Source organism: Hemitrygon akajei, chromosome 4 (genome assembly GCF_048418815.1).
Source record: "Hemitrygon akajei chromosome 4, sHemAka1.3, whole genome shotgun sequence".
Classification (NCBI taxonomy): Eukaryota; Metazoa; Chordata; class Chondrichthyes; order Myliobatiformes; family Dasyatidae; genus Hemitrygon; species Hemitrygon akajei.
In genome coordinates this window covers 52,708,152-52,852,330 of record NC_133127.1, presented here as the reverse complement: position 1 = coordinate 52,852,330, position 144,179 = coordinate 52,708,152, and the positions used below count along the sequence as shown (strand labels likewise).

Below are 144,179 nucleotides of genomic sequence, written 5' to 3'. Positions count from 1 at the left end.
GGAGAGTCCAGAACCAGAGGGCATGGTTTGAGAATAAGGGGTAGGTCATTTAGGACAGAGTTAAGGAAAAACTTCTGCTCCCAGAGAGTTGTGGGGGTCTGGAATGCACTGCCTCAGAAGGTAGTGGAGGCCAATTCTCTGGATGCTTTCAAGAAGGAGCTAGATAGGTATCTTATGGATAGGGGAATCAAGGGATATGGGGACAAGGCAGGAACTGGGTATTGATAGTAGATGATCAGCCATGATCTCAAAATGACGGTGCAGGCTCAAAGGGCCAAATGGTCTACTTCTGCACCTATTGTCTATTGTCTATTGTCTATAATATTTAATAATAGAAGTAAAAGCATTCATAAAATAATTAAGAATTGCTTTACATTTAATAGGTCATACCCATACACTAAAAGTAACCTAACATAAATAAACATTAGTACGCTTTCCCTCTGCCAGGAGCCCATGACTCCCAGTTGTTAATGAAGTGAGCAGCTCAATGGCCAGCTCGAATAGATGCTGCCTCACAGCACCATATACATGGGCTGAGTCCTGACCTCGGGAGCTGCTGTGTGGAGTCTGCATCTTCTCCCCGTTTCCCCCCACATTCCAAACGGGGTTGTTAGATAAATTGCCACAAGTGTGTAGGTGAGTGGTAGAATCTGGGAAGCTTTATGAGAAAGTGTAAGTAATAGCAAGGTTAATGTGAGATGCATGTAAATAGTGTGTGATGCTCAGTGGTTGAAGTGCCTTTCTCCTTGCTCTTTCTCTCTCAGACTCCGTTGGGTTCAGTAGGCAGCTTGCGAACTGCAGAAAGTAGATCACACTGTTGAATTCCTTGCTGAGCAGTACAGGGGAGGTTACGTCAGGGAAAAAGGTCAGTTGATGATATAAACAAGCACCTGTTGATTGTGAAACTCAAAACGATATCCCAATCCATTGAAATGATTATCAGTTTCATAGAGCATGAAATGGTACAGCACGGGACAGGTCCTTTAACCCTCAAAGTTGTGCAGACCCAAATAAATTAGTAATCAAACTGATCCCCTACGTCTCTACACAACGTCCATATCTCTCCATTTTCCTCACATTCGTGTGCCTATCAAAAGGGCTCTTAAAAGCCATTTACGAAAAAGTAAGTGCAATTACAAGGAAAGCATGGCAGTGTCTACTTCCTTAGGAGTCTTCAAAGATTTGGCATGACATCTAAAACTTCGACAGACTTCTATAGATGTGTAGTGCAGAGTATATTGACTGGCTGTGTTTCGGCCTGGTATGGAAACAACAATGTCCTTGACAGAAAGTCATACAAAAAGTAGTGGATACAGCCTAGTCCATCACAGGTAAAGCCTTCCCCACTGTTGAGTACATCTACATGGAGCGTTGCTGTAGGAAAGCAGCATTCATCATCAGGGACCCCACCATCCAATTCATGCTGTCTGCTCACTTCTGCTATCAGGAAGAAAGTACAGGAGCATCAGGACTCACACCACCAGGCTCAGGAACAGTTATTACCCCTCAACCATCAGGCTCTTGGACCAAGCGGGATAGGTTCACTCAACTTCACTTGCCCCATCACTGAAATGTTCCCACAATTAATGGACTCACTTTCAAAAACTCTTCATCTCCTCTTCTCACTATTTAATGTTCATTTATTTATTATTACTATTTATTTCTTTTTTCACTTGCACAGTTTGTTGTCTTTTGCACACTGATTGAATGCTGAAGTTAGTGTAGTCTTTCATTGATACTATTATGGTTATTTTTATACTATGGATTTATTATGCTTCCAAGGAAATGTAGCTCAGGGTAGTATATCTTGACATATACGTACTTTGATAATAAATTTACTTTGAACTTAGGAAGTCCTTGATGTATCTGCCTCTACCACCAACTCAGCCAGTTCATTCCAGGTCCCCACCACTCTCTGTGTAAAAAAGTTGCCCCTCACATCTCCTTTAAAATTACCTCCTCTCAGCATGAATGCATGTTCTGGTACTAGACATTTCAACCCTGGAATAAAGATGCTGCCAATCTACTCTATCTATGCTTCTCATAACCATATAAACCTTTATCAGATCTCTCCCCAGCCCCCACCGTTCCAGAGAAAACAATGCAAGTTTGTCCAACCTCTCGTTGTAGCACATCGCCTCTCATCCAAGCAACAAACTGGTAAACCTCATCTGCACCTTGTCCGAAGTGTCAACATCCTTCCTAAAATGGGGTGAGCAGAACTGTATGCAATACTCCAGATGTGGCCTAACTAAAGTTTTATAAAGCTGCAACATAACTTCCTGACCTTTGAACTCAATGCCTCGACTAATAAAGGCAAGCATGTCATATACCTTTTTCACCATCCTATCAACCTGTGTATCCACTTTCAGGGAGCTATGAAATTGGACCCTAAGATCCCTCTGCTTAACAGCACCATTAAGACATTTGCCCAAGATCCTTCTGCTCATCAACACTTGACTTAGCAAAGTGCAACATTTCACATTTGGCTGGGTGTAACTCCATTTACCATTTCTATGTCCATATCTGCAACTGATCGATATCAATGTATTCTTTACCACTCATCTATGCTATCCACAGTTACAATAATATGTTCTGAATCTGTGGCTTCATCTAAAATAAATTGGAATCTCTGGGCCTTTAAAGAAGGGCAAGAGTACAAGCTGCAAAGATTAATTGTAGGAACCATGTCTTTGTACAATAAACATTCCGGCCTTCTTTTACAAGATACAAAATGAGTCTACACAATAGGAGTTCCCAAGATCTTAAACTGAAATGGAAAGTTGCTTAACAAGTTACACCAACAGATCTAAGATAGAGTTTGGTATCATATTAGCTTAAAAAAAACAGAAGTGTAAACTTTCACAGTTCCTACGGGTGTTTTTGCAAATGCGCTGATATCTGTTGAAACATGGGTGGACCATGTAAAACAAGAGAACTTGTTAAATTCAATTAGTCATTAGTAGACCTACTGCCTCCCAACTTATGTGACCAGAATTCAATCCTGACCTCCAATGCTATCTGTGTGGAGTTTGCACACTCTCACCGCAACTGTGTGGGTATCCTCTGGGTACCCTGAATTCCTCACACATTCCAAAGAGGTGCAGATTAGTAGGTAATCACCCATTGCCCATTGCCCTGCTGTGGAGATGAGGGCTGGAACCTGGGTTCAGTGGAATATGAGGAAAGTAATATTATTGCTGGATTAGAGTAAATGGGTATTTAATGATTGGCATGGACTAAGTCTAAATATTGTTTAAATGCTTATTTGTATTGAACTCTATCACTTCCATAGGTAGTTCATTCCATATCTCCACCACCCTCTATACGAAAATCTTGCCACTTAGGTTCCCTTTAAATCTTTTCCCTCTTATTTTAATTAAGCCCATGCTCTCTAATTTTAGACTCCCCTACCTTGGGAAAATAACTTATCTATGCCCCTCATGACCTTGTAAACATCTACCAGATCACCCCTCAGCCTCTTTCCCTCCAGGGAAAACAGTCACAGCTTATCCAGTCTCTTCCTGTAACTCAAGCTGGTCAGTGCTGGCAGGAGTATTTGAAACACAAGGATTAGGAAAAATTAAGGTTTTATTGAAATTACGAACAAGATTAGGTGTCAAGAGATTTTTCTCTTTTTTTCTGCTTATCGACATGGGTGTCAACCTCTGGAATGTTAATGGTTTGTGAACAAATACAGATTCAGAAGATAGCTGAGTGAGTGGTTTGCCATATTTAATAACACTGCATACATAAAGAAGGTGAGATTGCATGTTGTGCTATTTAAGGGATCAAGGAAGGATCAGCTGTTTTAAAATAGTCAAGGATGTTTCTAAATTGTGCTTTTGTCTCTTCTACCAGATTGTGTGTCTGATGAGGAAAGTGTTGTCATGTTTAATTGTACTGTGACTCTTTGGGATGGGCCCAAAGAACCATCTGGTCATTCCCACTGTTTTTTTGTGAGGTTTTCAAATGTTTACTTAAAACCTATTTTTAGAACACTTACTACTATTATCCATCAATCAATGCTAGATTTGCCCCAATGAGAACAGAACATTGGGAGATAAGTACAGAAGCCTGCTCCAGCTGCAGCTAATGGCCTCATCAGCAGTAAGTGAGCAATGCTGTTAATGGTCAGGTATTTCAACAAGAGTGAAGAGCAAAGAGGACAGCTGATTCTGAAACAAAATGTGAGTGTGGTGAAACAAAAAGGACTGGAGATTCCAGCCTGTGACTATATCACTGAGAGACTTTATGTGGATAGATAATCTGCCCCTAAAAGTGCTCATTAAAATAAGGCTTCATTTTGTCCGCTCACAAGAAGTTTCTAATCCTACACGGTTTTTCCGGGGACTCTAGGAGTTAAAGTTACTTTGGATATTACCATGAGCAGAGTAGGCCATTTTTAAAAAAAAAAATCTATAAGTGCTTTAATTACAGGGGTGTGTGTGGTGAACTACATATACCTGTCTGGACATACCCCTCTGCTGACTGCTCCTGTGGCTCCTCCCACAGACCCCTGTATAAAGGCGATTGGAGGCACTGCTCCCCCCTCAGTCTCCAGGATGTTGTGTGGTGGTCTCTTGCTGCTAATCGTGGACTCTTGCAGCTAATAAAAGCCTATTGTTCGCCTCCCGTCTCCGAGAGTTATTGATGGTGCATCAGTGTGTGCATGGGTAAGAGTGAGCAAGTAGGGGCACAGACCTAATCAGCACTCTGATGTGGTTATGTATCTGTACGTATAAACACTTGCACAATAACATTAAGGGAGTCCGCTGCAAAGCCCAGCATACTTAAGGCCTTTGGAGGTCCTTCACTAACTGTTGAAACATTGGCTGAAAAGAGTCAGAGGATAACTGGAAATATAATTAAATCCCTAAGTGACACTTAGCGATATACGTCTGTATTCTATCTATGAGCCTGCTCATATCTTGATCCTATTGGACAGTTGTGTCATGTGGTACAAGAATGTACCACCAACTGAACATTAGAATATTGTTGTACTGCAACACACAATTGTCTAGTACAGTGGTTCCCAACGTGGGGCGTACGCCCCACAGGGGGGTAATTTGATTTTTAAGGGGGGCAATTCGAGAATGAGTTATTAACAGTGAATTTTTTCTAGTAAGTCTGTGTGAGTATGAGTGCGAGTTAATACATATGTGTATATACAGTATGCATACCTAAAAATACTTGTGTGTATGTACATGTGTAATTGCGTATGTACTGTATATATAGTGTATCACCATCATTACAACCATCAAATGGCTTTCATAAATAAATTAATGAATTGACTGATGTAGGAAGGAACGAATGAACAAGTCCAAACGCGTAAGAAACTCGTACGAGGTCGCGCCAATGCTGCTTTTTGCAGTAGCTTTCGGTTCTTGGTGGTGTGAAGGTGTGTACATTGCGTCATCTCTTTTAAACGGTGTATCTGTCTTTGTATGCTGTAGAAATGAATCGGCATTGTTTTATTTATTTATTATTATTATTTTAATTTCACTTAATGTTCTTTTTTTTTACAATTTCTTAGTAATTTCTTCCTCAGAACTTTAACAGTCCTTTGGTTCTTTTATTTTTCTCTTTCATGAATGCCATGTTCTTTGGAAGCTTGTTTAAACCAAGTTAATGGTCTTTTAGGCTTCCTTCAGGTGAATAGGAGTTCACTTTTTGAATAATAAGAATTATATATCACCACAGGGGGCATCAGGATTTTAGAGGTGATTAGGTGGGGCACGGCCAAAAAAAGGTTGGGAACCACTGGTCTAGTACAACAAGCAAGAGAAAATCTGTAGATGCTGGAAATCCAAGCAACACACGCAAAATGCTGGAGGAATTCAGCAGGCCAGGCAACATCTACGTTTCATTACGCACGTCAGCTCTTACCCTATCCTCCTGCCACCCTACCAGGGATAGGGTTCCTCTTATCCTCACCTACTAACCCACCATCTCTGTGCCCAGCACATAATTCTCTGGAACTTCCGTCATCTCCAACGGGATCCCACCACCAAGCACGGCTTTCCCTCTCCTCCACTTTCTGCTTTCTGCAGGGATCGCAAGCTAGGCGACTTCCTTGTCCATTCGTCCCTCCTCTCTGATCTGCATCCTGGCACTTATCCTTGCAAGTGGAACAAGAGCTACACCTGAGTCTGCACCTCCTCGCTCACTACCATTCAGGGCCCCAAACAGTCCTTCCAGTTGAGGCGACACTTCACCTGTGAGTCTTTTGGGGTCATATACTGTGTCCAGTTCTCCTGATGTGGCCTCCTGTATATCGGTGAGACCTGACGTAGATTGGGAGACCGCTTTGCCGAGCACCTATGCTCCATCTGCCAGAAGAAGCAGGATTTCCTTGTGGCAACCTATTTTAATTCCACTTCCCATTCCCATTCTGATATATCAATCCATGGCCTCCTCTACTGCCAACACAGATGCCTTGTGCAGGAAGGCACAGAGTCGACTGTACTTCCTTAGAAGGTTGGCGTCATTCAATGTCTGTAGTGAGATGCTGAAGATGTTCTATAGGTCAGTTGTGGAGAGCGCCCTCTTCTTTGTGGTGGCGTGTTGGGAAGGAAGCATTAAGAAGAGGGACGCCTCACATCTTAATAAGCTGGTAAGGAAGGCGGGCTCTGTCGTGGGCAAAGTACTGGAGAGTTTAACATCGGTAGCTGAGCGAAGGGCGCTGAGTAGGCTACGGTCAATTATGGATAACTCTGAACATCCTCTACATAGCACCATCCAGAGACAGAGAAGCAGGTTCAGCGACAGGTTACTATCGATGCAATGCTCCTCAGACAGGATGAAGAGGTCAATACTCCCCAATGCCATTAGGCTTTACAATTCTACCGCCAGGACTTAAGAACTTTTTAAAAGCTATTATTAATGCTTTTTGAGATAGTGATTTAGATGTATATCATTTTTTTTTACTGAGTTAAGTATTGTATGTAATTAGTTTTTTGCTACAACAAGTGTATGGGACATTGGAAAAAAGTTGAATTTCCCCATGGGGATGAATAAAGTATCTATCTATCTATGATGAAGCCACACTCAGGATGGAGGAGCAACACCTTATATTCCGTCGGGGTAGCCTATAATCCGATGGCATGAACATCAATTTCTTGACTTCCGATAATGGCCTGCACCCCCCCCCCCCCTTCACCATTCCCCATTTCCTTTTTCCCTCTCTCAACTTATCTCCTTGCATGTCCATCACCTCCCTCTAATGCTCCTCCCCTCCTTTCTTTCTTCCATGGCCTTCTATTCTCTCCTATTAGATTCCCCCTTCTCCAGCCCTGTATTTCTTTCACCAATCAACTTCCCAGCTCTTTACTGCATCCCTCCCCCTCCCAGTCTCACCTATCCCTTTGTGTTTCTCCCTCCCCTCCCCCCCCCCCCCCCCCCCCCAGCTTTTAAACCTACTCCTCAGCTTTTTTTCTCCAGTCCTGCCAAAGGGGCTCGGTCCAAAATATCAACTGTACTTTTTTCCAATAATGCTACTTGGCCTGCTGAGTCCCTTCAGCTTTTTGTGTTTGTCCAATATGATCACAGTATGATCAGGTACATCGCTAGACTACAGGTGTGTATCTGAAAGTATCACTCAGGCCTTTAACTATATTGTTTGATGAACATACATCCTGTTCATCATGCAATTGTGAAGATATTGCAACCTTCATGCTGGGAACCCAGGTCCTAGAAGATAAAAATGTCTCAAGGTCCCTTATTTAAAGAGAGGTTGGGATATCTCCCAATGTCTCCTTTTAACTTCTGAAAACTTCCACTGAAGATACAGTAATTATTTGGGAAAATCCCCAGGGAAAACTTTACTCCACGTGTAGTTCTGACTCCAAAGCCTCAAAAATCTTGCTTCTGTGGAAGTGGTGGGGGCTGAGGGTTTGAACGTGATCAACTCAATTAAAGAATTTCGAAAATGATTATTCCTGTTTTTAGCAAATGCAGCTGTATAAAGATATATAGTGACTTAATGGAATTTGCAAATATAAACAAAACAGAAAATAATTTGCCTCTGTCTCCAACAAAAGGTTTCTCCCTAAGGCAAGAAACATGAGCAAGTTAAAAAATTGAAAGGCATTTCTTAATAAGTGTTTTGGTTTGATATAATTTAGAACAAACTTAAATACTTCTGCACCGATCAAACAACATTTTGATTAAGAACATTAAATATGATATATGATCATATGATAATTATTCCTAAATATAAATTGAGACAATGGGTGTGTCTGGCACCTGTCAGCTTCTGGGTGAAGAAAGCATTTCATGGCTTGTTAATGGCAGAATCAGTATAACTTGTCTTACTGTCAACTCTCAAAGATTCCTGCAATTCCTCTTGGCCCAAGCCCAAGGGCTTCTCCATGCTTTCAACAGTCTAGTTAGCACAACTGTTTTTACTTTGCCTACAAATTGGAGCAGGGGTTATTTCTACTAGTTTCTCACATTTACTTAGAACACAGAAGAAGGTAATTTGGCCTAGCAAGTCAATGCTGGCTTTCAAAGTGTACTTGATAGGCACATGAGAGAAAATCCTTTTTTAAAAATATTTGTTTATCCAGATTTATTGATTTATCACATATACATTGAAACATGCAGTGAATTGTTTCACTTGCATTATCAGCCAATGCACCTACGGATGTGCTGGGGACAGCCCACAAGTATGGCCACACATTCCAGTGCCAATAATGCACGCCCACAATGTTCAGCAGAACAACACAGAACACAACAATAAGGAATACAGCAAGCAACAAAACAACAACAGCAAAACAAGCGCCTTTCCTCGTTCCCACCCTTCCTCACATCCATGTACATGGATAGTCCTCCAGCTTCAGGACAGGCTTCCAGGCTTTAGCTATTGGGCTACAACATCCAGACTTCCAATGGACCTTTGTGCTGTGATTTTTAGATATTGAGCCCCAGACTAGCGATGTTGGAACCCCGTAGCTCAAACTGTGAGTGTCAAACGTGAAACTTAAACGTGGAAATGCACAAGCCTGAGACAGCCCTATAACCACAGACGTCCTTCGGCCACATGTCCACATTTCTGGCCTTCGAGCGCAAAGAGGAGGTCTGGACTCCGGATGTCTTTCATCCTACGTCTATGTCTCTGGTCTTCGAACGCAGAGCGCAGAGTGTTAGCCTGACCTCTGACCCCTCCACATCACTATCCCTAATCTGATCCCTAACTCCTTCTCTGTCCCCAAGACCATTCCTTCATATTTAAAAAAAAAGCTTGGCACCATTTTGAAATTTTTCTTTAAGAAATCTTATTTTCTTACCTGTTCTCTCTCATATACTCATCAACCACACCCCGATTCTCATTCCATCCTCCTATGCCTACGCTCAATGCAATTTACCAACCAGTTTACCTTTGGAACATGTGATAAAATCAGAGCACCTATGGGTCACAGGGGGACTTCCACACAGACAATACAGGAGCTTGGTTTCAAACTGAGTTACTGGTGACGTGAAGCAACCACTGTGCAGTCCCCTCCTACCCTATATGTCATCAAATAAACAGGTGGGCACATGAGTAAGCAAAGAATGGAGGGATTGGGATATTGGGTGGGCAGAAGAGATTTGTTTAGTTGGGCTCTTAATTGTTAATTTAATTAGTATGGCACAAATGTTGAATTGGTCTATTCCTGTGCTGTACTGCTCTGTGTTCCATGTTCTACAACTCAGCTCACTCTGAGATCGTCATCTATAAATCCCTCCAGAGCTTTTATACACGGATGTACATTACAGGTCCTTGGTGTAAATTTCTAGATTCCGGCAAAGAAATAATGGGGCACTGAATGATGAGCTGGAGTTTATGAAGCATTCATTTGCACTGGTGTCACTGGCAGGAGCAACAATAATATCCAACATTTGTATAGAGAGCTGGCAATTACAACCAAGCTAGATTGGGTAAAAAAAATATTCTTCCCTGAAATGCATCAGGAAAGCTATTTTGCCTAAAATTCAGATTTTATCATTTTTGGTGTGCTAAATCTATAGTGCCTCGTATGCAAAGACACACTCGCCATGCCCTGAAAAATCATGAAATTGGCCAAATATGAATTTGAAATAGTGCTAAAGGTGGTTTACACCCAGTTTCAAGTGCTGAATTGGACTCTGCACGGTTTCCAATAGCTCTCTCCTAGCTTATCCTTGGTAGTTGATCATGGGAGGAGGCACCAGACCATGCAGACCTCTCCCCATGGCAGAAACGGCTGCTTTGAAGATGGAAAGGGGATTGGCGGATCATTAATCTTCTGTGCAACACCTGCCCTGAGTGAATCTTGTCCCAAGCCATCGTGAGATGAGCAGTGAGGTAAAAGTTACAGCCGGTAAAGCTGTCTTGCAGAGTATAGAGAGGCTGCATCAGTGATCAAACAGCAGGGGTGATGTCTCAAATACATATAGTAAGAACTGAGACTGAGTCAGAGAGCACAGTTCAGGCCCTTCATGCATGCTAGTCCTGATGAAGGGTCTCGGCCTGAAACATCAACTGTTTATTCCCATCCATACCTGCTGCCTGACCTGCTGAGCTCCTCCAGCACATTGTGTGTATTGCTCCAGGTTTAAAGCATCTACAGTACCTCTAGTGCCTTTATGCCTGCCAACCATTTTACCCATCCTACGCTCATTCATTTGCCCACATTAGGTCTATTTCCTTTTATGCCTTGCCTATTTAAGTGCCTGTTTGAATGTATCCTAAGCATAGTGATGGAATCTGACTCCACCATCTCCTATGTTCCAGATATCAGCAAAAAACTTTTGCTCAGTTCCCCTTTGAAGCTCCTTCCTCCCATCTTAACCCAACGCCCTTTTGGTTTTGATACCTCAAAAATGGGAAAGTAATTATCACTATCTCCCCTATTTCTTGTGATTCTTTATGATTCACTACATTATTTAAGCTTCTTTTGATTTTACAGACCTGAATCAAGTCACCTTGAGCCTGTCTGATATGTCCTTGTAATTAAGGCCGTCCAGTCCAGGCAACATCTTTGTGAATAAGAACATAAGAAATAGGAGCAGGAGTAGGCCATCCAGCCCATTGAGCCTGTCCCGCCATTCAATAAGATCATGGCTGATCTGTCTGTAAACTTAGCTCCATTTACCTCCCTTTTCCCCATAACCCTTAATTCTCCTACTATGTAAAACTCTATCTAAATGTATCTTAAATATACTTAGTGAAGAAGCCTCAACTACTTCCCTGGGCAGAGAATTCCACAGATTCACCACTCTCTGGGAAAAACAGTTTCACCTCACCTCCGTCCTAAATCTTCTTGCCTGAATCTTGAGGCAATGTCCCCTAGTTCTAGTCTCACCTACCAATGGAAACAACTTTCCTACTTCTATCTCATCTATCCCTTTCAAAATTTTGTTTGTTTCTAAAAGAACCCCTCTCATTCTTCTGAATTCCAGAGTATAGTCCCAGGCAACTCAATCTCTCCTCATAGGTTAACCCCTTCATCCCTGGAATCAACCTGGGGAACCTCCTCTGCATTGCCTCCAAAGCCAGTATATCTTTCCTCAAGTATGGAGACCAGAACTGCACATAATACTCCATGTGCGGCCTCACCAGTACCCAGTATAGTTGCAGCATGACCTCCTTGCTCTTGAATTCAATCCCTTTAGCAATGAAGGCCACAATCTGTTTACCTTCTTAATAACCTATTGTACCTGCAAGCCAAAGTTTTGAAATTCATGAGCAAGCACTCCCAGGTCCCTCTGCACAACAGCATGCTGCAATATTTCACCATTTAAATAATAATCTGTTCTTCTATTATTCCTTCCAAAGTGGATGATCTCACATTTACCAATGTTGTATTCCACCTGCCAGACCTTGGCCCACTCACTTAACCTATCTATATCCCTCTGCAGACTCTCCACATCCTCTGTACAATTTGCTTTTCCACTCAGTTTAGTGTCATCAGCAAATTTTGCTACGCTACACTCAGTCCCCTCTCCTAAATCATCAATGTAAATGGTAAACAGCTGCGAGCCCAACACCGACCCCTGCAGCTCCCCACTCACCACTGACTGCCAACCGGAGAAACACCCATTTATACCAACTCTCTGCCTTCTACCGGTTAACCAATCCACTATCCATGCCAATACACTTCCTCCAACTCCATGTATCCGTATCTTATTTATAAGTCTCTTGTGTGGCAGCTTATCGAATGCCTTCTGGAAATCCAAGTATAAGACATCCACCTGTTCCTCTCTATCCACTGCACTCATTATGTCCTCAAAGAACTCCAGTAAATTTGTCAAACAGGACCTGTCCTTTCTGAATTCATGCTCTGTCTGTCTAATGGAACCACTCTTTTCTAAATGTTTCACTATTTCTTCCTTAATGACAGCTTCAAGCATTTTCCCAACTACAGATGTTAAGCTAACTGGCCTATAGTTGCCCGTCTTTTGCCTACATCCTTTTTTAAATAGTGGCATGACATTTGCTGTCTTCCAACCTTCCGGGACCTGCCCAGAGTCTAGAGAGTTTTGATAAATGATTACCAACGCATCTACTATAACCTTCGTCAATTCCCTCGGCACCCTGGGATGCATCCCATCAGGATCAGGGGACTTATCTACCTTCAGGCCCTCCCTTACAACTTCTCCTGAATGTCAGAATGGGATCTTTTACTTGATGTTTATTGATGAATTCAGTATGATTGTTACATAGAACAGTTCAGTACTGGAACAGACCCTACTACCCACAACATCTGTGCCGACTATCGTATCAATTTGAACTGCATGTTGCATGCACATGATCTATATCCTTCAGTTCTCAGCCTGTATGTGTGCCTACCTAAATGTCTCTTAAATACTGCTGTTGTACCTGCATCTGTCAACTCCCCTGGAAGCACAATCTGGGCACCTACCACTCTCAATAAACTCTCCTTTAAAATTTCCCCCTCTCACCTTTAAATTATGCCCTCTGGTATGTTTTGAGAATTCAGTCCTGGGAAAAACAGTCATCTTATCCACCCTGTTTACATCTCTCATAATTTTACAAACTTTGATCAGGTCACCCCTCAGTCTCTGACACTGCAAAAACCACAATCCAGGTTTGTGCAACATCTCCTTGTTTTTTTTGCGAATCTCCACCAAAAGGCAGAAGATTACACCTAAAGATTCCATTTTATGTTGGTAAGTAAAGAAATATATGGTGTGTGACTTGTGATGTCATCAGGTGCATGACTACTTAAGATTGCTTTGATATGGAACTATCCAAATTAATCACTTCTGTGCATGTCTTGTCAGTGTAAAATTGATGCAGTGGGTTAATTATCTATTGACACATTGTTCTAAAGAAATCTGAAATCTGGGATATTTTCACCCCCACTAGTAAACCAGCTTCCCTGGACGAGAGGTAATAGTGTCAATAAGACTAGGCCTGTTTATTGTTACAATGGAGAGGGAAACACAGACTGTCCACCTGCCATCCCGATAAACCTGCTTCATTGGTAAAAAGTATGTGGTTCTCCCATTGGCCTTATCAGCCATCTCAAAAACTATAAAACTGGAGTGGAAGTAGGCTCCTCAATCTAGAGGGCCTATCTGCCGCAAACTGGATCCAAAGTTATTGCTTTTAGACATTTTGAGCTTATGAGGGATAAGTTTATCCTTAATTCCAAAAGCAGATGTATAAGCTACAGTTGATTCTTATAGTCATGAGAAAGATCCCTCCTGGTGCTTCAGCATGGCTGTAAACTCCAAAATCACAGCTGCTAGTTTCCTGATTCAACTAGTTCATCAGTGCTGTTAATGCCCACAATTAGGTAGTAGAGCAACCATACCATGCAGAATTGGGCTACCACCCTGCTCTTCTGCTGAGAGCTGTAGCAAGAACTCTCACATTGATAAGTGTCCAAGATTGTTTCTATTTGTGATACGTTCCATACCCACCCTGTTCTACAGGTTTTTCCAAAAGGCAACCAATGTAAATTTACAATGTTTGCATTTTCTTGTTTTCAGCAATAGGTCATCCTAAAGTGAGCAGCCAGGGAAAGAAAAACAGTTGGGTAGTACTTGGAAGAGCACGTTTTTCAGACATTAGCTAGCAGTCATAAGTACTTTGATTTTCATAAATATTCATTGCTGCTTATAACCATATTCAGGAGAAGCATTTTATTTAGTATTGTGGAAGAGCTGTCCTTGTGTCCCAGAAATTTTGGCAAAAATTGGTTTATTACTTTTGTGAAGCTGTCAGCTATGATCAGGCATGACTTCACTCCACCCCAATTTAATGGGTTCTGCAGAGACTGCTGAGGCTAGTGTGGGAACCACAGGCCCAGACTAGGGCAAATAGTGCTGGATGGGACAGATGGACAGTTAGATTGTGGGGTGGTGCTGTTCCTTTTGTTATTTATTCAGGGTATCGCCGTGAACCCAGTGCGTAGTCTCCAGGATCTCAATACCATACTGAATGCTTCTTCTCCACTTTAAGTGATCAAATGCCAGAGATTCCCAGGAGTCAGCACTCAAGTAGTTTTGAACACATCCTTGAATCTTTTCCTCTCTTTGGTAATCTTATTCAATGACAGTATTTGGAAAAGACTCTTACGTCAGGCCCATGAATAATGTAGCCTGCCCAGTGGAGTCAACTGTGTATAAGTATGCTACTGGCAGTAGTTTATTTGAACTGAGCAAGTCCTTCAGAGAGTGAGCAAGGTAAGGAAAAGTTTGTAATTTACGTTAATAATAGGTCATCAGGTTTTATGTGCTCCTATATCAAACCAGCTGCTCACTCTTGATGTAGAGATACTTTGATATTTATGGTAGCAACTGGAAAGATCTGGGCTCTCCCTATCAATGGGAAGTCCATTGTGGGCCTATCATCTCCTTACATAGTTTGGCAATTCCTTGTTTTCTCACATGAATATGGAAGTTCTTTCTGGCCACATTGTCTTGACACAGTTTTCAACACAGAAGTTTTCATGGAGACCAGAGGGAGCATGAAAGCTTGTGGAAATCTACCAGTGAGCGGATTGCGTAAGTTCAGGAATTGTCTGAGATGCCAGAAGCGTCCTAATGCAGCTTTGATCTGAAATATTGACAATTCCTTTACACCCTTAACACCCCCTGCACAAATGCCACTCAAGCCACTGAATCAGATCGTTTGCTGCTCAAGATGCCGGCAAAATCTGATCTACAATGTTTTTGAAAGGTTTCACAAATGACTATTCAAGTGCCGTGGCCTGTACCGCTGTCTAAGCTGCTTCAGCAGTTTCGTAGGGAAGGGCCTATTCAATATCACTTCCCCTAATGCCCCACCCCCATCACATAATAGCATTTATGTGCATCAACTTCTGCTAGCGGACAAGGTTTCATTTTGACAATCAGCTGGCACATTGCAGGAGGCTGTCATCAACATACCTGCAAATGGTTCATCTGGATTTATTCTTTAGATCATTCTAGAAGGTTGGTGTGTTTATGGAATGAGCTGCCAGTGAAAGCGGTTAGGGTAGGTACAATAACAGCATTTAAAGGATATTTAGATAAATACCTGGGTAGGAAAGATTTAGAGAGATTATGGGCCAAACACGCGCAAGTAGGACTATTGTGGTGAGCACCATGGTTGGCTTGGATGAGTTGGATCGAAGGGCCTGTTTACATACTGCGTTACTCTATAACTCGATCAGAGGAGAGTTAAAATGTTCCACAGTTCACTGTTGCCAATTTTATCTCACATTCCGCCCTAGTTCCTGCCTTATCATCACCAACTGGTTCATCTGTGGAACAGTCTGCAGTTATCCCCGCCCCCCCCCCCCCCCCCCACAGTGACCTTACCCCAGGACCCACAAAATTTCAGTGGAAACCATTATTAATCCCAAGGGACAGCCTAACAAGAATTTCACACAAACACAGACTTTCTTCCAGATTCCATTCAGCCTGCTGATGGCTGTTAACCTTAGAACAAACTGCTTGATTGTCCACCTTAATTGAAAACTTCAAACAATTGATTCAGAGTGTGCCCAGTGGTAAATCAGTCAAGCAAAACCCATCATGAGATGGAGCTCATGTTGTGCAAGAATTCACCGAAATTCAAGCTGTTGGGGGTGGCAGCAGGAGGAAATGATAATCCTATTGTGACTTGATTTTTCCAATATTGAGTCTGCTCTGCCAATCCATCACGGCTGATTTAATATCCCTCTCAACCCCATTCTCCTGCCTTCTCCCCATAACCTTTGACACCCTTACTAATCAACAAACTATCAAATTCCACTTTAAGTGTACCCAATGACTTGACCTCCACAGCAGTCTGTGGCAATGATTTCCACAGGTTCTTCACCATCTTGCTAAAGAAATTCCTCTTCCTCTCCGTTCGAAAGGGACATCCATGTATTCTGAGCCAGTGCCCTCAGGTCCTATATTCCCTCACTATTGGAAACATCCTCATAAGTACATTTTAATCTAAGCTTTTCAATATTCAGTAGGTCTCAATGATATCTCCCTCTCAGTCTTCTAAACTCTTGTATGTACAGATCCAGAGCCATCAAACTCTTTTTTGCAGATCCGAACACAATAAGAAGCAAACTGTTATTGTTATTGTAAAATTTGGGAAGATATTTGTTTTGGACACTTGAAAGAATAGGAGGTTATACCAGATTTCTGCTTACTGTACGTAGCTTGAAAATGACTTGCCTGAAGCAAATTGGAGCTTTATTTAAATTTTAAACATGCTGCACACTTTCTCCCTATGTAATATCTCCCAGCAGATCCATTTGATATGAATCTCACTTGACTTGACTCATATCATGGAAAGCTATAAGAAAATTACACAGTAGTTCAGTCAATTTTACCTTTAATTCTTTCTTCCTTTCCGCCTATTATTCTAATTGTTTTCATTGCCATCTTCACTGATATCAGTACCAAAGCATTTCTCAATGCAAGGCTCCATTTCAAAAGTATTTCACAGAAGGTTAACATGATATAGGCACAAGAAAGTCTACAGATGCTCTGTGTGATAATGATATAGACCATGTCCTAAGGACCACAACTATCAAAATAATAAAGACCAGCATTTATTTTGTGACTTTTATGTCCATCCAAGGTAGCCAACTGCATTTTATTAGTAGTGGGGTGTATTTGAAGTGTAGTCATGGTTCTAGAGCAGGAGTGTAGGAAAGTTTATATGCACATAGGAACACCCACGAATATGATAACAATCATATATTTTTTGTTGATGTTGGCTGAGGATTACATATTGATCAGACACCAAGAAAAGGTCCTATTCTCTTCAAAATACTGCCTTTGTATATTTTCTGAAAGATTTTGATTTAACTGTCTCACTTGAAATAAGCCAACTGCAACAGAATGGGACTGGACATTAGATCTCATCCCAAGAGTGAGTTTTGAATGCACCTTTAGGCACATAAACAACTTTAGACACAAACTACACTACAGCTGAAATGCCCTGGACCCACATAGACCATAAGATATAGGAACAGAATTAGGCCATTTGGCCCATCAAGTCTGCTCCGCCATTTCATCATGGTTGATCATATTATTCCACCCAGCCCTAATCTCCTGCCTTCTCCCTATATCCCTTCCTGCCCTGACTACTCAAAAATCTATCAAACTCTACCTTAAATATTTGCCAAGAGTTGGTCTCCATAGGTGCCTGTGGCAACAAATTCCACAGATTTTCCCTCTGGTTAAAGAAATTCCTCCTCATCTCCTTCTAAAAGGACACCCCTCTATTCTGAGGCTGTGCCCTCTGGACCTAGACTCTCCCACCATCGGAAACATCCTCTCCACATCCACTCTATCAAGACATTTCACCATTCAACTGGTTTCAATTAGGTCACCCCTTACTCTACTGACTTCTAGTGAAGACAGGCCAACAGGCCCAGAGCCATCAAATGCTCTTCATATGACAATTTGTTCAATCCTGGAATCATTTTGGTAAACTCCTTTGAACCCTCTCCAGTGTCAGCATATCATTTCTAAGGGGCCCAAAACTAGTGACAATACTCCAAGTGAGGCCTCTCCAGTGTTTTATAAAGACTCAACGTTGCATCCTTGCTCTTGTGTTCTATTCACATCCTGCTACGTAGACAGGAACATGCCATCTCTAGCCAAGTATTTCATTTTGGCAGGTGAACTGTTTTTGAGAGAAACTTATCCTCACAATAGATGACAAAACAGTGAGCCCAATTTCACTGTCATCCACTGACTGCCAGTCTCAGCACAATGTGAATGTCAGATTAACCACAGTATTGTCTGCAGACACCCCATTCACACTGGGCTCACACTCATCATTACCATATCAATGGCCAGATTTGTGCAGGATGGAAAGAGCTTGCAGAGGGTTGTAGACCCAGCCAGCCCTATCAGGAGCATAACCCTCCCCACAATTGAGGACATCCTTAAGTAGGTGGCATGTATCATTAAGGACCCTTACCATCTGGGGCATGCCCTCTTCCTGTTACTATCATTCTGAAGGGGGTACAGGAACTCTAAGACTCACTCTGGATGTTTTAGGAACAGCTTCTTCCCCTCCATCGTCAGATTTCTGAACTGTCCTTGAACACTACCTCAATTTGGACTATTTACTTATTTATTCTAACATAGTAATTTTTAAATCTTGACTATATAGCTGTGGCTAAGCAAGTAGTTTCATGACAAATGTCGGCGATAAGAAACATGATTCTGATTTGTACACTCTTTCTGTGATAGGGAATGGTGATGGGGGAAGCGATGTTTATTCCCCTATTGACATAACAGCTGGAAGGAAGGTATCGATTTATTGAGTCCACGGATGTCACTGATGCTTAGAGTCAGAAACGCATTGAAACCTAGGGCGGGATTAAGGCTGAGAAGGTGTTCAGCGACGTATAGATTGATCCAGTGAATATTTCCAGATTCTACTTTGCATCAATTATTTGACTGTGAAAAGACTGGGAATTTGCGGCCAAACCAGTTTTCCATATAACTTAAATTCAAAAGCTGCAGATGCTGGAAATCTAAGGGGAAAAAAATCGATGCTGGAAATACTCAGCGCCCAGGCAGGATCTGCGGAGTGAAAAACAGTTCTCTTTGTATCGATGTAGCCAGAGTGTTTCCATCAGTTTCTAAATTTACTTCAAATGTCATAATCTGGTGGCAGTGAATGGCGATTAGAATTGAAGCGGATATTTAAATGAAGTAAGTCAATGGAATTTTCGTTCTGTCGTTCAGCAATTGAAATGAAGCAGTAACACTGGCAACCGTGTCAACACTTCAAACGTGCTTCATTGGTTGTAAAGTGGTTCAGAACGTCCTGAACCAATGAAAGGCGCTATTGAAATACGAGTCTTTATCAAATTACAGCGTTATTGTTTGCCTCCAATGGTAGAATAATGTTCAACTGAACTGACACTTGTTCTGTGTCATTTGTTTTGGGCCTGTCTCAAATTCTCATGAACATCATCTCCGAAATTCACTACTTTCACTCGGTATCTGTTTTCGCATCGTAGCTTTGCTGGGAAACATTCAGTGTGCATGGTAACAAGAGAGATCTGGGAATAACTTCGGGAAACTCGTGGACTCCAATTCTTGGCTCCTGGTTTGCATCAGTCCTAGCAACCTCCAAAGAAGGCGGGTTGTTTCGGTGTGATACGTGAACAAGGGTCATTACTTACCCTGGTTTCCGTGAGGTGTATAAACAGCAGTAAAGGTGACGTATGCGCGCGCGCTCTCTCTTTCGCACACAGTGCGGGCTTACAAATCACCAGACTGTGTAATCGCAGAATTAAACGGCCGATCTTGATGTTTGGAAAATTACAGCAAGCCCGTAACAGAGTTTGCCGCGTTAAATGTGGAGCTGTGTCTGCAATGTCTTTCAAGGCAAAGACAATTTCGCCCGTGGAGGATAATCGTTACCACACAGGCTCTGTAGTCAGAAACAGGCGGTGTCTTTTTTTTAAAGGGGGCGGCATTATGTTTCAGAATCGTTAAATAAGCCTCATCACACCCTCACCTCCTGTTGGTGCATCTCTCCAGTAGGTAACCGTGTTGGAACCCAGCGCAATGCAGAGTGGAGCAGCTGGTAGGTCCGACACTCTGGCAACTTTGACAGAAGAGCAGATTCAGCAGCTAGAAAATAATTTTGCCCAAATGAAGCAGCCGAACGGCTCGTCGCTGATTCTGATCGCAGCCGAGTGTGGACTCTCGGAGGAGTTGACAGCGGTAAGTGAAACCACCATGCACACTTACAGCAGAGCGGCAGCTCCAGAGCCTTGCATTTTTCAATCGACTGTGATCCGGTCTTCCACAACTGGGCTGCCCTCGGCTTCCTATTAAATGCCACCCCGGATTTAGAATATTCGTCCGTAATCTCCAGCCCTTGCAAAATATTTTCTTGGCCCCGATTTTCGTTCATAATACTTTGTAGCTGTCCCATTATCGCTGGAAATGTCTATTCCTTCTGCTTTAATGTCTTGCTTTATGCCGCTGCAGTTTATTTGTCGGGTTTGGATTGCAATACTCCCACAAAGCGCCCTGTGTTGTTATGCCCCGTTGAAGATACTGTGTAAATTGTGTTATTGAAAGGGTTCAAGTATGTTTTGGGACTTTCAAGATTAAGATAGTATCTACTTCCAGTTTTTTTTAAAATGACAACTAATCCTTGGTCTTCAGGATATAAAGTTAATTGAATCTCATTTTCATGGGAATTAGTGTGCAATCTCCTAGAAAACAAAAAAAAGTCTTGTGAAAAGTCCATTGTATAAAATGATGTAATGTGGACAAGACCAAGGTTGGGGAACTTTATGATGAAACTTCCTGGGATGATATTTGCCTGACTCCCAGGTTTGGTTAACAAGTGTGCAAATTCTAATTGCTATCAACTAGCTAAACCCCTGGTACAATCTTTACACCTGTAGGTTGGTATTTTTAAACATCATGTGGGATATCAGCTTCAAATGTGGACAATTCCCAATTCCCCCCCCCCCTCTCTCCACCCAAAAAAAAATCCAAATATGCTGCTTAACCTGCTGAGTTCCTCCTGCAGGTTGTTCCGGATTCCAGCAACTGTAGGCACTTGTTTGGCCAAGATATCTCACCTTTGGCCCACAAAACTGGAAAATAACACTTTCTAAAACATTCTTAATACTTATTCACAGTTTTTAGCCCATTACCTTCCAAAAGGGCTGGTATGATTGATTTTGGGCCCCCTTTTCTCACTGATGGGAAATTCCTTAGCACAAACAATAAGATCTGATGCTGTCTGCAGAATATTGATTTAACCATCAATGAATACCAAATATTTTCAAATATGTAAAGAGAGGTGAAAGTGGATATCAGACCACTGGAAAAGAATGCTGGAGAGGTAGTAATGGTGGTGGTGGTGGGGGGGGGGGAGAAACAAAGAAATGATAGATGAGCACAATAAGTATTTTGTTCTCTTCACTGTGGAAGATGCCGAAAATATGCCAGAAATTTGAGGGTCAGGGGCCAAAAGTGATTGTAATTGCTATTACTAAGGAGAAGGTGCTTGGGATGCTGAAAGGTCTGAAGGTAGATAAGTCATTGGGATCAGATGGACTTGCACCCCAGGGTTCTGAAAAGGGGTAGCTGAAGAAATTGTGGAGGCATTGGTAATCTTTCAAGAATCACTGGATTCTGGAATGGTTCTGGAAGACTGGAAAATTGCAAATGTCACTCCACTCTTCAAGAAGGGAGGGAGGTAACTGGGACACCATGGAGGTTCTGGTACAGGCAAACAGGCAGCAGGCATGATAAATTTTAGAAGCGTGGTTCTCTTCTGATAACATAGTAAACAAACATATCAAAATAGACAACATCTATGAACTCCTAAGAGCTAAAAAAACATGATTCAAAAGAATTTAAAGATGATCTGAAGGGGTAGCCAATCAGGACCAGGGCAAGTGATCGAAGGCCTATATAAATGCATGCCCTCCTAGAGAGAAACAGCAACAACTGCACACTGAGGATGTCACCTTGACTGGTGATGCAAGCTAATTTCCAAGCTCAATGGATATTCTTTACTTGGATTTTCAAGAGGCCTTTGGCAAGGTGCTGCCCATGAGGCTGCTAAGCAAGATGTGTGCCTGGGGTATTACAGAAAAATACCAGCATGGATAGAAGATTGTCTGACTGGCAGGAAGCAAAGAGTGGGAATAAAGGGGGCCTTTTCTGCTTGGCTCCTCGTGACACCTGGTGCTCCACAGGGGTCAGTGGTGAGACTGCTTCTCTTCGCATCATATATCAATGATCTGAATGACGGAATTGATGGTTTTGTGGCCAAGTTTTCAGACGATACGAAGACAGCTGGAGGGGCAGGTAGTGTTGAGGATGCAGGGAGTCTGCAGGAGGACTTGGACATATTAGGAAGATGGGCAAAGAAGTGGAAAATGGAATATAGTGTAGGGAAGTGTATGGTCATACACTTTGGGAATAAAGGTGAAGACTTTTCCTAAATGGGAGAAAATACAGCAATTGTGCAGTCCTTGTGCAGGATTCCCTAAAGATTAACACAGGTGGTAAAGAAGGCAAATGCAATGATGGCATTCATTTTGAGAAGACTAGAATATAGAAGCAATGATGTAATGTTGAGGCTTTCAAAGACCACACTTTGAGTATTATAAGCATCTTGGGCCCTTTATCTGAAAGGATGTGCTAGTAATAATATAACTTTATTTACGTAGCACCTTCCATGCATTAAGATATAGGCTCAAAGTGCTTTACAGATTGTAAAGATAAATCAATATAGTCATAAAAATAAGAGACAAAATTAAAAATCATAAGTAGAGTCAAACATTATATAGAATAAAATGTAATCGATTATACCAAATTATATGAATGTGATCAACATCAATAGGCATTAATTAATCCTATAAGTAGACTAAATATTTGGTGGAAAAATAGGTTTTTATAAGTCTTTTGAAACATTCCACAGTACTAACCTGGTATATTTCAGTTGGGTGAGTATTCCAGATTTTTGGTGCATAAGAGCAAAAGACAACATCACCAGTTCTTGTATGCTTGGCTCAAGGAACACTAAGATTATGATTGGGGCTGTAAGAGGATAGGCATTCCAAAATATAGGGAGGAGCTAGATCATTCAAAGCCTTGTATACAATTAAGAGTATTTGCAAATTGATCCTAAAGTACATAAGCAGCCAGTGTCATGATGCCAAAACCAGTGGAAGGTCCTCAGTTCTTCTTTGTTTGGTTAAGATTCTTGCTGTTGCATTTTGAACAAGCTCAACCAATTCATATCTATCTTAGGAACCTGATAGGAGCCCGTCTAATCAACTAAAAACTAAAATGTGAATCAATTTTTCTGCATCTTGAGATGGCATTAGAGAGGGGTCAGAGAAATTTCACTAGAATGATCATAGGAAAGAAAGGATTAATGTATCAGCAGCTTTTAATGTCTCTGAGCCTGTACCTGCTGAAGTTTCGAAGAATAAGGGGGCATCTCATTGAAACTTGTTGAATATTGATAGGACCATATAGAGTGGATGTGGGGAGTGTGCTTCCTATAATGGCATAGTTTGTTTGATGCGCAGAACAAAGTGTTCGCGAGGAAGGCACCTTCCTGCCCCCCCCCCCGCCCCCCCCAGGGGAGCAGACATTCCATTTGGCTGAGATGAGAAAGACCCTGGCCAGGATTAACCCACATAAATTGCGGGGCTTGAAAATATACTAAATCGGGTTCTGAAAGACTGCAAGCCCAGCTGATGGAGGTGCTGACAGATATATTCAACATCTCTCCGGAACAATCCATTGTCCCCTGGGTTTTCAAGGTGGCAACCATCATTCCAGTGCCAAAGAAAGTGACAGTAACTTGCCTAAGTGGCCATTGTCCATTGGCATTGACATCAGACATTATGAAATATTTTGAGCGGCTGGTCATGGAGCACATTAAAGCCTTTCTCCTGGCTACATTGGACCCTTTCCAGCTTTCTTGTCGCTCTAATTGATCCAATGATGATGCAATAACTTCTGCCCTCCACTCTGTCCTGTCCCATCTGGAAAATGGGATCTCGTTTGCCAGACTGCTGCTTATAGACTTCAGTTCAACGTTCAACACCATGATACCTCAGAAACTGGTGGGGAAACTGTGCTCACTGGGTCTCAACACCTCCCTCTGAAGTTGGATACTCAGCTACTTAACAGTAAGGCCACAGCCTGACCATGTGGGTAGCAATGTCTCTTGTCCCATTGCGCTGAGTGTGGTCACTCCCCAAGGCTGTGTGTTCAGCCCATTGCTGTTCACACTCGACGCTTGACTGTGTTGATGGATCCAGCTCAAATTTGCGAATGACAAAACAGTGGTTGGCCTTATCAGGAACCATGATGAGACAGAGAATAGAGAGGAAGTGAAGTGGCCAATGGATTGGTGTGAGAAGACCAACCTAACCTTGAATGCGGAGAAGACAAAGGAAATAATTGTGGACTTCCGGAAGGTGCAGACAATCTATCCCCCTTTGCGAAAACATGGCCTATCCATAGAGAGAGTTAAGTGCACCAAGTTACTGGGAACTCACATGACAGATAACCTCACTTGGTCCCTTACTAGCACCTCCCTAAACAAGAAGGCACAGTAGTACCTCCAGTCCCTAAGAAGATTGAGGCAAGCAAGCCTCCCCTCCCCCCCCCCCCCCCCCCATCTTAACAGTGTTTTACAAGAACACTATTGAAAGCATCCTGACATGTTGCATCTCCATCTGGTATGGGAGCAATCAAGCATCAGATCAGAAGTCCCTACAAAGGACTGTGAGAAGAGCTGAGAGGATCATCCTGGTACCCTTACATCCATTGGGACATTTATCAGGAGCACTGCATACACAGGGCCCATAGCATTATGAAGACTCCCACCCATCCATACACACCCTCTTTGACTTTCTACCATCAGGCAGGAGATTACGATGCATAAAAACCAGAACGGTCGGGATGAGAAACAGCTTCTTCCTCCAGGCCATTAAACTTCACCTGACTCTAGGACCAGAGGGCACCGGCTCAGAATGGAAAGCGGTCCCTTTAGATTGAAGAGAGGACAAATTTCTTTAGCCATAGGGTGGTGAATCTGTGGAATACATTCCCACAGATGCCTATGCAAGCCAAATCATAGGCTATATTTAAAGCCGAGACTGATTAGTTCTTGATTAGTAAGGGCATCAAAGGTTATGGCGAGAAGGCAGGAGGTTGGAGTTGAGAGGGGTAATAAATCAGATGAGAATGGCTGAGCCGGTTTGATGGGTCAAATGGCCTAATTCTGCTTCTTTGTCTTGTAGTCCAAAAGACTCACAGTAGTAACCTTATCCACCTTTTGGGTTAGAAAGGTGGAGTGAATAGCAGCTGTAGTAGATGTTCAAACATGACTGGATTTTCTAAAATTTTAGGAGTGTCTCTGGGTGAGATACAAGAACTGCTGAGTTTAAGGTTTACTACAATTACCAAATGATGTGTCCAGCTACATAATTCTACTGTGTTACTTCCTGTTAAACGCTATGAGCCCACAACTTCAGCCAATGTTATGCCCCATTTAATGATACAAGTATGAGAATCTTAGTCTAAATTTGAAAAATATACAGTTTATTCTTCTACAGTAAATTGATATGCTTAACCTATTTGGCATGCAAGGAATTTTGATCACAGATCGGATTGGTTTGCATTTAATTTAGATATTATGTTGCACAATACAAATATTAAGTTCATAGTTCTGCAAAGTATTAATCGATCATTAACTGACAACCGTATACTTTCCACTATTTTTCAATCTCTCAGCAATGGTTCAAGCAGCGCATGGCAAAGTGGAGACAATCAGAAGGCTTCCCTGCAGAAAGTGGATCTGTCAAAGATTAAAGAAATCTGAATATGACCAGAAGCATCAAAGGGAATCATTCCACATTGCAGCGAACTACTCCACCCTTCACCGCCTCCGCTCAGCACAAAGAGTCCCCTGGATTAGGGTGTGAGCAGAATGCTGTCTTTAACTGACTTTGGTATATTTGTGGAATTTGAATTCATATTTTGCCTAGTCTGAGTCTCATTCTCTTAGAAGTGCTCATTTATAATATACTAATTATAGTTTATGTAATATTGTTTAGCTAAATAAGTTTGTGAGGTTTAAGTGCAATTACATCATAATTGTGAAGATATTATATAATATAATTTGAAGTTGAGTACTGGAAGCTATTCATTGTCTAAATAAAACTATCTTTGACCAGTCACAGGTTGCTGACACAACCTGCAACCAGCTTCTTGTGGGTGGTGGAATTTTTGAGAATTGCCTTGAAGACATGAGGCATTTGTGAATTTCACAGTTCAGAGTAAAAAGTTCAAACACAGCTGTGCACGAAAGCTTCATCAATTTATTGTTGGTCTCTCAGAGGATTATTACTGCTGAAGACTGATGTATGAAGCGTAGAAAACATACAGCATAATACAGGCCCTTCGGCCCACAAAGCTGTACTGCATATGTCCCTACCTTAGAACTACCTAGGCTAACCCATTGCACTCTATTCTTCTAAGCTGCATGTAGCCATTCAGGAGTCTCTTAAAAGACCCTATCGTTTCCACCTCCACCACCGCAGCCAGCAGCCCATTCCACGCACTCACCACTCTCTGCGTTTTTAAAAAAAAACTTACCCCTGACATCTCCTTCGTACCTACTTCCAAGCACCTTAAAACTATGTCCTCTTGTGCTAACCACTTCAGCTCTGGGGAAAAGCCGCTCATTATCTTGTACACCTCTATCAAATCACCTCTCATCTTCCATTGTTCCAAGGAGAAAAGGCCAAGTTCACTCAACCTATTCTCATAAGGCATGCTCCCCAATCCAGGCAACATCCTTGTAAATCTTCTCTGCACCTTTTCTATGGCTTTCACGTCCTTCCTATAGTGAGATGACCAGAATTGAGCACAGTACTCTAAGTGGGGTCTTACTAGGGTCCTATATAGCTGCAACATTACCTCTGGGCTCTTAAACTCAGTCCCAAGATTGATGAAGGCCAATGCACCGTATGTCTTCTTAACCACAGAGTCAACCTGCATAGCAGCTTTGAGTGTCCTATGGATTCAGACCCCAATATCCCTCTGATCCTCCACACTGCCAGGAGTCTTGCCATTAATGCTATATTCTGCCACCATATTTGACTTGCCAGAATGAACCACCTCACATTTATCTGGGCGAGCTCCATCTGCCACTTCTCAGCCCAGTTTTGCATCCTATCAATGTCCTGCTGTAACCTCTGAGAGCCCCCCACACTATCCACAACACCTCCAACTTTGTATCATCAGCAAATTTACTAACCCATACCTCCACTTCCTCATCCAGGTCATTTATAAAAATCACAAGGAGTAGAGTCCCAGAACAGATCCCTGAGGCACACCACTGGTCACTGGCCTCCATATAGAATATGACCCGTCTACAACCGCTTTTTGCTTTCTGTTGGCAAGCCAGTTCTAGCTCCACAAAGCAATGTCCCCTTGGATCTCATGCCTCCTTACTTTCTCAATAAGCCTTGCATGAGGTATCTTATCAAATGCCTTGCTGAAATCCATATACACTACATCTACTGCTCTACCATCATCAATGTGCTTAGTCACATTCTCAAAAAATTCAATCAGACTCATAAGGCACAACCTGCCTTTGACAAAGCCATGCTGACTGTTCATATTATGCCTCTCCAAATGTTCATAAATCCTGCCTCTCAGGATCTTCTCTATTAACTTACCAACCACTGAAATAAGACTCACTGGCCTATAACTTCCTGGGCTATCTCTACTCCCTTTCTTGCATGAGGAAATAACATCCGCAACCCTCCAATCCTCCGGAACCTCTCCCATCCTCATTGATGTTGCAAAGATCATTGTCAGAGGCTCTGCAATCTCCTCCCTCGCTTCCCACAGTAGCCTGGGGTACATCCTGTCTGGTCCTGGTGACTTATCCAACTTGATGCTTTCCAAAAGCTTTAGCACATCAATATCTACATTCTCAAGCTTTTCAGTCCACTGCAAGTCATCCCTACAATCGCCAAGATCCTTTTCTGTAATGAATACTGAAGCAAAGTATTAATTTTCATTAAGTACCTCCACTATTTCTTCCAGTTCCATACACACTTTTACATTATCACACTTGATTGGTCCTATTCTCTCATGTCTTATCCTCTTGCTCTTCACATACGTGTAGAATGTCTTGAGTTTTCCTTAATACTGTCTGCCAAGGCTTTCTCATGGCCCCTTCTGGCTCTCCTAATTTCATTCTTAAGCTCCTTCCTGCTCGCCTTATAATTTTCTAGATTCATATCATTACCTGGTTTTTTGAACCTTTCATACACTCTTCTTCTTTACTAGATTTACAACAGCTTTTGTGCACCACGGATCTTTGTACACTACCATCCTTTCCATGTCTCATTGGAACATACCTACTCAGAACCCCATGCAAATATCCCCTGAACATTTGCCACATTTCTTCCATACGTTTCTCGGAGAACATCTGTTTCCAATTTATGCTTCCAAGTTCCTGCCTGATAGCCTCATTGTTCCCCTTACTCCAATTAAATGTTCCCCTAACTTGTCTGTTCCTATCCCTCTCCAATGCTATGGTAAAGGAGATAAAATTGTGATCACTATCTCCAAAATGCTCTCCAACTGAGAGACCTGACACCTGACCAGGTTCATTTCCCAGTACCAGATCAAGTACAGCCTCTCCTCTTGTAGGCTTATCTACATGTTGTGTCAATACCCTGTATGTTATCGCTGTCTTTCATATCTTGTAATCAAGCTTCTGGAGTTGATCCAGCAGATGGGTATGTCAGTAAGGGTCTTGCTGCTGGGATTTGTTGCTTTCCACGATGGTTGGATTCGACTATCGAAATGTGGAGACATTGTGGAACTTCCTTCTAGCACCTGCTCCACATTGGAGCTTAATTCTTCATGGTCGTCATAGCAGATCCAAAAGAAGTGAGAATTAGTGTATGTGTGCAGGTGGTGGGGAGAGGGAGGTATGGAAATCTCCTATGTCTGGTGTTTCAGAAGCCATTGACAATGCTCTGCATTGTGGATAACTGGATAAAACCAAGAGTTACAATAGCTACACTTTAAAATCCCGTCCAAGTTTCTACTGCAAGCACGCAGACCAAATATGTCTAGATTTGGGCTGTAGGATGGCACGAAATTTGGTAAGATTTCAAATCTGGAGCATGAGAAATTCTTTGGGAACTGGAGATGTGATTTGTTTCCAGGAATAGGCTTTACAGGTAGCATTCAAAATAAGGTTGATTAAAATGAAAAGGAATTGAATAAATATTTAGATTAAGTGGTGCATGATAATAACTGAAGTGGAGACCAGGTGGGTAATTGAGATTATAATAACTAGCTGGTTATTTTATTGGGTAGAAAGTAAGAATGAGTGTTTGTGCTAATGACCTGTTTGTGTACTGAAATGAGCTCAACATGAGTGTGTTCAGATGTAGGTTACTCCTTGATTGTTCAACTTGTGTTTGGAAATTCCGGCTGATGGTGGAAATGGAACTAATATTCAATCCATGTTGCCTTGTTTGCAAATGTCCCTGATCCTGTTGGCTTTTTCTAGAACTGACAGAACGTGAGACATCTTTTCTTCGTAGTTGAGGGACAGCTTTTATCATTAATGTCCAGGTGAAACCACATCCACTATTAAAGAAGCTAAAGACTTTAGAAGCAACAGGAATATTACATCTAGAGAAAAATGTATAGCAATTTCTTTTCTTTTCAAATCTTTTTATTATTATTATTATTATCCAAAATGCAAGAGTACATTGAAGTAAGTAACACTTACAATGTCTCAAAAGAGAAAAGAAACAATATTAAGGATTGAAAAATACGGTGACACAAAAAAAGAGAAGAAGAGAAAAAAACCCTATTAAAGCAAGAAAAAGGTGAGAAAAAAAAGAACCCATTGGGTGTTCAACCCCGGAGTCATGCGTCATACAAAAAGCTTCTAAAGATAAACATCAAACTGCCAGATGAATAGCAATTTCATAATTTTTTTTCAGTTTTGGGAACCCATAATTGGAGTACTTCTGAAATATACACACTGTAACATAAAACACAGTAGCTAACTTTGCACATGAAAATATGACAGCTGTTAAATTGTTATTATATAGGAAGTAGGCATTTATCTCAAAAGGACTAAAAAGGAATGCTTTGTAATTGACAGAATACTGCCCCCTCTTGAAGTGATCGTGCATTGCAGCTTCCAGTAACATGGATCATGCCCTCTTGGTTTACGACCACTGTGGCATGGGCATGATCCCAGGTTTCTGCCTGTAAGCACTGGAGCAATTGTTGGGAAAGAGATGCATGAAATTCCATTTACAAAGGGGAGATAATTTGTTACAAAATCCCCTTTCACTACACAATTCCTGATGTTATAACTCCATAATAATCCTCTTAAAAGTGGAGTTATCACTGATCATGTTAAATATTTTGAGAGCTCGATTAGTGAGAAGCTAGCAATCAATTTGCTGAAGAGAGGTTGTCTACCATTTCCTTGTGGGTCTTAAGCAGAAGAACTAAGATGAGTGCTGGGGTGGGAGGAAACTTTGGTTACTCTGTTCAGCAGCATGGGTAATTTGCCTTTCATTTTCATTTTTTATTATTAACATGGGGATAGGCAAATATTGCTCTTGTGATATTTGTCTTCTGAAAGATGAGAAATACTCATTTTAGATATGTACTGAATATTTACTTGTGAGCATTGAAACATATTTGATATTTACAATTCTTATCTTTAAAAGACAGGCTGTGGTTTCTGGGTTCAAGACCCAACCTGTGCATGCAAGTCTAGCTGATTATCCATAATACACTACTCAATATTGTGGAACTGTGAGACTGAGGGACTATCTTGTAGGTGAGGTATTAAATCAAAGTCCTACCTGCTCTCCAGTCAATGAAAAAAAGACCCAAATGGCTCTTTAAGTTCAAGAAGTTATACTGGCTATTGTTTAGCTTTTGATCAACCTTACAAAGAGATGTGTGGGAGCTTGTTGCATGTAAGTGACATGTTTTCCTACACTGTGACATTTTCAGTGCTTTAGAAGTAATTCACTGTTGATGAAATACTTACAAATTTCGAAGTACATTTTATCAAAACATGTATAAAGTAAACAACCTTGAGATTTGCCTGCTCAAAGGCAGCTACAAAACAAGAAACCTGAAAGAATCCGATTTAAAAAAAAAAACTAAATAAAGAAATTAAATCATGCAAACAATAAAGCAAGCATCAGCATTCAGAATGAAATTGAGTCTATAAACCAGAGGTCATTAGCAGTGGGAGGAGGCCCATCGTCTCAGTCTCTGTCCATCAGACAGAGGCAAATCGCCGTGAAGCTCACAGACACAAAGCCTAGAGCAGCTGGGGCATGATGCATCCTGATCAATAACTCCAAAAGACTGGAAGTAGGGTAAATACTGAAAGGCTTTTATTAGCAGTAAAACGGAGCACGTCCATGCTGGATGACTGTGGGAGGAGCAGAGACACAATCACCTTTATCCAGGGGTCTGTGGGAGGAGCCACAGGAGCAGTCAGCAGAGAGGTGTGTCCAGACAGATATACATGGTTTACCCCATTCACCCCTCCTTTTTAAAAAGAGAGTCCCGCGGGGTGAAGTGACTGACAATATTTAAGACAAGTATATTTACAGGTCAAGTCTATCAGGCAGTTGAGTCCGTCGCTGCGATTTACGTAGCACCGGTGGTGATTGCACCGGTGATGGTGGTTGTGCTGGCTCTGGCCTGACTTGAGGTGCCAGCCCGTTAGGCATCAGTAATCCCTCGTGCGTGTGCATCACGCCCAGTATGGGAGTGTCGTGAGGTGTCTATGTAGGGCTTGGAGTGCGCGGTGTCTCGTGGGTATATATGTCGGTGGGTATGGGGTTCATAGTCACCGTGGAGTGTTCGGGGTAGGGGTCTGGTGCTCCTCCGGGCACCAGGTCGCAGATGGAGACCGTGTCCTCCCACCCATCAGGTAAGACCACGTAGGCATACTGGGGGTTCACATGAAGTAGGTGAACCCTCTCGACCATCAGGGAGTATTTATTGCTCCTCGCATGTTTCCAGTGCAGCACTGGCCCTGGGGACGTCAGCCAAACCGGTAGGGTGATCCCAGTGGTCGATTTCCTGGGAAAAGAAGAGAGTCGCTCATGAGGGGTGGCATTGGTGGACGTACATAACAGGGAGCGGATGGAGTGGAGTGCCTTGGGGAGGACCTCCTGCCAACGAGAGACAGGCAGTCCCTTTGACCTAAGGGCTAAGAGTGTGGCCTTCCACACCGTGGCATTCTCCCTCTCCACCTGTCCATTCCCCCGGGGATTATAGCTCGTGGTCCTACTAGTAACAATACCCCTAGACAGCAGGTACTGGCACAGCTCGTCGCTCATAAACGAGGACCCTCTGTCACTGTGGATATAGCATGGATATCCGAACAGAGTGGAGCTGGCGCAGGGCCTTTATGATGGACGTGGTAGTGGTATTGGGGCAGGGGATGGTGAAGGGGAACCGTGAGTACTCGTCGATTACATTAAGAAAGTACACATTACAGTCGGTGGAGGGAAGGGGGCCCTTAAAGTCGATACTCAGTCGCTCAAAGGGGCGGGTGGTCTTGATAAGTTGTGCCTTTTTGGGTCGGTAGAAGTGCGGTTTGCACTCTGCGCAGACTTGGCAGTCCCTGGTCATCACCCGGATCTCCTCAAGGGAGTAAGGCAGGTTCCGGGCTTTCACAAAGTGGAAAAGCCGGGTGACCCCTGGGTGGCAAAGATCTGCATGTAGGGCATATAGCCAATCGATCTGCGAGCTGGCACATGTTCCCCAGGATAGGGCATCGGAGGGCTTATTGAGCTTTCCAGGCCTGTACATGATGTCATAATTGTAGGTAAAGAGTTCGATTCTCTACCTCAAAATTTTATCATTTTTGATTTTGCCCCGCTGTTGGTTGCTAAACATGAACGCAACTGAGCACTGGTCAGTCAGCAAGGTGAACCTTTTGCCGGCGAGGTAGTGCCTCCAGTGCCTAATAGCTTCCACTATGGCCTGGGCTTCTTTCTCCACCGCGGAGTGCCAAATTTCAGGGCCTTGAAGGGTATGAGAGAAGAATGCTACCGGCCTTCCTGCCTGATTGAGGGTAGCAGCCAGCGCAAAGTCGGAGGTGTCACTCTCTACTTGGAAGGGAATTGTCTCGTCCACCGCATGCATCGTTGCTTTGGCAATGTCCCCTTTAATGCGGCTGAAGGCCGTGTGGGCCTGGGCTCCCAGGCACCGTCTGAGGGCTCTGAGGGTGGTGGGAGGAGGGAGTTCCAACAGGGGGCGCATACGGTCGGGGTCAGGGCCAATGACTCCGTTCTCCACGACATACCCAAGGATAGCAAGTCGGGTGGTTCCGAACACACACTTGTCCCTGTTATAGGTGAGGTTAAAAGCTTTGGCCGCTTGGAAAAATTTTTGGAGGTTGTTGTCGTGATCCTGCCAGTCGTGACCACAGCTGGTGATGTTATCCAGATATGGGAACGTGGCCTTCAGTTGGCACTGGTCTACCATCCGGTCCATTTCCCTCTGGAAGACAGATACACCATTCATGACACCGAAGGGGACGTGCAGGAAGTGATAAAGCCTGCCGTCCGCCTCAAAGGCGGTGTAGGGGCGGTCCTCCAGGCGGATGGGGAGCTGATGGTAAGCGGATTTTAGGTCTATGGTCGAGTACACCTTGTACTAAGCTATCTGATTGACCATATCCGCGATGCGGGGTAGGGGGTACGCGTTAAACTGCGTGAACCTATTGATGGTCTGGCTATAGTCCACGACCATCCTATTTTTCTCCCCGTTCCGAACAACAACCACCTGGGCCCTCCAAGGACTTGTGCTTGGCTCAATGATCCCCTCCCTGAGCAGCCGCTGCACCTCTGACTTAATGAAGGCCCTATCCCCCGCGCTGTACCTCCTGCTTTTAGTTGCCACAGGTTTACAGTCGGGGGTCAGGTTGGCGAACAGCGGTGGGGGAGGGATCTTGAGGGTGGAGAGGCTGCAAGTGGTGTCAGTAGCGCGGCCATTGGCATGGTGTTGGGTGGGATGTGCGGGTCGGTGTGTGTGTGTGATCAGTAGCGGGGTATGTGACGAAGTCCCACAGAACTGGGGATTTCTGACAGTGATTGGTGGGAGGGGCCCATCATACTCCATTGTCACGCTTTTCAGGTGGCTCTGGAAGTCAAGCCCCAATAGCACAGGGGCACACAGTTGAGGCATGACCAGTAATGTAAAGTCTCGATATTCTGTGCCCTGCACCACTAGTGTCGCTACACAACCCCCCTGGATGTCTGTGGAATGCGACCCAGAAGCCATGGCGACCCTTTGGCTTACCGGCCGTGTTATAAGTCCGCAGCGTTGCACCGTGTCCAGGTGGATGAAACTCTCCGTGCTGCCCATGTCAAACAGGCAGCTAGTCCTGTGCCCCTCCACCAGGATGTCCATCATTGACCTTGCGAGCTGGTGGGGAGCGCTTTGGTCAAGGGTCACGGAGGCCAGAGTTGAATCACTGTCTTGGTCCAGTATGGTAGGGTGCCCGGTAAGCACCCGTGGGTCGTAGGCGGTGCGAGGAGGCGCCAACCAAGATGGCCACCCCCATGCTTTGCACGCGGCGGCGGGCAGGCAAGATGTCGACGGCCAGGATGGTGACCCCCATGCCTCGCATGCAGCGCTGCTTGATCCCGCTCGTGGTTTGGACTTACAGGCCTTGGCAAAGTGGCCCTTCTTTCTGCAGCTGGAGCAGGTAACTTCTCGGGCCGGGCAGCATTTTTGGGGGTGCTTCTTGAGTCAGCAGAAGTAACACTGTGCGGACTCGCGACTGACAGCAGCCGTGGTCGATTCGCCAGTGGGTTGCGGGGTCTGTGGTGTCCATGAGGCCATCGGGAGATCGCGTGCCTGGAAAGCGTCAGAGTTGTGCAGAGCAGCCTCCAGTGTGTCGGCCAGCTCAATCGCCGAATGTAAGGTAAGATCGGCGTGTTCCAGCAGCTGCTGGCACACGTACACTGACCTGATCCCTGTGACGAAGGCGTCTCTTATTAGGAGCTCCGCATGCTGTTCGGCCGTCAGCCCCCGGCAATCGCAGGCCTGCATGAGTGTCGGTAGGGCCCGGACAAACTCAGCGCTCGACTCTCTTGGCCACTGCTACTGTGTCGCTAAGCGATGTCTTGCATAGATGGTATTTACCGGCCGCAGGTACTGTCTACTGAGGGCGCTCATCGCGCCATCGTAGTTCAGCTGGTCTCTAATCATCGAGCAGATCCGTGGACTGACCCTGGAGAGGAGAACTCTGCGCTTCGTGGCGGACTTGATCACTTCGATCTCCTCCAGGTATGATTCAAAGCAGGCTAGCCAGAGTTTGAAAATGTTGCTGGCCTCAGGTGTTTGCGGGTCGATGTCCAATTTGTCAGGTCTCAAAATGCTCTCCATGCTTTAAAATTACTGCTAATAAAATTGATGCACTATCAATAACTCCAAAAGACTGGAAGTAGAGTAAATACTGAAAGGCTTTTATTAGCAGTAAAATGGAGCACGCCCATGCTGGATGACTCTGGGAGGAGCCACAGGAGCAGTCAGCAGAGGGGTGTGTCCAGACAGGTATACATGGTTTAGAACTATAGAACCATAGAACATTTCAGTTTACCACACTTCCTCAGTCTCAGTGCTGAGGAGATTGGAGTAAAACATCAGAGAGAACCAGCTTGACCCTCACTTCGGGTCCCGACACCTTTCCTTTCCAGTCGATCTGCCCAGCGTTTAAATTATCCAATTATCGGGTCAGCCCCCAAACTCAAGCCCAGGCCTCGCCACACCGATACGCTCTGGTCTGCTTCTGGCCCATATTCAAGCTTTCCAAACTGGTGCGGTGCTTTAATAGATCAAACCTTGCTCCCAGTCTAGGTGGATGGGCTCTGAAACAGCTCCGCTTCAGCTTCACTCCACTCACTCCAACTATGTCCCTGATTCTGACTGCAACTCCTCTTCGAACATGCCTCGACCGCTCGCTGACTCTGTCTCACCCCAGCAGATCAGCCTCACCTGACACTGGGTCAGCTTTAAAGAAATGTGAACGGCTCCATATAAATGTGTCTTTTATGTCATTGAATTTGTTGCATTGCAAATCAATGAAAAACCCTCCATACTTCTATGCATTTGATAACTCCTCACTCAAAATCAGCTTGATACTTGATTTCACACTGAAAGCAGTATCTGCTGAATGCTTCTTTGTACAAGGTGCCCAGAAAAAGGGGTATCTATAGCCGTATTATTAAACTAAATTGTGTTAAATAAAAATCATTTATGCTTAGAACAATACAACCCACCACAGAAAATACCAATGGTAACAATGCAATGTAAATCTCTCAAAGGTTTCAAAGGTCCAATTTATTGTTGGAGAAATGTATACAATATACATACCGAAATGGTTTTTCTTCACAACCATCCATGAAAACAGAGGAATGCCCTAAAGAATGAATGACGGTTAAATGTTAGGACCCCAAAGTCCCCCCCAGCTCCCCCCCTCCTGCATGTAAGTGTCAGTGAACAACTATACCTCCTCCCCCCCCCCCCCACTGGCAACAGGAAGCATCGGCACCCCACCGAGCACTCAAGCATGATCAAAGCACCAGCAAAGACACCGACTTGCAGTTACCTCAAAGACTTTGTGTTTCGTCCAGTATTCGACTTACCACAGGTTCTCTCTCTCCCTAATAAGGGAGAAAGAGATGTCTCCATTTTCCCAGCAAGCGGGGGGATATAACAAACAACTCGCTGGTTTACGATGTTAAAAAACTGTTACATCACCTTTTTCGAGCTCTGTGCCTGAAGATCCCAAAGATCCAGGGTCTCCAGGCACACAACAGATAGCCTGACTTCCCTGACAATGCACGGGTCTCCTGTCATGACATCGACCCTCAATCTGCCTGTCTCCAGGGCCCCGAGATCCCAGGCTTCCGAATTCAAGCCTGATTCTTAGGCCGAGCCTTTGGTGTGCTGAATAATGGCCAGTTATGGAACCCCGAGAGCGGATCCCATTCCCGCAAAAAACCGTAGTCAGCGTGTAACTCCAGGTCAGGGTCTTCAAAAGAACCCTGAAAGGGAAAAATAGATGGAAATAGAGCTGTTTCCGAAGATGCAAGCAAAGGAGTTGCCGTTAGGTGCCATTAACCTCCTAAGCTCCATCTTCACTCACACAGCCAGAGTCAGAAGTTTGGTGGGTCATCGTGCCTGTGCTTTAAAAAAACCCTTTGAATACTCCCATTTCTTCCTTGTAGGGTCAATGATGGTTTTGGAAATTAAGGGGAAATGGAGATTGGGGCCCTTGTAGTTGAAGACATGACTACCAATGGAGCAATGATTAATAGAAAGAAGAATTTAGAGGAGATTATAGAAGTAATTGCATCAGAACTTAAAAGCATTTTAGTCTGAGAAGCATATTTTTGATAAATTGAAATAAACACTGATTTTCTGAAATGTAATAACTTTGAAGTATTTTTCTCTCAACTGCACTATTCTTTTTACCAGAAGCTACAGCTCAATGTCTACAAGAACTCTATTTTTTGCTGCCTTTTTGACTTTGGTCTACCCATCTTTTTTCAAAGTTCAAAGTAAACTCATTATCAAAGTACATATATGTTACCATTTACAAGTGTGAGATTCATTTTCTTCTGGGAATGCCCATGCTAGCAGCCTTCTTGTGTTTTGTCCTCAATCCTGTAAATTATTTTCCCTAAAGCACCTATCCAATTCCCTTTTGAAAATACCAACTGTTGCTCTTACAGAAAGTTCCAAATCATCACCTTTGTCTGCATTAAGTAAAAGGTTTACCCTCATAGTTCCACCGCATTTCCTTCCCTTCATTTTGAGTCTGTGTCCTCTGATCTGTCAACCATCTGCTGATGGGAACTTCTGTTCACCTTATCTAAACTTGTCATGATTTGGTACACCCCTACTAAATCACTCCTTTGTGTTAAGGAGAATAACCCCATGTTCTAATCTTGTAGCTGAAATCCTCTACTCCTGGAACTATTCTACAAATCTTCCTGCACTCTCTCTAGATCTGTCATGGCCTTACTTAAGTATAGCAAACAGAACTGGATGCAATTTTACAATTGTGGCCCAACCAGTATTTAATAAACACTCATCCCTACTTTTGTCCATCGAATGAATCCCTGGATGTCAAATACAGTATTAGCCACTCTCTCATTACATCCTTCCACTTTCATGTACAGATACTGTATAACGAAGCTCACTTGTTCCTCTACACTCTTTCTGTGTGCCTCTCAGCATATTTTGTGTTTCCTTATGTCTACTGGGTTGCAGATCCTCCAGTTAAATTTAGGCTTGATTAGCAGTAGTATTTAAAGCATACAGATATGTTCTGATTTTCTTCTGTGAGTGAGATGTGTGAATTTAGAAAGTTAAAATTTGAATTAAACTTTAACAGTTTAATCTCAGTGAAAATTACATGAGCAAACACGAGGAAAACAGTACTTCTCCCTATAGATGCTGCCTGTCCTGCTGTGTTCCACCAGCATTTTGTGTGTGTTGTTTGAAAATTACATAACAGCTTTCATCTTTGTGCTAAATCTCAGAATCAGAATTAGCATCAAACTTACTTATTAGATTATGTGAAATTAGTCATGCAGCAGTATAGTGTAAAGACATAACATTTCTATAAATTACGAACCAACTAAATAGTGTAAACAAAAAGGAATAATGAAGTAATGTTTATGGGCTTACGGCCTTTCAGTGAAGATAAGATGATGTTTCTGATTTGTTGAATGCTGATTTTCAGGCTGCTATGCCACCTTTCCAATGGTAGTAGCAAGGATATAAACAAGAATATAAGATGAAAGAGTCTCTTTCAGATATACTCTGCAAAAGCAAATGTAAGAAGACAATTTGTACTAATATAGTAACGTCATTGTAACTAGTTCTACTATCTTTAACTCTTGCCCCATTTTACTGACATCAGCTGTTTTACCACCATTGTAGAAGAGCATACAATTATATCCAACATTGATAGTGTTATGATATTTCTATCCAATTAAATTCTGCAGTGGACAAAATGTTATGAATGTAAGAAAATGTTATTGAGGCATCAACAACCGTAATGCTGCAGATGGTGCCGTTGTCTCCAAGCTCCAAAGACCTGGTTTTGATTCTGACTTCCGGAGCTGTCTATGTGGAGTTTGCAAGACTTTCCTGTGATAGTGTGGATTTCCTCAGAGTGCTTTTGTTCCCTTTATATTGTAAAAAAAAGTGATAACTGGCCACTGTGAATTACCTCTAGTGTAGATGGTGGTGGGAGAATCAGTATGAGTTGGATTAGCAATGTTAATAGGCATATATGACAGAGAATGGACAAAAGGGAGGTAAGTGGGGGGAATGAGATTGGTGGGATTGTTCCCAGAAAGGAAAATATTTCATCACTTTGTGGTGCCTCAGTTGATCCATGTTGCGTGGGTTTAGAGCTTAAGCTAGAATGGATTTGAGCAAGTACCGTAGATTCCGGACTACAGAGCGCACCTGATTAAAAGCCGCAGGCTCTAATTTTAGAAATAAAATCAATTTTTTAATTGTAAAGGCCGCACCGGATTTTAGGCCGCACCGCTACTTTTAAATATACATACGTATCGGTAACACAAATTACGTTGCATATACTTTTTTACTGAACAGCACGAACAACATTCCAATATCTCCTAGCGACTGGTAAAAATATATATACTGCAGCCTACCAGGAAAAGTTATTGATCGACTTTAACTTAAAAGCAGCGTTTTCGCTCGGGTCTAATCGGGTCTGACGCGCTTGCGCAATGCGATCGGGTCTAATCGGGTCTGACGCGCTTGCGCATTGCGATCGGGTCTAATCGGGTCTGACGCGCTTGCGCAATGCGATCGGGTCTAATCGGGTCTGACGCGCTTGCGCATTGCGATCGGGTCTAATCGGGTCTGACGCGCTTGCGCAATGCGATCGGGTCTAATCGGGTCTGACGCACTTGCGCATTGCGATCGGGTCTAATCGGGTCTGACGCGCTCGGGTCTTGCTTTTCTTCGAGTATTTTCCATGTTGATGAGGGTGAGTACAAATGACTGATTTACAATAATTTAATTGTGAAAGTGCGCTTGATTTATCATACAATTTCATTGGACCTCTGTGAACTACTCATCAATTTTATTGGTCTACTGTTACGAGGCAAAATGTTTACGAGGCGGCATGAAAAAAAACCATGTATTAGCCGCTCTGGATTATAGGCCGCAGAGTTCAAAGCGGTTCAAAATGTGGGAAAAAAGTAGCGGCTTATAATCCGGAATCTACGGTAGGTTGGTGGCATTCTTTATGTTCCATTGTTGGATTCCTGTGCCATCAATAATTGGTACTCAATCTACAGCTGAGCTACATCATACCAGAGGAAGGAACTTCTGCAGACTACAGCACTACATGGTTCATGTTAATAAATATATTTGTCATACTTTGCCAGGAATTGTGTGCCATGAGAGTTCTCAGATGAACTTCAAATAAACCAGCGTCAGCTTTTAGAACCCTCTATGTAGCATTCAGCATACTATTGCACCAGTGTACAGGAATTTAGATTACACTGATAATGAGATGGAAAGGAATTGAGATCTATGGAAGCAGAAAGTCATTAAATGCACTGAGTGACTTTATACTCATGATAGTGTGGGCGTGAAAACTAACAGTCACAGCAATTACAAAATGTAAACATAAAGAAATAGAGTCCTGGGACAGGCTTCAACACAGGACAAAAGGATATGGTTGATAGATTGTTGAACATAAACACAAAAGAAGGGATGGAGCAAAATGATAGCTCAGAACCAAGATTACCATTAGCAGCCTTGGTGCTTGTAACAGAGTGCAAGGGCACATAGCCTCAGTGTGTAAAGCTGGACCCTGAGGTATAATAACATTAATCAAGTTGAATGTGGATAAAAATGCCAACATTTTTCTGGATAAATGTGGATAAAAATTCCAATATATACAGAACATGAATCATCTGTATATACAGTGAAAGAGGCACTAAAAAAAAGGCAAAATACGCATGGCAGATCAAGTCTAACTTTAAAGTAAAGTCGCAGATTTTTCTTTTGAGATTCAGTTCAACACCAGACTTCACCCCAAGATATATACTTACAGGAGCGTGAGTGTAAATAAGACTCAAGATGTACATATCTGAGTCATGTTCAATCATTTCTGAAAGGGAAGGGTGGAAAAGACAAAGGTAATCACCATGTTTTAAAGTGGTTCATATTGTTTGATAAGATTAGCATGCTAACACCACTGAAGATCGGAGATCAAAGATGAGAAAATGGGGCACGGGGCACCGGACAGATTGTAGTAATACGTGGTTCCAGGACTTGTCTCTTGTAACTGAGACAATATCATGTGGATCACTTAATACGAAGTCCCTGGGACAACTCTGAGAAAGAATGTGTTTGAATTTGCTCTTGTGGTAAGTCCTGCAGCTGCTGAATCTGTAGATTACTATCAAGACCAGAGGGAGATACTGCAACAAAAGCTTCAGCTGAGTTTCCAAGATCAAATCAAGTAACATCAGCACAGTTGCAAGAACAAGAAGAATATGAAATGCCGCAAATCAGTAAATGTTTTTACACAAGATTAACTCGGCACTACCTACCCATCCACCTATCTTCGCATCACCCACAAACTTTGCCACAAAGCCATCAATTCCATTATCCAAATCATTGACAAACAGTGTGGAAAGTGGTGGTCCCAATACTAACCCCTTGAGGAACATCACTAGTCACTGGCAGCCAACCAGAAAAGGCCCCATTTATTCCCACTTGATCCTTCCTGCCTGTCAGCCATTCCTCTATCCATGCCAGTATTGTGTCACTCAATTAGATAGTTGATCATGTGTGTATCATCGTGCACTTGTGCACAGTGGAACCTCAAATAAATCTGAAATGCTTCAATAATCAGAGTTCTGTGTCACTCTCTTGTATTACTTGAGCAGAGACAGGAACCCACAATGACAATCACAATACACTGTAATGGAAGAAGGGAGTTGGAATAAATAATAGCAATTGCTCTCATGCAAAGAAAATAATCACTCTACACATGTAGTGAAAGAATTAGTGTCGCATTCATAATTCAGATTGCCTTCTGCTTTGACAATACTGTGTACCACTTCCATTAGAGACTTCTTCACTACGCTTGTCACCAGTCATCTGATTTTCCACATGTCTGAATCTCCACTGTGTGCACATGTTTTGACATTAAACTGAGCCTCCAGGTAAATCCAACACAGCTTCCAGTTACCAAAATTGACCACTGATGCATTCAGCCAAAATTGTTCAGGGAAACCGTGTAGATTTAGCCATCGACACAGTTGGGGTGGGGTGGGGGGGGGGGGGGGGAGGGTGGATGAGATTGATGAGAGGCCTAGGCGAGCATGGTTAGGACCCAAGTTCTGGAGTATCCAAGACCAGAATCAAGGTACAATATAGAAGTTAAACAAAGATAGGGTTCTAAACTAGACAGTAGATGAGAATTGAGCAGCGAAAGTCAGTTCAGGTGTACTCTAAATATTAAACCCTGGTGCCAAAACATTGCTGCCAATTAGCAGAGCAGCCTGGATCTTTAAAGGTGCTAAACCCTGGAAGCTGGCATGGTTGGGTGCATGCCATAACAGGAACCGCCTCCCTATGGCCAGCTCCTGATGGCTGCTCAGACAGACGATGATGGTGATCATGGATGACAGCCAGATCTAAGGTGTCCCTTTCAGGAACATTGCTACATTCCTAGGGTCCGAATCCTTCCCAGTCTACGAGGAACTGCCAAACCCCCGAACAGTTTGTGAATCCAAAATTCTTCTCACAGTGAAGACCTGTTCCTCATCAACAAACCTGGGTGGCTGCAGGGCTGATGGTGGTGGGGCTAAAGGGCTGGTGCTCACAGGTTTTAATTCAGAGACGTGGAAAGTGGAATTGATCTTGAGGGTCTTGGAGAGTTGCGAGTTGTAAGCCACTGGGTTTACTTTCTTGAGCATCTTGAAAGGTCCAATGAACTTGGGCATCATTTTCCTAGACTACACGCATAGAGGCAAATCCTGAGTTGACAGCCAGACCTGTTGCCCAGGCTGAAAAACTGGATCTCAGAAATGGTTGGACCTATTGCACACTGGGTGTTTGTGGCCAATGTCTGACTGCCTGAGTCTTACTAGGGTCCATCTTGAGATTGTCATTAGAGATGATGAAACCCGACAATGAAATGGCGGTTACATGAAATTCGGACTTCTCCAGCTTGACGTAAATTCCATGATCAAGAGGCCTCTTCAAGATATCTCTGATGTGAGCGATGTGCCCCTCCATGGGTTTGGAGATGAAGGCGCACTTATGAAGCACATCCTGGAGGCCTGAAAAACTACTGGCGCATTCACAAGGCCGAAGGGCTGACCAAATACACATAGTGCCCCGTCGGTGTGCTGAATGCCGTCTTCCACTTGTCACCCTCCTTTACGTGAACCAGGTTGTACGCACTCCGCAGATCGAGCTTTGAGAATACTCTTGTCCCTTGGAGAATCTCAAAGACCATGTTCATGAGTGGAAGAAAATAACGATTCTTGGCCACTGTGTGATTCAGCACTCTATAATCAATTCATAGCCACAGACTCTCGTCCTAATTCTGTGCGGAGATGAAACCAGCGCTGGCTGGAGAGGTAGAGGGCTGAAAGAATTCCAGGGCAACAGCCTCCTTAATATACTCAACAGTGCTTCTTTCCGGGCCTGTGAGCACATATCATTGACCCTGCAGAGGACAAGTACCAGGCAGTAGATCTATTACACAGTCATAGGGTCAGTGCGGTAGAAGAGTCAAGGCTTTTCCCTTGCTGAAGTCTTCTTCCAAATCCTTGTAGATGGAAGGGATTTCTACCAGCTTCGGTGCTGCAATTATCCCCAAACCTTCCTCCGAGGATGACTCATGAGGCTCCTTAGGTAGCAGCGGATTCGGCCCCCAGACCCCAGAGTCTCCTCCATAGGTTCATAAGAGTCTCTAGTGAAAACAGAGGCCAAATTGAAGTCTAAATCCTTGTCCATATCCTCAGACATCGGCAGCGAGGTGCAACAGATGGTTCTTGTGCTCCTGGGGCTAGATTCCAAGAGTCTACATTTTGGATCTTACCTCTTAGATGGAAGCTGGCAACCTTAGCTACTAAAGTTCCAGACTGCGAGGGCATCTCCTTGGCTTGCTTCTGAATTAGAGATCCTCTCTCTCCAGTTCCAGCTCACTCCTGACTGAACAGGGTCAGGACTTGCATGGACCTGTTGGAGGAACCGGCTTGTCTGCCCTTGAAGGCAGAACTGGGTTTTCTGAAGGCTCCAGGTTACCCTGAACAGAGGTCTGCCTCCTCGTTGGCATTTGGTCTCGGGAGAGTCTGGGGGTCTGAACACCAAGCTGAAAACATATCTTTGTGCAGTGGCTGGACATGCAATGATCCTCCCTTTCTTCCAGTTCATGGAATGGTTTTACTGGGATCAGGGGTATGTGAGGAGACTCAGTGATATAGAAACCAATGATTTGACTCCAATGCCAGAACCTCTCATTGGCGGAGATTCTTGTGCGGCCAATTTGCATGAGCTCAACAGGATCCTGAGCAGGAGACAGGCAAGTCATTGTTCAAGGTCGGGATGTGGAACTGTGATGCATTAAGGCCAGGCTCAGGCTTGCCCTCTTTGACCTCTTGAGGTAGCCCCACTCTCGCTCTACCGGGCGATTATCAAGGTGGATGGACTGATCAATCAGAGCCTCTAAGTCCTCTACCGGCTCCCCGCAGGGAAGCGCTTCCTTCAATTCGCTGCAGAATTCCACAGCAGTGCCGAATGACCGAGGCCGCTCCGTTCCAGCCTCTGTCTTGGGCCAAAGTCTGAAACTCAATAGCGTAGTTGGCTGCCGACCAACTGACCTGACACACCTTCATCGAATGGTCCAATGCTCAGTTTGCTTTGGCAGGATCAAGGAACCCTCCTCATAGCATCCATGAATTCCTCCGAATCCCAGGAAATCTCTGAACTTTTCTCCCAATGCGTGGTGGCTCTCCCGCTCAGGAGAGAGATCATGAAGGCCACCTTTCCACGCTGTGTAGGGAACCAGGCTGGCAGGAGGTCGAACACCAACAGACCTTGAGTAAGGAAGCCACGGCGTGAGCACAGGTCACCGCTGAATCTCTCTGAGGTCGGAAGATGGACCGGCTCCGCAGAGCGAACAACAGCCTCACCCGAGCGACCCTGGCTTCCTCCCTGCAATAGTTGGAACACAGCGAGCTGGCGGTCATCTGTCTCCAGGCTCTGTCTTGAAATTTTCCCACTGTGGCTGGTCACAGCTGACAACAGGATCCAATACTCCACTGGGTTCATGTTGGCTTAATTGTACAGTGACAAGAGACCTAGGTGATGATGGTTAGGACCTAAGTACTGGAATATCTGAGTCTAGAATTGAGGCACAATATGAGATTGGAATGAGGAATGGTTTCTAAACTAGATGCCAGACAAGAATCCAAAATTGAGCTGAAAATATTACACTGAACGTCAGTACAGGTGCTCCTTAAATATTAAATCCTGATGCCAAAACATGGCTGCCAATTAGCGCGCTGGCCTGAATCTTTAAAGGGGCTATGCCAGCTCTCCATATTCCGGAGAGTTAGAACATCTAGACCCTCGATACAGGAGTGGTTGGGTGTCTGTTGTAACACTGAGCCTGAGTAGGAATCTCTCAAACACTCCAATGGTGCATTGTTAAGGAAACAACATGACTAGCATTAACGCATTGCAAGAATGAGTGTAAAAGATGCTAGATATGCAGAGTTATAGTTATTAGCATATGCTATCCAGATTAGGACTGATTTCTCTGGGGCAAAGCTGAGAGGGGAAATGAAGATATATAATTCCTAGCCAGGGTGAGCTAGAAGGGGCAATTCCCCACATTACATTTTTCTCCCTTCATGAGTTAGATACATTTTCTTACAAGGTGTAGAGTCATAGAGTACTGCAACACAGAAACAAGCCCTTCAGTCTTTGCCCAACTATTATTCTGCCTAGACCCATTGACCTCAAGTTTCTCCTTAAACAGTGCCCCGATAAAGTGTTTGAGAGACTGTCACATAGACTCAGCACCCTCCAAACCCCCCCCCCCCCCGCCCCCACCGTGTCCACCAGTGACAGGTCCTCGGACTGTGGTCCTTCCCCACAGATCCTCTGAGGTGACCACAGCGAGCATCCCATGCATCCATCAGCACCTTGAAATGTACCAGTCAGCGCCATCTACTAGCAGACATCTCACTTCACTGGAAACCCAACAATGCAGTCTGGGAGGAGGAAGACAGGTGTAGACTATTTTCTAAACAGGGAGAAATCAGAAGGATTTGGGAGTCCTCGTGCAGGATTCCCTAAAGGTTAACTTGCAGGTTGAACTGGTGGTAAGGAAGCGAAATGTAAGAGGACTGGAAACTTTATAAGGCATTGGTGAAACTGCACTAGGAGTATTGTGAGCAGTTTTGTGCCCCTTATCTAAAAAAGGTTGTGCTGGCATTGGAGAGGGTACAGAGAGGGTTGATGAAAATTATTTCAGCAATGAAAGGGTTAACATATGAGGAGTGTTTGATGGCTCCAGGCCTGTGCTCAATGGACATGAGAGGGGAATCTTATTGAAATCGATCAAATCTTGAAAGATCGAGATAGAGTGGATGTAGATAGGATGTTTTCTATAATGGGGGAATCTAGGGCCAGAAGGCACAGCTTCAGAATACAAGGTCACCCCTTTAGGACAGAGATGAGGAAGAATTTCTTTGGTCAGAGGGTTGTGCATCTGTAGAATTCATTGCCACAGTGGTGGTGGAGGCCAAGTCTTTGGGAATATTTAAGGAGGAGGTTGATAGGTTCTTGATAAGTAATGGTATCAAAGATTGTGAGGGAAAGGCAGGAGAATGGGGTTGAGAGATAATAAATCAGCCATGATGGAATGGCTCCACCAACTTGATGGGCCGAATAGCTAATTTTCTCCTATATCTTATGGTGAAAGTTCTAGCAGATCAAAATATGTCTTTTATTAAGTTGATCTTTAGGTAACAGTTGATATTTGCTTCACTTTGTATTCCTGGAAACAGTCTGTAGAATGCAGAGTCCCCTATTAAAAGGCTGTTTAGCACAAACCTCAGTGAGGATCTGTGCTTCCTTTTCAGACCTTCCTTGTGAACTGACTGTCCATGAGGAGGGAAACAATCATCTTACCTTCACCACGGCCATTTCAAGGGCAAAATGGCAGGTGTAGGACTCTAGTTGGGCAGGAAGGATCTGAGGTGGCGAGCCCCTTTCACTGGCACCAAGTGATGACTTGGTACTTGTTTGTGAGTAAAATACAATGTGCAGGAAATACATTACTGTTAGTACAGGTTTCTCTTTACATCACCAGGCCTGATGAAGCGTCTCGGCTTGAAACATTGGCTGTTTATTCTCTTGCATAGATGTTGCATGACCTGCTGAGTTCCTCCAGCATTTTGGGTGCTGGTTGCCACGGTAACATAGTGGTTGGCATGACACTATTACAACTTGGGGCATTCTGGAGTCCAGAGTTCAATTTGGCACCATTCTGGAAGTAATCTGTACGTCTCCCCGTGAAATGCGTGGGTTTTCCCTGGGTGCTCCAGTTTCCTCCCACAGTCCATAGACGTACCGGGTAGGTGAGTTGGTCATTGTGAATTGGGTGTCCTTTGAGTAGGTTAGAGTTAATCGGGTTCATCGGGCTTTGCTGGGTGGTGTGGCTTAAAGGGCCAGAAGGAATACCGTGCTGTATCAGTAAATAAAAATAAAATAAACGCTGTTGTGATGATCAGCACGTGAGACAATGTTGTTCACTGTTGCTCAGTACATGTGACGATAATAAACCAATTTTCCAGTGTTTGAGAGACTGATTACATTGGCTTATGTCTGAAGTTGGTTTTGTGATAACTGGGTGGTACACAAGGTATATACATGGGTGCAAGCCTTCCTGCTATCGAGGGCATCTTCAAAAGTAGCTGCTCAAGAAGTCAGCGTCCGTCATAAAAATCCTCACCACCTGGGGCATGTCACCATCAGGGAGGAGGTACAGGAGCCTGCACACCAACACTCTGTGTTTTAGCAACAGCTTCTTGTCCACTACCATTCTCCTCACTTTAGGAAGACCAAGCCCGCACTGCTCCCTGTTACTATTGACAGTGAGGACGTGGATGAGGTGAGGACCTAGAAGTGCCTGGGGTGCACCTTGATGGCTGATGAGTGGAGCACCAACACAGAGACTGTGTACAAGAAGGGCCAGAGTTGCCTCTACTTTGGAGTATGCAAGCCTCTCCTTCACACGTTCTACCAGTCTGTTGTTGCCAGTACAATCTTCTATGCGGTGGTGTGCTGGGGCAATGGCACCAACACCGGAGATACTAACAGGCTCAATAAACTGATTAGAAAGGCTGGCTCTGTCATAGGAGTCAAACTGGACTCACTGGAGGCTGTGGTAGAACAAAGGACCCTACAGAAAATCCTGGCAATTCTGGACAATGTTTCTCACCCTCTCATGCCAACTTGACTGAACAGAGGAGCACTTTTAGTAATAAACTAAGACAACTGCACTGCTCCAAGGAGCTCACTCTTACCCTCCTGTACCTCCTCCCTGATAGTGACATGCCCCAGGTGGTGAGGATTTTTATGATGGATGCTGGTTTCTTGAAGTACTACATCCTGGATGGCTTGCGCCCATGATGGTGATGGCTATACTTTGTGTACCACCCAGTTATCACAAAACCAACTTCAGGGCTAAGCCAAAGTAATCAGTCTCTCAAACACTGGTAAGGTCATTCTAACCCTCAGTCATTAGGCTCTATAATGAGTCAATCTGTAGCCGGGGAAGTGATGACCCCTCCTGTTTGACAGTTTGAGGTAACTTTTTTTAAATCTTTCTTACTTCTCTTCTAATATTTGTACATCTGTGCACTTGTAATGCTACTGTGACACTGTAATTTCCTTTAGGACCAATAAAGTATCTATCTACCAGATTTCTGAACAGTCTATGAACTCATTGACATTACTTAGCTGTTCCTCTTTTGCATTGTTTATTTATTTATTTGTTTATTTTTATAACTTGTATTTTTTTATATCTTGCACAGTACTGCAAGATCAACATCAAATTTGACGACATACTGCAGTGATAATAAATCTGATTCTGATTATCCAGAATTCCAGGGATATGCATACCTTCATATTTAAGGTTTTGCCAACTACCTATGCTCACATCATCGACTAAAGTCTGCATGACTATAGCAATAAGCATAGATAAATTTTAAGAAATCAGTAAATAGCTCCAAGATTTCTCCTTAAATCATCTTCTTAGCACTGTAGTCAAAGAAAGAACAGCTGAGAGTGGTTAGGTCCTTGTTTGTAATCCTCTGGTGTAGGGATAACCCGTCTGACAACTGGGATTATGTTACAGGAGTGAGGAGAACTCGCTTTACAGACTATAATGGAAAATGCCAATAGTTACATCACTGGACTGTAGAGGTATTTTGATCGTTCACCGGCACTTCCAATGACGCAACATAACGACTGGAATTATTTCACTCGAAAGGATGTTCCCTACTTATAAATCAGGTAAGGGATAATAGCAGGACTGGCTATTATTGTATCACATGACACCTGAGAGAATTTACGCGCGCAGCAGTTCACCTTCAACAGCATTAGGACGACGCTTGCCGAGGGCAGTGAAACCAGACCAGAGCATCGTCTGTGCTTTCACAGGCAATGCAATGAGCTAGACCTGGTGCAGAGGTTGTGTACCTGACGACAGTGTCACCTGAATTTGTCCGGCAGAGCCCTCAGATAGGTAGAAGTCACCAAAAATGAACAAGGAAGATGTGGCGAAATTCCTGGACGCCAATCCTACTTTCACCAAGCAGTACTTTGAGAAGAAACTGCGCCCCGAAGTTGTCGCTCAGATCCTGCCCACGACAGACTCTACTGCTGATATCACAACCTACCGGGAAATAAGCCAAGTGGAAGAGGGGGAGATTCTCTTCGATCTTATCCGGGATATGCAGGAGAGCATAAACATGGAAAAAGTGGTGTTCAAAACTTTAAGGAGGGTCAGTTATCTGATCCACGCCGATCGAATGAGTCTCTTCATGTACCGGCAGAGGAACGGCATCGGGGAACTAGCCACGAGGCTGTTCAACATCCACAAGGATGCCGAGATGGAAGATTGTTTTGTGCATCCAGACCATGAGATTGTCTTTCCACTGGACATGGGCATTGTAGGGAATGTTGCCCAGACCAAAAAAACTATTAACATCCCTAACGTGGCTGAGGTAGGTCTGAGAATGTGGAAACGAAGTAAATATCTGAAAGGAAGTGTTTGGGAGCTCATAGCTTGCGGAGACGAGTGCTTTTATCTGACAGAGCAAATTGATTAATAAGATTACCCGGCTCTGCCCGTGAGGTTGAATTAGATTTTAATGACTTCGCTGGTATGGAACTAAATTTGAGGAAATAAAGGGAAAGGAATTCAAGTTTATTGGCATGGACATACATACCCAGGGTGTAAATACCATAAAACTTTTTTGCAGTAGCAGAATCACATTCGCGCATACAAAAATAAATAATAGCATATAATTATAAAAATAATATAAAATATAAAGAAATATTGTCGTGCTAACAAATTTGTATATCTATACATTTTTCATTTATGTGTTTCTGTATTCAGTATACGAATGTGCGAATTAGGAGACATTACGTAACACTGAGCGCCGGGACATCATAGCAAGGGTATATTTTAAGCCGACTAAATAACGGAAATCTCGGCCTTTTCATCAACATGTTTTATTTGTAAGGCCCCTTCAACGTATGAGGTTAATCAGGCGATGTGCAGTTTGTGTCGCTTGTTGTAAAAAGTATGTTTAAAGATGAGTCAAATCCTCTTGATGTAATCCAGTGACCTGGTTATCATATCTGGGATTAACTTTTCAGTTTAAATCTTATTAATTCTATTCGGTTTGGATCACTAAGGTCAGTTCCTCTGATGGGGAGAGCGTTTGGGATGTAACCCACACTTTATTGTGTTGGTATGGGTTTTCATTTATCGTTTCGACTCTGGATAGTTGAGTCGGTGCGTTTCAGATCATGCGCCAAAATTCTGCACGTGGATCACCAGTGTCAATTTTGTGCGGAATATTTTACCTCCATAAAGTGCGTCCAAGCATTGTAATTCTGGGCCTTTTATGTGGTTATGCGCAAAAAAAAAATGCAGGTTAAGTGTGAAAGGTGCCAGCTGAATACAAAACTCTCCGACGGCAGAAACGCTTAAAGCTGTGCCTCTCATCAGGAGTCACCGCTTCACGCAGTGGGGTCCACTTGCAGTAGCAGATCAGGCACCAGGTGTTTCTCGATCTTAGTGCACAAGGAATAACGCGCAAAAATGCTGGAGGAACTCGGCATGTCAAGCAGCATCTAGGGACGGAGATGTGCAATGGACGTTTAGGTTCAGACTCATTTCCATCCATAGGTGCTGCTGAATTTTCTGAGTTCCTCCACCGTTTTGTTGCTCCAGATTTCCCAGCATCTCCAGTTTCATAGCCTGGTGTGTAAACACCAAGGCCCTTGGAACAGAAAATCCTGCAGAAAGTAGTGAATATGGCCTACTCCATCTGAGGTAAAGTCCTCCCCACCTTTGAGCACATCTACACAGAGCAGGAAAGCAGCATCCTTTATCAGGGACCCCTACCACCAGGTCATGATCTCTTCTCACTTTTGCCATCAAGAGGAAGGTACAGGAGCCACACTCACATTGCCAGGTTCAGGAACAGTTCTTACCCCTCAGCCATCAGGCCTGTGAACCAGAGGGGATAGCTTCATTCAACTTCACTTGCCCCATCACTGAACTGTTCCCTCAACCAATGAACTCAAGGACTCTTCATCCCACGTTCTTGATATTTATTGCTTATTTATTTGTTATTATGATTTCTTTTTGTTCTTTTGTACTTGCACAGTTTGTTGTCTTTTGCCCACTGGTCATCTGCCCTGTTGGGTGTGATCTTTCATTGATTCTATTATGATTATTGGATTTGCTGAGTATGCCCACAAGACAATGAATTTCAGGGCTGTATGTGGTGACATATAATATACTTTGATAATAAATTTACTATGAACTTTGACTTTGATCTGCAGTCTCTCTCATGTCCTGCACAAGGAAGTTCTGATTGCACTGAGCAATTGATTTTCCATACCCAAGTTATTGCTGGCACTAAAAACTGAAATCCCTATTGGCCCAGTATGTCCCACATCACATACATAGGTGAGCCCTGATTTTCAAAGCCCCAGAAAGCATTTACATGAATGAAAACTGCGTAAGGAGCAGGAGGTCATTTTCTAGCTATTATCCCAGCTACTAGATCTAACATCGCATCTTGACCCTTCCTGTCTTCAGTCAGTGGCAGAGTGTCACTGAATTGCAGGCTCCAATCCTTGGCATTTTCTGGGAGATTAGCAGAAAGCAAAGTACCAGGATGCTATAAGGAGAACTCCAGAGAGATTGATGATAGGGGAGTAACTCTTCACAGAAAGGGTGATGCACACATAGAATGGCCTGCAAAATGAGGCAGGGAAAGCAGCAACATCTCAAAGACAGGTAAATGTGGGCTAAACATGGACTAGCTTAGATAGGCAGTCTGGTCAGCATGGACAAATTGGGCTGAATGGCCTATTTCTATTCTGCGTGACTCATGACAGAAGTATCAGAGATCAAGCATTTGGTTGCTAAATATTTTAATCTTTTATTGGAGTTATCAGATTCTCATGACATACATATAAGGAAGCCATTCAGCCTATTGAGTCTACACTGAATCTTGAAACTTCCCTATCAATCCCATTCCTCTGTTGTTTATTTCCCTGTAACCTCTTCTCCATTTGATTTAAGCTCACAAAGATTAGGCCAACTCAATATTCCTTGTTCTCATCCCACCTACTGATGTACTATAGTTACTCCAAGTCTATGCATCCGTTCCAGTCCATTGTGCATCTTGTTTATCCTTTAACACAATTATCTGATCCTCACTCAGTCCATGGACCTGAGAAATTGGTTCAAACTCTTCCATATGATACTGATGAACATGCCACAGGAGGCGCTGACTCTTGTGTTTCCCGTGGAAGCACTGTTCTGTCTGAGCGGTGCGTACGTGTGGCGGGACAGTAACAGAAACGCTCCTGTGCACAGAGCCTTTGTCACCACGCGGCTGGAATAAAGACAGATGGGAAATAGTTTACAAAACATCAAAGAGTATCTTCGTTGGACTGTATTTCATTATATCCTTCAATTAATAAATAAAATTAAAAGTATGTGATTTTTCAGTTTTCATTCTAAATATTCATACCATGCATAATACAAAGAAACATTAAAATACCACACAGATTTCAGGCCGTGTAGAAATTTCCTGCTCAGTGCAATGGCTGGTCCATGCAGCTGTAAAAAAAAATTAAAGGGAACGTTGCTCAGAACTGGTCCCATTGCCCCTGGAATCTGGCACCTTCTCTTCAGCCACAAAATCACATCCATTATCATTCTATTTCTGTACTCAACAGGAATCCAGAGATCATTGTCTGATATTCTGCTTAAAAAATTCCAAACTTTCTTAAACCTGAAGGAAGAACTTATCCCTGCACCTATGTCACCGGCACTAACATGGACACAGTCCTCAGCTGTTCACTCCCGTTCCTCCAAATAATCTTCATTCCTCTCACACCCCTCTCTCCTCCCCATGACCTTCTTCTGGTCCCCTTACTCCTAACCTTTATTTTATGGTTCACTGTCCTCTCCTATTTGATTCCTTCTTCAACCCTTTAAGGATAAAGATAAAGATTAGCTTTATTTGTCAGATGTAAATGTTCAAGAACTTTTTGCTGTACAGTTCATTTTTCTGATGTATGAACCTGTTTCTCTGAGTAACCTGGGACCATTCATATATAGGAATGAATGTGTGGATGTGGGGTCATTGGGAGGTGTATGGGGGGGTGGTCTGTGAGATCTATTCCTTCCCTTCATTTTAAGTACAATTCCTGTGCCTGCCATGGTGAGTGTATGTTAAAGTGCTGGCCAGCTTTCCAGTGGTCAGTGAGAGAGCAATGCCATATCTGCTATTTTTAGCTTTCTTAAGGGGTACAGGGCTTTTTTTTCATAGGATATGATGGATAAACAGGAATAGGGTACCAGGATGGCCAAAGACGGGAGGATAAGGTGTAGGTTAGGGTATGTGTGTGTGTGATTGGGTGAAGGGATTTAGAATGTGAGTCTATTGCACACTCCGGAGCGGAAGGTGGCGGTAATGCACCATTAAGCTGGGTGCCAACCACCATAAAACAAGACAGAGAGAGAGAGAGAGGTTGAGCAGCATCTGTGGAGAGAAAGGAATTATCAACATTTCAGGTCAAAACCTGATGCCTCCTCCCTCAGATGCTGCTCGACCCACTGAGTTCCCTTGGCAGATTGTCCGTTGTTTGAGATTCCAGCACCTGCAGTAATAAAACTGCTTCTGGATCTACATACTGCTGCTATCTCAGTCTGTGGACACCAGACCTAACCTCGACACTCTTCAAAGCACTTCTTACCTATTAACTATACTTTTGAGTACTGTAGTAGATCTCCAAAATAATTTGAAGCAATTACTTTGTGCGTGTCACTTTTAATATTTAGTTATTTCTGTTTAAATCCAACCTGCATGACTTTATGAAAGGCGAATCAGTTGGTTCAATCTGTTCAGAAGTTTGGAGACTCCAACTAGTGGTCAATCTGTGGAACTCATCGCCGCCGGCAGCTGGAAAAGCCAAGTCATCAAGGAGGAGGACTTGGTTAGTCCAGGCATGAAGGATTATGGGGAGAAAGCAGGAGATTGGGGCTGAGGAGGAAATGGATCAGCTATGGCCCAGTTATGCTCCCATATCTTATGGTATAATGTGGGGGTTCCCAACATTTTTTATGTCATGGACCAATACCATTAAGCAAGAGGTCCATGGACCCCTGTTGCAATACCCTAGTCTAATGGGACAGGCATAGACAAACCAGTGGATGTTGACATCTTTTAATTTTTTTTTTAATCATCAGATGATTTTCCACATTAAATGTAATGGATAAAGGATTGGTTAATGAACATAGAAATAAATGGGTCACTTCTGATTAGTGATTTCCTTTTTCCTTAGTAATTTCAATTTATATCTTTGACCTTAAAGAAGGACCAAGTAACCTATTTACATGTGCTAGTAATAGAAACCTAGGTGAGAAAGCTGTAAAGAGACAGCTAAGGGCTACAAGACACATAAATGAATTTGGGTCCTCCCCAGATTTAGAATGTCCGATTGTGTGCAACCCATATATATGACCGAGAATTTGGGTGGCTTTTCTGGATGCTCCGGGGCTGCTGCCATCTTCTGCTGGGTTGGAATGGGGCATTTCCATGTGCCTGCTCTCCCCATCCACTACCCACCCCTCCCAATCCACAACTGAGCCGAGCAGAGCTGGGAGCGCTGAGCTCCCTCACTCACTCACTCACTCACTCACTCACCGAGTTGGTGAGGCCAACCGGTGGCCACTCCTCCTGTGCTTGCTCACTGTCCCGTCACGGCGGGTTCCGTGATTCTCTCCCACACACTGTTCTTGTTCATTTCTGACCTACGGACTGGCCAGGTTAGTTCTCAGGAACAGGACACTGTCCTCACCTGGGGAGAACCTGTAGGAAAAGAATGTAGCAGCTGTAACATAATGCTGGGATCTATCCCAGAAGGTTAATTCACAGGTTGAGTCTGTGGTAAAGAAGGCAAATGCAATGTTAGCATTTATTTCAAGTGGAATAGACTATAAAAGCAACGAGATAATGCTGAGGCTGTATAAGACACTAGTCAGGCCACACTTGGAATATTGTCAACAGCTTTGGCTCTATATCTTAGAAATGGCATGTTGTCATTGGAGAGAGTCCAGAGGAAGTTCATGAGGATGATTCCAGGAATGAAGGGGTTAACATATGAGGAGGGTTTCGCAGCTTTGGGCCTGAACTCACTGGAATTTAGAAGAATGTGGGAGGATCTCATTGAAATCTACCAAATGTTGAAAGGACTAAATAGGGTAGATGTGGAGAGAATGTTTCCTATGGTGGGGTATTCAGAACTAGAGGGCACTGCCTCAAAATTGAGGGACAACCTTTTTAGAACAGAGGTAAGGAAGAATTTTTTTAGCCAGAGAGTAGTGAATCTGTGGAATGCTCTGTCATAGACAGCAGTGGAGACCAAGTCCATAGGGATATTTAAAGGGGAAGTTGATAGTTTCTTGATTGGTCAGGACAGCAAAGGAAATGGCGAGAAGTCAGGTGTATGGTTTGAGTGGGATCTGAGGTTAGCTATGATGGAATGGCGGAACAGACTCGATGGGTTTAATGGCCTAATTCTGCTCCTATATATTATGGTTTTATTCCTCCTGGTTGTTGGGTTTCCCGGTTTTCCTGTTGGCCCTTTTAAGGGCCCGATTGATTTCCTTCGCCTTGTAGCCATTCTGTAGGAATATCATACATTATCATCTACTACCACCTGCCTTTCCTATATTTCCACCGTTTCTCGAAGAATTGTAGGGATCCTGAAGGAATACCAGATAAACACCATCCACAAACCTGTAAAGAAGTTCAAATCCCAGCTTATGCGGGCCAAAGATGACCTGGGACTCAGGATGGCTGGTGTTTACAGGATTTTCTGTGAATGCAGAGCAGCGTATATTGGAAAGCCACATCAAGGACCATAGGAGGTGTATCTGTTTGGCTTGCCAGGAGAAATTAGCTGTAGCAGAACACTGCATTCACAATGACGATAGGATTGACTTTGACAGCACAAAACTACTGTGCCATGCCAATTGTTTTTGGACTGCCTGGTGAAGGAAGCCATTGAAATAAGACTAGAGAACAAGAATTCGACAGAAGCGAAGGTTTCACTTTAAGTAAGAACTGGAGTGTAATTTTCAACAAAGCAGGAGAGCCAAAGCTTGATTCAAGACTCATTTATCAAAGAATGTATAAATTATACAACCTCGAGCTTTGCTTACTCACAAGTAGCCACAAAGCAAGAAATCTGAAAGAAACCAATTAAAAGAAAGAGAACAGAAAAATAAAAATAGAAGACCAACACTTGATGCACAAGCAACTCGCTCCCGGCCCAGTTTCTGTCGCCCAGCCCAAAGCCGCTCTCAAGCTCTTCAGCTCAGCTCAGTACCCAGAGTGATCCAACCTCACACCCAGGTCAGTTAAACGAGCATCAGAACTTCTCTGCCTGGGCCTCAACTTCTTCCAGAGCAATCTAACCTTGCTCCCCGGGCCGGCTGTATGGGCATCCGAACTCCAACTGCAACAATTCTGTAACAAACATCTTGGCTCATGCTCTGAACTCATCTCACTATCACTCACCCCTTCACTATTTACAGTAATAATTTAACACTATTTACTACAGAAAAGGTATTTTTAGTGATGACTTTAGTCGGATTTCTTATCTTTATGGCTACCAGAATCTGTTGCACACATTCGGTTGGTAGCGCCAGTTGAAGACGAACGAATAAAGAGGAATGGACGATGGGAGATGAGGGTATATACCACTGGATTAGACAGGCCTAGGCATCATCTCTGATGAAGATGGCGGAGCGTGTCATCGAAACGTCGGTTAAAATCGATATCTGGACCCAGCTGGAAGCCTGAGAAGAGTTTATGCATTTTCCTTCCTCTTTAAATAATTCCAGCGATTCATCCCCCAGAATAGAGAATTCCAGAGATTCACCACTCTGAAGGAAGAAAGTCCTGCTTTGTAAGATGGTCCTGACAGAACAATACTAGGAATGAGTCCTGTGAATCTCTTCCAGGATGCCTCCAATGTCAGCATATCCTTTCCTTAAATATGTGAACCTAAGTAGTACACAATAGTCCGTGTACGGCCTCACCAGTACCCTGTTCAATCGCTCAACTCTTGTTCAGTCCCTTTTCAATAAAGGTTAGGGTGCCATTTTCCTTCCATCTACTTGCTGCACCTTTCTGCAAACGTTTGCAATTTGTGCATAAGAACACTCAGATTCTTATATACTATGCTTACCGGCAATCTTTCCCCATTCAATTACTCCTCTGCTTTTTGAATGCACTTGTGGTGAACTACATATACCTGTCTGGACTGCTCCTGTGGCTCCTCCCACAGACCCCTGTATAAAGGCGATTGAGGCCTGAGCCCGGCCTTATTCTCCAGGATGTAGTGTTGTTCATTCTTCCAGTCAATAAAAGCCGATATCTCGCTTCTTACATCTCAGAGTGAGTTATTGATGGTGCATCAGCACTCCAAAATGTGTGACTTCTCACTCTCCTACACTGAACTCCACTTGCCTAGCTTCTACTCAATCACTCAACCTATTCATATCCATTTGCAGAGTCCAAGTATCTTCATCTCGTTATGCACTCCCACCTATATTGTCAGAGGCAACACTGGAAACCTCTCACTCTATCTTTCCTTCCAAGCCACCAATACAAATAACAAATAAGATTACAGATATAACTACGTGACATGTCTTCTAAAGTAGTAGCCTCTAACATCCTGAAAATGAGCACATTTCCCAGCAATCAATACAGTTCATAAAATGGAAAGTTACAGAACTTTTTATTGTAATTGAATTGACTTTATTTCTTACATCCTTCACATACATGAGGAGTAAAAATCTTTGTTACGTCTCCATCTAAATGAGCATTGTGCAATCATAGTAATTTATAAACAAAAAGAACAGTCAATGTAACATAGAAATACACTCAATCAGTGTGAGTTAATCAGTCTGATGGCCTGTTGGAAGAAGCTGTCCCCGGAGCCTGTTGGTCCTGGCTTTTATGCTGCAGTACTGTTTCCCGAATGGTATAGCAACTGGAATAGATTGTGGTTGGGGTGACTCGGGTCTCCAATAAACTGCAGAAGGATCATAAGAATTGGAAACAGGAACAGAACAGGCCCCTCCAACAGATTCCCCTATTGACCAGATAGTGTCTGACCCTCTATTCAGTCTAAACCCCTGCATTTTGTTATCACAGAATCATTTTATCTTTGGCATATCCAATAGCAGGGCAACAGCGCCCCTCTGTGGTGGAAAATTATGAACGTTCAGTGAAGTAATTTCTACTTATTTTTAATTTACTTCATTTAGAAATAAATATATTCTGGCCCGACGAGCCCATGCTGCCTAATTATACCCATGATCAATTAAACTAACACACACAAAATGTCGGAGGAATTCAGCAGGCCAGGCAACATCTATGGAAAAGAGTAGAGTCGACGTTTCAGGCCGAGATCCTTCATCAGGACTCATGTTTGTGACCAATTAAACTACTAACCCGTACATCTTTAGAATGTGGGAGAAAGCTAGAAAACTTGGAGGAAACCTATGTGGTCGTAGGGTGAATGGCCAATCTCTTTACTGACAGCAGTGGGATTGACTCTGAGTCAGTGGTACTGTAGCACATTACTCTAACCATTACATTACTGTGCCATCCCAATTGTGATCATGAATGACTAATTACATATTCTAGGACAATAAACCTACAGAACCTGGCAACCTGATATGTCAATGCATGTTTTATGTTTCATGGAAATCACCTCTCATTCTGGGGAATAATTGCTCAGCCTCCTCTATCGTTAAGAGCTAAACTCATCTAATGAACCAGTCCAGTGAATCTCCTTAGGCAAGCAGATGAAGCCTGCTCACTATGTTCCAGGAACAATCATATTAAGGCCCTAAATAATTCAAGTAAAATGTATTCACGATTTGACTTCGTGATTTCTTAATGAATTGTCTCCATTGGATAGAGAGTTGGAGTAAAAGTGTCTTTGTCATGTGGAAGAATATAAGGTGAAGTGCCCCAAGGTTCACTTCTTAGCTGGCCAATAAATGCGATATCTTTGTCATATACTAGTTATCTGTTCCCCACTCATGAATGGATATGATATTTGCAAACTCCCCACAAGATCCAATTATTCCCTATTAGTAAAATCAGCGACCTGCAGCAAGCCCATGGGTTACTACAGTTGCCACCTCTAGAATCAAAAATGCTCTCTTGAGCATGTTTGATATTTCTCACAATGGCTCAGGGCTATAGTGATGGCTGTCATACCATGCTCTACCATATGTCTGCCTTTATTGGCATTCAACAATTTGAAAGACTTAACTCATTTGAGTGATAGCAGCAGTTTAGAAAGAACATAATTCTGCCTTTCCTCTGCTAAGGCAGTGCTAAACTATTCAGGTGAAACCTAGTCTTAATGCAGGGAATGTTTTTTTTCCCAATATATATTGGTTCCTGTTGTCAACAAACAGAATCATTGCTCACTATGTTCAACATGATAAACAAATCGTAAAGTTGCTGGTTCTATTTTTCCAGTCAGTAGCTCTTCTCTTGCACAATAGGAAATTGAAAGCAACAGTCTGGTCATTGTGATATCTAAATTTTAGTGATTTTCAATTTTTAAGTTGTTTGGGAAAGTTACCTTTACAGCCAGTTGGAAAAGGTCAGAGAGGTAGGAATGAGTTTGAGTCAATTGCTTCCGTGAATATTGGATAATGTACGCTCCACAAACACGGTGCTACTCACGTTCAAGTTTATGGTGTCTGACTGTACAAATACACAACCAAAAGAAGCAACGTTCCTCCAGACCATGATGACTCCCCCCAAAACATATATCACACATAACACAAAATATTACCATAAATAAGTTAATAAAATATATTTTAAAATGCATGTAGTGCACGGCACAGGTAAACAGTAAACAGCTCACTAGTGACGAGACCTCCATGGTAGGGATCCTCAACAATGCTTTGGGCCCTTTATCTGCAACACTCCTATCCTCTCAGCTGTTTTTACTATGCTCTGTTGGGTCATGCCTTGCAGCTTCCATACCACACAATGGTGCGGCCATATAGAACACGCTCGATGATGCTCCTGTAGAAATTTATTACAGTCTCAGTCTTCTCAGAATGTGTAGATGCTGCTGTACCTTTTTGACAAATGAGGACATGGTTTGAGTCCAGATTAGGCCATCTGTTATGGAACTTTGTACTATTCATTTTCTCCATGGCAGAGCCATTGATGTGCAATGGAGAGTGGTCAACCAGTGTCTTCCTGAAGTCCACAACCATCTCTCTCGCTCCTATAGTTGGATACAAGGGTAGGGCCATAGACTAAAGCAGGTGTTCTGTTTTGGGTGGTGTTATCTGAGTGTTTTTTCTTCCGTAACTCTTTCACATAAGAGGTGAATATTCTGCTACAGTTCTGCCATGTAGATGAGGAAGAGTTTATTGGAGTCAGGAAGTGAGCCATCATTCCACACTGCAAAGCTTCAATCTTCCTGCTATTAGTCCTAACCAAGTCTGGCCTGTCATGATTCCTAAGCCGGTGTCCGGATGATCTATGGCCGGAAATCAAATATGGTCTAAGCTGTACTACCACTTGTTAGGCTTTTACTGAGGGGCTGAGTTGGTAAGAATAAGCTAGTAAGGCATGATTACAAACATAATATTCATAGTATATTGCTGGTAACAGGTTACACATCAGCTTTATGCACACTTCTAGAAGAAGACTTGAGATGCATTGTGTTCGGTGGTGTAATCATATGAGCATGGGATCATTTATGAGATAGTCTGTTGCATGGTGCTTGTAGTAACAGATCCTGTGTCCAACTGCTTTAAGATAGCTGAAATTGTGTTTCTACTCTAATATCCTTGTAGTTCTACTTCATTTCACTCTTTCATTTAAATGAGCAATCAGAATAATGTTTCCAAAGTTGGGTAATCAGTATCAGAAATAGATTTATTATCACTGATAGGGATACAGATGTACAAGAGTGAGATGGGTTAGCTGCTTGATTGGTGTCACAGCAACCTCGCATTAAATGTAAACAGACCAAGGACAGATCGTGGATTTCAGGAAGGGGAGGATAGTAGAATAAGCACCTGTCTTCATTGAGCAGCCAGCGGTGGAAAGGGTGAGCAGCTTCAGATTCCTGTGTGCCAACATCTCAAAGGGTCTATCCTGGATCCGACAGAATGATGCAAGCAAGAAGAAGGCAAACAAATGGAGTATGAGGAGATTTGGTATGTCACCAAAGGCTCTTGCAAATTTCTGCAGATGTAGGTGGAGGACATTCTGACCAGTTGCATCACAGTCTGGTATGGAGCCTCCAATGCACAGGATCACAAAAGGCTGCAGAGGGTTATAGACTCGGCCATTTCCATCATGGGCGCATCCATCCCTGCTATGAAGGTCATCGTCAGGAGGCAAACCCAAAATTAAAGACCCTTACCATACGGGACATGCCTCCTTTGCATTACTACCATCAGAGAAGAGGAAAAGGAGTCCAAAAGCCACACTCAATGATTTAGGAAACTACACGTCAGTGACAATAAGCCAGATTCCAACATTTTGACTTGCATGTCTTTTCCACAGTTAATGACAAAGATAAATAAATAGTCCCAAAAAATTAGGAATAATGAGTTGGTGTTATTGGATCCATGAGCCATTCAGTAATCTGATGGTGGAGGGGAAAAAAGCTATTCTTGAATCATTGAATGTGAGTATTGAGGATCATGTACCTCCTCCCTGATGGTGGTAATAATAAGAGGAAATTATGCCATTCCTTCAAGTTATATTGAATTTAGTAAAACAAAAGTACAGTCTACCATTTGCACAGGGCAATGAAATAGCTAGGTACGCTGTCTTGGACAGAATGATAATGTCTGGTATTGTGTACGATAGTTGTGACCAATGTTCCCTCTAATTTTTAGCAGTCAGTGTGTGCAAAAATCTTACGTTGTGCAAATTTTTTTTCTTGTGACAAAAGTATGTGTGCACTGAATGCACACATGGCACAGTTTATGTAGGTTTACAAAATACTTGACATAAAACTGCACAGAATAACAACAAAATAACATACATATTTAAGTCACTTGGTTATCTTTTTCTCTCTCCTGTCTTTGGCATTTACCCATTCTTTGTAAACTCTATCTAGACTAATAGAACTTCCATCCAATTGATAGCTTTTGATTCTCATTAACGTATCCAAATGATATTTACCTAAATGGTTTCTCAGCTTGTTTTTGAGTTGATTCATTAGGCTAAAACCTCGCTCACAGTCCGCACTAGACACAAGAAATGTTCCCCCAATGTCCATCAACTGTGCAAGGTCACAAAACTGCTCATTTTGAAGTACAAATGCCACCATTTGAGCAAAGTTTGAAATCTGTTTGGATTTAATTTTTTTCTTGCACGGAAAATTTGAAATTATTAAACTGTCTAGCTGAAAATACTGTAATAGTTAGAAAATCATGATGTTTTAGACATGACATTAACTTGTTCATCGCCAAATGTGAAGTCACAATCTGCAACTGAAGTCAAGTCAACTCAACTTTATTGTCAATTTGACCATAACTGCTGGTACAGTACACAGTAAAAATGAGACAATGTTTTTCAGGACCATGGTGTTACATGACACAGTACAAAAAACTAGACTGAACTATGTAATAAAAAAAACACAGAGAAAGCTACACTAGGCTACAGACCTACACTGGACTGCATAAAGTGCACAAAAACAGTGCAGGCATTACAATAAATAATAAACAGGACAGTAGGGCAAGGTGTCAGTCCAGGCTTTGGGTATTGAGGAGTCTGATAGCTTGGGGGAAGAAACTGTTACATAGTCTGGTCGTGAGAGCCCGAATGCTTCGGAGCCTTTTCCCAGATGGCAGGAGGGAGAAGAGATTGTATGAGGGGTGTGTGGGGTCCTTCATAATGCTGTTTCCTTTGCAGATGCAGCGTGTAGTGTAAATGTCCATGATGGCAGGAAGAGAGACCCCGATGGTCTTCTCAGCTGACCTCACTATCCGCTGCAGGGACTTGCGATCCGAGATGGTGCAATTTCCGAACCAGGCAGTGATGCAGCTGCTCAGGATGCTCTCAATACAACCCCTGTAGAATGTGATGAGGATGGGGGGTGGGGTGGGAGATGGACTTTCCTCAGCCTTCGCAAAAAGTAGAGACGCTGCTGGACTTTCTTTGCTATGGAGCTGGTGTTGAGGGACCAGGTGAGATTCTCCGTCAGGTGAACACCAAGGAATTTGGTGCTCTTTACAATCTCTACCGAGGTGCCGTCGATTTTCAGCAGGGAGTGGTCGCTCCATGCCCTCCTGAAGTCAACAACCATCTCTTTTGTTTTGTTCACATTAAGAGACAGGTTGTTGGCTCTGCACCAGTCCGTTAGCCGCTGCACCTCCTCTCTGTATGCTGAGTCATCGTTCTTGCTGATGAGACCCACCACGGTCGTATCATCGGTGAACTTGATGATGTGGTTCGAGCTGTGTGTTGCAGCACAATCGTGGGTCAGCAGAGTGAACAGCAGTGGACTGAGCACGCAACCCCGGGGGGAAATCAAAAGCTGACCATTCATGTACTTCATCTTCAAGAAACCTTTCTTCTAAATGAACACAAAGACTATTTGTAAAAGTCAACAGCAAACTTGTATCTACTGTGACATTTTCTTCACAGTGTTGGCTTAGCAAAACTTTAACTTTGTCACTCCACGAAATATTGTCTCCCAGATACTGCTTTCTTATCTTGTTAATTTTGCCGCTCGCAAAATGAAATGAATCCATCGGTGTCAGTCCACTCTTTTGCAGAATCTTGCACAGGTTTTCAATAAGTATAATTATTAATTACTACATTATTTTAGGTAACTAAGCTTTTGTGCGCACATTAATTTCCTTTGTGTGCTGGTTGAAGAACATGTGTGCACACGCACAGAACCACAGCTTAGAGGGAACATAGGTTGTGACTATGAACAAAGTCACCGGGAGACACTAAATCATTCCCCTGGTGGGGAAAGTGTTTTCGCTGGGTCTCAACACTTCCCCCTGCAATTGGATACTGGACTGCTTAACAGGAGGCTGCAGTCAGTCCATGTGGGCAGCAATGTCTCTCGTCCCATTACACTGAGCACTGGGGCTCACCAAGGCTGTGTGTTCAGCCCGCTGCTGTCAACACTGTTGATGCGTGACTGTGTCACAAGATTTAGTTCAAACCGTGTCATCAAGTTTGCAGGTGACACAACAGTGGTCAGTGTTATCAAGAATGATGATGAGACAGAGTATAGAGAGGAAGTGGAGCAGCTGGTGGATTGGTGTGAGAAGAACAATCTAAGCCTGAATGTGGAGAAGGGCAAGGAAATCATTGTGGACTTCAGGAAGGTGCAGACGAACCATCCCTTCTGCAAATACATGGCTCCTCTTTAGAGAGAGTTAAGTGCACCAAATTCCTGCAAGTTCACATTACAGATGACCTCACCTAGTCCCTTAATATTACCTTATGGAACAAGAAGGCACAGCGATGCCTCCATTTCCTAAGAAGGTTGAGGCAAGCAAGGCTCCCCCCTCCCATTTTAACTGCATTCCGCAAGAGCCCCGCTGAAAGCGTCTGGACAAGTTGCATCTCCATCTGGTGTGGAAGCAGTCGAGCTTGAGACCAGAAGTCTCTACAAAGGATGGTGAGAACAGCTGAGAGGAGCATAGGGGTCTCCCTACCATCCATCAGGGACATTTATGAGGGGCCTGCATATGCAGGGCCTTTAGTATTATAAATGATCCCACCCATCTATCCAGCATTCTCTTTGACTTTCTACCATCAGGCCGGAGATTATGATGTATAAAAACAAGAATGGTGAGGATGAGAAACAGTTTCTTCCCCCAGGCCATTAGGCTTCTGAACTCCCTGCCACTTTGTATTCGAAGTGTCACTGGCTAATCTGTTCCATACCTTATAATAATATTAATGCACTTCAGTTGTTATTTGTGAGTGATACATCTGTAGATTTTATTTTTACACTTCTATATACATTATATGGTTATATACATTATATATGTGTGTATAGTTAAATGACAATAAACTTGACTTGAAGCTAGTGATATAGAAGCCTCTATTCAGCACACAAAGAGGCATCATTCTGGAGACACTCTTGGAAGAAGAGGATTCCTGACCCAATATCTCATCTCACTTTACATGTTAAAGAACAAAGGTAACAGGACAATTTCTATAGTTATAATGCCTTCATAATGCTTGTCTTGAGTTCCAGGTATTTTCAAATATCTGGATCTTGCCAGCAAAAGACCAAAATGATTATTAATAAGAACATAAGAACATAAGAGATAGGAGCAGGAGTAGGCCAATCGGCCCCTCAAGCCTGCTCCGCCATTCAACAAGATCATGGCTGATCCAATCTTAACTCTAGTTTTCACCGAATCCTACAAGGCAACAGTGCCAACCAACAGGGCACCATGCCACCCATTTTATTTTATTATTCATCCCGCCCGAACCCATGTGATCACCCGGGGGAAAAAAAACGAGTTGCCAATTGAGGAGAAAAAATCTGGAAAATTCCTCTCCGACCCATCCAGGCTATCGAAAACTGGTCCAGGAGATCACATGGCTGATCTAAACCTAGCCTTATGTCCACTTACCTGCTCGCTCACTGTATTCCCTAATGCCATTTTTATCCAGGAAAATGTCTATCTCCGTTTTGAATTTTTTGAGTGTAGTAGCTTCCACAGCTCTCTGGGGCAGTAAATTCCACAGCCCCACTACCCTCTGAGTGAAGAAATTTCTCCGCATCTCAGTCCTGGAATGGCATCCCCTTATTTTAAGATTATGCCCCCTAGTCCTAGTTTCACCCATCATTGGGAACATTCTCCCCGCATCCACCCGATCAAGCCCCTTCACAATCTTAATACATGAGTACGACTCACAGAAAATGGTAATTAACACTTATTTTAGTCTTTTGGTGGGAAGAACCAGGTATTTGAAAATACTTGTAACCCAAGACAAGCATTATGAAAACATTGTAACTATAGAAATAGTCCTGCTAACTTTGCATTTTAAACTCCGTCTACAGTCCATGTTCAGATTTGAAGACTGATTGTTGTTGAAATTAATATTTGCTATATACGATGATTTCAGAATACACCCTAACAATATTGACATGGAGCGGAATAATCTACTTTGGCATTCAATGATGTGGAATGTTGTGACCGGCAACATGATGGTGTAGTGTACTGTGTTAGCCAACGTAACGGTGTTTTGTTTTGTGTTTAGCATTGTAAAGGTGATAAATTGCACTTGGTAGTTTAATATTCTGGTGTACTGTGCTTGGCAATATGATGGTGTTATAGTTTAGGTTTGGTGGTGCAACATCTTAAAAAAAATTATCAATAGACAATAGACAGTAGACAATAGGTGCAGGAGTAGGCCATTTGGCCCTTCGAGCCAGCACCACCATTCACTGTGATCATGGCTGATCATCCACAATCAGTACCCCGTTCCTGCCTTCTCCACATATCCCTTGACTCCGCTATCTTTAAGAGCTCTATCTAACTCTTTCTTGAAAGCATCCAGAGAATTGGCCTCCATTGCCTTCTGAGGCAGAGCATTCCACAGATCCACAACTCTCTGGGTGAAAAAGTTCTTCCTCAACTCTGTTCTAAATGGCCTACCCCTTATTTTTAAACTGTGGCCTCTGGTTCTGGACTCCCCCAACATCGGGAACATGTTTCCTGCCTCTAGCGTGTCCAATCCCTTAATGATAACATTGAAAGAGTAAAGTTAAATTTCCAAGGGTGTTGGCAGGAATTGAGGATCTGAGTTATAGAGAAAGATTGAATAGGTTAGGACTTTATTTCCTGCAGCGCAGGAGAATGACTGGAGATTTGATAGAGGCATATAAAATCATTAGTGGTATAAATAGGGTAAATGCAGACAGACTTTTTCCACTGAGATTTCATTCAGACTAGAACTAGAGGCCATGGGTTAAGGGTGAAAGGTGAAATGTTTAAGGGGAACATGGGAGGAACTCCTTCACTCAGAGGGTGGTATGGAATGAGCTGCCAGTGAAAGTGTTTAATTTTAATATTTAAGAGGAATTTGGGTAGTTACTTGGATGGGAGGGGTATGGAGGGCTAAGGTTCTGGTGCAGGTAGATGGGACTAGGCAGAATAATAGTTTGGCATTGACTAGATCTGTTCTGTGCTGCAGTACTCTATGAATCTAAAGAGTGATAAAGCAATGTGTTGTGCCTGCTAATGTGATATACTGTTCTGTTGCTATTGGCAATCTGACAGTGCCATACTATGTATTTGGGAGTAGATGTTGTAATGTGCTGTGCTCGACAGTGCATTGGTGTGGTGCATTAGGCTGTATAATTGAGTGGCTCACAGAGATTTGGTGTAAAGATGGTGTTGCATTGTCTTTGGCTCTGCGAACACATGGAGCATGGAACCAGTGCTGTGATAGTGTGCTTGCAATAGTGAGGGTGGGTTGTTTGGCCTTTCATAAAATGAAGGTACATTTTGTGTTAGGCAGTGGGATTTTGTTCTGCGCTATGTTTTGCAGGTTGATTATATGGTGTCTTGTATTTTACAATTCTTCCGTCTGAGTACTTGCTGCATTTTATATTTTTGTTTCAGATTTCCAGCACCTGCAGATTTATTTATTTATTTGCTTTTTGATGAGGCAATGTTTTGAGTTTGCCAGAGGGCTGGTGTGGTGCCTTGTGTTTGGAATTGTGAAAACAGAATATAGCATTTGGCCGTGTACTGGTGTGGTATACTGGGGTGTCTAGTAAAGTAATTGTATGGAACACTGTTTCACAGCCTCATGGTGTGATACTACATGCTTTGTAGTTCAATGCCTTAGAGTTTTGTTTGGCATTGTAATGTTGCTTTGTATTGGACTGAACAGATGAATGATGTGGAATGTTGTGTCTGACAGGGAGGTGCTGTAGATTTTGTGTTTATGTGAGGGATAGTCCTATGTATTGTTCTTTCAGTGTGACACTGTGTGCGTTGTGTTTGTCAGGTTGGTGGTCTGGTGTATTGTCATTACCAATCTGATGGTGTGGAGTACTGAGTTTGTTTAGCAGTGGAGTAGTATTGATTTTTGGCACTGTGTTGCTGATGTATTATATTTGGCGGTATGATGACATGGTGTTTGTGGGTAGCAGTGTGGTGGTACGGAATATTGTGTTTGGCTGTGCGATGGAATGGATACTGTCCTACTTGTAGTTAACTTATTATTTAGTAATAACTAGTATTTTAACTACTGTAATTTAATAGATTTATTATATCTCTAAGTTGGCGAGACTTTTTCAAGTTGTCCTTGCAGCTTTCACTTACACTTTCAGCGAGTGTATACACACAAAATGCTGGAGGAACTTTAAAACTTCCTCAGCGGGTGTTGAGTGTGGATTGCAAATCTGTAGAAACCTCATCAAGAGCCTTTTATAACCATATAACAATTACAGCATGGAAACAGGTCATCTCGGCCCTTCTAGTCCGTGCCAAACACTTATTCTCAAAACTCTTTTAATTCCTGCAATACAAGGTCTGCTTTCAAATATCCTTTTGGTTCTCCCATCACCTGACTCTTATACAGTGAAGTGCTTCCATCTCTGGGTCCTGACTTCGTGCCATTAACTGTGATTGACAGACTTAAAATGTGGAAGAGAATTATGTCAAATTTAATGCACCAGAACAAGTTATTTAGTGGATTTTTTAACAGTGTTTCTGCCTCTCTTGAACCTCTTCTCACCCCTTCTTAACTCCATCAAATTTTCTAACTTGGTCTCTCTCACAGACTTCTATTTCCCACTAAGTACATATGTGCTGTTCAGCTAAACCTCATGTTGTGTGTCTGAATTCTGCATTCTCTCACCTCTCTGAGATGTAGATTTCTTCTTCATTCTTTCATGGGATTATTGGAGAACTTATTAAGAAATTTAAAGATTTAGTATTTTACTCTACCATAAAAATAAATATATTCTCCTTGATTAGAAGTTTAAATAAATTTCAGGACCTCTAACAGAATTTGCCGATGTTTTCTCCCAGTTATTGAAGACAGCTCTAACTAGTTCAATGTTCTAGTAACCATTCTTGCAGGATCTTTTTCATCTTTGTTCTCAGCTGTTTTTGTGTCTAACCACATTTTTAGCTGTATTCTGCGAACTTGATTCTCATGGTAATAAATTAGACCATAAAACAAAGGAGCAGAATCAAGCCATTTGGCCCATTGAGTCCGTTCACCATTCCATCATGACTGACTTATTATCCCTCTCAACCCAATGCTCCTCTGTTCTCCCTGTAATCATTGATGCCCCTACTAATCAAGGAACCATCAACATCTGCTTTAAATATAGTCGATCATTTGGCCTCCAAGCCATTAGTGGCAATGAATTCCACAGTCACCACCTCTGGCTAAAGAAATTCCTTCTCATATTTGTTCCAAAGGCACATCCTTCCATTCTGAGGCTGTACCCTCTAGTCCTGGACTCCCCCACTGTAGGAAACATCCTCTCCACATCTATTCTATTTCAGCCTTTCAATATTCAATAGGACTCAATGAGATTCTTGACCCCATTCTTCTTAACTACAGCAAGTACAGGCCCAGGGCTATCAAATGTTTCCCTTTCATTTCTGGGATCATTCTCATAAACCTCCTTTAGATACTCTCCAATGCCAGCACATCCTTTCTTAGAGAAGAGGCCCAAAACTGCTCACTATACTCCAAGCGAGGTCCGACCAATGCCTTATAAAAGCCTCAGTTTTGTTTTACTGAGTCTTGAGAATATACATTGTGTGCAGCAGTAGGAAAAGTCTGCTTGGCCTCTCAACACTGGTCCATCACAGAATAAGATCATGTTCACTATCTTCAGATGCCACATACCAGGGGTGATCCTTTAAACCCTTGCTTAACAAATATCTCTATATGTCTGCCTCAAAAGCCTCCGTTTCCACTTCCACAAAAACTCTAGTACCAAGAACTTACAAGCCTCTGAGTGAAAGATCACTTCACCATGTCCCCTTATTTTTAAACTTTATGTTCAACCAGTTAATCAATCACTAATTAATGAGCTAGTAATTGTAATCAGTAAAACATTGATCTGATTTACCAATATTTTTCTGCTGTATATATTGTATCTGGACTGGCCTTTGTGATTTCAGATCCACCAATGAGCTAGCCTTTTAAAGGTTCTCCTCTGCTTATGAATGCCTAATCTACGTGCCGCCTCTATATAAGAACAAGTATTTGGGAGACAAATGAGATGGAGTTACCAACTATTGCTTGGCTGCAGGCAACTGTTCTTGACACGAGCTGTAATTTTGCCACATCAAGTCCAAGCGGAATACATTCTAGTTTATATAATTTTTCTGTCCATTTTGTGAATCCTATCTAGAGACTCACCATCTGAGCCCACAACAGTGCTCTTTTTAAACGTGTCGTATAACTTTTTTGGGTGGGGGATGAGAGTGGAGATGCATCTCTACCAAAGGAGGTGTAAGACACACCTTCCCTCCACTAGCCTGCAGGTCACCCTTGGGCAAGGTGTAGCACCTGCTTAGCCCCCTGATCAGGATCACATGATGCCATGGGAGCAGGTGGTGGGTGGCTGTATGAACAGCTGATGTATATCTCAAGTCCTGGTAATGCGACCACTGACACCAGGCAGACAATCTCTGAAGATTATTGATAATGGCTTGGGTCACCTGTCTTGTAAAGACACTGCCCAGAAGAAGGCAATGGCAAGCCACTTCTGTAGAAAAATTTGCCAAGAACAATCTTGGACATGGAAAAACCATGAACATCTACGTCATATGACATGACATATAATAGCATTTAAAACGTCATCTGCAGTAAAATCTTTTAAAAGAATATCATAATTAGCCCAAGATAGGCTAAATTTGTGAAAATCAACTTTAACATTAAGAATGGAAAAACATGATTTAAAATGCCTCTCTAGACCATAGGCATCTCCTGTCATGTAAAATCTCAGTTTGTGGTGCATTTCTGTCCTGTGAACTGCTTAGGTTATGAACAGTTCTCATGAAAGGAACCCTTCCTTAAACTGGGGAGGGCCTGTAATCACCTTCCTTGTCCAGGAGTGGACAAATTTCCAACATTTCCAATGATATCTATGTCTTATAAATAAAACCCTAACCTTAGGCTCCATGTTAACAGTGCTAAAGTCCTTTAGCCCATTGGTTTGTGTATCCCAGTGTCAACAGAGTCAGAAACATGGAAAAGTTTCCAGGTATGTTTGGGTCTTCTTTTGACCCAGATAAAATGCTGAGGCTATATGCCATTATATTTGCATGTTAGAGTGGAATGTTTCTTTGCTGACTTCATATCTGCTAAGTGGTGAGCTGCAAATTAAAGACTAAGACTTTCTGCTTATGAGGTTGAGCTGGAAATAAGGAGAACTGAACTTGCAGTGTTGGCCTGCATTTAGAGACATCATCAGAAGTTTGAGTCCAAAGCTCTACACGGGGCCCAAAAAGAGGAATTGGGATAAAAATATTTTAAAGGAAAAAATATTCTTTGGCAAAGGGAGCAAATCAATTCAGTAGAAGTTATGTCCAAGTTTTAGTTAGATCTTGAGAGGAGAATTTCAGAAAACTCTTTATGGAGACAAAAGGATGTAGCCAGACTCTATGGCTTACGTTATGAGGAAACTATAGATACTAAAGTTCTATCTCCTGGAATATGGAAAGTTCAGGGTTGATCGGTTTCAAGTTTTCAAAGCATTAAGGAAGAAATGACAGGAAAATAAATCAAGACTAAATCTTACTCCTATATGGAAAGTCTAGGAGAAAGGGAATAGTCTAAATATCAGCAAAGCTTTTCAGGAGTGAAAGTGGGAAAATGCTTTCAAAAAGCAATGGACAGGTGAAACTCTCTTTGGAAAATAACAATTGACATTAAGTGTTAATTTTGATTGATTGATAGATTTGAGTTTACCCAAAGATGTTAAAGGATATGACTGAAATGCAAGCTTATGAAATAGACACAGGTGAGATTTGACATTGAATGACTGAAAGGCTTGAGAGGTTAAATAACTCATTTTGCTGTAAATTGGATGATGCATAAAATCATATTAGTATATAGCTTATGGACAGTGTAATGCTGTGGTGTTGATATCAGTCCCGGTGTCTCTACAGTAGACACTGTGTCTCTACAGCTGTTCTCAAATCATACTTGGAAAATGTAGATCAAATAAAATAAAAACTAAGCAAATTACTCTCCTCGCTATTCTGCATAGCATTTAATTTGTGAAAATTCTCTCCCTCCTCTCTTCTACCTAATTTGTTATTGTTTGTTTCTTGCGGATTAGTCCAGCTTTTACAGCAGTTTTGTCGATGAGCTGACAGAGTATGAAACAAAGAGTGTGCTTGCAACTCCCATCATGAATGGGAAGGATGTTGTCGCTGTGATAATGGCAACCAATAAAACAGATGGATCTCATTTCACTGAAGATGATGAAGATGTAAGTCTTCCCATGTATCTGTAAAAACAAGTTCTTATATAAAACAAGTATGTTTGTATTGGTTTATTTACAGAGCATAATCTGTTTTCTTTCAGCTTTTCTTGAAATACCTCAACTTTGCCAGTTTGAACCTCAAAATCTATCATCTGAGCTACCTTCACAACTGTGAAACCAGAAGAGGCCAGGTAAAGGAAATTAAAATTAAACATTTCCAGACAGTGGCAGTCCAAAATAAAACAAAAAGTAGTAGAAAAACTCAGCAGGCCTGACAACATCTGTGGAAAGAGAAAGAATTGGTATTTCAGGTTAAATAGATTGTGGTAGAAATGGGTCCTTGACCTTCAAGTTTGTTTCTCTTCCACAGATTTTTCCTTGAAGTTTCCAGCATTTTTGGTTTTTATTTGAGCGGAGGCAAAATTTCTGTTAGGATTCCTCACTGTTATCTTTGCTGCATTCCCAAGGAATATTATTATAATTATGATCAAGGAATGCATAGATTTTGCAAAGGTTGTAATTTTCATAATATTACATTGGGAATGTGGAACTACTGTTACATTACATTAAGTGCTCACATAAACTATTCACACTCCAAGAAAAGCCAGTTGTTTGGTGTTCACTGTTCACTTACATTACTGTGACATATATATGTAACATAACACCAAGGAAGAACATTTCCAAATTAGCAGAATCAGTCACTTGGGTTTTGGAAATAGTTTATTTTTATTTATTTTTCTTCAACTTATACATAGATCATGAGCATTATTGACAAGCTCAGCATTTATTATTCATCCTGATTGCCCTTAGGATGGTTGGAGGAAACAATCTTTGTGGAGTGTGGTGGTGTATGAGATGATGGTACTTCCAGAGTAGTGAGTTTAAAGACTTGCATGAATTAACAATTGGAATTAGATATTTTAAAGACAAAGATGGTGTGTGACTTGGGGGGAACCTGATTACATTTCTGTCAAGGTGTCAATGATAGTTCTTCATGGTGTTTCAGACTTATTACTACTGACACTGTGAACTTCACATGAACAGGGAATTCCACTGCGCACCAGTGTATGTACAATAATCTAAACTACATGCAAGTGTTTGGGATGTGGGAGGAACCTAGAGCACCTGGAGGAAACCTGTGCAGTCACAGGGGAACATGCAAACTTCACACAGACAGCACTTAATGTCAGGATTAAACTTTGGTCTCTGGCATTGTGAGGCAGCAGCTTTGTTGCTACCTCCAAAATGGTACCTGATTTGTTAGATATTTCTAGTAACTGTTGCTGTATTATGCATTTCTAGCATTCAGTTTCATATCCACTCCTTTTATTCTAATATCATGATTTTTTTTTCCATTGCTGTAGGTTCTTTTATGGTCGGCTAACAAAGTATTTGAGGAGCTGACAGATATTGAGCGCCAGTTTCACAAGGCTCTTTATACAGTGAGAGCTTACCTGAACTGTGAGAGATACTCAGTTGCACTGCTAGACATGACCAAGAAGAAGGTTTGGATCATGCTAAGTTTATTATATTGATTTAAGTACCACATCATTTAGAACCATTGAATTGGATCTTGTCTACGATGAAATCATTTATGTGTCTGAATATTATTTTACACTTGTAACATTTGAGGAAAACATGGATGAGAGGTGTATGGAGGGATATGGGCCAGGTGTAGGTCAGTGGGACTAGGCAGAAAAATGGTTCGGCACAGCCAAGAAGGGCCAAAAGAAGGACCTGTTTCTGTGCTGTAATGTTCTATGGTTCTGTGGTTCTAAATTTAGGCTTAAACAATGAAACCTATTCACAAATACTTTCCTAAGCCAAATACCGAGGGTTCAGTTGAGTTCATTTGCATTCAGCCTGAAGTATTGATGACATAACTCTACTGAGGCCTGGTGCAGCCACCACAAATACTCTGTAGGGAGAGGTTACAGTACAAGGCCTCCTGCCTTTGCACACTGAGGGTCTGGATCATGTAATTTGGTCATGGAATGAACGTAGGTGAAAACATGATGCCATTTTATCTAATGGTAGAATGATATGTCTTGGCTACATGTAGTACTAAACATATTTATTAAATATTAAATATTTAGTTTTGTTGTAGATAAAGCTGTTTCTCATGATAAAAGAACAACACTAATACAACTATATTTTACTTGTAATATAGATGGTGAATGAGACAGGTAATTCACCTGTGTGATGGTATTGGCTTTGCTGTCGGTGAAATTCTAAACTCAAATGAAGATGTTAAGCCCTATTAGATAGATAGATAGATAGATAGATTACCCCATCGATAGCTATGGGTATCCTCACTAAAGAGAGGTTATATTGTAGCCACCTATTCCTTAAAAGCTAGATCACTTGCCTTTTTATCTTCCATAGCAAGTTTAACTGCCGGTACCCAGTATTTGAATGGTGTGTCCCCTCTTCACGTAGATTATCCAAAAGCTTCTGGAGACAGAGTTCCCAAACAAACAAAATAAACACTGTGAACGTTGATCCTGAGTACACAGCTCTTTCAACTATTGATGGATAAACTATTTGATGTACTAAATGACAGTATCAATTTGGTCTGCAAACCTCCTTGAACTTAATAAGTTTGCCAATGTTGTCTGGTTTTATACTGGCCCAATTAACAACCCCATTGTCTTACACTGCATCTCTTAACCAGTCAGCCTCGTGCTGTGGGTCATCAGTCTATGCTCTATAGACAGCTTGCAAACGGTCCTTTTAACTTCAGACTGACTATTGCTTGCCATTTACATCAAGAACTGAAGACTGGCTCCCATTTAAGACAAGAGGCTGAACAAGTATTGTTGGTTGGAAGTTTGCCTTACTCAAAAACAACACTTCGGTCTCTATGAGTGTCAGCAGCTGTATTAAAAAGCTGAGTTTGGCAGAAAGGTCTCCTGGCCCCAGACAGTGAATATCCATCACATCTGCAAGTCCACCAAGCTCTGTAGTCATTAAATGTCCATTGATGCTTACTTTCGCTGGTTATCAATGTCGAGTGGGGGTCTTGGTTGATTTCATTTATGTAACCCAGTGACACAGGCTCGTTGCAGCTTTGGCTAGGAAATTCAATCTAAACTGATAGTGCAACTTATAGACTTGATAATAAAGTTGCCATTGTTGGTGATGAATTCACTAAGGAAACCTTATGTCATCTTTATTGTGGTAATAAAATAGGGTAAAAGGTAATTTAAAAAAAAATTAAAATGGTTTAGGTTTAACTGGTTCTATTGGTCTATGTTGCATTAAAGTAATATCTACTCTACAATTAAACAAATATAGAATAAATCTATATAAATCTGAAGTTCTTAACTTCACATTTCCAAATTTGTCATTGCTTAACGCATTATTAATTAGTTTTATATTCCTGAAACTGTGACTTATATTCAATAAGACCTTGATGGAAACCACGATTGATAGTCTATGCTGTAACAGTAATAGCTTTTACTGTGTCACTGGTAATCTATTGATAAACAATGGATACTATAGATCAGTAGGATCTTGTCTACCTCGTGACTAGCTCATCAATATTTTCATGGCCATGTGTCGCTCTCTCTTGTGATAAATTAACAGGCTCAATATACAGTTTCATAACAATAGATTCTACATGTTTTTTATATTTCATTTGCAGGAGTTCTTTGACCTATGGCCTGAACAGATGGGTGAAGTTCCTCCCTACCAAGGTCCCAGGACACCAGATGGCAGAGTACGTTTTTATTGGATTTGGTTGGAATATAAGAATCCTGTTATTGACATTGACGATAGAAACTATCTCCTTTTATATTGTGCATTTCACAATCAGTTCATCCCTTTACAACCAATGCATTATCATTACTCTTACAATGTAGGGAAGGTGGTAACTCATTTGTACACAGCAAGGTTCCATAATGTAATGAGGATCAGATAATCTGATTCATTCATATTGGGTGATACATATTGGCTGGAACTTCTGTGATCTCGTTTGTATAGTGCCATAGATTTCTTTCAATGGACTTCTGAAACATCGATGTTGCTTCAGTTCAATATTTCCTCTACTTTCCCATCATCCCAGTGCTTGCTAACCCACAGTGATTCACAGTCAAGCTATGCCCCGATTTTTACATTCTTAGCCTTGTCCTTAAACCCTCCCAGGCCATATCCCTCTCTATCTCTTTAATTCCTCCTCGTGCGCTGTGATAAAGGACCCCCTCAAATTTTGGCTTGTTGCTCAATCCTGAATTTAATTACATAAGTATTAGTTTCCTTGCCTTCCTCTGCCAAGATCCCAAGCTCCAGAATTCCCTCCCTGTACATCCTTGCCTTTCCACCTCTTTTCCTTTCTTCGAGGCATGTGTTAAAACCTTAGTCTATCACCAAGATTTTGGACATCTGCCCCAACACTGTGCTGAACATAATGCCACATTAAATTAAATCTCTTCTGCCTAATAGTATCTGAAATATATCTTATGGAAATGTTTCTTTGATGATGAACTTCAATAAAAAAAATTACAAAAAAAAACTTGATCCATATCCCTCCATTCCCTGAATATTCAGTGTCTATCTAAAAGCCTCTTAAACTTCACTGTCGTATCAGTTTCCACCATTATCCCTGGCAGCCCATTGCAGGTATCTACCATTCTATGTAAAAGAAAACCTGCCCTGTACCTTTCCTTTAAACTTTCCCCCACCCCACTTTAAATGCATGCACTTGGTATTTCTGCCTGGAGAATAATTCTGACTACCTGTGCTTCTCTTAATGCTACAAACTTCTGTTGGATCTCCCTTCAGCCTCTGACATTCCAGAGAAAGCAATCACAGTTTGTCCAACCTCTCCTTATATCTCATACCCTCTAATCCAGGCAGAATCCTGGTAAACCTCTTCTGCACACTTTCCAAACCTTCCTCATCCTTTCTGTACTGGGATAACAAGAAATGCATATAATAGTCCAATGCAGCATAACCAAAGTTTTATACAGCTGCAACATGACTCCCTTATTCTTACTCTCAATGATCTGATCAATGAAAACAAACATGGCATGTTCCTTCTTTACCACCGTATCTACATCAGTGGCCATATTCGAAGTTATTGAATGGCTCTGTGATTTGAGGAAGTACCCTGGTATACCTTTGCTAGATTAAAGATGCTGAGTAAACAAAAGCTGTTGTTGGAAGGTGGCAGAGTAGAATTTAATCCAATAAAAAGCAACACACGCATTCCACTTCTGAAACTTGATTTTGTTAATTTCAGTAGAATCATATTTCCGAAGAGAGTACAAAACAAGATGAATTACTTCCCACCCCAGATCTCTGACAATCCCTCAGATTTTGACAGAATAGTACATGAACCCACAACCTTATAGGCAGGAGGAATATCGTCTAAACCAAGGTGGAAACTAGGCCATAGCAGACAACAAATTCCAGCTGATTTCATCGTAAATTCTGCCTGTTAATAGCAAATGTTATTATTTTATAGGAAATAATCTTTCACAAAATCATTGATTACATCCTACATGGGAAGGAAGAGATTAAGGTCATTCCGTAAGTTTTGAACATCTCAGTTGGCAACTTCTTTTTCAGGTGGTAAAATAATATAAATATCCAACTTGTGGTTTTCTCTCTCTCTCTTCTTCAGGACTCCTCCTGCCGATCACTGGGCCTTGGTTAGTGGACTGCCAACTTATGTTGCGGAAACTGGCTTAGTAAGTTTTGTTTTCAAAGCCTCTAAAACATTTTGCTAATAACATCATCTTACCTTGGAAAACAAATGGAGGAGAGAAATGGAATAATTTATCTACTTAGAGTTGGGGCATGGGTAGTAACAAAGAACACCACCATTGGCAACACATGCTAGGAAACTGAGAACATGAAGTGTGAAAGTAATCCAAAGTAAGATTTAATAAGTGATAGCTGCATGTCACAAGAGATGAGGAGGTTACAATTGCCCTATTGTCAAATGCATTGAAAGTCACTCTCAATTCTGACTCCAGTGTATTCTGAAAGTTCTAGCACGTGAGTAATCCTGCTTAATTTTAAATTTGTTTGTGACAAACTTTTCCATAGGCCTCACAAAGTGGTCTGTCTCTCAGAAACTGTCTCCAAGCCATTTAATTCCGCTGCTCCTGCATAGCCTTTGTTTCATTATCTTTTGCTTCCATCTGAGAGCAACCTGTCATTCCACTTGAGCAGCTACTGAAAACCCTGGTGACCCTGCTATAAGGTTCCCCATGCGGAGATCCATTCCTCTAGCACTGGAGATCCAGGGCATAGGTTGTGAAGTGATACAGCCACCTGAAGTGCACAGTGTGTACTTCACCCTGTTTGTAAAATTTCTGAGACTTTAAAGTTCCTTTGTTTGTTCTGTAGATACCAATATATTGCATTCTGAAGAGACTCCTTGACTTTTGCATGGCAATTTGGAAATATTTTTGGATTGGAAACCTGGGGTTTCCCATCATCCTGTGGAGTTTTACCTCAACTGTGAATACTTTTTGTTTAAGACAAAATCCACACATGGAAATCAGCCTGATTGGCTGACTGGATTCTGATTGAAAAGGAGAACATCCAATCCACGACCCACTGCAGTGAGAGGGTGCATGGTGGGGTCAGGTTTGAAGTGAGGTGATATATGTCAGGTGATGATGCTAAGATGCAATGATACCTTGTGGAGTTGGGAAGTCAACTTCACAAAATGTTTGAACTCATTAACCTTCTCCTGGAAGCCAACTTCATCCCTCTTCAGTTGAAGAGTTTCCAGAGATTTAGGACACCCATTCTTCCCAGTAAAACAGAGTTAGTTAGATCAGAGGCTGAATATATTTGGGATGTTAACCTAGAATTGAAATGATTTCGTCCCTCTTGTTCTTTCCTAGTAAAGTCAGAAGATGGCTTGTTGAAGTCAATTTTCCAATACAATAGGAGTTTTATTTCCAAGTTAACCCTCCTATCCTCACAATCACTCACGTTTTCATGTTTGTGGATAATGATTGGTGAAATCAGCATTTATTTTATCTAAGCCATCTTATGCTGGTTTAAGTAGGCTCCTGAATCCTCCGTGGCACAGTGACACAACTAGTAGAGTTTCTGCCTCACTGCATGGCTTTGCTGTCTATGTGGAGTTTGCATGCTCTTCTTGTCACCACATATGTTTCCCCAGATAAAATGCATGCTCTTCCTGTGTTTGCTTCCACATTACAAAGACATGTAGATCTGTAGGATAATTGACTGATGTAAATTGATTCTAACGTATAAACGAATGGTTGAATTTAGACAGGGCCCTTACAGTTACCTTTTTTGAAGTTTTGGATTTGATCAGAAAGTTTTTCCTTGTTTTCTTTTTTGCTTTCACTCTCAGTTTGAGCTGCCCAGTTCTTTTTTCTTTTTTTTCTTTTTTAAATTTTTTTTGTGTTTTTTCTGTATATGTCAATTATAAAAGTTTCTTTATCTTTTTTTTCTTTTTATGGATAAGAGGAGAATCAATTACCTTTCTCTTTATTATATACTATTAGATTAATACTATGTTTGATCTCGACAATGTTTATTTTTCTTTTTATTTGAACTGATATAGATATTTGTGATAATTCTCCTCTTGTTTTTATATATATCTATATATATAATATGTGTGTGTGTACTCTTTTATTTAACTAATAAAAAGATTGATAAAGCAAAGCAAAGAATTTAGACAGGAATTGTTGAGATTATTGGGAGAATATTAAATCAGATTAATATATGATTAGTGTAAATGGTAGCTGCTGGTTGGCACCGACCCAGTGGGCTGAAGGCTCTGTTGTTGAGCTGCAATTCTCTATGCCTCTATGACTAATCTAGTTTGTTATTATCTTCTCAGATCTGCAATATCATGAATGCAGCAGCTGATGAAACTTTCAGCTTTCAGGTAAAGCAGCTATTTGCTAGAATCACACGCCTACTGACTCCCACACCCTCTTCAAATCCCAAGCTCTACAATTCAGAATGTCATTTTCCAAAAACAAAACTGAAAAGTATTTCGATTATTCTATTCATAATAAGAAACTGGTATTTGTTGCTGTCAATAATTTTATTGCTTTTGGATTTGCATAACTATGGCAAACAGGTTTAAAAAAGGATGGAATGTCAACTGTGGAAAATTGCTTTTGCCAGCTAAAGGGCAACGAGACCTGTTTCAATTGTAGTTACGGAAGTAGTTAGAGGCTCAGAACTCATGAGTAATTTCTGAATCCTGAGGACACATGGAAGAGAAATGGTTTCTCTGGCACTCTTGTGACTCCAAGCCACTTCAATAATGCCAGTGTCTGGTCGATCACAAGATAGGTAGGTCAGTGGCATTGGTAGAGATGGAGTCACCAGTTACAGCACTATCCTGGGTTATGTCTTTGGACCCTAACATATGGACTCATGCATTTCCTAGCTCCTGGTATTAAAGTATCAGTGAATTGTGTTTTGGTCCCTTTTTCACTGAACCGGCAAGAGAAGCTATAACTTGTGTACAGAGGAGATACAGTACTGTTTTACTGAAAAGTCTCTTTGAAGTACGACTACTTTGAAGATTTCCCTCTCCCTTTGATGAGAGTTCTGTGAGATTCTCTCACTGCTCACCTCTCGATCTCTGTGCTCTTCTGCTCTTTGACCATGTGTTCATGCAGACTCACTACCACAGCCATGCATTCTTCCTGGGAACTCACCTCCCTATCTCCCTCCCTTTATTCCATGGTCTACCTTTTCCTCCTATCAGATTCCATCATGTTCAGCCCTTTGTCACTGTCATCCATCACTTCCCAGCTTCTAATATCATTCCCACTCTTCCCTCCCTCATCTGCCTATCACCTCGCTGACTTGGATCCACATCACCCACCAGCTTTTGCTCCACCATTTTCTACTGGTTATTTCCCCTCCAGGTGAAGGGTCCCAACCTGAAATGTAGATTGTCCATTTCCTCCAAATATGCCATCTGACTATTGAGTTCAACTATTCGTTTGTACATCACTCAAGAATGTGTATAGTGCACACTTATCCTAATTCAATTGTAAAATGGCAATTGGGGTCTTGTGTGGTTACCACCAATTTAATGTGCCTGGTGTCTGGATCAGGCAAAATTAGGCCCATCAGTGGGAAGAGGTGGTAAATCATTGAACCCGATCTCTAGGGATTACCAAACCAAAGGGGAACTTCAATCAGGTATCTCTTGTTATGGTAATGTTTTACACCAAAGTGGTTAACATCTTTGGATGAGAATGATACAGATTAACTCACTGAGAGTTGTCCAAGCTGCAATAAAAAGGAATGAAAACGAAGTACTCAGCAGGTCAGGCTATAACATCTCAAGTTGGTGATCTTTAATCAGAATTGGGGAACGTTAGAAATAAACAGGTTTTAAACTACAGAAAAATACTGTAGTGTGAAGCAATGAAGAAGACAGAAAGTTTATGATAGACTGGAAGGCAGGAAAAGTGAAATGAGAAAAGGGATGACAGTGCAAATGTATCGGGTGGTTGTGGGGTAAGTAAGGAATTAAGTGAATAATTCAGGGAGGCTCAAATGATAGAAATAGAATCAATATCTGAAATTATCTGAGTTAAATTCTGTAGATGTTGAAATAAGTATAAAATATTTTAGCTAACTATTCTACTTCCAGGTTGTATTCCTCCCTCAGATGATTCTTTTGTTTCTTATCAATCACTACTCCTTTTCAGTTTTTCATCTTCGGGAAGTACGGATCATATAGGGAAATACAAAACATCTTCATGACAAATGGTAAATAACTCAGGGAATAGATTGCCCTTTATGCAGCCAACACTAAAGGATTTTTGGAGAGAGAAGTATTTGAGAGAGCTGGTTATAGAGCCAAAACAGAACTCACAATAGCTCACACAAAATGCTGGTGGGACACAGCAGGCCAGGCAGCATCTATAGGGAGAAACACTGTCGACGTTTCAGGCCAAGACCCTTCGTCAGGACTAACTGAAGAGAAAGATAGTAAGAGATTTGAAAGTAGTGGGGGGAGGGGGAAATGCGAAATGATAGGAGAAGACCAGAGGGGGTGGGATGAAGCTAAGAGCTGGAAAGGTGATTGGCAAAAGTGATACAGAGCTGGAGAAGGGAAAGGATCGTGGGATGGGAGGCCTCGGGAGAAAGAAAGGGGGAGGGTAGCCTCCAACCTGATGGCATGAACATTGACTTCTCTAACTTCCGTTAATGCCCCTCCTCCCCTTCTTACCCCATCCCTGACATATTTAGTTGTTTGGTTTTTTTTCTCTCTCTGCCCATCACTCTGCCTGTTATCCATCTCCCTCTGGTGCTCCCCCCTCCCCTTTTCTTTCTCCCGAGGCCTCCCGTCCCATGATCCTTTCCCTTCTCCAGCTCTGTATCACTTTAGCCAATCACCTTTCCAGCTCTTAGCTTCATCCCACCCCCTCCGGTCTTCTCCTATCATTTCGCATTTCCCCCTCCCCCCACTACTTTCAAATCTCTTACTATCTTTCTCTTCAGTTAGTCCTGACGAAGGGTCTTGGCCCAAAACATCGACAGTGCTTCTCATTATAGATGCTGCCTGGCCTGCTGTGTTCCACCAGCATTTTGTGTGTGTTGTTTGAATTTCCAGCATCTGCAGATTTCCTCATGTTTACTCGCAATAGCTGCTGAATCAAAGTCTTTTTCTGTTATTTCTGCTATTGACGTAGCATATTTCAGTCGTTTAAGCATTGGAGTTGTGTCTTAAGTGTGTTACATCTTTATTTGTATGTAATCACCATGGGGCCCTGTTTCAGATCTGGGAAGAGAGCAAAGTACATTAAAATGGTTCCTAAGTGGATAAGAAAAGAACAGTTTTACATTGGGGCAAGAATTGCATATTTCAAACTAGTGATTTTTTAAATTCATTTCTAGGGATGTGGACTTTGCAGATTGAGTCAGTATTTAATTTCCCACCCCTAATTTCTCTTGAGAAGTGGTGATGAGCTGCCTTCTTGAACTGTTGCAGTCCTTGAGGTGTGGGTATACCCACAATGTTGTCAAAGTGGGAGTTTCATGATTTTTACTCATCGACAGTGAAAGAGCAGAGATATATTTACAGAATGAGATGATAAATAGCAAGAGGGCAACCTCCAGGGGTTGGTGTCCTCATACTTTTGCTGCCACTGTTCTTGTTGACAGACGGCATGGGTTTGGAATGTGATGTCTAAGGATGCCATTTAAAATATTCTCTCATCTCCTGCATTCAGACTGAACCTTTGGATAGCTTTGGATGGACCATCAAAAATGTCCTTTCAATGCCAATAGTAAACAAGAAGGAAGAGATTGTTGGAATCGCTACATTTTACAACAGGAAAGATGGGAAACCTTTTGATGAAATGGACGAAGTTCTTATGGAAGTAAGCCTCACACCATAACTTTTCATCGTATTTGACCAGTTTGATTTTTACTCTGAAGTGATAACTGATATTTCATTATTCTCTGCCTCTAATTTCACTCCTAGTCCTTGACCCAGTTCTTAGGCTGGTCTGTTCTCAACACGGACACATACGATAAAATGAACAAGCTGGAATATCGGAAAGACATTGCCCAAGGAATGGTGCTGTATCACGTGAAATGTAGCAAGGATGAAATTCAGGACATATTGGTAGGTATTCCAATGTCACCACACTTCCAGCACCTACATAGGATGTCCACAACTCACTCATCCTAACAATACATTTTTGAAATGTGGGAGGAATACATACAGAATCTGAAATACATCTTATGGAAATGTTTGCATGATGCTGAATTTCAATAAAAAATAAATTACAAAAAAAAGTAAAAAAAAAGAAATGTGGGAGGAAATCAGAGCATCAAGCAGAAACCTATGCAGTCATGAGGAGAATGTATGAACTCCTTACAGACAGCAGTGGGAAATGAACCCCAATCTTGCAGCAACTGATGTGATAACTGCTGTGCCACTGTGTCGCTCCACCTAATTCATCTAATGGTCTAATTCAGTGTAGTTAAGATTGACATTTGCACACAAATGAAGATGGTTTGACAAGTAGTCTTTCAGGAAAGTTATACCCCCACTATTCTGACAGTGAACAGTGTGTCTCTTCAGATAATCAACAGTAATTGCAATGAATCAATAAAGCAATAAATCTACAGAATCAAACTATACAGAATGTAGCCATTATCACTAGGGCCACATTTGCCTTCACCTAGTTTTCTGGTACCTCACCTGTGCCTAGCAACAACTTCTGTCAGGGCCCCCATAATCCTCTGCTTTACCTCCTGTAACAGTTTGGAATACATCCCATTGTGTCCTGAGAATTTATTCACCTTTGTATCTAGTAAGATATCTGAATACATCTGCCATTTCAATGTTAACATGTCCCATATTATCTGTACCTCTCCTTGAAAAATGTAACTTCGGTGAATATAAATAAGAAGTATTCAGTAAAGACCTCTCCCACTACCTCAGGCTCCATGCACAAATTGCCCCTTGAGTCCCCTTTCCCTAGTTATCATCTTGATCTCAACAAATTTATAAAATACGTTGGGATTTACTTTAATCTTGTCTGCCAGATGATATTGCATGCCCCATTTGTTCCCCCCCCACACACACATTCTAAACCCCCGGAGGCCCTCACCCATTTTCAGTGTTCAGTACCTGTAACATGATTCAGTTTTCTTCCTGCATCAAACCTTCAATATCCCTTGACAACTAGGGCTTCATGGACTTGTGTTCCTTAGCTTTCACCCCTACAGGTACCCGTTGGCCCTGAATTCTCACTATTTCAGTTTTAAAAAGGCTTCCATTTGTCAGAAGTATATTGACCCACAAACTTGCAATTTACTTTTTTCTGAGCCCTGTCTTGTAGTATTGAAATTACCCTTACCATCGTTCACGTCCTTAATTTCTGGACCTCTCTTATCCCTTCCCATAACTACCTTGTTACCTTGTAGCATATAGAGTTATGGTCATTATCCTGAAAATGCTTGCCCACAAACATTTCAATCACTTGCCTGACTTTATTCCCTAACTATAAGGTCCTGTACAACTTCTGCTATCTGTGTGCTGACATAAAAAGCTCTCCGGAATGTACTTTACAAATTCTACCACCTCTAAAGCCTTCACACTAAGACAAGGGATAATGGGGAGGTTGAATCACCCACTACAATAACCTTATTCTTCAACACCTCTCACTGATCTGCTCTTCAGTCTCCTGCTGACTATTGAGAGGCATGTGGTATCATGCCAGCAAAATGATCACTCCTTTCCTTTCATTTCTAAGCTCTATCCACTCGATTTTTCAAAAAGCCTTGTTAGAAGTCCTCCCTCATTACTGAATATTCTCTCTAACCAATACTGTCATGCCACCTCCCCTTTTACTTCCCCAGAAGGTCCGAAGCTTGAAGATCAAGTTTCCAGTGCTTCCATTTATTTACCATGTTTCTTTAGTTCTACCAATCTTTGTACAGCATTTATGTGGACTATGATATTTGTAAGATTACCTGATTAATTAGCTGGCTAGTGGTGTAGTGTCACCAGCACCGGGCTTCAAGGCGGATGGTCCCAGGTTTGAATCTGGCCAGCCCCTTGCACACTTTCCGTCTGTGCTGGGTCGAGCGTTGAGCTAGCAACTTGGCCTCATAAAAACTCAGGCAAATGCTAAGGAGGTGGCAAAAAAATGCTGCCCAATGCACCACAAAGCGCGAAAAGGAACAACATCCTTATGAATTCCATTCTATCAACTTAAAATACTAAATAAATAACGCAGCAATAAACTGCAGAATAATTCTCTTGGAACTGTCATTTAGAAAATGATACAGTAAAATGTGAAAATAGTAGTAGGGTCTGAATTCCCACAACTATGTTCACATTTTATGTATCATTTTCTAAATTCTAAATTTAAAGTATATTGAGGATTTTTGGAGCTAATCTACAAAACATTGTGCTTCATATCAAATCAAAAAATATATTCCAAATTCTGTCAATAAATTACTAAAAATTAAAAACCAAAATTGTGAAGCTGAAAAAGTATCCATACCCTTTGTAACTGCTATGCTAATTTTCCTCAGGTTCAACACTGTACCTTACCTAAACAATTCACCCAATTTGTTGATGTAGGAAGATCTTCTGTTTTCAATAGAATAATTAACCCCTCGCCCTGTAAGGTCCAACAGTATGGTAGATTTTCAACATACCAAACCAAATGAAGACTAAAAAACATTCAAGACAAGTCAGGGAAATGATAACAGAGAAGCACTAATCTGGGGAAGGGTACAGGAGCACTTTAAAGACACTGAACATACCTCGGAGCTCAGGGCAGTCCATCGTAAAAACATGGAAAACCTATGAAACCACAGCCACACTGCCTAGGTCAGGCTGCCCCTCTGAATGTAGTCACCAGAGAAGAATGCCACGTGTAAGAGAGGTACTGTGATGCCAGCAGTCACTCTGAGTGAGCTGCGGGAGTCAGTAGCTGTAAGTGGAGTTTCATTTCATGGCTCCACAATCTCTAAGGTCTCGCACAAAAAGGGTATTTCTGGAAAAGTGGCAAGGAAGAAGTCCTGGCTAAAAAAAAAAAGCATATCCTTGTTCGTAAAGACTTCATAAAGTATCATTTAGAAGGTACTGCAAAGATGTGTAGGAAGGTTTTGTGGCTGGATGAGACTAAACTGAAAAGTTTTGGCCTCAACTCTCAGTGGTTCATGTGGCGTAAATCTCATACCGTGCATCATCCAGGTAATTCCATCCCTGCTATAAAGTATGGTGGAGTAGCATCATACTGTGGGGATGCTTTTCCGTAGTAGGGACTGGAAATTTGATCAGGATTGATGGAAAGATGTATGCAGCCAAATACAGAGAGTTCCTGGATAAAAGGCTGCTAGTCTCTGCCGGAAAGCTTAAAATGGGGAGGTAATTCATCTTTCAGCAGGACAACAACCCAAAGCACACTGTCAGAACAACCATGGAGAGGCTTCAAATGAAGAAAATTGATGTCTTTGAGTGTCCTAGTCAGAGTGCTGACCTTAACCTGATCGAACATCTCTCGCAAGAACTCAAGATTACTGTCCATCACTGCTCCCCAACTAAATTGGCACACCTTGAGCAATTTAGCAAGCAGAATAGGGAAATCTTGCTCCATCTCATTGGGCAAAGACAATAGAGACTTATCCAAAAAAAACTACTGGCTGTAGTAGCTGCGAGAATTAGTTCAACTAAGTAGTGAGCAAAGAGGGATGAATACTTTAGAACTGCTGACACTTCAGGAGCATGTGATCCACAAATAAAAATTATTAGTTAAATTGATCAAAATCCCTGGTTGTAATGTAAGCAAAGGGTTGGGGCTGAATACTTTTTCAAGGCATTGTATACAAGATTCATGATAAAAACAAATTATGCAAAATTATACAAGAACACAATTAGAACAAAATAATTTAAATGGAATATGGGTGATCTGTACTACATTCCCATTTACTACTACCACCTATTAAAAATGAACTTATATTAGTTTTGAAAGCTCCAATGAACTCAGCAACAATAACTATTTGGGAAGTATGGATTTCTACTACCATTTAATGTGCTGAGCTTGTTTCCTGATTTCCCAACCTACTACCAGTATTACATATTTGAGGCTTTGACCTCCTTAAATTTCCCTGATCAGTAGAAGCAGTTGCCTTCTATAAACACCTTCAGGCAAGAAGTTAACTTTGCATAGTGGCCTGCTCAGCCATTGAAGCAATAATTTTGTGTGATCAATATAACGCTACCATAAGCTGGTCAATACGATCGTCTAAATTCAATTTGCATCACTTAATTTAACTGCACTAAGTAGCATCAAGTCTGATTCAAACAATGACCATTCTCTTAGCCAATATTCAGGAATAAAAATTTAATCATTTGTGCAATCAATAAATCTTGTTCTTTGTTACCAGCCAACAAGGGAATGTTTTGGAAAAGAGCCCAATGAATGTGACGAGGAAGAATTGCAAGAGCTCCTGGTAAGACATTTCTGATTGCTGATGCTCAAAGCATTATCAAATTGGGCTGTCATGTCAAAACAGCATTAAACCTGCCATCTATCAGAGAAAAGAGGTGACATGCACAAGTTTATATGGAAATGTGTAAGTTGAGATGCCTGTTACTAGATCATCAGCAGTGAGAAAAAGTTAGTTTTAAGTTACTTCTGTATCTATATTTTGAGTTGTGATAAAGCATCTTGACCTGAAGCATCAACTTGTTCAAACTTTAATTCCCCATCTCACTCCCACTTTGACTTCCCCACCTGCGATCTCCTGAACTACTACAACAAGGTTGAGGAACAATACTTCATCTTCTGACTGGGCACGTGGGAGTCATCTGAACTCTCTGAACTCCAACTTTAGTTAACTCAATCTTTCTTTCCCTCTGTGTCACAGCTGGCCATTTCTCCAGTCATCCATCTCTCATTTTGGCTGAGGTTTTAACTTTCTAGTATAATTTGGTCTGCTGGACATTTTCCACACCTTTGCTATTTTCAACCCATTAAACTGACAAAGTAGAATGATCTGATTCTAAATCTCACATTAACTCATTTAGTCACATCCTATCAGAGACATTTTTATTCTATTCTTCCCTCCCCTCATTCTCCAAATGAAAATTAACTTGTTTTCTCTCTCACCCAGTTCTGACAAAGGGTCACAGACCTGAAACGTCAACTCCATTTCACTTTCCACAGATGTGGCTGACCTGCTGACTGTTTCCAGCATTTTCAGTATTTATTTCATGGTTTCCAAGACAGTTCTGGTTAACTCAAAGACACTTTAACCTTCCATGTTCTCTCTTAACCCCTCCATTCAAAGTCTATGAGGGTTCAGGCTGAGATTGTTGCCATGAGAACAAAATTCTTTCATGCTTATTCCACCATTAAGACCTTCAGCAGCATTGTAAACAATAATAATATGAAGCTTTCTATAAGAACCAGTTAAATACTTATTGATAAGTTCTCTAGGTAAATTACTGGATTTATTAACAAAGATGATTTCAATATTCTATTGATCTCAATTAATATTTTCATTATTGAATTACAGTGCAAAAAGTGACATTGATATTTAATGACCTTCCAAAATTTTTGAGTCATTATCAAGTGAGTAAAACTAGAGTTATGATGAGACTTTGACTACCTAAGCATACAGACATAACTCTCTCCTAAATCCATTTTCCTTTAAAAGAATGCGTATGAGAACAGTAGGCCAACACACTTCCACAATAATAGTGACTGTGGTGAACTACATATACCTGTCTGGACACGCCCCCCCCCCCCCCCACCGCTGAATGCTCCTGTGGCTCCTCCCACTGACCCCGGTATAAAGGCGATTGAGGCCTGAGCCCTGCCCTCAGTCTCCAGGATGTAGTATGGTGGTCAACTACTGCTCGTTCTTTCTTCCAGTCAATAAAAGCCGATATCTCGCCTCACGTCTCAGAGAGTTATTGATGGTGCATCAGTGACCAAATAATCTGACAAAATCATCTTATTTTTCAGGACCAGCAACTTCCTGCACCAGAGCAGTTTGACCTTTATGAATTCAGTTTTAGCGATTTAGAATTTGCTGAGATGGATCTTGTGCGGTGTGGCATTCAGATGTACTATGAATTAAAAGTTGTGAACAAATTCCATATTCCACGTGAGGTAAGTAATTCTGTGCTATGGGGAAGCTGAAAAGGAAGGAGCTGGATAATTATTGGGATTTAAAATTCCTGGACACTAAGGGGATCTTCAAAGAACCCAGTTGTTGTTGTTGTTGCTTGTGTGTTCTGTAAACGTGGTAGGCATGTTATGTTGGTGCTGAAATATGTGGTGACACTTGCAGGCTGCCCTCAGTACATCCTCAGGTGGTGGTGGTTGTTAACACAGATAAAAAATTTCACTGTATATTTCCGTGTACATGTGATCAATAAACCTTAATCTGAATCAGATTGTAGGAGATTATTGAATAAACTGAATATAACTTTCCAAGTGTCATTAAGAGCAAGAGAGTTACACAGCATGAAAACAAATCTTTAGGTTCACCGAGTTTCTGCCAACCCATTTACACCAATCTTACACTTGTTCCGATCTTACAATTCTTCCCAGATTCCATTCAAATCTCCCTAGACTCTACCATTCACCCCAAACACTAAGGGCAATTTCAATACCAATACCTTCATCTTCAGTCCTTTGAAGAAAATATCTGACCCTAAAGTTTCTCTTTAGTTGATACTTATTGAGTAATTTCAAGGTATATGATTTAAAAGATGTAATAATAATAAGTACTTTATTGATCCCATGTGAGAAATTATTTTGTTACAGCAGCAACATTTAAAAACACGCTTAGCAATGATAGTAAATAATAATAATAACTAATAATAAAGTACAGAATAATAATATACACAATATTAATTTACCAATGTGCAATACTGTACAATAATGTGCGAAATAATAAATGAGACTATTGTACTATGATGTGTGTTCTGCTGTCACACAGAAATGAACTGTTGTATATGCTTGCTGCATTTAGTCTAATTATCTAGACCAAGAAAATCCAAGTGTCATTGCTGCCACGTGCTGATGATTTCAGCCATAGCAGCATGTTAGCAAGGGAAAGCAACATACTTTTAACTCATGATAATTCATCCACTGAACTAATGAGGTCCAAGCCTAAGACTGGCAAGGGACAACTGATTGGAACAGAAATAGAAATCTGTAGAAATAAATCATGATTTAACCAGTTCCGGCACCGTTGGAAAGCACATTAATTCGTCATTCAGGATGCAGAGGAGATTTACCAGCAATGGAATTGCGGTGAGCCGCTTCAAATAGGTGGAGAGTCAAGAAAAGCTATGATTGGCTCCCTTGAAGCATATAAAGCTAAGGCAAGATTTAATAGAAATGATCAAAATAATGAAGGGTTTTTAGAATACCAGGGAGATGCAAGTTAACAGGAAGACACACATGAGAAATAGGAAAAGAATCAGGAGGAGATGGAAAGGAAATTGTTGTCATCCTATGAATTGTTGTGTTCTGAAATGGACTGGGCAAAAAGATGGTAAGAGCATACTAAATTATCATATCAAAGTGAACTGGAGAATGTATTTGAAGGTATTGAAGAAGGAACAGGCACATTAGATTCATTAGATGGGCTTTCAAAGAACTACACAGGTATAACAAGCTATAGAATCCCCTGTGCTGCTTCAGTCTATGATCCTGAGAGGTTCCGAACTGATCAAAGCTGACATTTTATTCAAGTATTCTTCTCCAGCTGTATGGCAGGGCTTGGTCTCAGAGTTTTGGGAATGACAGGCTTATAGGGACATTGTTCGTGAGCTCCATTGCACTGATTGTTCTTGATTCTCATAAAGTGTCAAAGACAATGTTTTATATTGATTGCCTAATATTGCTCTCTCATTTTCCTGCATTAATAAAATATTCTATGGATAATTCATAGGTGCTAGTCCGATTTATTTATTCATTAAGTAAAGGATATCGAAGAATTACGTACCACAATTGGCGCCATGGATTCAACGTTGGACAGACCATGTTCACTCTTCTGATGGTAAGATTAGTTTCTTGTTTGAGACTCGAAAATCTACATTAATTTTAGAGCCCGCTTTTCCCCCTTTGGCCTGTAACACATAGCACTACCTTAACATTCATGATCTAAATTATGCCTTAATAAATCGCCTTTGAGAAATCTTTCTAAATTAATGCATTATATCAGCATAAGATATGAATCGGTTAGCACCCTACATACTTTATCGACAAATTCCATGATCACACTTTTGTGGGCCTGCAATTTCTGATTACTGCTTAAAAATATGTAATGATCAATTCTCCAGTCAGAAAGCTACAGGAAGTTGCATCAATAAGATATGCAGTCATGTGGATTAGCTCCATAACGTCTTTGATTGTTTTGCATTTGCAGACCGGTAAGTTGAAACGGTATTACACAGACTTGGAAACACTGGCCATGTTAACTGCAGGACTTTGCCATGATATTGATCACAGGGGAACCAACAACTTGTACCAGATGAAGTAAGTTCTTGATGAACAGATGTTCTACTTTTCACTTACAGCTACATTTCACAATTATTAAATAAGGTCTCTTTATGTTTCTTTTACTCATAGTTCTCTGACAAGTTACTATTTGTCATTGTTATTTATTTGTCATCAGATCCCAGCACCCACTAGCAAAACTTCACGGCTCTTCAATTATGGAGCGTCATCACCTGGAGTTTAGCAAAACTCTACTTGCCGATGAGGTGAGCCTTTGGATCACATGGACACTTGTGTTTAGATGTGGGCCTTCTTACTAATCCCATGAAGCATTAGAGTGAAATGGAGCAGAATGTAGTTAAAACAGGGGGAACTGAAGATGAAATTCACTTGTGCAATCCCTCTGCCTCTGCATGATGACTCACCTGCAGCATATTGTGATTATTTTTCCCATCGACTTCAAGAGAAATTTCAGTTGTATTAACGCCAGGAGAAAATAAAGTGGGCTGCTGCATATATTAATTGAGCTAAAAAGACAAACACTGGAAATGTGAACTACAGAGTGCAGAGGCCTGACGTACATCTCCATTTAGTAACTGTTTTCTTATTTGCGCATGGAATGTAGATGCCATTGGCAATGCCAGCGTTTATATTTAATCATAATTATCTCATGAACTGCAAAGCCAGTTAAGAGCCGTACAGGGTAAGGATGCCAGATTTCCTTCTCTGAATGATACGTGGAGCAAAGCAGATTTTACAAAAATACAGTGCTCTCATGGCTACCATTACTACTTTGTGACCTTTAGTTTCAAATTCAAATTCAGGCTTAATTGTCATTCAGTCATACACATGAATACAGTCAAATGAAACAGTGCTCCTCTGGGCCAACAGTCACAGAGAGCACATATAGCATCTATAATTACAATAGCAGAAAAACATAGCCCAAGTCCCTGAGTATCATGGCCTGGAGATTGATGGTGCACTGGATGTTGTCCTGGAGCCACGCTTTCTGCAAGTAGAAGCCAGCAGTAGTCTTTCTCATGCACTGGTATGGCTGCAGACGAACGCAATCCACCTTGTCTTCCAGTGAGCAAAAACAGACAGGCAGGACCAACAGGAGGGGCCAGCCGCCAACCCAAAACTGAATCCAGCTGTGTCCCTGCTCTGTCCTACACCGCCTTCAGCACCTCCTTCCTTGTGCGGCTGCAGCAGGAGACCCCGTAGCTTGTGGGGTACGTAACACTGCTCCCCTGCCGGTCCCTCGCCAATGAACCCATCAATTGGGCTTGTAGCATTCAAATTATCAATGTCCAGCAGGGTTTTGTGACCGTAAGAAAAACGACCAAGACAATCATTTGCACCGTTTGTTGGACTGCGCACGGACCCTGCTCAGCACCTTTCTCCTTGGGTGGCCTTAGCAGGCCGCAGCACAGTACGCAACAGGTCCAGCTCCACCGTTATTGAGCAACTCACCAGTGGCGTAGACCCGCGGTACTTGATGTTCTTAATACCCAACAGAGTCTTGCTATCATAAAAAAACCTTTGTTTGGACCCCAGAGAGGCTGCTGCAACCGAGCGCACCACCATCTTACCGAAAGATAATTCACTGAACAAACCAGAAGTGTAATGACGTGAAGTTAAATTCCCCTGCTGGCATGGTAGGACTCGAATTCACATCCCTGGATAAATAATCCAGCAATCTAGTCACTAAATCAGTAACTACCTCACACTGGAGTGCTTAACATAATTGAAGGTTGTGTTAATAATATCACTTTAGAGGTTAAAATATCTGTTATTCCTGGGATGGCAGACTGTGAATTAACCTGCCTCACAGCTCTGAAAAACTGGGCTCAATCCTGACATGTGTTATGTTTTTGTACTGCTATGTTTTGTAACCCTAGAAATTAATTGAAAAAAAAAACCATGGGAGCCCAGGAGTACTCATGTTCTTTGTTTTATTTTCAGTGAAGCATGCACAAAATCCGTGGTGGCGTAATGACTTATTCCATTCACTTATTTCTTACGTATGACCCATAATGAATTAGGTAAACTAACAAAGAATGCTGAATCAACCAATATATTTACAATATTACTCAAATAATACAGTAATATTAAGTACACAACGCTCCTCCCTGCTTAGCAATAAACTCCAAGTCAATATAGAATACACCTCTAATATAGATGCATACACACGCACAATATACTACTGTATATAATACAGCTACTATACAGACATACGCAACTAGTAAATTTTAAATTGTCCCATTCAGGCCTAATGATTTAATCACTGCGGAGGATTTCTTACTCTTGTGGAACAACATCTTTCCTGACAAGAGGAGTCATTGTGTTTGACAGGTGAGACTTGTGGCTGTGAAACACTCCCAGGTTCTGGGTCTCCTCTATGGTGGTTGTAGGAGTTGACTCAGGGACTGAAAGAAGTGGTTCTGACAGCTCTGGACTCCTTTCTTCTCCAACAATTGACTTTGCTCTCCTCAACTGATTGATGTGCATCTCCAGATGACATCAGACGCAATCTCCACTGTGTGGGAGAGTGGTCCAGTTCTGTTCCTAATCTTTCCAAGTACCCACTTCTGACCATCTCTGCAGTCCCTCGCCAGGACTGCTTGTCCAGGAGTGAGATATTGAACCTCCTTGTTTGTTGAGCCCTCAGTTTGCCTCAACTGTTTGTCCTGCATACTCCTTCTGAGACTGGGTTTGAGGAGATCCAAGTGTGAGCGCATGGGACGACCCAGGAAAAGCAAAGCTGGTGAGTTGTTTTGTGGAGTGTACTGCATTGCGATATGCAAGGAGAAAGTTGGCCAGTTTCGGATTTAGTGTTATTGTGTTCTGTTGACATTGCTCAAATTATGTTCTTTAGATTTTGGTCAAGCATTTCCATCAAACCATTTGTAGCTGGGTGGTACAGTGCTGATGTAATTATTCCATTATTTTCAGGAACCTTATTCCATTCATTTTTAGGGAAGACTGAAACTGTTCTGCAACAAACTGTGGTCCATTGTCACTGACTGAGTGTTCTGGAACACCAGAACTCTTGCGAAGAGCCTTCTCAACACATTAACAGTGTGCAGTGCTGTAGTGGAGGCTGTTGGGAACACTTCTGCCCACTTTGTAGCTGCATCCTCTACCACCAAGAAATAGGAGCCCATGAATGGTCCTGAAAAATCCACGTGAATCCTCTGGCAGGGCATGAAAGCCATTCCCAGGGATGGACAGGCCCTGCTCTTGGCATCCCAGACAGTACATGGCAAGCTGCTTAGTCTGTTCATTTATCCCATGCCCCCAGACAAAATGCCTTCACTTTAACCATGCCTAGATGACTGGCATGTAGCTTGTCCAACACTTTAACTCTCAGCTTGAATGGTACAACATGAGTCCCCACTAAGACAACTCCTGCCAAGTGCAAGGTCATTCCTGTGCTGGTGAAAATGGGGGAATTTGAATTTCTGCTGCACATTCCAGCCAATTTGTGTTGCCATATAGACTGAGATTGTGTGTGGTCTTTCTGGTTTCCCTTTGGATCATCTCTGCCGTAATAGGGGGACTTTCAGTTTTGATTCGGGAGTAAAAGAGGAGAGTTCTATTTTGTCAGGTTTTCTGATATTCCCTTTTCCAAGGGTGAAAGGGACAATCCATCTGCTTTTCCATGATGAGTTGCCCTCTTGAATTTCATCTTGTAATTGTGTCCTCCAAGAAACAGAGCCCATCCCTGCACTTGTGCTGCTACTGTTATGAAACACCCTTCTGAGGACTGAAAATGGAGACTAGTGGTTGATGAACAGTAATGAGGATAAACTCTCTCCCATACAACTACTGGTTGAAATGTTTTACTGCCCAACCAGTCTCAAGGCCTCTCTGTTAATCTGTACATAATTTTTCTCTATAGCTGTAAAGAAACATGATGCAAAGGCTATGGGTGTCACTTCCATCCCTCATAACATGTGACAAATAGCCAGGTTTGGAAGGAACCTGTTATAGGAATTGACAAATCCTAAAAAGGCCTGCAGCTGTGACACATCCTTTGGCAGTATCATCCACCACTGCTTGAACTTTCTTGTGTATTTCTTGTGCATCAATGGTGTGACCACAGTAAGTGATGCTTGGCTTAAAGAAGTCACACTTGTCACATCATACTCTGAGCCTATATTTTTCTAATCTTTTTCACACATTCTTGAGATTTTGGAGATGATCCTTGTAATCCTCATGGGTAACAATGTAACACTGAGTACCTGTGCAGCCTTGTAGCACCTGGTCGACAGCTTACTACCAGTGTGCTGGTGTAGGTACTACTCCAATCATAAGCCTATTATAGTGATAAAGTGCTTTGTGAGTTGTTTTGGTGAGAAACACTTTGGACTCTTCTTCCTCCTCCATCTGTAGGAAGGCCTCAGCTATGTCCACTTTGCTGAAGTGTTTTCCTCCAGAAAGGTTTGCAAAGATATCCTCTATCCTGAGCAGAGGGTATTGATTGACTTTCAGTACTGGGTTAATGATGACCTTAAAATCACCACAGATCCTGACAAACCCATTTTTCTTGGCTACTGGGACAACTAGTGATGCCTACGTGCTCCATTCAACCTTGGAAAGAATTCCTTCAGCCTTCATGTGATCCAGCTCACTGGCTACTTTATTACAGATGATATAAGGAACTGGATGGGCTTTGTAAAACTTGGGTGTAGCATTTTCATTTAACACTATTTTACCCATGATATGTTTGAATTTTCCAATGCCATCCTTGAATACTGCTATGGCATCTTACCTTTCTTAATTTGCTTTCAGTTGACTCTATTGCAGGGGATGTGGTAGGAAATTGGTGGATGGATCTCCAATCAAGTTGTAGTTGTCTGAGCCACTCACTGCCCCACAGTGCAGGCCCTCCTGTTTTTACTGTACTCAAGCCCAATGTGGCTTGTTGGTTGTTGTATTTCACTGTTACAAACATTATTCCCACATGAGTTATCTTTTCTCCAGTATAAGTTCCTAGTGGAATATCTGCAGGCTTCAGTTCAAACTGCCTTTGTGGAATGACTGAAACAGCCAAGTCAGTGTCCAAATCCATTTTAATTAATTTGCTGTTCACTTTTGGTGTAAGTCATATTGCCCGTCTCCTGTTACTTTTCACATTGTATACTGTATCTCAAGGTTACTCAGTTTTATATCACTCTCATCATTATCATATTTTTCACCAACAGCATGCTCTATTTGAAACTGCAACTTGATTTTTTAAAATCTTTTTCTGTTTGTCGTGCAGTACATTTATTTTTGTCTGCTCAACATGATTTTTGTATGTGTCCTACTTTGTGGCATTTTCTGCAAGTTCCACCTTTAAACCTACATTGGTCTGGTGTATGTGAACCTCTGGTAACACAACTTGATCGATCAGGCCAGTTTCTGTTTAGATGTTGCAATTTTTTTCATGCTCACTTTCATTCCTGACTGCTACTCTCTTGCTGCTGTTCCCATGGATACAGCAATTTCAACTGTTCTTTTAAATGTGAGATGTGCTCCAGAGAAAAGCCATTTTTGAATGCTTTTTTGTAAGATTCCACAAACAAAACAATCTCCCAGTGTATCATTTAGCCCAGCACTAAACTGACAATGCTCCGACAATTTCTTAATTTCAGCCACAGATACTTAACTGGACTCCCCTTCTGATTCTGTTTATGAAACGTAAGATGTTCTGCAATTAGCAATGGTTTTGGTTCTAAATGTTTCTGCATAACTTTCACAATATCGGCAAAGCCCATTTTAGTTGGTTTGTTTGGAGCAGTTAAACTTCTAAGCAAATTCCTGCTTTCCCACCTATTGCATCAGTAAACTGGCACCCACCTTCCTTTGGCTATTTCATTTGCTTTAGAACACGACTCTGTTCATTCAGTATACATCTGTCAGTTATCTGTTGTACAATTGAACATGTCTATCTGTCTGATCTAGCCAGCATTTCTATATTTATTTATGATTATTATCACCCGGTACACACTATTTATGAACCTGTGAATTTCATTTGTTTTCTGCCTTTTTTTTTAACTCAAACATCTCGTTACACTTCAACAGGTAAATAGTCACATCAGGCTTGTTTTAATACTTCTTCTTCACCATTGTCATGTTTATGTACTGCTATGTTTTGTAACTCCAGAAATTCATTGAAAGAAAAACATGGGTGCCCGCGAATACACGTGTACTTTGTTTTATTTTCAGTGAAGCATGCACATATGATGTGGTGGCATAGTGACATAAGGCATTCATGTGTTTGTTACATAAAACCAAAACAAATTGTGTAAACAAACAAAGAATGCTTAGTCAAACAATATATTTACAATATTACTCAAATGTTACTGAAATATTCAACACGCAAGAACATGAGGTTCTATTAGTCTGGAATTTGCATGTCTCTGTGACTGTATGGGTTTCCCCTGGCTATTCTGGTTTCCTCCTACATCTAAATTTTCTCTGCTGTAGATGTGTGATAAGAGCTTCATATGGGATTGATGAGAATGGCTTACAGGGAAATAATTGGGAGAAAGGGACTGAAAAGAGTGTTCTGAGAGCCAGTCTGTACATGATGGGACATGTGGCCTCCTTTTTCATAAGGAAATATGGGAAAATAAAAAAAATAGAAACTGCTGGAGCAGCATTTATGGAGGGAAAGGCTTCAGATTGGGACCCTGCATCAAAACTGAGAGTGGAGAGGGAAAGTAGCAATTTTTTCTAAGCATTATAAACAATAAATCATATGTACATAACCATTTTGCTTTAGTTTCCTAACTTAACAGATATGCTGCACTTGCTTCTACTCATCAAATTGCACAGCACTTTTGATTTGTGCAGTTCAGTGTAATTTATTTGTCAGCCTTTAAGTCCTTTGCATCAATCATAATTTTCACATTTAAAATGAAGCACAGAGAAACTGTGTACAGAGTTCTCTCAGATAGGTTGTGAGAAAATGAACCATACCGGCTCTTGCTTCCACTGCGCTAACTTGAGTCAATTGCAATGTTCTTGCCCTTGTGCCTTGCAAGGACTGAATTTACCATGTTTCAGAAATTTAAAGCATACCTTGGCCTTCAACATCAGTGTAGTAAAAATGTTACATTCTTGGTGGTGTGAATAGGATAATAATGGGTTAAATCAGGCTGCACAGATAATTCTTTTTCCTTATTATTAGCTGGTTCAAGGACTGTGAGATACAGAGTTACTATGAATTGAAGAAGATATAGAAGGGATATGAGGATTTTTTTATGCAGAGTAATAATGATCTGAAACTCACCGTTTGTACGGTGGTGGAAATGGAGGCAATCACACTTTTCAAAGGTAAATAATTCATGTGTTTGAGGAAAAATAATTTACAAGCTGTGAGGAAACAGCAGGGTGACTGGATAGAACTGATAGCTGATGAGGAGCAATATATACTCAGTGGAGTAAATAGCTTCCAGTGCACTGTATGATTCTACAGTAATGAATTTATATTACATTCAATGACTACTTCTAATATTTAGTACTGGTATCCAGCAATTTGAGATCATTTGGTTCATAATATTCAGCTACAATGCAATTGACATTCAGGGATAAGTGTCCTCAATTTACAGAGATTTTTCATTATAATGAACATTCTTAAATTTATGAACTAGACAACAAAATTATTTCAATATGTCTGGTAATCTGCTGTTGAACTCCCAGGTGTGTCTTTGCCAAAAAGACTCATTACACAATAACACCGACAGGTGCATTGACATAAACAGCTGTTTACACAGTCTATTGACATAAAGACCTAAGAAACAAACCATTGCCAATCACGTTAATTGATTATTGATGTAACTCACTGTTAGAAGTAGACTCTAATGGCTATAATAGAATGCTACCCCTGGAGGTACAGCTTGTTGTTATGAAGGGCAAAGATATTGTGATGTAGAGAATTGGAAAAGGTTTGGGCATATGGTTAGAAGATCAGAATCAATGGCATGTGCCTCTGAGTTTGTGATGTAGAGGAAAAGCTGCAATTGCAAGGCAAGGAACTCACAGGATCTGTTAGAGCTTGAGTATCAGATGTCACAGGAGGAGGAAGCCACCACTACTGCACCATCACCATGACCAAAACAGCTCACCTTACAGAGTCATTTACAGACTTCCACCCCTTTGAGAAAAACAAGTCAGCTACAAAGATGACAATCCCAACATGGAGCACAACATTAGAGATGAGCACATCACTGGACTTGCTTAATCAGATGAAGAAGAGGCAAGTGGACCAGATGCCCATTGATATCTTCCCTAAATCTTGTTTGTTAGCTTGCCAGAAAAAGTCAGAAGGATCCTTATCTTCAATGTTGCCAGCTCCAAAAGTTCTCAGAATCATCAGAACCACCATCAAGTGACCCTGGGGAACTCTGCTGTCACATTTAATGCTGATATCTTAGCAACATCAGTCAGTAACAAGAGTAGACTACTGGGCCCCTCGAGCCTGCTCCACCATTCAATATAATCATGGCTGATCTGATTGCTAGCTCAACATACCATTCCCACTTTCGTTATCCACGTGTAAGGAAAGTTTCTCAAAGAAGATTTATACTTATGACTTAATACAACTTCAATGTCATATTTAAGTTTTCTGATGATGCTACTATTGGCCAAATCAAAGGTGGTGAGTGAATTGGCGTATGGGGGGAGACTGAAAATCTCATTTAATGGTGGGACAACAACAACCTTTCACTCGCTATCTTCAAAACTAAAGAGCTGATTATTGACTACAGGAGGAAGAAACCTGAGGTCTACAAGCCAGCCTTTATTAGGTGATCAGAGGTGGAGATGGTCAGTAACTTTAAAATCCTTGGTGTTCTGATATCTGAAGATCTACTCTGCATCCGGCACATATTATCCACACAGATGCAGCATATTATGTAAAACTTTGACGAACTTCTACACATGCACAGTGGAGAGTATGCTGACTGGTTGTATCACGTTCTGGTCTGGAAACACCAGTGCCCAAGAACAGAAAAGTCAAGACAGAAAGTGGTGGATACAGCCCAGTCCATCACAGGAGAAGCCCTCCTTACCATTCAGCACATCTCCAAGGAGCACTGCCACAAGAGAGCAGCGTCTATCGTCAAGGGCTCCCATCTTCCAGGCCATCCCTTTTCTCCTGCCATCAGGAAGGAGGTACGGAATCCTTAGGTCTCACAGGATTAGGAATTTCAATCATCAGGCTTTTGAACCAGTGTGAATAACTTCACCCACTTGAACCTAGGGATTTACTTTCAAGGATTCATGTTCTCATTATTTGTTTGTCTATTTACTTATTTATTTGTTTGTTTATTAATTATTTTTTTGCATTTGCTCAGTTTGTCTTTTACACATTGGCTGTTTGTTAGTTTTTGTTTATATGTAGCTTTCCATTGATTCTATTTTTCTTTATTCTACTGAGAATACTTGCAAGAAAATGAATCTCAAGATAATATAGTATATGATGACATATGTATAGTTTGTTAATAAATTTACTTTTAACTGAAGTTCCTGTTTCTTAGGAAGCAGAATATTGGGAATCTTAGTGCAGGATTCCCTCAAGGTTCACCTGAAGGTTGAGTTGGTAGTAATGAAGGCAAATGCAGCATTAACATCCATTTTGAGAAGACTAAAATATAACAGCAAGGATATAATGCCAAAACTTTACAAGGCATTGCTTAGACCTCACTTGGAGTATTGTGAACACTTTTGGGCCCCATAACTAAGAAAGGGTGTGCTGGCATTGGAGGCAGTCCAGAGGAGATTTATAAGGATGATCTCAGAAATGAAAGAGTTAACATATGAGGAGCATTTGATGGCTAGGGTCCTGTACCTACTGGAGTTTAGACGAATGAGTGTTTTTTTTTCCCATTTAATCCTACTGAATATTGAAAGGCCTAGAATGAGTGAATGTAGAGAGAATATTTCCAATAGTGGGGGAGTTTAGGATGAGAGGGCAGAAGTCAAACCTGAGATTGGTGAGTCCTGAGGTTAAGGCCCGAGTGAGAAAGTCCCATTATTGGTGAACCCTGGGGTCAATACCCAGAGATTGATGAGGTCCAGAGGGCAAAGGCAAAGGTCAGAGAGTCTGGAGGCAGAAGCCTGAAGGACAAATGCTAAAGTGTACAAGTCCAGAGGTAGAGGCCTGAAGCTGAAGCACCTGTGTCAGCTTGTTCGGAGGTTGGAGACCTGATGTCTGCAAGTCTGAGAGTCTAGTGCCAAGGACTAGAGGCCTGGAGGAAGCCTGCCCTGGAATTGGTGGCCTATCAGTGAATGTGAATGGGTGGGAACGGCCTTGTTTTGATGGTTTTTTTGCTGCTAGTGTTGTTCTGCTGAACATTGTGGCAATGCTGTGTTGGCAGTGGTATGCATGGTGACATTTTCAGTTTGCCCCATCACATTCTAAGTTGTGCTGGTTGTTATCACAAATGAATTTCACTCTATGTTTCAATGTCATGTAACCAAATCCAAATCTGAATCATAGCCTCAGAATGTAACGACATCCTTTTAGAACAGAGATAAGGAGGAATATTTTTGCCAGATAGGGGTGAATCTGTGGAATTCGTTGTCACAGATAGCTGTGGAAGCCAGGTCATTGGGGATATTTAAAGTGGAGGTTGATAGGTTCTTTATTGTAAGGGTGTCAAAGATTATGGGGAGAAAGCAGGAGAATTGATCCAAGTGATCGAATGGTCTAATTCTGCTTCTATGTCTGATGCTCTTATGGTCTTTCACCAGCCTTTGAGGTAAGTTCTAAAGAACTTGAGAGAGAAAAAGAAATCATTCATCCCCGTCTTAAATGGATGTCCCTCGATTTCAAAATGGTGATTGTTAGTTCTAATTTCTCTCTCAAGAGAAGGCATCCACTTTGTCAAGACCTCGCAAGATCTTGTGGCTTTATATGGTATCTACTATGGCATATTATGACATTTATCTGTTTTTTGTCATTAGTTGATTTAATAGTTAATAAAACACTTTTTTTTTAATTTCAGGTAATTGTATTGGTATCCTTTTTAGGTGTCATTGACTGTGCTACTTGAACTTTGAAATACAAGTTTTTACATTGAAACCAGTGCAATCATCTCTTTGATTACAAATTTCTGCTTTAACTAAAACATTTTTGCAGAAAATAACTTCTTAAAATTGAGGAACATCCTGATAATGCATTCCTCTGCTTCTAAAGTAGAGTTTAGGTGGTTATTATTAAAACCTAATTTCAAATGTAGAGCACAATGTATAGCTAACATTTGCACAATCTACTGAGGACAAATTTTTACCATTGTTCCTTCATCCATTCCTCCTTGTAAGTATCTTCAATCTGATGCTGCCCAAATCCACAGTATAGCTGAGAGCAGGAGCTCCCTGTCCTGGAGAATTACAGGCACTACTGTTTTAATACATCACTGGACAAACATTTTTAACACATCTCATCTGTTTTCTTCCAGACATTGAACATATTCCAGAACTTGAACAGGAGGCAGTATGAACATGTCCTACGCCTGATGGACATTGCCATTATTGCTACAGACTTGGCTCTCTATTTTAAGTAAGGGACAGTAAGTTTCCCATTTTGAGAAACAACTTTGTTGTTCATCCAGCATGTATATTGTACAGAGAGGGAAATGAGGCCCAGCAGTGTCTGATCCGGAGAATTGATCTTAGTCACAAAGATTTAGGATGAAGAGATTTTAAAAAATGCATTGTGACATAGTTTAAATTCTTCATTTCAACTACAAAGAGTTTGTAGGAAGTGGAAGCTGGTGGACCCCATTGTAGTACCTGATGACCACATCTGCTGCAAGTGTTGGTTGCTGGAGGAACTCAGCAAGCTGGAATATGAGCTTCAGACACCGTGATGCATCAGGGAGGGGGAGAGTTACTGGGCACTGAATTTCAGGAGGCAGTCAAATCCACTAGACTGAGTACTGGAGGAGCCTCAGCCCTTGAGGTTGCATGGCAAGATTGTTGCTCCCTGTGAGGATGAGAGTGGAGGTTGAACAGCTGAACTACGACACTGTGGTTCAGAAAGCCATTCACAAGAGGGGAGAGAAGGGAAATGTAGCTGGAACTGGGGATAGTTTAGTCAAGAGAATAGACAAAGTCCCTTAATGCACAGATCAAGAGTCCTGAAGGTTGTCTGCCTAGTACCTGGGTTTGGGATATCTCAGGAATTTTGAGTGGGAGGGGAAATATCCAGTTGTCATGGACCATGTGGGTTCTAACAACATAGAAAGAACAAGGAAAGGTGTTCTACTGAAGGAATTTGAACGGCTAGGGATTACTTAAAATGCAGAACCAAAAAGGTAATAACATCTGGATTGTTTCCTGAGCTACATGGAAATTGGCACAAGGTTAATATGATTGTAGAGAGCTAAATGCTTGACTCAAAGATTGGTGTGGGAGAAGTAGGTTTGAATTCATGGGACATTGTCACCGGTATTGGGGAGGGAGGGAGTGTTCCAATGGACAGGCTCCACCTAAACTATGCTGAGACCAGGATCCTGGCAAATTGTACAACAAAGGTTGTAGATAGAGCTCTCAACTAAATAATAGGGGGATGGGTTCAATGGCTTGCAAAAGAGTGAATAACATAAAAGGGAAGTAGAGTTTTGCGAAATTGTCCAGAGTAAAGAACAAGACAAAACATTTAGAAAGGGATAAGAATTTAACTTCAGGCTACTTGGAGACAAAATTGAAAATGCTGGTGATTACAGAAGATATTTCAATGCACAGAACATATGAAATAAGGTAGAAATTGACAGGTATGATGTGGACATCACAGAGCCATGGTTGAAAGAAGATCACAGCTGGGAACTTAACATACAAGGATATACAAGGTGGGTAGAGGGGACAGGGTGGCTTTGTCAGCAAAAATTAGTGGGAAGCTAGAGGATTGAGAAGTTTAAACAAAAACAACAGAACATAACTAAAAAAAAACAGTAAGGAGAGAAATGATGAACTATGATGGTAAGCTAGTCAATAATATAGAAGAGGATACCAAAGGTTGTTTCAGATATGTAAAGAACAAAAGAGAGGCAAGAGTGGACATTGGACTGCTGGAAAATGATGCAGGAAAGATAGTAATGTGGAACAAGAAATGGCAGATGAACTGAATAAGTATTTTGAGTCAGTCTTCACTGTGGAAGACACTAGCAGTATGGCAGAAATTAAAAGGGTGTCAAAGAGGACTGATGTTAGACAAGTCAGCTGGACCAGACGCGCAGACATACATGAGTATTTGCACTGTATAATTCAGTGTGTCAGAGAGTTTTAGGATGTAGAACAGTACGGCGCAGTACAGGTCCTTTTGTCCACAATATTGTGCCAACCCTCTTAACTTACTCTAAGATTAATCTTGCCCTTCCCTCTTGCATGTGCCTGTCATAAATGCCCCTATTTCTTGGTTCTAAATCTTGGTTTTACCAAGAATTGTTTTGCTGGCTAAAGCTCTCATTTGGTGCTAATGCCAGTTAAGGTCTCTCATGAGGCATCATGAAGTTTCCCCAAAAAAGTCATTTAAACCCCATCAGGGTGGATTTCACCCTAAGAACTGCACTGTAACAAGATGTATACACTTTCTCCTGGGACAAGGTTCAAACGAATGTGACTGCTGAGCAGCAAATATACAGGAACATCAGCCTCCAAAAGCAAGCTCTCTGTGGCAGTCAGGCAACAGCATAACACCCCATGGAAACCAAGGATAGGACAAAGGCTGCACAGAGGAAGAGTTCCCAGAGCCACTGAAATGAAATACATTCCATGAGCACTGGATGGAGCTGCTGCTGGAAAACTGCCTGGGCTGCTGTTAGCTGAGCTTGGCAGGAGTTGGCTTGTCTTATCCAAGTCCATGGAGCAATGAATTTGAATGGCCTCACAAGTTAGTATGTCCAAGTGAGCTGCGCACACCATTGAAAATACTGGTCTCTTATAGACACGTACACCGTGGTCGCAATGAGAGTTCCTGAATATTGGATAATGTTAGAACAAAACTCATGACTTGCCAAGATATATCAAGGTAGGCTATAGAGAAATAGAAAATAAAACTCTTCAATGCTGGCATTTTTAAACCCACACACTCACATGCACATAAACTTACTCCATTCACACCTCCAAACACATTTTATCTCCTCTATCTCCAATATGAGCCGGAACCTTCAAAGGGGTGAACATGAAAAGATTACTTACTGTCCTTCATCTCCACCCTTTAGGCTATGACAGCAATGAATAGATGAGAAGCTAGCTGAACAGGAACCTCAGTGAATCTAGTAGTTTAACAGGTTAGAGGAGACCACCCTGCTCCTCCAGGCTAAAGGGAACAAGGATGCCTAAAAACCTTACAAGCAAAGACTATGTGAATTATCAGGCAAAGTGAAATATCATCAATGAAGAATTATTGCAAGTGATTTCAGCACAGAACAATTAGATCTGAGAATGTAGACCTGTTCATCACTGAACGAAGAAAAGACTGAAAACATTACTGCTGTCTTCACCTACCCTAGCTGTCACCTATTCACCAAATTGCCATCAGGGAGACACCATCACCACCAGGACCCCACGGCATCTCCAAAACATCTTTCCTGTGGCTATCCAGCTTCTCAACAAAACTCACTTGGGTGTAATATTCTATCTGTCCCCTGCACAACATCTGTTAAACGGTTTTCCTGCTCTCCTTGTTGATCATTTTTGACTCTGTTCATATGATCACATTTATTTAAGTTGATGACTGATGTTTGTGCATCTGACTGTTCTGCGAATTATTGATTGCTCATGGCTGTTTGCACTACTGTCTGATAAATTTTTGGTTGCTATTGTGTTGTCTGTTATGGTATTATCTTTGTTCTGTGTGAAAAGCTGTGCTCTACCACTGACATACCATATTGTTTATCTTGAAATGGTTAGTTGATACACTGCTTTAAAATGAACTTCAATTCTTCACTTCAAGTCTAGTGAGTGATTTTTCATTATTTAACAGTTCTGGATTTTATTGGCGTCAAATGCAGGGCAATATGATAAACGCGTTATCAAGTGCATTACAATATGATAAATGCGTTATCAAGTGCATCACTCTCAGCTGGAGTTACTATAATGCTGACCTGCTGTTCTCGATACAAAAGGCTTGGGAATTTGTACAAAGTTTATACCTACAGAGTGGTTCTGCTTTGAAGAAAGGATATCTTGCATTGAGGTCAGATTTCTTTAGACCAGGTATGACTCATCAGAAGACAGAGAATTAATAGAAACCAATTTAAATTATTAGATCAGGAAATCTTTCATGACGATTTATAAGCAGTACAAAGGATGAAACAACAGACAGCATGAATGATTATTTTACTCAACTGGATTCTGCTGGCTGTCTAATTGTAAATGATGCTGGTGCTAAGTACTGTAATGTGGGGTGGACTGCAGCAGGAGCACTCATTCAGCAACCTATGAAAAGTGTCTCTCTGTGAGGGAATCCACATTCTGACAATGCATCCCTCTTCCAATCTGATGGGAGTTCAGATGGTTGCTTTTGGCTCTACCTGCGATCTCTACAGTCTTCGGTCTGCACTAGTTGTTGTTTTTGCTTGTCTAGGGTGTGTAGGACACCTCAATAAAGTCTCTGCACTTGACTGGCACTTTTTGCAGGGAGCCCCTGAATTGAGCAAGTACTGAACCTTACTTCAAAATCAGAGTTGATTGTTACACACAGGTGCAATGAAAAACTTACTTGCAACAGTGTAACAAGCACACAACTTTCACAAGAAAAACATAAATTATACATTAATTATACATGATTTTTACAAGAAAGAATATAAATAGAACAAAAGAAAATAATTTGTAGTGCAAAGTGGTCAAAATTGCAAATGCCACTCTACTCTTCAAGAAGGGAGAGATGCAGAAGAAAGGAAACTATAGGGCACTCTGACCTCAATGGTTGGGAAGATTTTGGAGTTGATTATTAAGGATGAGATCTCAGGGTACGTGGAGGTACATGATAAAATAGGCTGTAGTCTGCACGGTTTCCTCAAGGAAAAATCTAGCCTGACAAATCTTTAGAAATTCTTTGAAGAAGTCACATACAGGGTAGACAGAGGAAAATCAGTTGATGTTATGTACTTGGATTTTCAGAATGTCTTTGACAAGGTGCCATACATGAAGGGAGAGATCTGTTGGCACATGGCCAAGTGGTTAAGGCGTTCATCTACGTAGTTATCTTAAGGTCGCTAGTTCGAGCCTCGGCTGAGGCTTGCGTGTGTGTCCTTGAGCAAGGCACTTAACCACACATTGCTCTGAGACGACACCGGTGCCAAGCTGTATGGGTCTTATTAAATGGCAGATGGAATACAGTGTCAGGAAGCGTATAGCCATGCACTTTGATAGATGAAAGAAAGGGCTGACTATTTTCTAAATGGAGAGAAAATACAAAAAACTCAGGGGCAAAGGGACTAGGGAGCCCTGGTGCATGATTCCCTAAAGGTTAATTTGCAGCTTGAGTCTCTGCTGAGGAAGGCAAATGCAATGTTAGCATTAATTTCAGACTAGAATATAAAAGCAAGGATGTAATGTTGAAACTATATAAAGCACTGGGGAGGCCTCACTTAAGAGTATTGTGAGCGGGGTTGAGCCTTTTATCTTCAAAAGGATGTGTTGTAACTGGAAATGGTTCAAAGGAAGTTCATGAATTCCAGTATTAAATGGCTTGTCATATGAAGAGCGTTTGATGGCTCGGGGCCTGTGTTCACCAGAGTTCGGAAGAATGAGGGGTGACTTCATGGAAATTTATCAAATGGTGAAAGGCCTTGATAATGTGGAGAGGTTGTTTCCTGTGGGAGAGTCTAAGACCAGAGGACACAGCCTCAGAATAGTAGGCGTCCTTTCAGAACAGAGATGAGGAAGAATTTCTTTAGCCAGAGAGTGGTGAATCTGTGAAATTCTTTGCAACAGGCAGCTATGGAGGCTAAGTCTTTATGTATATTTTAGGCAGAGGCTGATAGATTCTTGATTGGTCAGGGCATGTAAAGATACAGGAAGAAGGCAGGAGATTAGAGCTGAAAGGAAGATGGAATCAGTCATGATAAAATGGTGGCACAAACTCAAAGGGTCAAATGGTTTAATTCTGCTCCTATATCTTATGGTCATGCTGTTGCTATACTGAGGTGGTGATTAGGGTGTGCAAATTGTTTCAAAGTCTGAATGGTTGATTCTTGAACCTGATGGTATGGGACTTCAGGCTTCTGTACCTTCTGCTGAGTGGTAGCTACAAGTAAATGGCATGGCCCAGATGGTGGGGATCTTTGATAATAGATGCTGCCTTCTTGAGGCTGTGCCTCACGTAGATACTATTGACGTGGTATGGGATGAGCCAGTGATATGTTGGGCTGAGGCAAGTTTTATCTGCGGCTTCTAATGTTCCCGTGCATTCACATTACCATAACAAACTATGATGCAATTAATCAGGATACTTCAAACATCTTTGCTAGAGTTTTCAGTGTCATGTCAAACTCCTAAACCTTCTAAGAAAGTAAAGATTCTGATGTGCCTTTCTTGTGATTGCATCTATGGACTGAGCATAGATCAGATCATCTGATATGTTAACAACTAGGAATTTAAAACTGGACTCTCTGCACTGCTGATCCACTGATGTAGACCGATGTATATTTGCATTTTTAGAAGACCAATGATATTTTAAACATAGTGGAACCTTCATTTCTCACGTTGTGGCAGTGTTCAGGTTCATAGTCTCGGACAGTAATAGCATGGAAATAGGCCCTTCGGCCCATTGAGTCTGTACTCACCATCAACAGCCCATTTACAATAAGCCTACAATAATTATTTTATTCTCCCCACATTCTCATCAATTCCTCCTGCATTCTACCTGCTCCTACACACTATGGGAAATTTACAGTGGTTGATTAGCCTACCAATCTAGCAAGCTTTTGGATATGGGAGAAAATTGGAGCACCTTTTGGAAATCCATGGAGTCACATGGAGATTATGCAAATTCCACATAGACAGAGGTTGGGATTGAGCCCAGGTCTCTGTTGTTGTGAGGCAACTGCTTTACCAGCTGTGCTGCCCAGAAGGAGGAGTGTACACTAGTGTTTGGAGTGTGGTCCGTAACCTCCAGAAACCATCTGTTTGGCGGTGCCAGCCACTAAATATGTCTGCTGGTTTGGTCTTCCTGTGATTGAAGGTGTCATTGTGCTTCTCAGAAGATCTAGTTTCTTACACAGTTTTTGTGTGCACGAGTGGAAAATCATGATGCTCCAAGCACCACTTCATTCTCGCTGAAATGACAGAAAATGAGACAATTTCTCTATGAAGACAATGCAAGGGTGACTTTGCTGAAGTAGTATGTTAATTAAAATGAGATGCACAACAAATATCTGCTTCGGCTGCTTGGAAAGTTCTTGGGTGAGGAAATTCAAAAGTCAAGTGACTTCGATATTGAGGAAGCGTGCATTCCAGGCATGAGAAAACATGTTGAAAGTCTCTCTGCATATGTTAGTGATGACATACTCATTCACACTCATTCCATATCACCATATCAAAACATTGGACACATTATTAAATGTATGGGGTGGCCTTCATAGATAAAGCTTCTGGTCTAGATAATGACAGTTCCAAGTGTTCTTACTGCAATGATGCTGCCATTTCCCTTTCACCCTTAACACATTTCTCCACATACCATACAAGTAAATCTCATCCTGGGCAAAACTGCACTGCTTGTGTTTGAGAAAGGCTGGTTCAAACAGTGTTCTAAATATTGCTTGGTTTACAGAAAGCAGGAAGGTTGCCTTATCTGCTGGATGGGATATGTTTTTAAGCCCAAAGTCCATCAGGCAGTTTAACACATAAATTTACCCCTGGAAATCCAGGTCCCTTCTGAGTCCACTTTATTTAAGTTTGGCATTTTAAAATTATTTTTAAAATAGATTTAGATTTATTGTCAGCTTTTGTTTACAGTTTACCAGAGCTTGCCAAAGCAACAATGATGTTTATGTCATAAAATAGAACCCGTTCCATTGAGTTCTGATCTATATCAGGAAGGTAAGAAATGGAAAATTCTAGAAAGGTACATTTTTTATAGGATTTAATTGTTTCTATTCTTGCAGAAAAAGAACAATGTTTCAAAAAATTGTTGACCTCTGCCAGACTTATGAGGATGAAAAGGTATGGGTAGAATATATGTCTCTGGAGAACACCAAGAAAGAGATTGTAATGTAAGTATAAGATTTTTGAAATTCCATATATGTAGGCTGATGAAAACAGGCTGAAGGTTCAAAGTTCAAAGTACATTTATTATCAAAGATGTACACATTATACAACCTTGAAATTCATCTCCTAAAAGGCAGCCTGGAAACGAAGAAACCCAAAAGAACCCATTTTTTAAAAAACGCCAAACACCCAATGTACGGAGAGAAAAAAAACAAATCATGCAAGCAATAAACACAAGCAAATGGTGTTCTGAACTGAAGTCCACAAAGAGAATCCAACCCCAGAACCTTAGTTGGAGTGCAAGGCGGAGCAGCGAGCTGAACCAGCCCATCCCTCACCTCGGGCCCCGACACCCCAACTTTTCCAATTTGGTCTGGCACTTAGATTGTCATCCGAACATCAGGTTCTGTCACTTCAATATGCTCTGGAGACTGGACCCCACCACCTCGATTTGGCCTGTATCCGACCTTTCCAATTTGGCCCGGCCCTTAAAATGCCATCCAAACATTGGGTTCAGTCACTTTGATATGCTCTGTGGCGTGGACCCCACTGCCTCAATTTGGCCTGTATCTGACCTTTTCAATTAGGCACGGCACTTCAATCATCATCCAAGCATCGGGTTCTGTCACTCTGGAGCCTGGATCCTGGCTCCTCAATTTGGACTGGCACTTAAATCGTTCACACCTCAGGTCTGAGAGTGAGGGCCTGCTGCCTTGCTTTGCCTCAGTTCTGCCACATCAAATTGCCTTCAAGTCCAAAGGGAAGTTACAGACTTTCGAAGTTACGGTTATGTTGTAAAACTGTGTGAATAACTGATAATATTTGGTCTTGTTACACTCAGGGCCATGATGATGACAGCATGTGACTTGTCAGCCATTACCAAACCCTGGGAGGTTCAGAGCAAGGTGAGTTCCAAGATCCATCAGCTGTCTGTGCTGTCAAGAACCCATGCTATTTGGAGGGTCACACAGTTTTCCATTGTTCAGACTAAATGTTCATAGTGCCATGTACTGTAGCTTATTCTATATTGAGTTTTTGGTGAACTTGCAAGCTATTGTGCAGATTTACGATGAGTATGATTCAAATGACAAGACTGATTGGAAGTTCTTAGTTACTATCTCCCAGTGGAGATGTGGTGATTTAATGGTTAATAGATTATTAGAATTTTAAATTTAGATTTTAGAATCAGCTTTATTATCACTGACATGTCATGAAATTTGTCATTTTGCAGCAGCAGTTCAGTGCAAGGCATAAAATTAGACCAGAAGACATAGGAGCAGAAATGTTTCAGGCATCTTCTCCACCATTATTAATTACTATAAATTACAGTAAGAATATATAATAAATAAATGGTACAAAATGAGAGCAAAATAGTGAGGTAGTGTTTATGGGTTCATGGACTGTTCAAAAATCTGATGGTTGATGGAAGAAGCTGTTCCTAAAACATTCAGTGTGAGGCTTCAGTCTCCTGGACCTCTTCTCTGATGGTAGTAATGAGAAGAGGGCATGTCCTGGATGATGGATTAGGTCCTTGACGATGGAAAACACCATCTTGAGGATAGAAATGGGTATATAATCATATAAAATATAAAAGGGGAAGGGGAAAATAGATATATGTTACAATATTTCATTGTTTTGAACTCATTGTTTGATTATAACATTGAGATTCCCATGCTTGCGAATTGTCTATTCTTTGTATTCAATTATAGCATCCATGATGTTAAAATAACATTCCTCCATTGGACTCCAAATGAGTCAATATCATGAATTTGGCACTAAAACCTGGAATTCTAACTTGAAGAAAATTGGCTTGATTTTTAATACATTGAAGCAGAATTACTGAGTGAAAATGAATTATAGTATTTCAACAGTCACCTAAACGGTGTCAAATACTTCAGAGCAATCTCTACATTTGGATAATCTATGGAGATCATACGTGTAAATCAATGGAGTTTTAATGGTGGGTGAAGATAGAATTTGAAACAACATGGTCATTGGTGTTTGGGGAAATCCCAACCATGGAGTCACAATAACATCCACTGAGTAAAAAATACAAACAGGGGAAAAAATCACACCGCTGAAAAAATCACAGAATAAGGTTGGGCTCAGGTAGGTGTATAGTGGGCAAATTTCTCTCCACCATTCACATATTCCTTTTATTTTTGGTGCCATCATTATTATTACAAGATTACAAGTATTCCTCGATTTATGAATGATAAACTTACAAAATTTTGGTATAATGCCATTCACTCTTACATATCTTTAATTTACACATCTATACTCAGTAGCCAATTTATTGGGTACACCTTTAGTACGCCACCTCATTAATGCAACTATCTAATCAGCAAATCATGTGGCAGCAACTCAATGCATTAAAGCACGCTGGTGTGGTCAAGAGGTTCAGAATGGGGAAGAAATGTGATCTAAATTACTTTGACTGTGGAATGATTGTTGGTACCAAATAGGGTGGTTTGAGTAACTCAGAATCTGCTGATTTTGTGGGATTTTCACGCACAGCAGTCTCTAGAGTTTACAGAGAATTGCATTTCTGTGGCCAGAAGTGCCTTGTTAATGAGCGAAGTCAGAGGAGAATGGATAGACTGATTTGAGCTGACAGGAAGATGACAGTAACTCAATTAACCAGGAGAGGTTTAAAGAAAGCTCAGTGCTTTTCAGAACTTTTCGAAGGGCTGCAAATATAACGATCTCTTAGGCATTCAGCAGGGGCCAATAAAAAGAAATGAGATGTAAGTGGAGTGGCCATTGCTGGAGTGGACAGTGCTAGAGTGGCCAGGCTTTGGCTAAACAGGCTTGGGCTAAAAACTAACCAGACAGAGTATAAAGCCAATAATTACCTACCCTCTATTTCTTTGTTCCTTTTGGTATCCAGACAGATGCAGACTAGAACTTAAGCTTTAGAAATTCAAGATATAACAAGTGTAGGCAGAATAGTAGTTAAGGCAGTTGGATGGGCCTCCTGTGAGATGTGAGATTTCAGGGTACAAATAGGCTTCCTGGTGACATACTTCTCCAGGAAGTGCACCCAACTTTGGCTCCTGATTGTCAAGGTCATGGCACTGGAGCTGGAGCTGAATATACTCAGGACCATCTGGGAGGCAGAAAACATCATAGATGAGTCTTTTACTGAAGTGATCACACCCAGATGCAGGCTTCACATAGTAGATGGGGAAGCACAAGGAGAGTAAGGGAAGTAAGCAGGCAGTGCAAGATTCTCCCTGTGGCCATTCCCCTCAACAAGTATACCCCTTGGGATACTGCTGGGTGGGGATGACTGATCATGGCATAGCAGTAGCAGCCAGGCCGGCTCTGAATCTCAGCAGGAAAGGGTTAAGTCAGGCACAGCAATAACGATAGGAGACCCGATAGTTAGGGGGACGGATGGAGACTCTGTGGCCATGAAAGACACTAGGATGATGTGTTTCCTCTGAGGTGTTAGGATTCAGGATGTCTTAGAGCGGCTGCAGAAGATTCTCGAGAAGGAGCAGCCAGAGGGAGTGGTGCACATTGGCACCAAAGACATAGGAAGAGATCCTGCACAGTGAGTACAGGGAATTCAAGAAAAGGCTGAAGAACAGTTCCTCCAAGCTAGTAATCTCTGGATTACTCCCAGTACCATGTTCTAGTCAAGGCAGGAATAGGATGATAGTACCGATGAATGAATGGCTGAGGAAGTGGAGCAGGGACTATTGTTTCTGGATCATTGGGAATTCTTTTGGGTATGACCTGTAAAAAAAATAAATAAATAATGGGTTACAGTTCAACCCGAGGAGGACCGATATCCTTGCAGGCAGGTTTGCTAGACCAGTTGTGGAGGGTTTAAGCTAACTTGACAGGTGATGGGAACCAGAGTGACAGGGTGGATGATGAGGTAATTGGTATACAAGTAGATGCAGTGTGTTGTGAAACTGTGAGGAAGGACAGGCAGATGATAGGGCAAATTTGCAGTCAGTGGGATGAGTTGAAATGTAACATGGGTGTAAAATTGAAAAAGGTGATGAATACAGGACTGAAGAATGCATGCAGTATATGGAATAAGGTAGATGATCTTGTAGTACATTTATAGATTGGCAGGGATGGCATGCACATCACTGAGTCATGGTTGAAAGAAGATCATTTGTCAAGAGCTAAACATACAAGGATACATATCATTATCATAAGGTCAGACTGGTAGGCAGAGGGGGTTGGCTGGCTTTGTTGGTAAAAACTGATGACAAAGCCTTGGAAAGAGGTGACGTAGGATTAGAAGCGTTAAGAAAATGTAAGGGTAAAAAGACCCTAATGGGAGGTTTATCAAGGCCTCTGAAACATAGCCAGGATGTGGGATATAAATTACAATCAGAGACTTAAAAAAAAGCATGTAGAAACAGCAATGTTACAATAGTCATGCGGGATTTCAATTTGTAGGTAGATTAGGAAAATCAGTCTGGTGCTGGATCCCAAGAGAGGGAATTTTAGAGCAGCTTGAGATTGAATCCATTATAAGACATAAAACCACAAGACATAGGAGTTGAATGAGGCCATCTGGCCCACTGAGTCTGCCCCGCCATTCAATCATGGCTGATCTTTTTTTCTCCTCCTCAACCCCAGTTCCCGGCCTTCTCCCCGTAACCTGTGTTGCCATGTCCAATCAAGAACCTATCAATCTCTGACTTAAATACGCCCAATGACCTAGCCTCCACAGCTACATGTGGCAACAATTCCACAAGTGCACCACCCTTTGGCTAAAGAAATTTCTCCAGATCTCTGTTTCGAAAGGGCTCCCCTCTATCCTGAGGCTGTGTCCTCTTGTTCCAGACTCTCCCACCATGGGAAACATTCTTTTCACATCTACTCTGTCTAGGCCTTTCAACATTCAAAAGATTTCAATGAGTTTCCACCCCCCCCCCCCCCATCCTTCTGAATTCTAGTGAGTACAGACCCAGAGCCATCAAATGTTCCTTGTATGATAACCCTTTCATTCCTGGAATCATCATTGTGAACCTCCTTTGGACGCTCTCCAATTCCGGCACATCTTTTCTAAGATGAGGGGCCAAAAACTGTTCACAATACTCAAGGTGAGGTCTCACCAGTGCCTTATAAAGCCTCAGCATCACATCCTTGCTCTTGTATTCTAGACCTCTTGAAATGAATGCTAACATGGCATTTGCCATCCTCACCACTGACTCAACCTGCAAGTTAACCTTTAGGGTGTTCTGCACAAGGACTTTGCATCTCAGATTTTTGGATTTTCTCCCCATTTAGAAAACAGTCTGCATATTTAGACGTACGAAAAAGCTGGATGAACGTCTTGATTTGACCACAGCATCTGCAGTGTACTTTGAGTCTGCATACTTACTTCTACTACCCAAGTGCATGACCATTCATTTTCCAACTTAGTATTTCATTTGTCACTTTTTGCCCATTCTCCTAATCAGTCTAAGTCTTTCTGCATCCTACCTGTTTCCTCAACACTACCTGCCCCTCCACCAATTTTTGTATCATCTGCAAACTTGACAACAAAGCCATCTATTCCATCATCTAAATCACTGATATACAGCATAAAAAGCAGTCCCAAAACCAGCCCCTACAGAACACCACTAGTCACTGGCAACCGACCAGAAAATGATCCTTTCATTCCCACTCGCGGCCTCCTACCAATCAGCCAATGCTCTAACCATGGTAGTAACTTTCCTGTAATACCTTGAGCTCTTAACTTGGTAAGCAGCCTCATGTGAGACACCTTGTCAAAGGCCTTCTGAAAATCCGAATATAAAACATCCACTGCATCCCCTTTATCTATCCTACTTGTGATCTCCAGCAGGTTCGTCAGGCAAGATTTTCCCTGGAGGAAACCATGCTGAATTTATCCTATCTTGTCCTGTGTCACCAAGAACACCATCACCTCATCCTTAACAATTGACTCTAACATCTTCCCAACCACTGAGGACAGGCTAACTGGTCTATAATTTCCTTTCTGCTGCCTTCCTCCTTTCTTAAAGGGTGGAGTGACATTTGCAATTTCCCAGTTCTCTGGCACCATGCCAGAGTCCAATGATTTTTGAAAGATCATTTCTAATGCCAACACAATCTAATGCTACCTCTTTCAGAACCCTAGGGTGCAGTTCCTCTGGTCTGGGTGACTTATGTACCTTTAGGTCTTTCAGCTTTTTGAGCACCTTCTCTCTTGTAATAGTAACTGCACCCACTTCTCTTCCTTCACACACTCCAATATCTGGCCTATTTTGGTTGGCTGCCGGTGATCAGTGGTGTGTTGCAAGGATCTCTGTTGGGACCGTTTCTTGTCAAGTTATATATCATTGGTTGTTTGACGGAATTGAAAGCTTTGTTTGTGGATGATAAAAAGGTAGGTGGAGTGGCATGTAGTGTTGAAGTAGGGAGTCTGCAGGAGGATTTGGGGCAGATCAGGAGACTGGGCAAAAATGTGGCAGATGGAATATAGTACAGGGAAGTGTATGGTCATGCACTTTCGTAGAAGGAATAATTCAGAAATCAGAGGTCTTGGAAGTCCTCATGCAGGATCCCTTAAAGATTAACTTGTAGGTTGAATCAGTGGTAAGGAATGCAAGTGTAATGTTAGCATTCATTTCGAGAGGACTAGAATATAAGAGCAAAGATGTAATGCTGAAACTTTATAAGGCACTGGTCAGACTGCATTTGGAGTATTGTGAGCAGTTTTGAAATGACGTGCTGGCATTGGAGAGGGTCCAGAGGAGGTTCACGAGAATGAATCAAGGTTTCATGGCTTGGGTCCTGTACTCGCTGGAGTTTAGAAGAATTAGGGGGATCTCATTAAAACTGATCAAATATTGAAAGGCCTAGATAGAGTGGACATGGAGAGGTTATTTCCCATAGTGGGTGAGTTTAGGACCTGAGAGTATAGCCTCAGAATCAAGGTACATCTATTTAGAACAGAGTTGAGGAGGAATTTCATTTGCCAGAGGGTAGTGAATCTGTGGAATTTGTTGCCACGGACAGCTGTGGAGGCCAAGTCATTGAATTTATTTAAAGCAGAAGTTGATAGGTTCTTGATTAGTTAGGGTATCAAAGGTCAAGGGGAGCAAGTTGGAGAATAGGGTTGAGAGGGATAATGAATCAGTCATGATGGAAAGTGGAGCTGATTGCTGATTGAATAATGGTCTGTAAGAAACGAGAGTGCATGTTGACTTTTGCTAATTATGGTTGGATGGGGAATAAATTGGAGAGAGCTGAAAGGACTGAAATTTTACCTCATTCAGAATGATGGCAAGTGCCAGAAGTTGTGGCTTGTAAAGTCTCAGATTTGTATTTTGTCATTGCTGAAGTTAATAAGGCAATAAGACAATATTAATGCATAGCAACCCTCAAAAACAGATTAGTCCATTTTAGGATTGTTGTACAGAGAACCAATAGTGGCCAGGGCATTTGGGACAATTTCCTGGGTTCCCATTGCTCTAGCCATCCTTGTCCCTCTGCAATTTAAAATGTATTTGTTTTCTTGCTTTTCAGGTTCTGAAACAATAATTTTATTTCTCTTTTGACAGATGCTGTTGACCTGCTGAGTTTTTCCAGGTTTTATTTCAGGTTTCCATGCTCTCTAGTGCTCCATCAATGGGTTTGATTGCATTTGCACAAAAGAGCTGGCTTAAGCCTCACGTTTCTGTTGTGCTGAAATAGACAATGGAGGCAACAAACAATCGGCCACTCTTGATTGCCTACTAGTGGCTCTCACTGAATGAGAGTGGGATTAATGTTACTCTTGATAGCTCCAAACAAAGTATCTGGTTACAATTCATTCTGAGCTCTGACTGGAGCAGAAAATTCAAACAAGTAGATGGTGCTAAACCGAATTATTATGGTAATAATGTTACGGATATTGAGCTGAACTGAGCAGTTGCATTTGTGCTGTGTTATATAGGTGGCTCTCTTAGTAGCAGCTGAATTCTGGGAACAGGGAGACTTGGAACGGACTGTATTGCAGCAAAATCCTATTGTGAGTATGGAACAATATACTTCACATCAGTTTAAAGTAAAAATTTACAACATTAGGAAATATTATTTATCCGCATACCTCTGTGCCAGTGTTTTTCCTCCACTAAAGCAGGTCCTGATCCTCTTCAAAGTTCAAAATCAATTCATTATCAAATTACAATGAGCTGAATGTCTTCTATGCTCGATTTGACCATCCAAACATCGAGGAACCTTCATGAACTCCCACAGCCCCTAATAACCCTGTGATTCCAGACCCTGAGGCTGATGTGAGAGGAGGGTGAACCCACAGAAAGCATCCAGCCCAGATGGGGTAACTGGCTGAGTACTAAAGACCAATACTAATCAACTGGCTGGAGTGATCACCAATATCTTTACCCTTTCACTTTAGCAGTCTGAGGTATCCACCTACTTCAAGCAGGCTTCACTTATACCGGTGCCTAAAAAAAACATGGTAATCTGCCTCAATGACTATTGTTCAGTAACACTTACATCCACTGTGATGAAATGCTTTGAGGGGTCAGTGATGAAACATATCAACTCCTGTCTAAGAAACGCCTTGCAGGTGCTATTTCATTGGTTCTTCACTCAACCCTGGAACATCTGGACAGCAAAGATATATACATCAGGATATTCCTTATTGACTACAGTTCAACAGTATCATGCCCTCAAAACTTATCAGTAAACTACAAGACGTTGGCCTCAGTGCCACCTTGTGCAATTGGATCCTTGATTTCCTCACCTCCAGGCCCCAGTCAATTTGGATTGGCAACAACATCTCCTCCATGGTCTTCATCAGCACAGGTGCACTACAAAGCTTTGTGTTTAACACCCTGCTCTACTCACTTTATACGTATGCCTGTGAGGCTAAGTACAACTCCAATGCCATATTTAATTTGCTGATGGCGCTTTTGTTGTTGGTTGAATCAAAGCTGCTGATGTATCAGCATATAGGAGGGAGATTGAAAACTTGGCTGAGTGGTGCCACAACAACAACCTCTCACACAATGTCAGAAAAAACCAGGAGCTGATTACTGATTTCAGGTGGAAGAAACCGGAGGTGCATGAGCCGCATTATGAGGTGGAAAGGGTCAGCAACTTTAAATCCCTCATCGCTAGCATTTCAGATGATCTGTCCTGGGCTCAGTATATAAGTGCATTCTGAAGAAAGCACAGCAGCACCTCTACTTCCTTAGACGTTCACAAAGATTCAGCATGACATCTAAAACTTTGACAATCTGCTATAGATGTGTATTAGAGAATATATTGATTAGATGCATCATGGTTAGGTGTGGATATGGCTCAGTCCATCAGGGGTAAAGCCCTCCCTGCAACTGAGCACATCTACACGGAATGTCATTGCAAGAAAACAGCATCCATCATCAAGGACCCTAACCACCCAAGCCATGTTCTCTTCTGGGTGCTGCCATCAGGAAGAACATACAGGAGCCTCAGGACTCACACTACAAGGCCCAGGAACAATTATTACCCTCAACTAACAGGATCTTGAACCAGTGGGGATAACTTCACCTTGCCCCATCACTGAACTGTTTCCACAACACAAGACTCACTTTCAATGACTCTTAAACTCATGTTTTTGATATTTATGGCTTATTTATTTACTTACTTTTGTATTTTGACAGTTTGTTGTCTTTTGCACATTGTCTGTTTGTTCATCCTGTTGGGTGCAGTCTTTCATTGATTCTATTATGTTTCTTAGATTTACTGTATATGCCTGCAAGAAAATGAATCTCAGGGTTGTATGTGATTACATATATGTACTTCGATAATAAATTTTCTTGCAAGCACTTACAGTAAAATAAAGTAATGCAATGGACTCAAAGAAAAATACAAAAACTGACAAACTACTAGTGTGCAAATACAAAGAAAAACACCCAAAATAAATAAACAATGCTGAAGATAGAACTACATGAGCTTGAGAGTCCGTGAAATTGAGACCATGGGCTGTGGATTCAGTTCAATGTTGAGGTGAGTGAAGTGCCACATGTTTCACAAGCTGAATGGTTGAAGGGTATTAGCTGTTCCCAAACCTGGTGGTATGGGACCTAAGGCTCCTGTACCTCATTGCTGATGGCATAGATGGTGCGGTCTGACAATGGATGCTACTTTCTTGTTGCAGCACTCCATGTAGATATAGTCTTTGTCTCATCCTATAATGATAGACATGTTATCCTTTCTTCCTCATGGTCATCAAGCTAACCACATAATATTCTCGTCAAACACCCCAAGTGGTAGCAGGCTCCAAGAACTAATAGCTCTGTAGGTAAAAATGTTGCCTCTAAATTCATAATTGGATTCATCATTGACACTCTCACACTGTCCTTTTTGTGGACTTTTTATCATTTTACATTAATGATCTGTTTATAGTTTTAAAGACATCAGTTAGATAACCTCTTGACACTTTTTTTAAAAGAAGGAATCCCAGCTCCATGTCCCATTGAAGGTCCTTGTAAATAGGAGCACATTTGCCATACAAGTGTGACTTTATATCAAACAATTTTAACAATAATGTTTTCATAAATAAACAAGATAACTCTGATACAAGATACTGTTTATGTATTTAAAGCTCACAGATTTTAACTTTTCAGTTCTGCTTATTAAAATCCCTAGCCTATGATGGACAGGAATAAAGCTGATGAACTGCCCAAACTTCAAGTTGGTTTCATCGACTTTGTGTGTACATTTGTCTACAAGGTATGTCCATCAAAAAGATTTATGAGTCAGTATAATTTCTTTTGTAACCTCGTAATGGGTTTGCATCTGAGCATGTTAAGAATAATTCTCATTACTTTAGTGGTTTCCTACAAATATAGCTGCAGAATAACTGACCACAAAATTATCACCAGATTCATTTTTGTTAGCAAAATGCAAAAGCAGCTTGTGTCATCCACAGAAATGCAGGCATAACTGGAGAGCTGAAGCCTATTCCAACTTTAGAGTGTTAACAGTTAATTAGTCTTAAACACAAGATGTTGGAAATCCAGAGCAACATACACAAAATGCTGGAGGTCAGGCAGAATCTATGCAAATAAATACTGTAAACAGTTGACATTTCAGGCCGAGACCCGAATGGGGATAGGAATTAAATTGTTTGGCTACTGGGAAATCCTGCTTTTTGCGAGTGGAAGTGCTCAACAAAGCAGTTCCCAAACTATGTCAGGTCTCAATAACACAGAGTAGGCCGCATTGGGAGCACAAAATACAGTAGATGAGTGGAGGTGAGGGAGGGTTTGAACAGACAGGTGTACCACTTTGGCTGCTTGCCAAGGATAGTGCCAGGAGGGAGATCAGTGGGGAGGGACAAGGGCATCACAGAGGCAGTGGTCTCTGTGGCAGTTCTCAGCCACCTCCTCTTACTTACCCCTTGAAAAGGACCCCATTTGGGACCATCAGGCCATATTCTCCCACACCATCAGCAAACTCATCAACTCTGGAGATCTCCATTCTACTCCCACCAACCTTACCTTGCCCCACACACTGCTGTTTCTACCTCCTACCCAAAATCCACAAACCTGTCAGTCCAGTTGGCCCAATGATTTCACTAGCTCCTGCACCACTGAACTTGTGTCCAAATGCCTCCATTCTATCCCCTTTGTTTCAGTCTCTTCCCAACTACATCCATGACACTTCACATGCTCTTGTTCTCAACAACATGTAATTCCCTGGCCCTGATCGCCTCATTTTGACCATGAATGTCCAATCCCAATTTACTTCCTTCCCCCATCATGAACGCCTTAAAGCTCTGGGCTTCTTTCTCAACATTCCCGACTAATTTCCCTTCACCACCACCCTTCTCTATCCAGTAGAACTGGTTCTCACATGCAGTACTAGCACCCACCTAGGCTCCAGCTATGCCTGCCTTTTTGCAGGCTAGATGGAAAAGTCTGTTTCAAGCTTTCCCTGGTAACGCTCTTTCTGCATTGGTGCAGCTTCAAGCAACCATTCTAAGCTAATTAATTTCATCATCCTTGTCTTCAACTTCCACCCTGTCCTTAAATTCACTTGGTCTATTTCCAACACCTATCTCCCCTTTCCTGATCTCTCTGTTGCCATCTCTGAGACAAACTGTCTACCGATATCTTTTATAAAACTACTGGTTTCCATGGCTATCTTGACTATACCTCTTCCTGACTGTCAGCAGTTAAAAAATGGCATTCACTTTTCTCAGTTTCTTAGTCTCCACCACACCTGTTTCCAATATGAGGCATTCCTTTCCAGGACATCAGTGATGTCCTCCTTCAAAGAACAAGTTTTCCCTTCCTCCAACATTTATGTTACCCTCATCCGCATCTCATTTCCCAGACAACCATGCTCGTCCCATCTTCTCACTGCCTTAACAGGAATAGAGTTCCTCTTGTCCTCACCTACCAACCCCTAAGCCTCCGCATACAACCCATTATTCTCTGCAACTTCTGCCATCTTCAGTGGAACCCTACCACCAAACACATTTTTAATTCTGCCTCCCCGCTCTCTGCTCTCCACAATGGTCACTTCCTCTGTGATTCCCTTGTCCATTCAACCCGCCCCCACTAATCTCACACCTGGCACTTATCTCTTCTCCTATCAAATTCCTTCTTTTCCAGCCCTTTACATTTTCCACCTATCACCTCCCAGCTTCTTACTTCTCTCTCCTCCCCACCCACCTGGATTCAAATATCACCTTCTAGCTTGTCATCCTCCTGCCCCCACCTCTTTTTCTGGCATCTTTCCCCTTCCTTTCCAGTCTTGATAAAGGATCTTGGCCCTATATGTTAACGTCTATTAATTTCCATAGGTGCTACCTGACCTGCTGAGATCCTCCAGCATTTTGTGTGTGTTGCAGACACTCTGTTGCTGGTAAGACTGGGACATCTATCTTCTGTTAGACAGATCATCTTCAGGTCATTCCCTCAAGTGCAGAGTGAACCACATCAGAATATCTCCTGCAGGTTGCACCCAGACCCTCTGTAAATGGAAAATGAGGGAAATAGATGTGTACGATTATTGCATATTATATCTGTAAGGTAGCTGTTATTTTCTCTGCAGTCTAAAAGAATTCCAGCAGTTTGCCATTGCCACAATGTCATTGCTAATCCAGAAAATAATTTGTATCATTACAAAATAAAAGGGGATGTATTTGCTTTCAAATTCAAAACAAAGGAAGCTATCAGCATTACTCCTAAAATCTAATAGAGTAATTTTTTAGAATTATGGTCACTGGATTAATTTTGGAAGAGCATATGGGGAGATCTTATGCCAATATTTCAGGTTCTGAAAATAATGAGACTCAAGTTTAGGATTGTTGCTGCCCAAGTCCCAACCCTAACTGGTAGTTGCATTTGATTTCTTTCAGGAATTCTCTCGCTTTCATGAGGCTATCACACCAATGCTCAACGGTCTGCTCAACAACAGAAAAGAATGGAAAATACTTGCTGAAGAATATGAGATGAAAGTTAAAGCTTTGGAAGAAGCAAGACAAAAGAAAGCAGAAGAGTTAGAAGCAAAGAAAGGTTAGAGAAATCTTTATTTTTTTCCTTCTCAAAAACCAGAGACTGGTAATCACTTCAAGAGCTTAACATTTTTTCTTAGGATGAACAGTTTCCTGGGGAATCTGTGTGATTCATTGTTCTTGCCCTTCTTGTATTCAAACCAAGTCCAGGGTAACCAGAACAAAGTTTTCTCTCTCTATATATATACATTACTAAATGAAAGTACTCGAGGTTTCTGCCCATTTGCTTTCCATAAAGTGACAATAATTGGATGATTATCTTTGATATGCAATATATTTCAATAATGTAATGATACCAACAGCAGGTTTCTTGACTGAGGTCTAGAGTAATTAAAATTCAGATCCAATCTGAGGTGAATTTCTTTTAATGTGAGAATTAATTAAAATGGTACTGCCAAAAGTGGCCTTCTTAGTCAATTTTACCTCTGCTTCTGTGAAGTGAGTTTCAGCTCTCTTGTCTTGACCTATTCTTAAAATGTTTTCTTCAGTGTGCATGCAATTCAGTTATGAAAGTTAATACTTAATAGTGAGATCTTTCCTTGTCTATCAATGCTGAATCCAAATCTCCTTTAGTTCAGAGAACTGTTCAACATGGTTTCCTGCAGTTCTAGAACCTGTAATCCACTGACAGTATGCTCATTAAGCCAGCAGGTCCTGAAGTTCAAAATATCCACCAACTCAGTGCCATGAATGTAATGGTCTTCTATTTCTTCCTTCCCTTGAGGAAGGAAATGGCCCATTTACAAATGGCTTTATCACAGGGCAGTGACTACCTCTAAGTGATTATCGCCTTTATTTGAAAATGTTGGTGAATGTACTTTGGCTTCAATGGACAACGCAGAGCTGGTACCAATTACCTGGAATCCCCAGCCACAGTTAACATATGCTTAAATTTAGCCACTATGAATGCTGAAAACTGAACCCACAGTTCAAAGCAGAGGTACACTACACATCCCCGATAAATTTTGATAATAAGCAAATCCATCACTCATCAGAGCAGTTTTTACAAACTGTTTGGAACTGTTGACCCGGTATTTGCAGTCTGGATTCTGCAGTTACACTCTATATTAAAAAAAGACAACACTGGAATAGTAATTTAAAATATTGATTAAATTGACACTAATACATCTTGAAATGACAAAATAAATAATCTATTAAAATGCAGCTTTCTACAATCAATAGAGAATAGAAGAGCATACAGAAAACCTTAAAAAAGAGAGACTAATGAGCATATAGGAGACCAGGATGTAGGAGCTAAGGAACAGAGAGACTCTGAAGGCATGGTGACATAGAGAGCACTTGGATAAAATAACCACCTACAAGAGAAATTCTGCAGATGCTGGAAATCTGAGCAAAGCACACAAAATGCTGGAGGAACTCAGCAGGCCAGGCAGCATTTATGGAAAAAAAACTAAGGTCAACGTTTCGGGCCAAAACCTGTCACGTTTCAGCCTAAAACGTCATATGTACTTTTTTCCAAAATAACTACCTAACTTGTTTAGTTTGTTAAAGCAGAAAATAAGAGTTTTTCAAACACATTGTATTCCCTCATTAATTTTCTCCTTTCTCTATTATTTCCCCTGGTTTCTTCCTTTCAGCTGCTGCTGCTGCTGCAGCAGCAGAGAAGGCTCAATCCAAAAGTTGTTGTGTGTTGTAACCCTTGTGGTTCCTTGGCTGCCTCACCCTGATATTCACAATGACAAGAAACTGCACAAACAGTACAGCAGGAAATCAAGAGAATGCTGTCTTTTCATCTACTGAATCATGCTTGGAATCTAGAAGTGTGTCAAGGAATGACCATGTAAGACCACCCTGTGTTAAAGGGATATATTCTTTACAATGGTTATTCTCTTACGTGTGGCGCTTTTGTTCTTATGTACATGTTAATAAATTTTGAAACCAGTAAATGTTGCAGATCTCCCAAGTTCATGTTGATGGTACACACGGGTACAGAAATTGGCTATCAGCTGTGTTCTAAACAATATTCTGTTTCTTTGATGGCAGTGAGAGTTAATATTGAGTAGAAAGTCAATGTGCTACTGCCCTATTTGCTCTGCCATCCAGAATAAGCGCTTCCTTCAGGAAGAGTTCTTTCCAATCACATAATTTTGAACAAGTTACTTAACGTTAATGTTCATGAGTAAAACATGTGGGTTTTAAATTATAATAAAACAGCTGAACCCTCTTTTTGAAGCATGTTATCAAAATTATGTTATTACTTTTGTGAGGACATTATGGAAATACTAATCTATAAGGCTGGATATAACAGTGTTGGTCCATACATTGTAATAGCAATGCAATCTGATCAACTTGATTACAATATTGTTTTGTTACTCTTTCCCTCCTTGGGCTATGCGGTACTTTAAAGTAAGCAGTTTCTAATCATTCAGGATACAACATGAAATCTTTGACCTAACAGAAAATTTAGAAGACATATTGAATTTTAACCACTGTGAAGCATATTTGGACTTTGGAAACAGGTGTTGAGCTCTTCTACATTTTGGGCCTCTTTACCCATATAATTTTATTTTTATTTTCATTTTTTCCCCTTGCAATAAATTGCAAATGTTACTTTTCCATTGTTTAATTTAGATATTTTTTTCTGAATTTCTATCAGAAAGAAAAATAACATGTTAATTTTAAATGGAAATTGACCTATTCAAACTCTTTTAGATTTTGCAAATTATTTATACATTTAAATATATAAAAGTTGTTTTAAATTCTACAGAACACTTAGATGCTGGAATAGGCAGAGATATAATTAGATGGATTAGATATAGACCTATGAGATTATGCATTAGGGCAGTGCTTCCATTCTGATATATTACTATATTTTTACATAACTGTGCATTGTAAAAATGTCCATATATTTTTAATGCAGAATACTTAATTCCTAATTACAGAAGCTTCAGAGATATAAAGTAACTACTGTGAATTTGTATTGTGTCATCACCCTTGAGCTAGTTAGAATGAGCTGATTCTTTAATACAGTACTAAAGTTTAACAGAAACCTTAAATTTTTGCATAATTTGTGGACAACCAAGATGTTGCATATATATTTTCACCTCAGCATACTTAGAACTCATCTTCTTTTAACCATAGCAAAGCATACAATTATCAGATCTCATTATCAGAACTAAATGTTCCATTTAGTTGCTCAATGATTCTATGAAATGAAGCCCACAAGGTAAATACTCTTCGAAGTGTTATTTATAAGGGATGAAGAAAATACTTGGTACTTCAACTGCCTGAGTACATTTAATTGTATATTGAATACATTGTATATTTAACCATTTGTGACATTTGTTTTGTGTTGTACATTTGCAATGATGTTTTCATTTATATATGATACAAACTAGATTTAGTTAAGATTATCTTACAGGATACTTTAAAATCTGTCAATGCTTAGACATGCTTCCATCAACTGCAATTGGCTGTTAAATGTAGCCCTGCTGTATATTTATTATAAATAGCTGATTATAAGCAAGAGTTTTGAAAGGGGACATGTCTTGATGAAAATTCACAGAAGAGCAGTAGTGAAGGATTGAGTGTAATAATGGTGATAAATAATCAGTTCATAACATTTATGTAGAACCTAATACCATGTCCTTAGATTATGTCACTTACTTAAAGTATAAAGATGACAAAGCAAAACAGAGAGAACTATTTCTCAGAATAAAGAACAGTGTGGCATCAGGGAGACAATCTAAGTTTATGGTTCTCTGACCAACACCATCTTAAATTACATAGGAAAAAAAAGGCACAGGAAGCTAGTGAATTTCCCTAAATGGAGAATAAACTGTATTTTTAAAACCGTAAAACTGCAATGTTCAATAGCCATTTATATGACAGGTGCCAATCTGGTATTGATACTATTTGTACACAGGAATTACCACATTTTGCTTTACGAAGATCAATAGCTGAACAAGCAGCATAACTTTCAACTTACTAAAATTAATAACAAACTTTGACAAACAATGGTTAATTGCATACAAAAACAAAATTCCAGTGATAGAATGTGTATTTGAGAAAAGAACAGGAAGCTGACTTGGGAGGGATACATTCTTGATAGAACTTAGGAAACTATGTATGAGCAAATATCTTAAATATCATATTATTATTCATGTTAATTTGTCATTACAAACCTTGACAATACATAAATTGCATACATTTTACATGTTTATCCCTGCCACATTTAAAAAAACATTAATAATATTTAACAGCACTCTGCATTAGGTATTACAGCAATTAATTCCACACTTACAAGGATTACTGACTCCATTGTATAATAATACACCAATGTGTGCAGATCAGTAATTCATTGGTTGATAAATCTTCTTATCCAATAGAAATACTCAGCAGTTTCCTAAATCACCTATCGTTTCATTAATGCATTTCAAGGTCAATCTAGATTTCATTTTTATGTATTGAACTATTGAATATTATTTCTATATATTCATAATTCTTATTCATTTACTGCATTATGGATGCAGTTTTGCTGTATATAAATAAAGTGCATGAATCAAAACTGTATATATAACATAGTGAAAGCAGTTTGATCCGGTTCCATTCCTGTCTTTCCAGCACTAGTTTCTTCTGGCCTCCATATGCTCTCAGATTAAAACACACATACTGCATATTAATCTTCATGGTTTGAAAGGGCCACTATCACTTCGCAACACTTTATTCATTATGTATTATAGATATAATAGGAAGGTCTTCATGTTATAAAATGCAGTATGCTAAAATATATTTTACATTCGCATGGTTAGATGTACCTAAGATTAATTACTCATCAGCTTTAAGCACTGCTTGACCTAATTCGAGGGTTCAGCTATGTATACATGAGATTACAGAACTTTCTCTTTATCTGTTTTGAGGGAAGGCCTAACTAATAACAAAGTAAAGGTTTGTCATTACAGTTCACGCCCTCTCCACTGGAAATAAATCTTAAATCTAGGTAGCAATTGTGGTTTTCCACATCACAAAGCAATTACACTTCAAAAACCATGACCCAATTTGGGACAAGCTAAGATGGTGAATATCAGTGTTGAGAAGATATTTTAAAGCTAGAATATAAAGTGGTCATCATAAATGGAATATTGCTCTCCCCATTAACAATATTTATATCTTAAATGCAAACACACACAAAATGCTGGAGGAGCTCAACAGGCCAAGCAGCATCTAAGGAAACAAATAGTCGACGTTTCACGCTGATACCCTACACTGGTACTCATGAAGGGTCAACTGTTTACTCTTTTCCATAGATGCTGCCTGGCCTGCTGAGTTCCTCCACTGTTTTGTGTGTGTTGCTTGGATTTTCAGCATCTGCAGATATAATCATCTTCCCCTGCTCAATGCTTGCTTTTGAATAAGAAGGGTGCCTTTTGAAATACTCCCTATTGAGACATAGGTTCACACTTCACTGTGCTTCTCAGGGAAAATGTTAAATTAAGGCTTTCTGATGGAGTTAAAAGTTCTGTTAAAGTGCTGGGAATCTACTCTGTTGTCCTTGCTGATATTATTTCTCAACTAAAGCAAAACAATATAAAACAGTACAAGTTCTTCAGTGTTGTGCTGACTTTTTAGCCTACTCCAAGTTCAAGCTAACCCTTCCCTCCAACATAACCCTCCATTTTTCTTTCATACATGTGCCTATCTAAGAGTTTCTTAAATGTTCCTAATGTATTTGCCTCTACTACCACTCTTAAAAAAATATAGCAGTAACATCTCCCCCATACTTCCAAACACCTTAAAATTATGCCCCTTAATATTAGCCATTTCCACTCTGGGAAAAAGTTGTTGGCTGCCCATTACATCCATGCCTCTTATCATCTTGTAGACATCTATCAAGTCACCTTTAATCCTCCTTCATTCTAAAGAAAAAAGCCCTAGTTTATTCAACCTATCCTCATAATACATGCTCTCCAATCCAAGCAGCATCCTGATAAATCTGCTTTCCACCCTCTCTGAAGCTTCTGCATCCTTCCTGTCATGAGGTGACCAGAACTGAACGCAATACTCCAAATCTGGTCTAACCAGAGTTTTATACAACTGCAACATTACCTCATGGTTCTTGAACTCAATCCCCCAACTAATGAAGCCCAACACACCATATATCTTCGTAACTTGCAGGGCGACTTTGAGGCAGGAAAGATCACTCTGTTTCTCCACACTGTTAAATATACTGTCATTATCCCTGTACTCTGCCTTCATATTCAACCTTTCGAAGTGTATCACTTCACCCTTTTCTGGATTGAACTACATCTGCCACTTTTCAGCCTAAATCTGAATCCTGTCAATGTCTTACAGTAACCTAAGGCAATCTTCTACGTTACACACATCTACGTTCTTAATCAAAAGATTATTTTCATCATTTAAGAGGGCATTTAAATTGCTTTTGTTTGGGCATCACCACAGTATGTAGAAAGTATTAAAAAAATGAAATTAAAGTGCTACAGATAGCAGAAATCTGAACAAACATGCTGGAAAACCTAGGTCAGACAAATAAGTTTTATGTTCCACCTGTATATACATGTTCTTGTGCATGATAATATAATAAAACCTACTTTAAATAAACTGTGCAAGAGTTCATGTTTCAGAAACACTTTGTTTCTTCTTGCACAGATATGCAAAATGTTCTTCACTGGCTGCAAAAGACTTGCACTGTTCTGTTGTGAATGGTACTACATAATCACAGGCCTTATTTTGCTTTGTTTTATGTGGTATATATATTTCCCAATTGTGGATCAATCTTCTGTTATTCAAGAGTCATTGGATCACGAGAACCAGATGAAGAGTCTTACTTTAGCACCACCTTCAGGTCAGCTTAGTCAGTCAAGCAGGTAGAATTCACAGTATCTAACCAATACACCATGCAGTTAGCTGATTCACAAAATCTGCAGCACTCTTGATGTGCCATCTACGATAAACCAGCTACATCAGGATTAGACATCGAGCAGCAACAGCAAATAAAGAGCTGCCAACTTCCATGTGTGACAGGCTAGGAGAAATATGGAATAAGCATGATAAACCCTGTGCAGTACTCCCTTAGTACTGCATTATTATAATTGTTGTGTGTTGGACAAAACATTGAACCTCACTACTTTGTAAGAGTACAGTTAACCTCAGCAAACAGGTAAATATTTATTTCTCAAAGAACATTACAAAAACATGCCACATCAGTTTTCAAATTTCTTATGGTGACTCTTCTTGGCCTCAGTCAGTGACCATGGTTATCACGTCCTGGCTGTCTAGATATGCAAGCCTGGCCAGTACGATATAGAAAGCAAGCTTTTGCCCATGCATCTGATGAACCCAAAGGAATGGCAGAGGCCAAAAAAGTTTGGTACCAACAGCGTCGCCAGTTAGCACTGAACTCAATGTAGGGCTGCCTCAAGGAGTCCAGCTCCATATCTTTCCCCTCGGGATTTACTTCTGAAGCCTTCCCCTTAAGTGGGCATAGCCACAAGGTAGAAGAGGTTTGAGATCAGTGTCTTCCTTCTACTAGATGAGCTGCCAACCACGGCTGACAAGCCCCATCTAGATTTACCCCTTCTCCTGTCAGTAGAAACGGTTCCGCCCAGCTTAGTAGCTAGGCCACATGAAGGCAAAGAGCTGGACTTGGGTGTCAGAGGCTATTTGAAACGTACAACATTGGGAGCATTTAGTAGTTAGTGGGAGCTTGAATAAAGTATTTAGTTATATGATGTGCTTGAGATGAACTGGTTGCAATATAACTCACCTTAAACTCATTCATATACATTTCCCAATATTACTTGCAACTTAATCAGGATTCATTTTAAGCATTATTGAAGTTGATATTCACAATACAATGACCTTTGCAAGATGTTGCATAATGTACATCACACTGAAGTATCCTTGAAAACTTTGTTGCATGACCTGAACAAAATCCTTGGGTAGATCCAGGCACTAGAGCTTCTGCTTCAGCATCCGAGATGTTTGCTACACAAAATCCAGTCGTTATACTTGTGTCATGCATTATTGTTAATTATAGCCTTTAAAAGAAAGGTCACAAAATAGTTAACATCCTTAAATCTTCTAGCTTCAGAATACAGCTCATGCAGGAATTGAGGGCAATGCACAACTCAAAAGGATTTTGAATGTTCCTAATAATGGGGAGAGAATTAGCAAATAGAAGGGTTAAAGAACCAAACATTTGGGTTGTAAGACAAAGTGGTTAAAGTGAGTCAGAGCAAGGGTATAAATAGTTATACACTGAGGGAATTAAAACATAGAGAATGATGTAAGGAATGATCATAGAAAGGTAGAGACAAATAATATTCCAGCAATGGAAGTGGTCTTAATGTTAAATACAAGAGATTCTGCAAATTCAAGAAATCCAGAGTAATACCAAAAAATGCTGAAGGAACTCAGCAGGTCACCAAGGTCTGGCAGCATCTATAAAGGAATTAACAATTGACGTTTCAGGTCCAGCATTTTGTAGATGGTCTTAATGATGGAGGTAATACTATGGATTCCAGTTAGTTGAGCCATCGGTTAATCAAGGAAGCCACTTATTTAGGACAACTCTTAATAGAACAAAAATTAATCAACAAAACAGCCAGGATTCCCTTCATTTACTTGGGACACTGTGCCACTTAATTGGGACAGGGTACTGTTGCTGAACATTTTCTAATTAGGGTCAGTTGCATGCAATTGTGTGGCTGTTAGACACTACACCATGCTTAGAGAGAAGTTTTTTAAAATGGCGTCAGTTGCATGTGTTTGTGTTAAAAAGACTGGTTTTTGTCACTGATAGTGGGTGACAGATAAGCAGCAAGACAATTCAGAACTGTTGCTCACTGCAATTTCAAGCATTCTGACCTGGGGATATGCCTCTACTGGGATGCAAAGTCAGCTCCAGCAGACTCTGCAGATGAGATCCACAGTGAAATCCAACCTCCAGCAGGTGGTTATGCAATGCTATGTGGAGGATCAGAGGGATCTTGGGGTCTGAGTCCATAGTACACTCAAAGCAACTGTGCAGGTTGACTCTGTGGTTAAGAAGGCATACGGTGCATATGGCATCAATCGTGGAATTGAATTTAGGAGCTGAGAGGTAATGTTGCAGCTATACAAGACCCAGGTCAGACCCCACTTAGGAGTACTGTGCTCAGTTCTGGTCATCTCACTACAGGAAGGATGTGGAAACCATAGAAAGGGTGCAGAGATTTACAAGGATGTTGCCTGGATTGGGGAGCATGCCTTATGAAAACAGGTTGAGGGAACTCGGCCTTTTCTCCATGGAGTGACAGAGGATAAGAGGTGACCTGATAGAGGTGTATAAGATGATGAAAGGCATTGATCGTGTGGATAGTCAGAGGATTTTCCCCAGGGCTGAAATGGCTGCCACAAGAGGGCACAGATCTAAGGTGCTTGGGAGTAGGTACAGAGGAGATGTCAGGGTTAAGTTTTTTTATGAATGGGCTGCCGGTAACGGTGGTGGAAGCAGATATGATAGGGTCTTTTAAGAGACTTTTGGATAGGAACATGGAACTCAGAAAAATAGAGGGCTATGGGTAACTCTAGTAATTTCTAAGGTAGGGACATGTTCAGCACAGCTTTGTGCGTCGAAGGGCCTGTATTGTGCTGTAGGTTTTCTATGTTTCTGTCAGTGGGAAAAGAAGTGTTAGATTTCAGAAATGGCTAGCTCACAAATGATGTGATGCAAAAGGAGATGTGTGGCACTGAGGCTGGTTATTAAACGAGGAAGATATAGAACAGATGGGTTATGTACCTGTAGTTAAAAAAACCAATATAATTTTAGGACTATATAGCTTTCCATGTATAGAAACAAGAAAAACCAAAGTAAATTATTTTATTTTTTTTCCTCAGAAGCTTTGCTTCAACAGCATATATTGGTCAATATTTAAGAGTTTAGGGGCTTGGAACAAAGAACTGTCAAAAATTATTAGACTTCTTACACAATTTATACAGACACGACAAATTATACGTGAATTGTTAACATGTTTTTGAAATTCAAAAGCACACAGTTAGCAATTCCCTCTAAATCACATGTTCCACAATTAATTTGAAAGCAATAAACTTAAAGACTACATAATGTTCAAAAAATTTATTCTCTCACATTGGGATAGTGGAAAAATGCACCAGAAAGTTGTCTTGAATAGATTCTGTTGATTAGTCCGTACTAGGAAAACAGAAGATCACTTGACATATTCTTCATTCTTTCAATGAGTTCAATCATTTCAAAATAGTGTCTTCATTTGCTGAAATGGGAAGTAAATTTCCTATTATATGCACAGACAATATCTATTTTTCCAATTTTGTTTTGAACGTTTGGGTTACATGTTATCTTCAAGGACAAATCATGGTATCACTCTCAGCATAATCTCCCTGGACTGAAGCAAGATAAGGATCCCCAACTCTCTAATGTCTGACTCTCTAAATTCAACCAATAGTCTCAAAATCTGGAAAGGATTCCTATATTGCCATTAGTATTTAACCTTTATCTACGCTAACACTATTTCTCCTACCCAACTTGGAGTCTTATTTTATGCAAAATCTTATTATGTAAGACCTAATCAAATGCCTATCGTACATTCAGATTTATGACATTCATTGTTTCTCCCATTAGTCACAACTGTGCTGGTTATGTTATGGAAATAGACTTTACTTATAGGAACAAAATGGAAACTATATTGTACCAGAGTGCTTTGCTAATAGTGCTTGTACAACATTAAGACACCAGAGTTTTTGACAAATGCAGACCAGCAGATGCATTACGAGAAGAATGTCAAGTACACTGATTAAGGAGAAGGACAGAATGCACCCTTTCCTTGAACTGAGGTGTAGGTAGCAGCACTTGTGTATAAAGGAACAACTATGTTGCCTGTTTTTTTTTGGAGGCTATCATCAGTGCTTCTGTGGCAATGGTCTCCCCTTGCTGCAAGTAAAATAATTGTGCTTACGATTGATACACTCTAAGTTATTTGTTGTTTGTTATGGGAATTAGTGAAAAGGTGCTTGACAATGTTCATAAAACAAAAAAAAACTTTCATAAAATCGTTATCCCTGTGTTCTTTTACCACTAATTTTAATGGATTCCACAATTTTCCTAACAACTAATGTCATGCTATCAAGTTTGATACTCTGCATTTTCATTTTTTTTTTAAGCAGCAGTATTATAGTTGCTACCTTATAAATCACTGAAACTATTATTAAGGGATTGGACACGCTAGAGGCAGGAAACATGTTCCCGATGTTGGGGCAGTCCAGAACCAGAGGCCACAGTTTAAGAATAAGGGGTAGGCCATTTAGAACGGAGTTCAGGAAAAACTATTTCACCCAGAGAGTTGTGGATCTATGGAATGCTCTGCCTCAGAAGGCAGTGGAGACCAATTCTCTAGATGCTTTCAAGAGCTCTTAAAGATAGCGGAGTCAAGGGATATGGGGAGAAAGCAGGAACGGGGTACTGATTGTGGATGAACAGCCATGATCACATTGAATGGTGGTGCTGGCACGAAGGGCCAAATGGCCTACTCCTGCACCTACTGTCTATTGTCATTCTAAATCAAAGTAATTTGGACAACAGTAGCAATGAATCCATTTTCTTACTGTCCAATCATTTTAGAATTCAAGACTGTGGCCCACCTACTCTAAAGATTGAATCCCTAATTTTTCCTGTGCTATTTAGACCAGTTGCAGATCTATGCAGAAATGGCAAACGGAGTTTGACCCAGATACTTCGATAGGGCAAATACAAGGAGACGGTACACTGTTATGGACAAGATCCCCAACAGTGTTGTGTATATTTACAAAATACAATTAAGTTGGTCAGTAAAACTATTGAAAATCTTTTCTTTGTACTTCTGTCAGTTAAATAAAGGTTCACGTGAATTAACATATCACAGATTTTTGTTTTTATTGCATTTTGGAAAATATCCCAACTTTTCTGGAAATGGGGTTTGTAAAACTCTGGTTAGGTCACATCTGGAGTATTGCATACAGTTCTTTAGGTACATTCTCTGCACTTTGGTAGATATACAGCAATTGCGTACATCTACAACAATATATTTGCTTGAATATCATCTTAAAGGATTGATCTAAATATAGGTTGCAAGTTTCAGATATGAAGCAATTGAGGTGTTTAAAATGAAACAAAAACTTTGATAGGTCCATGGAAATAGTATTGTTTGGTACCCAAATACAGAACACAGCTTTAAAAATTAGAGTTGAAATATAAGTGGCTTTACACTTGTGTACTGGAAATAACATTATAAGCAAGAAACATTTTCCCCCATAGAGAATATTGGCAATTTTGAAGTTATTGCCAATATACCCTGTGGATCAACTGAAATGTTTAAGGTCGAGATTGATGGACTTTTGTTAGGTAATACGATGCATGGCTATTGCACAACTCAGAATGGGAAACTTTATGATATTTCTGTGTTTCAAAATTTCTAGCATAAATTATACAAGTTCCTAGACACATACAACTCTTCCTTTCAAACATACAAGAAACTGGTGAGTGAGTGGGGCATTAGCTGCTTAAGCTATCTTTATGACTCATCAAGATCCTGGCTGATCTCCTACCTCAATTACATTTTCCAGCAGTACACCCATATCCCTTGAATCCCTGATCTGTTTTGAATTAATTCATTGATGAGGTTTCCATTGCTCCTTGGAGCATAGAATTCAAAAATGTGCGACACTAGGTATTTAAAATTTCTCATCTCAGACCTAGAAGCCCTTCCCCAGGTGAAACATTCTCAATGCATCTAGCTTGCAATGCACTGCAAGATTTTGAATTTCAATGAAACCTTAACTACTCAAATACCATTGCAATGAATTAAGTCAACTTTTTAAAATACCTTCTGCTAGTTGTTTTGCAATACGTTCAAGTTCTTCTCTCTTCTTTTTTTCTTCTGCCTCTATTCTTCTCTCCTCTTCTGCAACAGGCTTCAAATAATCTTCAACATAAAATAAGCAGTAAATTAAACATAGACATAATTTTATAATAATCTTTGTATTTTAATGTTTTAGTTCTTATAATTTCAGTTGTTCCTTCAAATGCAGTTATTGCCTTGTTTACACTGAGACTAATCTTGGGCCATCAGCTCAGGAATGATCAAAAGTGCAGAGTAATTTGTTCCAACTCCGATAATTTGTTCACTGACAATCCTGATGGGCCAGTATCTGAGTCACCAAGTAACGTTTGCCATACTGTCTTCCCACTCGAATGGGCAGACATGTGTAATTCATTTCAAGCCAAATACAGTGAAACTCTCAAACTGCTGTTTAATGATTTGGAAACCCCAATGGTTCAACATTTGGTCATTAGGTAATGTTTACTGTGCTGCCTTTTGACTTGTCAGGGCTAGTTCCCCTGCTGTCCTTATGCTGACCGGTGTCACTGGAAAATCTTATACTGGTATATCTTTTTTAAAAAAGTCAATTTCAAAGAGTGTTGAAGTATTGGTAGAAACAGCATCCAATTGTCTGAAAAATCTACAATTCTGGCACCACATCCTGAATATGACAGATTACTGCAGTTTTACATGCTGGATAAAAAGGTCCAAAATCTTACCATATCGCTTTTTGCCATAAAAGATACCAACCAGCAATGCTGAGTACCTAGCCATCTGCAAAAGAAAACAGTACAAGTTAGTAACATTTTCATTGTGAAAGGTCTCAACCCAAAACATCAGCTGTTTACTCATTTCCATAGATGCTGCCTGACCTGTAGAGCATGTGAAAGAGTGTGCGTGTTGCATTGCTTGGAATTTCCAGTTTTACAGACTTGCGTTTCACATTATCATCTGTACTGATGACCAGAAAGAGTGATGCCACCTCACTACAGTTAGGCCTATTTCTTCACCACACAGCTGAAAGAGTTTTGATTGAAAACCTTCTGGAAATACAATTAGGTGGCAAGAGTGAATGTATACTTAATTGAAGATTTAATCTTAGAAGGCAAATTGGTGGACTTAATCAATGAGATTAATTAAATTAGCAGTAAAAAGGCTTAGAAGATGCTTCTGCATCCAACACATCATTCTCCATAACTTCCACCATCTTGAACGGGATGCTACCACCAAACACGATTTTACTTTCCCACCCCACCCTCACCCTCTGCTTTCCACAGAGATCGCTCCCTCTGTGATTCCCTTGTCCAGTCATCCCTCCCAGCACCACACCCTTTCTCACCTCCATTCGAGGCCCCAAACAGTATTTCCAGGTGAGGCATAACTTCACCTGCAAATCTGTTTGGGTCATCTATTGTATCTGGTGCTCCTGATGCAGCCTCTACATTGGTGAGACTCAAAGTAAACTGAAGAACCGTTTTGTCCAACACCTCTGCCAAAAACGGAATTCCCCAGTGGCGCACCATTTTAATTGCAGTCCCATTTCCCCACTTGTAGATCCATCAGTTCAGATTGGCAACATCTCCTCCACAATCTCCATAAGCACAGGTGTACCACAGGGCTGTGTGCTTAGCTCACTACTCTACTCATTTTATACCTATGACTATGTGGCTAAGCACAGCTCCAATGCCATATTCAAGTTTGTTGATGACACCACTGTCATGGGACAAATCAAAGGTGTGATGATTGAGCATATAGGAGAAAGACTGAAAATCTGGCTGAGTGGTGTCATAACAACATCTTACTCAATGTCAGCAAGACCAAGGAACTGATTACACACTTCAGGAGAGGGAAACCAGAGTCCATGAGCCAGTCCTCATTGGAGGATCAGAGGTGGAGAAGGTTAGCAACTTTAAATTCCTGAGTGTACTATTTCACAAAACCTGTCATGGACCAAGCACGCAACTGCAATTGGAAAAGAAAGCACAGCAGGACCTCTACTTCCTTAGAAACTTGCAGAGATTTGCCATGGCGTCTAAAAAAAAATCTGACGATCTGCTATAGATCCATGGTGGAGAGTATATTGACTGGATGCATTGTAGCCTGGTATGGAAACACCAATGCCCTTGAATTGAAAATCCTACAAAAAGTAGTGGATCCTGCCCATTACAACACAGAAAGCCCCACCCCAGTAACCACTGAGCACATCTACATGGAAGACTGTTGTAGGAAAGCAGCATCCATCATTAGAGATTCCCACCACCTAGGTTATGCTCTCTTCTCGCTGCTGCCATCAGGTAGAAAGTACAAAAGACTCAGGACTCACACCACCAGGTTAAAGAACAGTTATTACCCCTTAATCAACAGACTCTTGAATAAAAGGGAATAACTACATGCAACTTCACTTGCTCCATCATTGAAATATCCCACAACCAATTGCCTCACTTTCAAGGACTTTACCTCATTATTCCAGGCTTTTGCTATTTATTTATATTTGCATTTGCAGTTTGTCATCATTCTGTACTGGTTGATCTTTCATCGATTTGCTGAGTATGCCCACAAGAAAATGAATCTCATGACACTATATGGTGACATATATGTACTTTGATAATAAATTTACTTTGAACTTTGACATGCCAATCCGTAGTCTCCTCTCCTGCCATGATGAAGCCACTCTCAGGGTAGAGTAGTAATACTTCATATTCCGTCTAAGTAACCTCTAACCTAATGGCACAAACATCAATTTCTTTTTCCAGTATTTTTTCCTCCTTCCCTCTCCTTCTGTTCCCCACTCTGGCCTCATCTCTTTTCACCTACCTATCACTTCTATCACCTCCTTCTTCCCTTTCTTCATTCTCCTCTCCTATCGGATTCCTTCTTTGCCAGCCCTTTACATTTTCCACTCATCACCTCCCAGCTTCTTACTTCATCTCCCTCTCCCCCCCCACACTCCTGGCTTTACCTCTCACCTTCTTGCTTGCCTTCCTCCTCCCCCCACCTCCACACATTCTCATTGTAGCAAATTACCCCGTCCTTTCCAATTCTGATGAAGGGTCTCGCCCCAAAAGTTGACTTATTTTCATAGTTGTTGCCTGACCTGCTGAGTTCCTCCAGCAATTTGTGTGTTGCTATAGAAGGGCCAAACATTGAATTCAAATTAATCAGCTTTTAAAAGAAATTCCAAAGACCCCCTCTTCCTAAACCACCTTCCCCAACCTTCACTCTCGCTACTCACCATCTTCTCCCACTTACCCTCGTTTTCTACTCCTCCTACACCCTCCTGTGCCCCTCACCCTCCTCTCCGCTGACCTCCCTCCTGCACCCTCCTCTCCACCGACCTCCCTCCTGCACCCTTTACCCTCCTTTCTTCTGCATTTCCGCCTGTAACCCTCACTCTCTTCTCCCCTGTATTCCTTTGACCCAGCATCCCACCTCATCCTCCCTCTTGTTACTTATCGCCCCCCAAATATCTCCGTGTCCCGGTCACAAGGTCCATGTTTGACCTTAGCTCAGGCTCCACTAGGCCCAACGTGCAGGGAGAGGCGACGCACCATCCCACTGAACCCATAGCGGTGGGACGAGAGGATACATCGGTGTCCCTAGGCGCCGCCACCTACCTTGATTAAGGGCGACACCTGCACCGGGGGAACCATGACGGCCGTCAGTAACCGAAGTCAATGTCCGCCGAAGGATAGAAGGTTCGGCCGCGCGCCTTACGTCATCACGCAGCGGGTGCGGAGATTTGACGCACATACGTAATAGTGTCGTGCGTGAAGTCTGGCTTTGAGACGTGCAACGTCATGAAGTTGACAAGATGGAGGTCCCCAATGGTGGGAATTGTATTTCGGCAAAGTTTCCCTGGATGTTTATGAAGTAGGATGCGAGGGGGAATGTGAAATTAAAACGTAAAAGATTGAACAGATTGGACAGCGTTCTTAAAAGTGAAACAGAGTAAACGTGAGGTGAGAAGCCCATCGAGCCCTGTCCACTCTAATCATTAAATCAATCAACTAACCCTCCGTTTTCCATCCCTGCCCCATATCTCTGTGTCTTTAATGATCTTCCACAGTCGTCCACGGTATAGACACAAATAAATTGCTCTTTCTGGCAATCTCAAAAGGCCTAGCCCTTATTTTGAAATTCCAACCACTAGTTTTAGAGTCTTCATCCAGGACAAATGGTCTCTCTGTATCTTCTTTGTTGATTGCTGTAAGATGTTGTAAGTTTCAATGAAGTCAAAGTCGAGTTTACTGCCATATTCATAAGATCAACACAATCGTACCCTCAGTTCTATTCAACAAGCTCCAACCCTGGACCTCTGTGCTTCCCTCTGCAGCTGGATCCTTGACTTCTTCACTGGGAGACCACAGTCTATGTGGATCAGAAATACCATCTCCTCACTGACAATCAACACTGGCTCACCTCAGGGACATTCTTAGCCCAAAGCTCTAGTCTCTGTACACTCATGACTGTGGTGAGGCATAGCACAAACAGCATATAAATTTGCTGACGACACAGTTTGTTGGCAGAATTTCAGACAGCCGAGGAGGAGTACGGAAGCCAAATAGGTCAGCTGGTTGTGTGGTATTGCCACAACAACCTTGTACTCAATGTCATTAAGACCAGGGAATTGATTGTAAACTTCATGAAGGGAAAATTGAGGGAACACATGCTAGTCCTCATTGAGGGATCAGCAGAGGAAAGGGTGAGCAGTTTCAAGTTCCTGAGTGTTAACATCTCTGAAGATCTATCCTGGGGCCAACATATTGATGAAACAATGACACTGATTTCTACGGATGTACTGTAGGAGCATTATAATTGGTTGCATCACCAGCTGGTATGGAGGGACCACTGCACAGGATTGGAGAAAGCTCCATAAAGTTGTAAACTCAGCTAGCTCCATCATGGGCACTAGCCTCCTCAGCAATGAGGGCATCTTCAAAAGGTGATGCCTCAGAAAGGCAGCATCCATCGTTAAGGACCCCACCACCCAGGACATGTTGTCTTCTTATTGCTACCATCAAGTAGAAGGTAGAGGAGCCTGAGTACACAAGCTCAATGTCTCAGGAACAGCTCCGTTCCCTCCGCCATCAGATTTCTGAAGGACAGTGAACCCATGAGCACTACCTCACTATTTTTTCCTCTCTTTTCACTACTTACTTATTTTTCTTATATATATAATTATTGAATGTTACCATTTTT

The 144,179-nt window shown here is 41.3% G+C and overlaps 4 protein-coding genes across 5 annotated transcripts in view; 3 read left to right on the top strand and 1 right to left on the bottom strand.

Moving 5' to 3' along the window:
• Positions 1-19,323: 19,323 nt before the first annotated feature.
• On the top strand, positions 19,324-26,312 carry hopx (HOP homeobox). 2 transcript variants are annotated; one of them, XM_073042602.1, is made up of 3 exons: positions 19,324-19,669; positions 19,999-20,181; positions 25,750-26,312. In XM_073042602.1, exons 2-3 carry the CDS (start codon positions 20,023-20,025, stop codon positions 25,825-25,827), a joined length of 237 nt encoding a protein of 78 aa, XP_072898703.1. In that variant the 5' UTR covers positions 19,324-19,669; positions 19,999-20,022; the 3' UTR covers positions 25,828-26,312. The 2 variants fall into 2 exon arrangements, with proteins under 2 accessions (XP_072898703.1, XP_072898702.1); XM_073042601.1 differs by having other exon boundaries at positions 19,996-20,181.
• A 23,457-nt stretch (positions 26,313-49,769) lies between these two features.
• Positions 49,770-130,669, top strand: LOC140726339 (rod cGMP-specific 3',5'-cyclic phosphodiesterase subunit beta-like). Its single transcript, XM_073042600.1, has 22 exons — positions 49,770-50,387; positions 73,309-73,461; positions 73,557-73,646; positions 74,820-74,960; positions 77,102-77,176; positions 78,923-78,987; positions 79,082-79,148; positions 81,293-81,340; positions 84,663-84,812; positions 84,917-85,060; positions 89,347-89,412; positions 90,933-91,079; positions 92,875-92,982; positions 93,352-93,461; positions 93,601-93,688; positions 104,879-104,979; positions 112,532-112,639; positions 113,476-113,539; positions 120,550-120,624; positions 123,252-123,335; positions 125,974-126,130; positions 127,728-130,669. The coding sequence occupies exons 1-22, from the start codon at positions 49,923-49,925 to the stop codon at positions 127,784-127,786; spliced, it is 2,565 nt and encodes an 854-aa protein (XP_072898701.1). The 5' UTR covers positions 49,770-49,922; the 3' UTR covers positions 127,787-130,669.
• A 5,286-nt stretch (positions 130,670-135,955) lies between these two features.
• LOC140726338 (ATP synthase subunit e, mitochondrial-like) lies at positions 135,956-142,746 on the bottom strand. The gene is made up of 4 exons (XM_073042599.1): positions 142,595-142,746; positions 139,700-139,754; positions 138,984-139,082; positions 135,956-136,379 (listed from the first exon to the last, which is right to left on the bottom strand). Exons 1-4 carry the CDS (start codon positions 142,628-142,630, stop codon positions 136,354-136,356), a joined length of 216 nt encoding a protein of 71 aa, XP_072898700.1. The 5' UTR covers positions 142,631-142,746; the 3' UTR covers positions 135,956-136,353.
• Positions 142,747-143,427: 681 nt separating this feature from the next.
• The window catches only part of LOC140726337 (myosin light chain 5-like), a 16,251-nt gene continuing 15,499 nt past the window's right edge, over positions 143,428-144,179 (top strand). The window contains exon 1 of the mRNA XM_073042596.1: positions 143,428-143,451. Coding sequence (XP_072898697.1) covers positions 143,443-143,451 — 9 coding nt within the window. The 5' untranslated portion in view covers positions 143,428-143,442. The remainder of the gene's footprint in view (positions 143,452-144,179) is intronic.

Coding starts and splice junctions, on each gene's coding strand:
- hopx (XM_073042602.1), top strand. CDS start 20,023: ATGCAGAGTGGAGCAGCTGGTAGGTCCGACACTCTGGCAACTTTGACA. Junction 20,182..25,749: donor TCTCGGAGGAGTTGACAGCG/GTAAGTGAAACC, acceptor TCAATCTCTCAG/CAATGGTTCAAGCAGCGCAT.
- LOC140726339 (XM_073042600.1), top strand. CDS start 49,923: ATGAACAAGGAAGATGTGGCGAAATTCCTGGACGCCAATCCTACTTTC. Junction 89,413..90,932: donor AAGAATTGCAAGAGCTCCTG/GTAAGACATTTC, acceptor CTTATTTTTCAG/GACCAGCAACTTCCTGCACC. Junction 126,131..127,727: donor AGAGTTAGAAGCAAAGAAAG/GTTAGAGAAATC, acceptor TCTTCCTTTCAG/CTGCTGCTGCTGCTGCAGCA.
- LOC140726338 (XM_073042599.1), bottom strand. CDS start 142,630: ATGGTTCCCCCGGTGCAGGTGTCGCCCTTAATCAAG. Junction 139,083..139,699: donor TTATGGCAAAAAGCGATATG/GTAAGATTTTGG, acceptor TTTATGTTGAAG/ATTATTTGAAGCCTGTTGCA. Junction 136,380..138,983: donor TGCAAAACAACTAGCAGAAG/GTATTTTAAAAA, acceptor TTCCCATTTCAG/CAAATGAAGACACTATTTTG.